Source organism: Pseudorasbora parva, chromosome 9 (genome assembly GCF_024679245.1).
Source record: "Pseudorasbora parva isolate DD20220531a chromosome 9, ASM2467924v1, whole genome shotgun sequence".
NCBI classification, from domain to species: domain Eukaryota; kingdom Metazoa; phylum Chordata; class Actinopteri; order Cypriniformes; family Gobionidae; genus Pseudorasbora; species Pseudorasbora parva.
The window spans coordinates 33,471,295-33,581,748 of record NC_090180.1 but is presented as its reverse complement, the minus strand read 5'-3'; the positions used below and the strand labels follow the sequence as shown (position 1 = coordinate 33,581,748).

General features: G+C 41.1%; 6 protein-coding genes across 7 annotated transcripts; 2 read left to right on the top strand and 4 right to left on the bottom strand.

Moving 5' to 3' along the window:
- Nucleotides 1-12,282: 12,282 nt before the first annotated feature.
- On the bottom strand, nt 12,283-27,016 carry angptl1b (angiopoietin-like 1b). Its single transcript, XM_067453224.1, has 5 exons — nt 26,973-27,016; nt 23,653-24,452; nt 19,305-19,498; nt 18,020-18,290; nt 12,283-13,583 (listed from the first exon to the last, which is right to left on the bottom strand). The coding sequence occupies exons 2-5, from the start codon at nt 24,419-24,421 to the stop codon at nt 13,396-13,398; spliced, it is 1,422 nt and encodes a 473-aa protein (XP_067309325.1). The 5' UTR covers nt 24,422-24,452; nt 26,973-27,016; the 3' UTR covers nt 12,283-13,395.
- Nucleotides 27,017-35,976: 8,960 nt separating this feature from the next.
- Nucleotides 35,977-53,721, top strand: tada1 (transcriptional adaptor 1). Its single transcript, XM_067452295.1, has 8 exons — nt 35,977-36,125; nt 37,879-37,970; nt 38,054-38,119; nt 40,730-40,830; nt 46,385-46,591; nt 48,253-48,404; nt 48,521-48,677; nt 53,306-53,721. The coding sequence occupies exons 1-8, from the start codon at nt 36,052-36,054 to the stop codon at nt 53,456-53,458; spliced, it is 1,002 nt and encodes a 333-aa protein (XP_067308396.1). The 5' UTR covers nt 35,977-36,051; the 3' UTR covers nt 53,459-53,721.
- Nucleotides 53,722-57,564: 3,843 nt separating this feature from the next.
- Nucleotides 57,565-74,350, top strand: fggy (FGGY carbohydrate kinase domain containing). Its single transcript, XM_067452290.1, has 16 exons — nt 57,565-57,723; nt 60,068-60,251; nt 60,335-60,446; nt 60,513-60,664; nt 60,739-60,827; nt 61,807-61,922; nt 62,018-62,146; nt 63,911-64,014; nt 64,091-64,198; nt 67,835-67,896; nt 67,967-68,117; nt 70,639-70,713; nt 70,811-70,931; nt 73,606-73,700; nt 73,774-73,835; nt 74,002-74,350. The coding sequence occupies exons 2-16, from the start codon at nt 60,072-60,074 to the stop codon at nt 74,090-74,092; spliced, it is 1,647 nt and encodes a 548-aa protein (XP_067308391.1). The 5' UTR covers nt 57,565-57,723; nt 60,068-60,071; the 3' UTR covers nt 74,093-74,350.
- Nucleotides 74,351-74,447: 97 nt separating this feature from the next.
- Nucleotides 74,448-84,968, bottom strand: LOC137088916 (peroxiredoxin-6-like). 2 transcript variants are annotated; one of them, XM_067452293.1, is made up of 5 exons: nt 84,628-84,968; nt 82,935-83,091; nt 82,715-82,861; nt 75,310-75,456; nt 74,448-75,217 (listed from the first exon to the last, which is right to left on the bottom strand). In XM_067452293.1, the coding sequence occupies exons 1-5, from the start codon at nt 84,837-84,839 to the stop codon at nt 75,074-75,076; spliced, it is 807 nt and encodes a 268-aa protein (XP_067308394.1). In that variant the 5' UTR covers nt 84,840-84,968; the 3' UTR covers nt 74,448-75,073. The 2 variants fall into 2 exon arrangements, with proteins under 2 accessions (XP_067308394.1, XP_067308395.1); XM_067452294.1 differs by lacking the exon at nt 84,628-84,968 and adding an exon at nt 83,405-84,081.
- Nucleotides 84,969-85,185: 217 nt separating this feature from the next.
- LOC137088915 (gastrula zinc finger protein XlCGF57.1-like) lies at nt 85,186-92,850 on the bottom strand. Its single transcript, XM_067452292.1, has 3 exons — nt 92,613-92,850; nt 91,692-91,822; nt 85,186-89,449 (listed from the first exon to the last, which is right to left on the bottom strand). The coding sequence occupies exons 2-3, from the start codon at nt 91,774-91,776 to the stop codon at nt 88,467-88,469; spliced, it is 1,068 nt and encodes a 355-aa protein (XP_067308393.1). The 5' UTR covers nt 91,777-91,822; nt 92,613-92,850; the 3' UTR covers nt 85,186-88,466.
- Nucleotides 92,851-105,924: 13,074 nt separating this feature from the next.
- On the bottom strand, nt 105,925-108,608 carry igfbp1b (insulin-like growth factor binding protein 1b). The gene is made up of 4 exons (XM_067452289.1): nt 108,212-108,608; nt 107,980-108,122; nt 106,510-106,638; nt 105,925-106,416 (listed from the first exon to the last, which is right to left on the bottom strand). Exons 1-4 carry the CDS (start codon nt 108,546-108,548, stop codon nt 106,291-106,293), a joined length of 735 nt encoding a protein of 244 aa, XP_067308390.1. The 5' UTR covers nt 108,549-108,608; the 3' UTR covers nt 105,925-106,290.
- Between the last annotated feature and the right edge of the window lie 1,846 nt (nt 108,609-110,454).

Sequence of the window (110,454 nt, the reverse complement as noted above, 5' to 3'; positions counted from 1 at the left end):
CCTTGGTTCCATCCCGTACTAGAAGTCAAATGCCCCATACACATGATCAGTCCCAAGCTTCTTCCTTGCCACAGTCTTTGGACATGGATCTGGTGTCCCCTGTATTGGAAAAATCAAGTAAATCAAGTTGGGAAGACCAAAAGGAACCTCTTGAGGGGCTCTCCACACGAGAAGGTGTTTCTATTGATGCTGTTCAGTGAGAACTCCCATTGGTACTTCCTACCCCTGGAAGCCCATGACCATCTGGACAAATTTCAACAGAAACAGGATAAAGTTCTAAATGAGTTGGCCAAACAAGTTCAACGTAGTCGATTTCATCTGGAATCAAAATTGAACAAACTCACTGGACAAACCGAGCAAAGTCTTCGGAACCTCCACACATTTGTATCAGCCAGTAAAGAAAAGTTTGACCATGAAATGGACACCATCATGAAAGCCAATAAAACCGTGATTTCAAGTGAAGTGGATCAAGCCAAAGCTACAATTGTGTCTGATCTTGGATTTATGATTAAGCAGATGCAAATTGAATTTCAAGATGAGCTACAAGTTACACAGAAAATGTTTGACAAAAAGAATGTTGAATTGATCAAATGCGTGGGTGACTGTACCTCAATGTTAAAAATCCTGTCTACAAAAGTGGATGATGTAAGTGAGAAAGTAAATTCAATTGCTGCAACTCACAAGAGGGAAATAGAAGGTATACATGACAAAATTAAGCAAATAACTCAGCCAGCATTATCTTTTCAACAAAGCAGTGCAACAGTAATACCCGCTGTTTCTGGTTTTACTCCAGTTTCCAAAACTGATCACATCAGACTAACCTTTCCTACCTATGGTAGGCCAGGAGATGATCCTGATCCATTACTTTATCTATCCAAGTGTGATGATTTCCTTGCATTACATCCCTTATCAGACACAGATATTTTGGCTACTTTCAGAACAGTTTTCCATGGTACGGCACGAGATTGGTGGGAGATAACTCGCACCAAAGTAACATCTTGGGAAGAATTCAAGACCTCTTTCGTGTCAGCATTTCTGGCTGAAGACTATAAGGACGAACTCGCTGAACGTGTTCGAACTAAAAAACAGGGGGAAAATGAATCCATCAGAGATTTTGCATATTCGTATAGAGCTCTCTGTACAAGATGGAACCCTGAACTCACAGAGTTAGACATTGTGAAGCTGATTGTGAAACACATAAAACCTTATCTGGCTAGTCAACTCCGTGGAAGAGTGAATGATGTGGACGAGCTTGTGCGTCTTGGTCATCAATTGGAAAGAGACCATGATCAGCAGCTTGAGTATGAACGTAACTTTCATGGGAGAAAGGTAACGTCAATGCAGAAAGGATTGTATCCTGGAAGTCAGCAAGGAGAAAAAACACCTATGTGTTGGCGCTGCAAAGGTTCACATCCTCCTGGCTCATGTCCGCATTATACTTCTGCCTCTTCTCAGTTTGCCAATCAAAACAAGCAAAAATCTGATAATTCGCAAAGCAGTAGACACTCCGGTAAAACCTCTGTGTCGTCAATGACGACCTCCAAGCCAGATAATAAAGACTTTTCTTCTTTTTCAATGGCTGTTCCACCACAACTTCTTGTACCAATACATATTAAGTCTTGGTATGGAAAGGCTATTCTTGATACAGGAGCCAGCTATACATTACTACATGAAGATCTCTGGGCTGAACTAAATAGTTCAAAAGAAGGTCTTAGGCCTTGGACCCATGGACCTTTGTATTTAGCCAATGGTGAATCAGAGTCACCTCTTGGTTGGACTGCTTTAGAGATTGGGCTACATGGCAATATCCTTAACATCTCTGCAGCTGTGCTTCCAGCAAAAGCTCTTGCATATGGAATTGTCCTAGGTCTCGATTTCATCTCGTGTAGCAAACTTCAGATAAATGTAGCAGATCAAGTATATGGGTTCAAAAATACACCCTCTGTTGTCCATCCCTTCCAACCTGGTAATGCATCTGTGGCTGGATGGAAAGGGTTTGGAAAGAAGAACAACAAAAGATGTTACGAACAAAAACATCAGCTCGGCCTCACTAGCTCCATTCCACCACCTATGTGTGCTTTAGAAGAAGTCCAACTCAATATGCAAGATTATATAGAGCAGGCTGTTTCCTCCGCCCAACTACCTGAGGTTGTAAAGCCACATCTACGGGAACTTCTGCAATCAAACCCTGAGGTTTGTACCCACACAACTGGCAAAACAACAGTACTACAGCATCAAATATATTCCACAGTTAATGTTCCCATAAAACAAAAACCCTATCGGATGTCCCCAACAAAACAGGCCATAGTCAAAGAACAGCTTAAGGAGATGTTGTCCTCTGGAATTATTGAACCATCACATTCGGGCTGGTCTTCGCCTGTAGTGTTGGTCCCTAAAAAGGATGGTGGTCATAGATTCTGCGTGGACTATAGGAAACTTAACTCATTTACTGAAAATGATGCTTACCCTCTTCCTTCAATTGCAGAAATTCTAGAGTCCCTTGCTGGTTCAGTAATTTTTACCACCATTGACTTAAACAGTGGATATTGGCAAGTATCAATGGCCCCTGAAAGCAAGTTTAAGACTGCTTTTATAACCCCCTCAGGACTCTATCACTTCAATGTAATGCCTTTTGGGTTAAAAAATGCTCCAGCTACTTTCCAGCGGCTAATGGAGTTGGTCTTGGGAAATTTACGGGGACATTGTTGTCTTCTCTATTTAGATGATATCATCATCTATTCCTCGTCTGTGTCCCAACATTTCTTAGACATTCAAAAGGTGTTTAACCAACTACGTCAAGCAGGTCTCACTATCAACATGAAGAAAAGTAAATTCTGCTTGGAAGAAATCAAGTTTTTGGGACACATTGTGAGTATCAAAGGTGTCACTGCAGACCCTGGAAAAGTGCAGAGCATTCAATCGTATCCAGTCCCAAAAAACCTCAAAGAGGTGCAAAGGTTTCTTGGGTTGTCGGGGTGGTACCATCGTTTTGTTCCAGGGTTCTCTAAGATTGCAGAACCTTTGAATGACTTGAAGAAGAAGGGGCATCCTTTCATCTGGTCTTCTGAATGCCAACAGGCTTTTGATCAACTTAAAGCATGTTTGATTTCACATCCGGTACTTGGCCATCCAAAGCCAAACCTTCCGTTTACTGTCTATACGGATGCGAGCAAGACCGGTCTTGGGGCTGTTCTTGCACAGAAAACAGGCCCAGACACGGAACAAGTAATAGCATATGCTAGCAGAACATTAAATAAGGCAGAAACAAACTATTCCGCTACAGAAAAAGAGTGCCTGGCGGTTGTGTGGGCCCTTGAAAAGTGGCAACACTATTTAGAGCAAAAATTGTTCACAGTAATTACTGATCATTCTGCCCTGCAATGGGTCCTTACTTCCCAGAAAACCACAAATCGTCTTTTAAGATGGGCTCTGAGGTTACAGAAATTTGATTTCGTAGTGGAATACCGAAAGGGTAAGCTCAATGTAATTCCTGACGCTCTTTCCCGGATTCCTACCACCACTGGATGTGTCCTGTTTTCTTCGGAAAAAGAGAAGGATGACCTTCCTCTCACTGCCGACCTCATTTGGGAAGAACAACACAAGGACCCTGAGATTGAGAAATTGTTTAAGGCAGTAGCAGAGGGAGAAAAAGAAGCTGAGGAGAAATATACGGTCTTGGAGGATAAGTTGTACAGAAAGAAACAAGTAAATGGTACACAAAATCACTACCGCATATACATTCCATCCTCACTTACTTTCCAGATGTTTGAAGCTTACCACAAGAATCCTCTCAGTGGCCACCTGGGAATCTTTAAGACATATAAGAGACTTCATGCTGTTGCGTTCTGGCCAGGGATGTGGTCGGATGTGAAAAAGCTCACCAAAAGTTGTGAAAAGTGCCAGGTCCTGAAATACGACAACAAAAAGCCTGCAGGGAAAATGCAGCAAAACATTGTTAACAGTCCTAATGAGATGTTAGGAGTGGACATCATGGGTCCCTTTCCCCGAAGCTCTCAACAGAATGAGTATGTGTTGGTGACTGTGGACTATCATACCCGATGGGTAGAGATCTTTCCCATGCGTGCAGCAACATCTCAAACCATTGCACGTATCCTCAGAGCAGAAATCTTTACACGATGGGGAGTCCCAACATACATCCTTTCGGACCGTGGTTCTCAGTTTATTTCGGCTGTATTTCAAGAACTCTGTAGACAGTGGGCGATCACTCAAAAACTCACCACTGCGTATCACCCACAGACTAATATGACTGAACGGGTGAATCGCACCTTAAAATGCATGATGGCATCTTATGTCGAAGAAAATCACAAAAAGTGGGATCTCTACCTCCCAGAATTCAGGTTTGCATTAAACTCTGCGGTACAAGAAACCATCGGACTAACACCTGCAGAACTGCACATTGGGAGGAAACTTCAGAGCCCTATGGATAAAATTCTTCAGGCAGATATTACTGTTCATCCCGACACTGTTCCCTATGAGACTGTCCATCGACTGAAACGGTTTCAAGAAAATGCGGAAATATGCTCTAAGAAAGCACGCCTTCGTCAGCTTAGAAACTATAATAAAAATCGAAGGGAAGTGTCTTACAAATTTCAAGATCGAGTCTGGGTAAGGAACTTTCCGCAGTCAAGTGCATTACATCATTTTACTGCTAAATTAGCCAAGAAGTGGAAAGGACCTTACCGAATCGTACGTAAATTGGGACCTGTGAACTATCAGGTAGTGATCGAAAGCACTGGGGAAGATGTCAGAAATGTTCATGTGTGTAATCTCAAACCTTGCTACCCTACAGCTGAAGATCTGGAAAGAAAAGAAAAACAGAACCTTTTAGATCTCTTTCTGGAATCCTCAGACGAGGATGAGTTCCCTGGATTTGATGCCAACCATGGGTTGACTTCCCAAGGGGGGAAGAGTGTGTAATGGAGCATTACATGAAAATGCGAACTCAGTGTTTTCATATATCACTGTCAAACAACGAATAATCCAAGCTAATGCAAAAAATTTTAACCAAATCATTATGATAATTATCTTCATTATTTATCTGAACGAAAAAATAAAAATAATGAGAAAGAAAAGGGTGTGGTCCGCTAACGGAGAAAAAGAAGGGACATGCGTGAAGGAAAGGGAAGCGAAGACGAGACGCGGAAGTGAGAGCCGGGTGGAAATGGCGGAATGGGGCTGTTGAGCGGTTGCTGAGAATAATTAGTTGTTGTTGGAGTTTACCTACTCTCGATTGAATCGAAAACCTTGTGGGTACACCAGGAAGACCGCTGGAATCTTCGGATGTCCTCTGCAAAGGGAAGAATTGTGGCAATCAGAAAGGAAAAGGCCTCCGTCAACGCCGAACGGGTTTGAGGGATTTTGATTCTCCTCTTATAACTTGACTGTTGGCAGAAGCTAATTATTCTTGAAGAAACTTTTTTCCCCTTGACTCTTAAGATAGGAGAGCGCAAAACAGACTGTTTCCATGCTTTTAAACTTCTTGCGATCTCTCATTCTCTTAAAAAAGTTAGACCCTTGGTAGATTTTTTTCTTTTGGCCATTTCCCCGTTGGAAAAACGAACTCTAACGAATAACGAATATAGAACTTTAAATTGAATATTTTTTGGTTGGAGTAGTTTGTTTTATTTCGAGGGTTTTGGTTATTTACTTTGTTTGACTTATGGAAAATGTGATTTTGAATATCATGACCATGTAAGTTTTGTATAGAAAATTCTTTGAACGAGTTTATGTCATTGAGATGTTTTGAACTAAAATAATAATACTTAATTTCTGAACTTTGCGAGAGGCATTCGATGTGTAGTTTTTCGACAGTAATATAAACTGTCTGGCGCCCGAACAAAACCTTTCAACTGCCTGGCCCCGCTACACACTTTAGGCCCCTTAGTGCCAATTGGGCATCGTTTAAATGCCACAGCCTACCGTAGCATTGTTTCTGACCATGTCCATCCCTTTATGACCACCATGTACCGATCCTCTGATGGCTACTTCCAGCAGGATAATGCACCATGTCACAAAGCTCGAATCATTTCAAATTGGTTTCTTGAACATGACAATGAGTTCACTGTACTAAAATGGCCCCCACCGTCACCAGATCTCAACCCAATAGAGCATCTTTGGGATGTGGTGGAATGGGAGGTTCGTGCCCTGTATGTGCATCCCACAAATCTCCATCAACTGTAAGATGCTATCCTATCAATATGGGCCAACATATCTAAAGAATGCTTTCAGGACCTTGTTGAATCAATGCCACATAGAATTAAGGCAGTTCTGAAGACGAAACGGGGTCAAACACAGTACTAAGGCCACAACATATTCCACAAGAACAGAGAAAAAAGTTCTTGCTACCAGGGCTGTGAGAACAAAAGGACGTCATTTTGTTCTCGCCCTGGTTTGTGAGTTCTCGCAGCTTGTTCTCGACACATCACCTGAGCAGAACTTTTTTCTTGTGGGTGTCCGAGAACTATTGTGTGATTGGTCATACATTTAAAGTGGCCGTGGTTAATGCAGCAAAACGCAGATGATCGGCACCTGCTTTTCTCGTGAAGTATGGAATGTACTGGCCAGGACGAACTTTGTTTTTGTTCTTGCCACCTCAAGAAAATTAAGAAATTTCTTTGTTCTTGCAGAGTATGTCCCAAGCTTTAGTATGGTGTTCCTAATAATCCTTTAGGTAAGTGGATTTTCATAATGTGTAGTTTCATCTTATTGCACAAGAGGGCAGCAGTGCAACACTCACAGCGATCATCACTCAACGTTATTTAAAATCATCATTTAAATTATGTTAAAAGTACTTGTTCCATTTTGCTGGTGTTCAGAGGTTTTATCTGGTCCTTATTATCCTGTCATATTTTTGGGGATATTTAGCCTAGCTGAGTAATATGCAGCAACAATATGGTCCTTGAAGTAAAAATACAATTCATACAATCCATACAGAAAATAAATTAAAAAAATAGTATTTAAAGAACTCTCATAACCACAAATTTGCTCAAAATTTTTATACAAACAAGGAATTCCAAGAAAAAAAGTCACAATTACCCTTTTTATATTTTATTCTGTGGCAGGAAACGAGCGTGTGCTTCATATTTCAGGGATGAAAGAACTGCAGTTTGTCGGTAACAGTTTAGAATAATGGTCCATTATTAATAGATAACTATGCAGGACTAATAGCACTACATTAACACTTCAGCTAGTAACTAACATAGAAACAAGCTAAATTAATTAGTAAGTAACATCGAATTTAGGAGATAGTTCCTTAATCAATAATTACTGACTAGGATTAGCCTCATTAATAACTATTAACTAACTGACCAATTATCACATCATTGTGTGTCTGAGAGGTAATTAATCATATTCTTCACTCTGAATAAAGTCATAAAATGCATCACTAATTACTTAAGTGTCACATAGTCATTATGCAGGAGCTACTAGTGACCTGGACCATTATTTAAAAGTGGAAAATATGTTTATTCACTTTAAATAATGGGTTAGATCACCAGTAGTCCTTGAAGAGTGTTTGGGTACTTGAGTAATTAGTGATGAATTTCATTACTTTATACAGAGTAACAAAGGACCATTTTTAAGAACTACTATCTAACAATATTTTCCACTTTAAAATAATGGTCCAGATCACTAGAAGTTCCTGCATAATGACTAGGTAACACTTAAGTAATTAGTGATGCATTTTATGACCACATTGAGAGTAAAAAAAGATAATTTCTCACATCTCAGTTAATGTTGTGATTAGTAATGTGATTAGTATTAATTCTTTATAATTTTCCTTGTTACCTATTACAGTATTATTCAGTAACTATTAATTACATAAAAAGGAACTATATTTGTCCTGAATTCAATGTTACTGGTTTGTTCAGCTTGTTTCTATATTAGTTAATAGTGTAGCTGAAGTGTTAATGTAGTGCTACTTATTAGTCCTGCTTTACTTCCTGCATAATTATCTATTAATAACGGGCCATTATTTTACCAGTTTGTCTTATCCACTTGAATGAAATGAAGTAACAAATAATATCTCAAAGCTGAGGCTTTCTACAACTCTACAGCTAAAAAAAAACACCCCTTAAAGTATAAAATCACTGATATAGTGTTGTGTCATAATCTGGAGCATCATGCTTTGTTTTTATTAACCTGCTCAAATCTAGATTAGCAGGGTTAACTATAGAGAGCAAGTCTACAACAGTGTTTCTTCAGAGATTATATGGACAGTATAATTACTACTTGCAAATTGAAAGTGTGTCAGCACTAACATAACATTTTCTTTGTAAATGAATCATAACTGAAGCGATCCTCCTGCAATCATTCTTGCTATTCTTTGAAAGCACTTGTAAAGGTCTCCATGTTAAACATTTCAGTCCACAAGGTTTAAATGTAAATTAAGGTAATGGTTTGGGTAAGGATTTGTGAGGTGCATTTGCAAAATGAACAACAAACTTGAAACTCACTGAAGTATTTGAAAATGCTTACCTCTGCTGGGACAAAACAGGCCACAGGAGGACAGAAAAAAGCAAGAAATGTTTATTTTTGTCAATATAATATGCCGGAGTAAATCATCTGGAGAGCTTTCATGTTTCTCTGTAAGAGCATACAATTATTATTTTGGATTAATCTGTGGTTAAACGTTTTAATACAGATTCTTACTACTTCATGTCAAATATCATTTTTATAAATATACAGTATTCATAAATGGAATGCATGATTGAAGACTAAAAGATGGTTTTAAGCTCATCAACTGTCACGCCAGTTAGAAAATCTTTAGCATATCTTGACAAAGTATTCTGAAAACAGCATACAACTATTTGATCGGGTTTTGATTGATTCTTGTGGACTAATGTAGAGAATAGTGAATAAGTGTGTATTATTCTGGACAGAGCCAGCCTTTATGAGTGAGTTATTAAATCATGCACTCAGCTGATTAGATTTAAAAAATGAGGTCTCCCATCAAGGTGATGGGAGACCTCCAGCTCAGCCCAGCTCAGCCCTGCTAAGCTTCAGTGGGAAACCAGTCTTGTGTTACAGGGTGGCTGATATAGTAGGCAAAAAGCAGTATGTGACTAAAGAAGTGTGTCTGAATTCACAGTAGTGGAGTAGGTGAAAAGTACCTACTCATGTATAACTTCCTGTGAGATTTTAAAGTGTGCATAAACCAGATATTTTACTATCCCATGAGGCCACAAGGAGGATTTGTGAATTGGCATTAAAGTGACACAACTGATGCTGATAGGTCACATGATAATGACAAAATATGTATTATGTACAAACTTCATTACTACACACATTCATACAAAATTTCAGTGGTCACAAATTAAAAACTTATTTAAAATAAGTACCTTTGTCTTTATAAGTGAGTCATTGAATCATTCACTCAACCAATTAATTCAGAAACACTGATTTAATCAGGAAAAAAACTGGAGAAAAAAACCTTAAAAACTACAGTGTTGCAACTTAGTGTGAATTATCACCATAGAAATTACACTTGTATTTAAATAAAAAAAAACTGTCAAGCAGTGGAGATCCAGCTTACTGCACACACCTCTGCAACAGGAGTGTGGGAGGGACTCCAACCCATACTGTTAAACTTCCCTCACTGATGGACTCTGATGCTGACTCAAGCACCTGGTCAGGCTTCATGAGGGGTCATGCTCAAGTACAATATTGGTTTCATGCAGACATTCTTCCATTGTGGAGATGACTGAAAGCTGGTGAATTCAGAGCTGGTGATGTCCTCCACCGTGAGGCAGATGTTAAGTGGGGATCCACAATTAACCAGTACCTACTCCACATACAGTTTGAAGCTCCCCTGAGGACCAGCTAGTTGAGTCCGGCATGGGAGAAAATGCTTAGTGAGCACATCAGATCTAAAATGTCCCTCATATGGTCCTCAAGAGATTGATCTCTTTGCTCTAGCAGTGGTTTGATCTTCTGTTGTTTGTGGTAAAACTGACAAGGTGACCGATCTCTAGTAAATTAACTAGATATGTATCTAATTAAATTAGATATATTAAATGAACAAGTGTAAAGGTTCAATATAAAAAGATATGCACACATATAAACACAACATGAGTGTGGATTATCATCTAGTAAGTGACACAAAGCAAGCATCATTTTTTACAATCCAATGCAGAAAATGATGATGAAGGGAGGGGCCAGAGGAAGCAGTGCCAAAGCAGAGCCTGAACGAAGACCTATGGCAGAACCGATGTTGGTAGGAGCAAGGCTGGAGGCATATGCCTAACAAACAGAGATAAATGTGTGAGAGGGATGAAGGGCTGGGCAACACTGGAGGACTAGGAGGTCTATGCAGTTCCGTGGTGACAAGCAGCTGGTGCCAGAGGACCGAGGTGGAGCTAGTGGGAGTGAGGACTGAGGAGCTGAAGGGATAGTGGAACGAGGCACAATCTGAGGCCCAGAAGTCTATGGTGGAGGAAGAGCGATGACAGATCAAGGCAAAGCTGGATAAATGAGGGAGCCCGGTGGAGCCAGAAGGACGAGAGTCTTAGGTGGAGAAGAGGGAGCAAGGGGGCAAGGTGGAACCGACTGGCCAAGGTGGAGTGCAGGGCTTGGAGGCACGAGGCAGAGTCGAGGGATCCTTGGACTGAGGCGGAGATGATGCCGTGGAGTATATATTTTCTAATTGACTAGTCCGTTTACGGAAGAAACAAGAGTTTCAAATGCCCTTGTCATTGACTGTGATATGATCTTCCTGAGAGGAAGAATAGAAGGACATTTGACTGTGTTTTCTATACTCTTGCCATGAGATATAAAATTCTTTATGACGTCAGTTCAGGAGTGAGCTTACTTAATTATCATCTCCTCCTCTATGTGTTGAATTACCAAACGTCTGGTTGGATTTTCCAGCTTCCACAAACTCCAGAAAAACCACGAGGCTTTCCACAGCATCTCTCAGCTCTCCATGTTGAGTTCTTTTTTACACAGTCAGAATGTCTCTCTTCAGACCATTTAGACTTGTGTGGTCTCTGCATGTGGGCCAAAGATGTCACCTTCATCCCACAAGCACCTACTGAGAGACAGCAGTCACAGCGTCTGGTCAAACTCGCACAACCGCCAGTCAGATTTCAGCCTCGGCTCCAACTATGCCAGCGCTGAAAGAAGGGTTTTCCTTCACCCAGAGGAGAGTTTCTGGAAACACTAGATCACACTAGCTCCCTGTGTGCTGGAGGCTCAACACACACATATGTTGATTTGAGGTTTGCATTTATGCATGTGGACGCTCTGAGTGTATATATGACTGTGAGCATCACTTATGTGCTACATGCGGACAGGAGAATCATTCAGACGTACAATAGTGTCACATGTGAAGAACATTTGACTGTGCTACAAAATCCAGACTGTTATGTTGTCCTTATATGTGTTGTTGAGAAAAGTAAACTGCTGCTTTACAAAGTGATCAGACGCACCATTTTCACCTGCTGGACCAGAAAAAGTTTCACAGACACATATTGATGGAGGAACTAGAGTCACATCTATAGAAAAGAAGATCAAGAGCAACTCTTTACACACCAGACAGAAATAAAACACCTAGAAACACCATAAAAACACACTGCATATTAAGCACCCAGAGCTCCATCTGGTCTTTCTTATAAGAGGTTTTAACAAAAAAAGAACCTATAAACCCTATTGTGGGATATTTTTTCACCATTTAATTTGCAATAAACACTCCATTAAATTTTCGTGGTAGCATGTTATTTGTCTCTTTGCTGTTTCTTTGTTGATTAAATTTTTTGTTTGAGAACAAGATGTTAAAATGCTTAAGTTTCATTAGGGGGAAAGTATCTGTACTTATATTTTAAAACTGCTGTGGACTGGCCATTCATCCACCCAGGGTGTTTCCCTGTCGGCAGCCTAAGACGCTGGGATGGATAGACTTTAAATCTGTCATCTTTCTATAAGATAAACCCTTTGATGACACATATTAGTCCTCCTCCTTCATGTGATTGTGGACCATCTCTCACATTGAAAATCACAGAGGTCTGGATCCTTCACAGTGCTTTTCATTGCCTCAGGTTTCCTGCCAAGCTATCAAGAGTTTCTTTGCATCTCTGAAAGTCAGAGAAATAAAAATGAATGAAAAAGAATGGTAAGTTTCAACCAAAAGCCTTTTGTACAGTATGATTATGGCAGCAATGAAACCAAGCGATCTCTCTTGTTAATATCTGTGGTTGAAAAGACACTAATATGATAAAGAGAGTGATGTGTCATGAACAGGCACAGGTCTTTTAGATTTACCAGATTTACTTTTTATTCACCAAGAGTTAGTCAACTACAGTTACATGAAATGATGAAGCAGACTCTGAAGTGGGTTAAAGCGCTGCACAAGGAACATGTGCATTAGCCAGTAGTTGGACTGATGGAGGAAAAGAAAAACACACAACAACCACAGACATTTGGCCAGTTTCCATCCCAGCGGTCCCACTTTCCCCTGCGCCGTCTGGATCTCAGCAATATGTTTCTCATTGTGCTTCTGTGCCTGCTCTGTTCTTCTGCTCTATAAAGCCACCAAAATAGCGCCTGATTCCTCAGACAGAAGACGGGAGATGGAAGAAACCAGCATATATAGACAGCTTTATTTCACGTATATGTGTATTAAAGCACATGTCTGGACGTTTCCACAATCTCTGTGTTTGATCAGAATGAACAGTATGATACAATGCTGACGGCAGAAAGGAACGTCAAGACACGGGTTATGATGTGTTTTGAAATCAGGGGTAACCCAGCCAACAAAACTGTTCTATGAACATATTGCATTCCCATCATATTGCACTCCCAGGTATTAAAAACGTTATTTCTGAATGTTCTCTGAACGCTAAAAAACATCCAGGTTTTAAATAGTTTTAGTCTTAGTTATGTGACTGTTAAGGGAACATTCCTTTTTATCATACTTCAAACATTATCGGAACATTACTTTGAATGCTTTCTGAACGTTCAGAAACAAGCAGTAAAATTTAAAAAACATTAGACGAATGGCCAAATAAAAATTTTCCGAAAAAAGTTATATGAATGATGTATAAATAATGTTTTTGTGCTAACTTTTTGATAACATTATTAAAGGCCAGATAACTTTGAACAAACATTCTATTAACATTACTGGAAGAACGTTTGTTCTAAAAAAAAAAAACTAGTTCACAATAGTAATTTAATTTACTATTTACACAATTTAATTACAAAATGGAGATGACATTCTTTTATCTCGCCTGTTTCTCTGTCACATAATTTGCAAAACAAGTTACCCCAAACTTTACTAATACAAACTGGTGAAAACCTGAAGCATAAGGACATTTATTTCCATGGTTGGACCCTGATGAAGTCGAAGTATGACCTGTGTGAGATCAGTGATCCGCTCATACGTCAGTCAATGGGCCTGATCATCATACGCACAGACTTCATGGAGTAAAAACCCCCTCCATAATCGGCCCAGAAGATGCCATCCTGAAACCTGCTGCGATACACTCCTCCTGAATACCACACACCGTTAAGATTGGTCTGACCGCAGGCGTTGTACCACCAGCCACCCTTGTGGAAATGAGCACAGTTCCCTGAAAGACAACCATAATCAATAAGGCAAACAGCACCGTCTAAATATCAAATGGACTGTTGATGTCAGCATCGATGTGGGCATGCATACACTCATAAATGTGTTTTAGTCTTGTTTGAATCTTAAAATGACTATTAGGCTTCACAAATATATGTAATTGAAGGCCACGGGACCAGAAGTCCACACCCAGCTAACAGGGAATGAGTCTTGATTTAAAGGGATGGTAAAACACATTCTGTCGAAGGTCTGATTGTGTTTGTGGGGTGCACTGCAGCATGTTCATGCTTCATTTTTAATTTTCTTTTATTAAATTTCATATAATTTACCTTTATTCTACACTGCTCTGTCCCTTCTTGTAAAAATGGTTTGATGGTTTCCAGGTTCTATGAAGCTAGTCTCTCATAAATACGCAATGGGCTCAGATTGGTTAGCTGGCCGCGCTGTGTTCTGATTCGCGAACCACCTAGTTCACGTGTTTGATGATCGGAGAGCTGTGGGCGGGGCACCGCCAGTATGTGTTTTAAACACTGACGGAGCCTGCTGAATTTACAACACAAGATCATCTACTTCACCTGATTTATGTAATGTGACATTACGTGAGGGAACAGGGTGGAAAATGACTGTGTTAAGCCCCGTTTCCACCAAAATTACCCAGAACAATAAGTACCAGGAACTTTTTTTACAGGAACTTTTCTCCCCCCAGAAACTGCAACTGTCTGCATTTCTACCGCGATCTAAAGTTCTGTGAAGATTAGGCAAATCAGTCCGGTGATGTAGGACTGCGCGCGAGTGCTTCTCCAAGTCAGTGACGGACAGTAATACACTTACTGCAACACTTGCCAGGTTTACAAGCACACTTTTTTTGTCATTCCGATTGAAAGATTTAGTGGACTGTTTACATGAGACGTTATCTAAACCGATCTGTTTTTTACATGTGATTACTAAAAATACGAAAAATAAATCATACTTACAGGTTATGGCCCGTAAAAAGCTTCTGTTTTTAAAGTTGGAACTGCATCATCTTTCAGGACAAGCCATTGTGCGAATCCTGCTTTGAACTCACGACTATTGTGAGCTTTAATTCCTCAGTTAAATGTGCAGCACAAAGAGAGAGATTTAAATTGTAACCATTGATCCCTAACTCCGCTGTCCCTAGGAAGGCTGAACAATGTGGACCTACAATCAAGGTGAAAAAACGTCTCAGTTACGTATGGTAACCCTCGTTCCCTGAAGGAGGGAACGGAGATGTATGTCGGACTGACCGATGAATTGGGATCACTTCTGGGAGCCCCTATCAGCTTCAAGATATAGAAAACGAGAAAATATAGAAAGACACGGGCTCACCGTAGAGAGCTGTACCGTGGAGAATACCCATATGGGACTGCCTGGGGGCCACTACATATGGAACCCAGCCTAACACAATTTCCACCAATGCATACGAGTGTTAGACCTGGCGTCAGACGCTCCGCCACGTCTGACTGCCGCGGGTTGCAGAGGACTCGACAGGGTTCGCCATACTGGGGAACTCAACTGGAGCATTTAAGCACATGTATCCGTTCCATGAGGAAGGGAGTGGCGCAGCAAGCCGACACTAGAAAGGGCACTCCGGTGCTACCGACTATGAGAAGTGAGTACACAGGAAGATACCGGCTCTACACGTAGGCTATAAAATCTAGCGAACGTGTTGGGTGTCGCCCAGCCCGCAGCTCTACAAATGTCTGTCAGCAAGGCGCCACGAGCCAACGGCCAGGACGAGGCTACACCCCTGGTGGAGTGGGCTCTAATCCTGAGCGTGCAGGGCATGTCTTGGGATTCATACGCCAAGACAATGGCATCCACTATCCAGTGGGCCATCCTCTGCTTGGAGACAGCCTTTCCCTTCTGCTGTCCTCCGTAACAGACGAAGAGCTGCTCTGAGGTCCTAAAGCTTTGCGTTCTGCCCACATAAGTCCGAAGGGCTTGGACAGGACAGAGAAAAGCCAGGGCTGGGTCTGCCTCCTCCGAAGGCAGCGCTTGCAGGCTCACCACCTGGTCCCGGAAGGGAGTGGTGGGAACCTTGGGCACGTATCCAGGCCGGGGTCTCAGGATAATGTGAGAATAGTCCGGCCCGAATTCCAGGCACGTTTGGTTGACCGAAAATGTCTGCAGGTCCCCTACCCTCTTGATAGAGGCCAAAGTAGTCAGGAGTACTGTCTTTAGAGACACAATTTTTAACTCCACTGACTGCAAAGGCTCAAAGGAAGGTCTCTGAAGAGCACTGAGGACAAGAGACAGGTCCCAATAGGGTATAGAGGGGGGGTGAGGCAGATTTTAATCTCCTCGCGCCCCTTAGGAACCTGACGATTAGGTCATGCTTCCCCAAAGACTTACCTTCTACTAGTTCGTGATTGGCAGCGATTGCGGCCACATACACCTTGAGGGTGGAGGGAGACAGCCTTCTCTCCAACCCATCTTGTAGAAAGGAAAGCACGGCCCTGACCGAACATCTTCGGGGGTCTTCTCAAAGAGAAGAGCACCAGTCGACGAACAGGTTCCACTTCAACGCATAGAGCTGCCTCATAGAGGGAGCTCTAGCGAAAGTGATGGTGTCTACCACAGCCTGTGGCAGGCCACCTAGAACCTCCACGTCCCGTCCAGGGACCAGACATGGAGTTTCCAGAGGTCTCGACGTGGGTGCCAGAGGGTGCCCCGTCTCTGAATCAGGAGGTCCTTCCTCAGAGGAATGGGCCAAGGAGGTGCTGTCGCAAGGAGCACTAGTTCCGGGAACCATGTCCTGTTGGGCCAGTACCCTAAATGGTGCTTTCCACGACCTAGTCAGCTCCTCATGCACCTCCGGGAAAGAAAGGCACTGGGGCGGGACGCTGAGAACCAGTGCGGCCTGCCCTGAGAAACCAATCGTCCAACCTAGAAGTTTCGTGACATGGTGGAGGGTTCCACTCAAGCCCAACCTTTTCGGCGGCCCGGGAAAGCATAGTGTTCAACTCCGGGTCCGACTCGACCGTTGCCACTCTCCCAGAGGGAGGCAGTACAGCCGAATCTTCATCCCCAGAGGACTGAAACTCCCCCTCCAATGCAGCGATCGACATCTGCACGTCCGCGGGTGCCCCAAAGGACACCGTCGGCCGCCCATGAGAGGGACCAACGGGATCCTCCGGAAGCACCACTGGTTGCGGCGCTTGTGAGGGATTAGGGTCCCGCGGAGGCTCACTCCACGGCTTTGCCCTAACCATGATCCTCAGGTCACCCCGGCCATCCGTCAAAGTAGGTCTATTCTGCTGGGCAGGAATAGACCTAAATCGAGCTATGGGTAGGGGGACTCTACCCTCCCGAAGGTAGGTGAGTCTTGACCTAAGCGACCGTCATCGGGCGACAGGGAACGACCGCATCCAGAAGCGCACAGGTGGAAAGACATCCTGAAAAGGACAGCACGTCACCCGTGTAGCTCTTTTTGTGAGGAAAATTTGTTCTTTTAGTGCTGAAGCACCCAGGGATCGACCGCAGCAGAATGACAGGTTTTGTGTGCAGCCTTTTTCTGCTCTCACCAGAAAAGGAACACGCCACCAAACCAACTGTGTGTGGTGTGTGTGTGTGTGTGTGTAGTGCAATTTGCTCAGTTTCTCAAGTTTGCTGTGAAAACAGCAGCTCTCTCAGCAGCAGTGAGATCGCGGTCGCGCTGTCTTGTGCCGTCTGGCCAACACAAGAGCAATTTCCCCCGGCACACGCTTTCTTTCTCTCTCGCGCAGATAGAAGGCAGTCAGATGCTTCATCAACGCCGTTCGGCTCCGAAGTCAATGACAACAGTGCGTGGCGATCGCTTCCGCTTTATACCCGCGCAGCGGGGCGGGGTGCGATATGCAAAGCATGCACGCCAATGTTCATTGGCCCGTTTTATATATCTCGAAGCTGATAGGGGCTCGCAGAAGTGATCCCAATTCGTCGGTCAGTCCGACGTATGTCGAACGTGACAGACTGAAAGGGAACAGTGTTCCGTCTGCATTGCAAAATGGCCTCGCCCCCCTTATTTAATATTCTAGCAGAAGGGGTTTATGTACATATTGAGCCCACTGATGTCAGCGAGTCTGGAGAAAAAGGCTGTAGTTCTCTACCGGCTGTTTGCTGTATAGTCCTTAGAAATTGATTTCTTTAAAAGCAAATATCTCCCTTTGCTTTAAACTTTGAACGTTCTAACTTTGCAGATGTTGTTTTTGCACAAACAGCAACATTACACACTAGCTAAAGTTAGAAAAGTAAAATTGTGTTTTACCACCCTTTTAAGGGCATTCCTACTGGAAAACAAGACAAAAATACTGAGGAAGAACAGTGCAGTACTATCATTAATCCATGATGTTCAAATGTACTAACCGTCTGAACAGCCTAGATCTGATTGAGCCAGGGTTTATAATGATACATTGTTAGCAATCTCATGTGTGAAAGCACCTGAAAAGGCGTCGTTGTCGTGGTCCAGCGTGGTGAACTGTTTTCCGTTGTTACTGGTTAATGAGTCGCCAGCATTGCCCTGGTATGTGCCTAGACGCAGACGGTACGACTGACTCTCTGGCTCCAGGTGGAAGCTGCTGTATGCTGCGTAAATCTTTTTATCCATCCAGTCCTCCAGCTCCACTAGCAACTTGTAGTCCTCCTGCTTGCCCAGGTTGTAGATGGTTTCTAGACCCAGCCAGTGTTCGCCATCCACGTTGCCAAAGCCTTTCTAGAGGAAAAGGAAAAGAGAGCTGAACACATCCAATCACTGGATGCTGTTTTCATTTACCGTCACACTGGCCTTTGAAACACTGGAAAGGATTTTTTGAACAGCTGGGCTTAGCTGATGATTGATGTTTAAGATATCACCAGACTTTACACTGCTGATTTCAGCCCAAATTGCGGCATATTATTTTATGAAGTGAATAAGCATGCACGAGTTCAGTTACAACTGAAACACACCTGAAGCAGCTCATGAAGCTTTGGCTTCACTGGAAAGTGTGTTACCTTGAGGTTTAAGAAACTTCACTGTGTGTATGTGCTGCTTAAGACGAAAGGACTGCTGACATATGGGCACGAGCGCAATCAAAACAAATGGACATGAGTGATCCTGGGAACGAGATCCAGCTGTTTATCTTTAAGCATATGGCTCTCTAAGAAACGCTCTGATTCTCCGACAGACTCTAATGATCGTGTGAATCGCAGCTCAGAAAAACCTGATCCAGATCAAGCAAATATTATTTTCTGTATAGCTTTATCAATATACTCAAAAGACATGCACTTTTATCCTTGAGCCCCTCATTCTGAAAAGCACAATGTGCTCTGATTGATCGGCTAGAGCAGTGTGCTGTAAATGGTCAAGTGTGTTTGGGAAATGTTCCGCTCCTAACCACAACCACCAGTTTCAACACACTACTAAATAGCTCAATTATTTAAATGAGGAATATTGTGACGAGCTCAAGACTACAATTGAGGTGTTTCAGGAAATTAAGAAACAGTGACACTGATATAGAGAATAACTCCCACAGGAGGGACTTTGGAAACCTTTTTCATGCTCAAACAGCAACATTACACACTGAATAAAGATGAACATGGGAAAAAGCAGAATATGACCTCTTTAATATTCATTACCAGTGTTGTTAGAACTGAGCGGTCTCCACCTCTGTTTTGTAGTCCTGGACAGTTTATCCATTACAGAATAATTCAAAAGAACGTGTCATTGGTGAATTGGCCATTGCTATACCTTATAGCTGTCCCAGTTTCTGAAGAAGTTGACAGATCCATCCTTCCTCCTCTGGATAAGCGTCCAGCCGCCTCTGTCCACATCATGCTCACACCAGGCCTGTACAGGTGTCTCCGTCCCATCTGGCTTTAGCAGGTACATCCCGCTGGTGGTATGTCCAGACTGCATCACCTGAAAACAGTCCCGGAAGGGACCTTGGGAGACCAGAACACACAAATGAGTGCTGATGAGGAAGGAAGAACCAGAAATAATGCTTTTCAATACTGTCAGTAAACTTCATCTGTACTGTAGTGCTTTTCAGACTGTCCTTTTGTTCTATGATTACCAAATACAGCTTAAAATGCATAAAGATAACAGCTAACAAGGTAGTGAACTTGTTTAGTTTTCTAGATTGAGTAATAGTCTGCATAGGGCTATTGTTCAAATGGTTTTATTGGGTCTGATTAGGGTTTGGTACATTTTATATTGCAAAGTTCTTATATGCTTGACTTACACTCATCTAAAGGATTATTAGGAACACCTGTTCAATTTCTCATTAATACAATTATCTAATCAACCAGTCACATGGCAGTTGCTTCAATGGATTTAGGGGTGTGGTCCTGATCAAGACAATCTCCTGAACTCCAAACTAAATGTCAAAATGGGAAAAAAAGGTGATTTAAGACATTTTGAGCGTGGCATGGTTGTTGGTGCCAGACGGGCCAGTCTGAGTATTTCACAATCTTCTCAGTTACTGGGATTTTCACGCACAACCATTTCCAGGGTTTACAAAGAATGGTGTGAAAAGGGAAAATAGTATGCGGCAGTCCTGTGGGCGAAAATGCCTTGTTGATGCTAGAGGTCAGAGGAGAATGGGCCTGATTCAAGCTGATAGAAGAGTAACTTTGACTGAAATAACCACTTGTTACAACCGAGGTATGCAGCAAAGCATTTGTGAAGCCACAACCTTGTTACAACCTTAAGGCGGATCGGCTACAACAGCAGAAGACCCCACCGAGTACCCCTCATCTCCACTACAAATAGGAAAAAGAGGCTCCAATTTGCAAGTTACAATTTACCAAATTTGGACAGTTGAAGACTCGAAAATGTTGCCTGGTCTGATGAGTCTCGATTTCTGTTGAGACATTCAGATGGTAAAGTCAGAATTTGGCATAAACAGAATGAGAACATGGATCCATCATGCCTTGTTACCACTGAGGCTGCTGCTGGTAGTGGAGGTAATGGTGTGGGGGATGTTTTCTTGGTACACTTTAGGCCCCTTAGTGCCAACTGGGCATCGTTTAAATGCCACAGCCTACTTGAGTATTGTTTCTGACCATGTTCATCCCTTTATGACCACCATGTACCCATCATCTGATGGCTACTTCCAGCAGGATAATGCACCATGTCACAAAGCTTGAATAATTTTAAATTGTTTTCTTGAAAATGACAATGAGTTCACTGTACTAAATTGGCTCCCACAGTCACCAGATCTCAATACAATAGAATATCTTTGGGATGTGGTGGAACGGATGCTTCGTGCCCTGGATGTGCATCCCACAAATCTCCATCAACTGCGAGATGCAGTTTCTAAAGAATGCTTTAAGCACCTTGTTGAATCAATGCCACGTAGAATTAAGGCAGCTCTGAAGGCGAAAGGGGGTCAAACACAGTATTAGTTTCTAATAATCCTTTGGATGAGTGTGCATTCTTGCATTTGGCAGACGCTTTTACCTAAAGCTACATGCATTGTATTTAGATTAACTTGATCGGTTAAAGGTAAGATGTGCACTATTACTATGACTGGGAGAAAATACAATGGGCAATATGGAAAAATAAGTCCCGCCTTCTAATAAAAAAGAACAAATCACTGATTGGTAAAGTAAAACATTTTTTTTCAATGTCGGGCCAGTTTGAGCCAGGGCTTTCAATGTGTCGGGCTGGACTAATATCCTCAGGCCTGTAGCACCAAGCCCAAAACCACACTGCATTTCCAGAAGCTCTACTGCACGTCAAAAAACAAAAAAACAAAGAAAACATTTGCTTTATTTTATGAAGAACATCAAACAGCCTGGTGTAAAGACATGAGACATACTGACAGATGAAATAAAGATGTGACTGTGATCGCCTATTAGACTGGGTAAACCCAGCCCGATCTGCCAGCGATTTCATTTCACCCTGCAACTCAAGCTGGAACCCTGTACTTTTTTCTATCCTGCTTCCGTTACAAATCTGCGGGGACCAATCACAAATTGGCTTATGCACCTGGCGGTGGAGGATGTGTTTGCCTTGCTACCGACCGCTCTACAAAGTACGCGACCCGGATCGTTGGTCTGACAGGTTGAAGGACTATCCAGCTGTGTACAGAGTGATTTAAACTATATCCGTTGATCACGCCACGTGTGCAGTAAAAATACAGAGAGTTCCCAGACTAATGTTCATTCTTAAAAGAATGAGCTTGGTCTGGTGATAGCGAGACAAATCGCCTCTATGATTTGTCTGATTTCTTCAAGTGGTCGTATTTACCATGTTTACTATAGTAATGGTTAGCGCACATAGTCTTTTGCATCGCATATAAATATTTCTGCCCAGTGATCAGAATCCACACACATCGATCACAAACATAAGTTCAAACACTTGAGTTGAGCTAAAATGATTGTCTTTCAAGAAAAGTCTTTAATGGCGATGTTATAGCTGGTATATGAAATTATCCACGACGCTGCCATCCCCAGACTCAGTAAACTCCACCTCTGTTTGAAATCACTCCTCAAGCCAAGCTGGCCTGCTTTAGAACAAGTTATTCGGTGGGCAAAAAAGCCCTGGCCATTGGCCCTGTGAAAGCCCTGACAATGCCCGATCAAGCCATGTAAGTGTCAGTGGAAACGGCTGCCATTAGAAGCTCTGTTGAAACAGTCAGTGTTCTGAGACACACTCTTAGGATATTAGGCATATTCGGAGCAGGGTTGGTCTTAGATTTTTGAAATGGCTGACTGGAGGTGTTGCAAATATAGCCACAGATTGAACTTCCTTGAAAGAGGATTTGTGATGTGTTTGGTGTGCAAATTAATATTTAGGAGCTAACCCAATATTAAAATGTGGGAACTAATTTGACACTGAAGCCCCTTTCACACTGAACGTCGGACCCGCAATATTCCTGGAACATTGCCGGGTCGCCTTCTGTGTGAAAGCAACCACGTCCCGGAATTGATTACCGAATTGACCCCGGGTCGGGGACCTAGTAACATTGCGGTATTCGACCCGGGACCAGCGCTGTGTGAACAAAAGCCAAAACTAATGCCGCAACGTGTACGTAGTTATCGTGCGACTCCTAGAGCTTGTTTTTTCAATAATACAACCCTGCAGTGCAAGAAGAGCTAGTCAGTGTTTTAAACGCAGAGAGTGTTCGTATACAAAATAAACTAAAATTAAACAAGCAGAAATGTGCGCAAACTGGACACAAGTCCAGACCACGGGAGCTCCTTACTATCTGCGCTGAAGCTGAGATCGCTCGCCATTATACGTCACATCAGGATGTCACGTGTCAACTCGACCCGGGACCGTTACGGGTTGTGTGTGAAAGCGCACATATTACGGTATTTCGCTGGCAGTGAGAATGGACCAAATCTAGCAGCCCGGGAACAAATACCAGGTCGCATTATCCATGTATTTGCCGGAATCGCAGTGTGAAAGGGGTTTAACACTGTCCTAACCAGACACTAACAAGTGATAAGATTCAAGCAACAAGCAGTTCACACAAGACGTGATACAACTATGAGATGCCACAAAATCACAGTCATTCAGAAGAGTTTGTGGGTGTAGTTTCCCTGCAAGCACACTTCACTCACAACCAAATCAATCCAAAATCATTGCCAATCAGAAAAACTTTTGGGTGTAGTCTCTCTGCAAGTGTACTGCATTCTCAACCAAATCAATCCAAAATCATGTCCAATCAGAATATCGTGTGGGCGGAGTCTCTTTACAAGTGCACTGCACTCCCAATTAAATCTATCCGAAATCACAGCCATTCAAATGAGTGTTATTGTTGGAGTCGCTCTACAAGGTCACTGCACTCGCAACCAAATCAATCCAAAACCACAGCCAATTAGAAGAGCGTATTGGCGGAGTCTCTCGTCAACTACACTGCACACACTACCAAATCAATCGAAAATCACAGCCAATCAGAAGAGCGTATTGGTGAAGTCTCTCTTCAAGCACACTGCACTCACAACCAAATAAATCCAAAACACATGCAATCTGAAGAGTATTTGTGTCTTGGCTGGTTATGGGTGCCTTTGAAATTTCGAGTGTGTGTTGGCAGACCAAGATGCCGTGTGTGTTTTGCTGTGATGAGCTCATTAGTGATGGTTACCCTCCAGACTGATGTTGGCCTGATGAGTTGGCCTGGGACTCCTGTCCTCTGAAACGGGCCAGCTAGGGTTCCTCTGGATCTCATTGGAGAAGCGTGGCACGTACACTGGGATGTTCTCCGGCACCACCTGCACAAGAGGCGGAGGTAGCGGCTCCCGTCTGTGATTCCCGTACACCCGCAGGCATCGCTCCTCCAGAGCGGCGATCAGCAGCGACTGGTTATTGACCAGCGTGGCCAGCGCAGAGAAGCGCAGCTCCAGCTCGCGGTAGAGGCCGGACAGCCGCAGCACCTCAGCTGTGCCGTTCAGAATCCGTCCCTCCAGCTGCGCCAACTCCAGAGAATTATCCCGCTTGCGGATGATTTCATGCAGCAGCTGCATGTACAGCTGGGTAACACGGGAGTTCATGTTGCGTGACTCTTTACGCAAAAGTTTCATTTCGTTGACCATGTTTCCATCTACGTCTACAATCAACCGGAGCGTGTCCATTTCACGTCTCTGCTTGGTCAAGATTTCGCGGACGTCGGCTACGTCTGTTTGCGTCACACGCTCTTTATCGGGCCGAGACGCGCCCTGGCTGGCACAAATCGGCCCTGTGATCTTCTGCTCAGGGACCAAGAACGTGTAAGAGCACTTTTTCTGGACCCCATCGGCTGCATCTTCTGCAAACCTCCTCTTTCGGCTCAGGAATGGCCCTCTGGATGCGCCCTTGCTCCCCTCACACGTGAGGACGCAGAGAAGAGTGCAAAAGATCCAGGCGTGAGGACTCATTGCAGCAGAGCAGGAGATCAGACGATCAACCCTGGGACAAAAACATAACAGAGTTACAAATACTGCACAAAAGAAGGAAGCTCAAATGGATGAATGATAACATAATAGAGTGTTTGAGGGTTTCTGTGCACACTATATGCTGTGAGGAGTGTTTAACCGTCACACAACATCTCACGGTCAGGTAAGTTTGCTTTCCATCTTATTAGTGGCCCAGTTTTCCCTTCTCTGCTCATGAAAGGTTTGGTTTCTCTTAAGAAACCCAGTGACTCCTTCAGCATAGGCAGTGCATTGGTGTCATTCATAGTGGAAACACTATGAATCTGCGATTTGTAAAGTTTTAGTGCATGCTGCTTCGTTTTTATACTTTTAAATGTCAGTGATGTTTTAGCATATTTAATGCAGCTTTACTTTATATATATATATATATATATATATATATATATATATATATATATATATATAGACACTAATGTGACACTAAAACAAGCGTTTCACTGTAAGCATAGCCTGTGTGCACTGTAAACCCTAATGCTCAAAATAATTTATTAGTTTGAGTAGGGTAAACTTAAACAAATTAGTTTAATCAAATTAATTCATGAGTATTCAGAACTTTCTTTTTCTTTTGAGTTCACAAAACCAACACATTTCAAGTAATCTGTATTGTTTCATTGTTGTGAGTTTTATGTTATGAACTTAAATTAAATCGAAACTGGGCTGGGATTTCTATTTCCCAGTATGCTTTGCCATGACACTTAGGAAGAGTAAATGCTAAAATTAAGTGTTATATAATGTATTTTTTGGAGAGTTAGTAGTGTTTAATGTTACCTGTAGTTATTCTCAGGGAGGTGGGAAAAATAGCAGTTATTGATTTGCTAATAGTGAACCACCTCATTCAACTAAGCACAATTACTTAATAATTAATTTGTTAACCAGAGTTTCTTATAAGTTAATAGTTGATTACTCATTTGCTCCAGTGTAGTTATTCATTAATGATGGAACAATTTTCTAAAGTGTTACCCAATGCATTTGTCATGAACAGAACTGCAGCCTTAAATAGAGCCTGGCACGACTGATGAGTTCAGTCACAATAACACAGACTCTTATTCCAGCGGTTTTGGTGAAAACACTCAGGACTGGCTGCTTCAGTATTTTCCATCACCAACACTGCTTTGGCAGCATGTGCTCTTTCACAATCAAGAAAACAGAACAAGGGAGGAAAGGGATCTGTTTTTTCATCCCAAGTCAAAGAAAATAAGTTCACTGTGTAGTTCTCTGTCCTGTCATTGGGATAGAAAAGTCTCAACAGCACAATAAATCGTGATGCTTTGGAACTCACTTGCTGCTGAATTAAAGAAGCATTTGAAAATAAATCTGCATTGGTGAAGAATATAAGACGTTTTGGCTTGTATGGATGCAGCTCTATGGATATTATAAAACTTTTTGACCAGTGAACACAACACTGACACATTTCAGACTTGTATTTTTTACATTTGTAGAATATGATTTTTAAAACAAACTGTAAGAATATGGAAAATGAACTATTGTTGTGTGTCCCAATACACAATACTCTCTGTCCTAAGTTTAGACGGTGACGGGATGCATGTTACTAAGCAACAGTCCGTTAAAAATTACGAAGTAGTATGTCCCAAAGCTTGCACATGATTCTGCTACTCAAAAGTATGTACTTTTTCTTCCCAAAAAGTGTACATACGTTTAGGTTGTAGTAGCCTATAGGCAAATTGGGATGCAGCACGACTTTCAGAAGTTTTGCACGTCACCGTTTGTTAAATTCAACAATTCTGAATTAAACATTTTTAGATTTGTCAGCCATAAAGCAAGTTCATCTGAACATGAAAATGTAAGATTGTGTGATAAGAAACATGCAAATCTTATTCATGCATTAGCAAACTCAAAACCTGGATGGAAAAAGTTACTCACAGTAACAGTATTTGAGAGCTAGATGAAAATCGGCAAAGTTTTCACTGGAAAAAAGCCAATCGGATAAAGTTACGTCCGTCTGAAGCCGTTTCAAAGCATGTTTTTAAATGCACAAGAACAGTCACTTTCATTCTGGTTTCTGAGGATCATGTGATGAAGTGAGTTTTTCCTTCAGCATGTAGTCTTAGAGCATAAAGACTTATATCCATAGTGCACACATTTCACTTTATATGTATTTAAGTCATGTGCAAGTGTTTGAAAAGTAAGATGAACACAAAGACAATGGCTGTTCTCCAAACATTTACAACACAGAAAGGGATATCTTGTAAACATTTCTCTAAGAATAGACAAATTTGGCCTTGACCTTATAAGTGGTATTATAGTGCATTTATAGAGCATTATTATGCTGATTATTTGTATTATTTTTTTTTATAAATTATTGCAGTCGTGAACCATGAGTCAGGACTTCACTGTCATGCACTCCAAAATTAATAAAAAGATTTTAAATTTGTAAATCATTTTAAATGTCTTTGTTCATAACAAAAAACAACAGAATTATCAACAGACAGTCAGAGAGTAAAAGCAGCAGAAATCAACGGCTACGGTCACTGACCTCTTCCTCCTTCTGTCAGGACTCACGAACCTCCGTCTACTGGAGTTTCTCCTTCTGCAGATGAGCGGCAGACTCTGACTCTTATGCTTTGTGTGTGTGTGTGTGTGTGGTTCACCTCTGTAAAATCACACCACTGACAAGAATCTGCCCACAAAAGTGAGAAAGAAACTGATGTATTATGCATAGCCTATAAAACATGTTTCTGCCATGGTATACATATTAAAACAATTTTTTTACTTAAAGTTAAAGTTGTAAATGTTAAAAGTCCTGTCCTCATATACAGGTCCTTCTCAAAAAATTAGCATATTGTGATAAAGTTCATTATTTTCCATAATGTAATGATAAAAATTAAACTTTCATATATTTTAGATTCATTGCACTCCAAATGAAATATTTCAGGTCTTTTATTGTTTTAATACTGATGATTTTGGCATACAGCTCATGAAAACCCCAAATTCCTATCTCAAAAAATTAGCATATCATGAAAAGGTTTTATAAACGAGCCATTAACCTAATCATCTGAATCAACTCATTAACTCTATACACCTGCAAAAGATTCCTGAGGCTTTTAAAAACTCCCAGCCTGGTTCATTACTCAAAACCGCAATCATGGGTAAGCTGCTGACCTGACTGCTGTCCAGAAGGCCATCATTGACACCCTCAAGGGACAGGGTAAGACACAGAAAGAAATTTCTGAACGAATAGGCTGTTCCTTTAGGCTGAATAGGCTGACTTTTTTGTTAGGAAAAAGTGTGGCAAAAAATGCTGCACAACAAGAAGAGGTGACCGGACCCTGAGGAGTTTGTGGAGAAGGACCGATCCCAGACCTTGGGGGACCTGCGGAAGCAGTGGACTGAGTCTGGAGTAGAAACATCCAGAGCCACCGTGCACAGGCGTGTGCAGGAAATGGGCTACAGGTGCCGCATTCCCCAGGTCAAGACACTTTTGGGCTACAGAGAAGCAGCACTGGGCTGTTGCTCAGTGGTTTAAAGTACTTTTTTCGGATGAAAGCAAATTTTGCATGTCACTCGGAAATCAAGGTGCCAGAGTCTGGAGGAAGACTGGGGAGAAGGAAATGCCAAAATGCCTGAAGTCCAGTTTCAAGTACCCACAGTCAGTGATGGTCTGGGGTGCCATGTCAGCTGCTGGTGTTGGTTCACTGTGTTTTATCAAGGGCAGGGTCAATGCAGCTTGCTATCAGGAGATGTTGGAGCACTTCATGCTTCCATCTGCTGAAAAGCTTTATGGAGATGAAGATTTCGTTTTTCAGCAAGACCTGGCACCTGCTCACAGTGCCAAAACCACTGGTAAATGGGTTACTGACCATGGTATTACTGCGCTCAATTGGACTACCAACTCTCCTGACCTGAACCCCATAGAGAATCTGTGGGATATTGTGAAGAGAAAGTTGAGAGACGCAAGACCCAACACTCTGGATGAGCTTAAGGCCGCTATCGAAGCATCCTGGGCCTCCATAACACCTCAGCAGTGCCACAGGCTGATTGCCTCCATGCCACGCCGCATTGAAGCAGTTATTTCTGAAAAAGGATTCCCAACCAATTATTGAGTGCATAACTTAACATAATTATTTGAACGTTGACTTTTTTTGTATTAAAAACACTTTTCTTTTATTGGTCGGATGAAATATGCTAATTTTTTGAGTTTTCATGAGGGTTTTCATGAGCTGTATGCCAAAATCATCAGTATTAAAACAATAAAGGACCTGAAATATTTCAGTTGGTGTGCAATGAATCTAAAATATATGAACGTTTACTTTTTATCATTACAATTTGGAAAATAATGAACTGTATCTCAATATGCAGATTTTTTTAGAAGGACCTGTAGCTTGCAATTACAGCTATTAAGATGGGATTTGTTCGAGAGCTCCTACTTGTACCACATAACTGCTGTACAACCTGACCATTGCAGGTTAGTTTAGTTGTTGATAATGGTGCCATAGAAACAAATAATTCCCAGTCCTAAGACTTGAACAGCTCTGAATATAATGTCATGTGTTGACATCTTTAAACTATGGTAATTATGACATGGCATGTATGCAGCATTAGTCTTTAGCCGCTCATGCCATGTCAAAATTGCGTAACAATTCTAAACTATAAAAAGCCTTTACATGCGTGTAGAACTTGTAATTACAATGTTAAAACTCATTTTCTAAGATCTATGTCTTGCAGCGGCATTACAAAAACCGATCGGTTTATGACATATGTAGCATGAGAGCGATTCGAAAAGCTTTATTTACGGCAATTATATATATATATATATATATATATATATATATATATATATATATATATATATATATATATATATATACTGAATATATACATACAGTGGGGCAAAAAAAGTATTTAGTCAGCCACCAGTTGTGCAAATTGTCCTACTTAAAACAATGAGAGAGGCCTGTAATTTTTTTTATCATAGGTACACTTCAACTATGAGAGACAGAATGGGAAAAAAATCCAGAAAATCACCTGTGGGAGCAATTATTAGAAAATGGAATACATACAAGACCACTGATAATCTTCCTCGATCTGGGGCTCCATGCAAGATCACACCCTGTGGGGTCAAAATGATCACAAGAATGGTGAGCAAAAATCCCAGAATCACACGGGAGACCTAGTGAATGACCTGCAGAGAGCTAGGACCAAACTAATAAGGCTACCATCAGTAAGCGACTACGCCGCCTGGGACTCAAATCCTGCAGTGCCAGACATGTCCCCCTGCTGAAGCCAGTACATTTCCGGGCCCATCTTTTTTACTTGCTAAAGAGCATATGGATGATTCAGAAGAGGATTGGAAGAATGTCAAATGATACCAAAATAGAACTTTTTGGTAAAAACTCAACTTGTAGTGTTTGGAGGAGAAAGAATGCTGAGTTGCACCATACCTACTGTGAAGCATAGGGGTGGAAACATCATGCTTTGGGGCTGTTTTACTGCAAAGGGGCCAGGACGACCGATCCGTGTAAAGGAAATAATTAATGGGGCCATGTATCGTGAGATTTTGACTAAAAACCTTCTTCCATCAGCAAGGGCATTGAAAAAGAAACGTGGCTGGGTCTTTCAGCATGGGCAACGAAGGAGTGGCTTCATAATAAGCATTTCAAGGGCCTGAAGTGGCCAAGCCAGTCTCCAGATCTCAACCCCATAGAAAATCTTTGAAAATCTGTGTTGCCCAGCGACAGCCCCCAAATACTTCACAATTTGCAAATACATTTTTTAAAATCCGACAATGTGATTTTCTGGATTTTTTTTTCATTCTGTCTCTCATAGTTGAAGTGTACCTATAATGGAAATTACAGGCCTCTCTCATCTTTTTAAATGTGGGAAAACTTGCACAATTGGTGGCTGACTAAATAATTTTTTCGCCCCACTGTATGTATTGTGACAAGTCTCCCGAGCTCTCATCAGCGTCGCCCTGGCAACTCATTGCAAACACCTGCAAATGATCAGCACGGGCCGGATCGTCACAGCTGCAGGCCATCAGGCCCGGACATAAAGGCCTTCATTCTGGGACACCAGTGTGAGCACGATCTCCATGCAGCACTACGCTAACCATTGTCTCTCTCTCTCACCCAGACTGCAGCCTGTGACGCTCCGGCCACCTCGCCGCACCCACGTCACCGCTAGCACCAGGGCACCCGGAAGAAGGACATTCACAGCGCACCTGCACCTAAATCACCACGTTTGTCACTGTTCATCCAAATAAATCCACCCTCTGGGGGCTTTGCACCAATTTCATTGTTGCGTGATCCTTCACCCTGCCACACTGGTGGAGAATGCGGGCAAGAGCGTGAAGGATCACCAACCACCCCCTCAACACTGACATTGTTTTTCTCACCCACGCAGTCAACAGGATCGGAGAAAAAGGCGGCGCTCCTCCCCCATCATGGACGACCTGATCAAGTGCCTTACTGAAGTGAGTTTGCGACAGCAACAGATCACCGAACACCTGATGGCTCGTCAGGAAAAGCTTGAAGAGGAAGTCGCCGCTCTCCGCCTCACCCCTGCCCAGCGCGTTCCGCTGCCTGATCCGCGCGTCCGCGCAACCCAGCTGCTGCCGAAGTTAACCAGCCATGATGACATCGAGTTGTTCCTTCAGCTCTTCGAGACCACGGCGGTTCAGGAGAACTGGGACCGGAGCAAATGGGCGCGGTTGCTGGGACCCCTGCTGACCGGTGAGGCACAACGAGCCTACTTTTCACTGCCCACTGAGAGGGCTGACAACTATGATGCATTAAAAAGAGAAGTCCTCGGACGCCTCGGGCTGTCGTCCATTTCAGCAGCCGAATTGTTTCACGAATGGGAGTACAAGCCTCGTCGCCCAGCCCGCGCCCAGGCCGCTGAACTCTCCAGACTGTCCCGACACTGGCTGCTCGAGGGAACAACCACCGCGGGTCAGGTGGCGGAGCGCGTAACGATCGACCGTTTGCTCCGAGCTCTCCCGCCGCCCACCAGGAGGGTGGTGGGAATGACGAACCCAACCACCATCGGCGAGCTCGTCGAAGCCATCGAGTTGGCGGAGGCGGCGATGCACCGCGACCCTGGGGAGCGAGCGCCGTTTTTCCCCCGGAGGGTGGTCCAGGAGCGACGCGCGCCGGAAGGTACCCAGCGCGCAGTACACAGGCCTGCGGCTCCCGGCCCAATCGATGAGCCGATGCCCACGGAGGAACCGGGCACACCGGTACGCGCATGGTTGGCTGGCTGCACCGTCCATCTAGAACCGCCCCGCGGAGCCCCGCGAACGGAGGTGAAACTCAATGGGCGGCCGGTTCTGGCCCTTCTGGACTCGGGGAGCTCGGTCAGTCTCGTCCAGGCCGCCATCCTACCGCCCCAGAAGAACTCCAAAGCCCAGCTTCCTATCACCTGTGTACACGGCGACACTCGTCATGTCCCGGCCCGCCGAGTGACGATCTCCGCTGGCCCGGGCACCTGGCCGCTGGAAGTGGGAATTGTGAAGGACCTTCCCGTGGCCGTACTCCTCGGACGGGACTGGCCGGGCTTCGAAGAACTGCTTCGGACCTCCGCCCAGCCAGCCAGCCAGCCAGGCCGGGAGCCGCCCCCGAGAGCGGCGCGGTCGGAGAAGGAGGAAGACCCAGGCCGCTCTATGGGCGTCGGACAGCGGGAGAGATGGTGAGTCCCCCTCCCAAACTCCTAACGTCGTCTTTGATGTCTTCCAACAGGTCCAGGGAGGGGGCTCCTTGGCGAAGGCCCAGCGGGAAGATGACCGCCTCAAGAACTGCTGGACTCAGGTCCGGGCAGTCGACGGCCGGGACCATCTCCCAGCGCCCCATCCTCTCCCGCATTTCATCGTTCGGAACGGCCTGTTGTACTGTGTCGCCCAGCGGAGGGGGGAGGTCAAAGAGCTCCTCGTGGTGCCGAGGACTAAGACGGAGGTGATCATGGACCTAGCCCACGGCCATCCGGTGGCCGGCCACCGGGGAGTCGCCCACACCATCCAGCGGATCCGGGACCGGTACCACTGGCCAGGCTTGGACGGAGAAGTGAAGCGCTTCTGTCAGGCCTGTCCGACCTGCCAACGGACCGCACCACGAGGTCCTCCCCCCAGCCCGCTCGTTCCGCTTCCCATCATCGGGGTACCTTTCGAGCGAATCGGGATGGACCTGGTGGGGCCATTGCCTAAGTCTGCTCGGGGACACCAACGTCATCCAGCACGACGTCCGAACGACATCAGGGGTCATCGTGAGGCGGCGGCCCTATCGGGTCCCAGAGGCTCGGAGACAGGGCGCACTCCCCGCCCACCCCTATGTTCCCCAAGGTACACCACTAACTTTAATTACAGGACCAGCGCGACGCTTAGGGGGGGGGAGTGTGACAAGTCTCCCGAGCTCTCATCAGCGTCGCCCTGGCAACTCATTGCAAACACCTGCAAACGATCAGCACGGGCCGGATCGTCACAGCTGCAGGCCATCAGGCCCGGACATAAAGGCCTTCATTCTGGGACACCAGTGTGAGCACGATCACCATGCAGCACTACGCTAACCATTGTCTCTCTCTCTCACCCAGACTGCAGCCTGTGACGCTCCGGCCACCTCGCCGCACCCACATCACCGCTAGCACCAGGGCACCCGGAAGAAGGACATTCACAGCGCACCTGCACCTAAATCACCACGTTTGTCACTGTTCATCCAAATAAATCCACCCTCTGGGGGCTTTGCACCAATTTCATTGTTGCGTGATCCTTCACCCTGCCACAGTATATATTTTTTTTTCCACCTGGATTAAAGGGCTCTATGTTTTCCTCCTGTTCCCAAATCCTTCCTCCTCCACTGGTTCAGTACGTCCTACAAGTCCCATCGTGTCCACCGATCTCAACCAGCTTCCAAGTCTCCTTCATCATCGCTGTTTCCGCTAAGATCCAAGTCTCCTTTGTCGTCAAAGGTTCCACTCAGTTCCAAGTTTCTTTTGTCATTGCTGGTTCTGCAGCTCCAATCCCCTTGTCTCTGCCGGTCCTGCTCAGCTCCAAGTCTCCTTCGTCATCGCTGTTTCCGCTAAGATCCAAGTCTCCTTTGTCGTCAAAGGTTCCACTCAGTTCCAAGTTTCTTTTGTCATTGCTGGTTCTGCAGCTCCAATCCCCTTGTCTCTGCCGGTCCTGCTCAGCTCCAAGTCTCCTTCGTCATCGCTGTTTCCGCTAAGATCCAAGTCTCCTTTGTCGTCAAAGGTTCCACTCAGTTCCAAGTTTCTTTTGTCATTGCTGGTTCTGCAGCTCCAATCCCCTTGTCTCTGCCGGTCCTGCTCAGCTCCAAGTCTCCTTCGTCATTGCTGGTTCTGCTCAGCTCCAAGTCTATTTTTGTTGTCACTGGTTCTGCTCAGCTCCAAGTTTATTTTCATCATCACTGGTTGAGCTCCAACCCCTAGTCTTCATTAGGCCCATCCAGCTTCCAATCCCCTTGTCTCTGCCAGTCCCACCAAGCTTCCAAGTCTCTTCATCGCTGCTCGCCTATCTCAGCTTCCAAGTCTATAGTCTATGCTGGTCCCACTCAGCTCCAAGTCTCCTTTCTTGTCACTTATTTAGACTAACTCTAAAGGGGGTCGCACACCGGACGCGGAGCTCGGCGGCGCGCCGCGCAGCGCAGCGTCTCAGGTATCGCACACCAGACGCGCACATTTTAAAAGGCTACGTTTATTATACATTTCCCCAAAATATGTTTAGACTTTATTCAAGCTGTTGAACTCAGAATGTAAAACATTTGAGTTGTAGCAAAGTAGCATTTGTCTTGTAGCAAAGGTTGAAATCAGTATACCTTAACGATAATATACTTTTAATATAAAGCCTTGAAATGGCGCTCTGTGGCGCGGCAGGATTTAGAACATTTTCCTGAGTCGCCGCGGACAGGCGCCGAATGCCGCCACCGGTGTGCGTACACTCATTGAAAACAATGTGTTCGAATTTTAAAGACGTGGCGCGCTGCCGAGCGCCGCCGAGCGCCGCCGAGCGCCGCCGAGCTCTGCGTCCGGTGTGCGACCCCCTTAAGTCTCAGTCGTTAGCCAGCTCAGTCTCTTTCGCAGCCTGCCACTGGTTCTGCTCAGCTCCAAGTCTCTTACATCGCCCAGCTCCAAGTCTCCTTTGTCACTGATTGTCCCGCATATAGCCTCTCACTTCCTTCTCTTCAATCGATTCCATCGATTCCACCCGTCTCTTTTGGTTCCCTTTAGCTCCTTGTATCCTCCTAAAACTGCTCAGATCTGCCTTGGTCCTCCCATTTGCCATTTCTGCCTTGGTGTGTAGATCCCCAGGCTTTGCCTGGGATCTTAGAGCCCATTATTCCACCTCAGTGGTTTGTCCTCCGTCATTTAAATTGTGAGATAAAAGGTTGCAATTTCTTTTTTTTTCATTTCAGTTTCATTTTTTATTTTATGGCAGAAACAAGCACCTTTTTGTATCAATTTTGTAAAAAAAATTCTATATTTTTCTAAAAGCTTGAAAACAGTCTTAGACTGAGCAAATCTAGTTTAGAAAATTTAAGCTAATAATGCTTTCACAATTTTTCCAGATATTGACAGGACCCACTCAGCGCATCATACGACACCAATCAGATGCTTCCCTCAGCAGTATTCAGCATCTCCTTGGCAGCCCCTCATCAACAGGCCTATGTGTTTGGTATTTTTCCTCTCACAAGGGACATTAACTTCAGGATTAACTCACAGAAGCTTAATACACAAAATCCAAAAATATGCTTCAATTGAGGCCAATGTGAGCAGTTTTTACACCAGAAGAGCTTGTCTGAACAGCTCAGATTTATACCACATTTTCCTTTAGTGGATTCAGTTTTCTGTAATGACAGACTGTGCGCAAATACACTCATTTTAATTAATTAATTTAATTAATGTTTATATTTCTGTTTAGACAGCCGCTCTCATCTGCCCACTCAATCAGTACAATGTGCCCTCTGCTGGTATAATGTGTGAAGTTCTATATTATTGTTCTTTTATGTTTTTATTTTTATTTTTTATTATTACAATCTTTTATTGAAATCTTATATAGTATATTGCATATAGTTATATTGTGTCATCCAGTTGAAGTAAAAAAAAACACACAAAAAACCCTCATGTTTATGTTTAACGACATCCAATTTTCGTGGTTTGTTTTTGGTTCTAATCTATAATTTTTATAAAATGATTTAATACATAAACTGATTAAATTACCATTTATTACATTATCCGGTATTATTCCAATAAATAAACAAGCAGTGGCTGTCAATCAAAGAGAAAAGGGAAAGAGATAGGCCAACATGCAGTTGTCTAAATGCCTACAAATCAATTCTAGGAAATGTAGAGAAGAAAGAAAATAACTTATATAATAGTTTGTCAAAACTGGAAGGAAACAGGAAATATTGGTTAGAAGTTATAGGGCATTAGTTGAATGTTTACACACTTGGATTATGGAGATGATAGACCGTAAAAAAAAATAGGGATCAATAAAGCTATCTTTTACACACTCCAAAAATTCTAGGTGGCGATGTGAACCGCGCTTTGGACTGTAACCCGCCAAGAAACGAGCAGAAGAAGAAGAACGCGTCATTGCAGCTTCCGGTGTCGCTATGGCCGCTCATGCAAGTGAACTAGAAATTGCCAAGAAGAATTTAACCGATGCAATCGGAGATAATGTCAAACAGTGAGTATCTATGAGAGGTAAAGCCTTCAGTCCACTGCCTTCTCATTATCCAGTGACCGGCTTGGCGATACCAACATGTGTGGCTTTCAAAATGATTGATGACTGTAAAACCTGATCGAGTAACGTTAGCCTTTTAGTTTTATAAACAACTTTCTTTTGTCTTCAGATGTTTCACAGTTGCTTTTATGACAGTATTTAACGGGAGCGGGCAATATCCGCATTTCTGCCATTACATAACTTTTTTTGAGGATAATTTCAGTACTTTTAGGACATTTCAATTTAATGTTTGGAATATCACGTTGACTGTATGTCTTTTGGTATTTAATATAATAGATGAACATGTGATGTTTACGCTTAACTTACACACTGGTTGGTAATCTAACATTAGTTGAAAATGGCTAAAATGCATTTTGTTATCAGTTTTGAATGTATCAAACTGACTGTGATTGCACAGAATAATAAAATCAACACAAATCGAATATTTCACTTATGTTGTTTTATTTATTCAGATGCAAGAAGTCAAATAATTCTAAATTAAGGCAATCACTTTACTTACATGACATACATTGAATGTATGATATACCAAGACATAATTATGAGGTTATATCAAAACTGACAAAAGGTGAGTTTGATAAACTGTCATAATATAATAATTGAAAATTACGATATTCTAAGATGTAATTATGAGCTGCATATTATGACAGTAAGGCAATTGACAAAAAGTTGAATTTATGGTCTTTGTAAGAAGTGGAAATTGTTATTCTTTTGATGTCATAATTATGATGAAAAAGTTACGGTATACTAAGTCATAATTGACAGTTAATTGTATAATATGTCATAATTGACAAAAAGTTGATTTTATGATATACTAAGTCAAAATGTATTAGCTAAAAATGCAGTATTATGAAATACTACGATATAATTTGCAATTTATGATACACTGTATTTTTGATATTCTGTCAAAATTAGGAAATACTGTCATAATTGACAAAGTTTTATTTGTGATTTACTAAGTAATTATGCAATAAAAAATTCTAAGACAAGAAGTAAAAATGTATATACTGTCATAATTATGAGATTAAAAAGTCAAAAGTATGATTAAATTTAGTCATAATTGATAAAAAGTTGACTTTGATATACCAAGTCATAATTATGAGATAAAAGGGTAAAATTATGAAATGCTGTCATAATTGACAAAAATATGAATTTATGAGTCATAATGTACTAGCTAAAAATTCAGGATTATAAAATACTAAGCCATATTGACAAAAAGTATTATCTGTCATCATTTCTGAGATAAAAAGACAAAATTATGACACACTGTTGTCATTGACAAAAGTATTATTTTTTTATATACTAAGTATAAATTATGAGAAAATGAAAACTGATATTCTAAGACAAAAAAGTAAAACTATATACTAAGTCATAATTATGACAAAGTCGAAAGTATGATATTCTGAGTCATAATTGACAAAAAGTAAAAACTGATATAGGCATAATTAAGAAATAAAGATCTGAAAGTATGATACACTTCAAAATGATAACGTGTCAAAATCTATACAAGTCATTGAGATTGAAAAATCAAACTGTCCACATCATAAACGTATACGTCATATTTTTGACGTGTGTCATAGTTATGATTTACAGAAGCCTGTTATCTTCTCATGTGGGGATCGTGTGTGGTCAGCTGCTCGTGGTTTCTCTCCGTGTGTGTGTTAGTCCATTCACACTGATGTGCTGCTCTCGTCCTCAGTTACTGGGCCAATCTAAAGCTGTGGTTCAAGCAGAAGATCAGTAAGGAGGAGTTTGACACGGAGGCCCGGCGCCTGCTGGCCCAGGACAATGGTAAGGTCACCTATGTCACACGTCTGTAATGGCTCATGCTGACCTCATTCGGCCGTGGCTAATGCTGGTGTTTCCCTCCACAGTCCATGTTCACAATGACTTCCTGCTGGCCATTCTCACCCGCTGCCAGATCATCGTTTCCACCTCAGGTACTTCATCCAGTGTGTGACTAGGGATGGGTATCGTTAAGGTTTTAACGGTATTACTACTCTTATCGATACTGCTTATCGGTCTGGTACTTAAATGGTATTCTTATCGGTACTTTTTGAGATTTTTATATTATATAATATATTCTAGTAATCAAATATAAAAAACACTGCATAGTTGATCATAAATAGACTAAATTAATGCTTATTAAAGCTGAAGTTATTCATTCAAGAGCTGTGAGGGATTTTCTCTTTTCATTTGGTTGTTTAATTCGCAGTAATTCATCAGCATGTTTATTTACTAGTAGTGGGAAGTTCGGATCATTTTACTGACTCGGATCTTTGAGTCTCGTTCAGCAAAATGAACGAATCTTTTTTCGAGTCATTTCGTTCATTTCACCAAAATGACATGTTAAATAGCCCAACACATCTAGTACTTATGAAAATGTTGATTACATTTTAAAACTACATACAAATAAACTATAGGGTACAGCAACCAAAGCCAAATTATAAGAAACCGAAATGTTTAATTAATTGATTAGTTGTTGGGTCAGGCTATTGCAGTTTCACTGTTAGTTCACCTCACCTCCTGATCCAAAACATTCTTTCTCTTGCAACTTCATATTTATCACGTTTGTTTTCCGCCTCTCGTGTCTTCGAGCTCCTCGAGACGTTAGCTGTCGACTCGTCTGTGTCTGACTCTGATCAGATCTGGGGGCTGGGCCGCCCGGACCGTGCGTGACACAGGTCCGGAAACAAAAATGATTAGTTCTTACGAGTCTTTCGGGTTTGAGTCTTTCGTTCTTCCTGTTAGTCCCATAGAGTCTATGCTTTCAATAACGGAAACAGAAAAGATTAGTTCTTTTGATCGAGTCTCGGGTTTGAGTCGTTCGTTCTTTTGTCACGTGACTTGTCACCGTATAGAACACAAGTTCACAACCTTTTTAGTAAAAAGCACGTAGTTATTTATTTTATTTTTTATATTATTCTCAGTTAATATCAGACATATACAAATATGGGAATATTGACTATTCAAGTCTAACATCACAAATTCAATTAGACTAATTTTGAATCAACTGTGTGTGTGTGTATATATATATATATATATATATATATATATATATATATATATATATATATATATATATATATATATATATATATATATATATATATATATATATATATATATATATATATATATATATATACACACACACACACACACACACAGCATGTGACTGACAGCAAGAACGAAAGACTCAAACTCGAGACTCAAAAGAACTAATCTTTTCTGTTTCCGTTACTGACAGCATAGACTCTATGGGACTAACAGGAAGAACGAAAGACTCAAACCCGAGACTCGATCAAAAGAACTAATCTTTTCTGTTTCCGTTATTGACAGCATAGACTCTATGGGACTAACAGGAAGAACGAAAGACTCAAACCCGAGACTCGATCAAAAGAACTAATCTTTTCTGTTTCCGTTATTGACAGCATAGACTCTATGGGACTAACAGGAAGAACGAAAGACTCAAACCCGAGACTCGATCAAAAGAACTAATCTTTTCTGTTTCCGTTACTGACAGCATACACTCTATGGGACTAACAGGAAGAACGAAAGACTCAAACCCGAGACTCAAAAGAACTAATAATTCGGAGATTCATAGCTCATTCAGAGGCCATATGTTGCGTAATGCGCATGCGCGTTCAACACAAAATGAACGAATCACTATCTGAGACAACTCGGTAGTCCCGAGTCATAATAAAGATTCGTTCAAAATGAACGAATCGTTCATGAACGACACATCACTATTATTTACACTGCTGCCTCTTTAAGACAGACGTGCAGTCTATAGGCGACTGATAATAGGCAGATGCACTACATTTTTTCCCGACTATATCCATAACAACTACATCCATTTTAGACACAAACTGTGTTGTGTTTAAGAGACTCTCCAAGCCTGTCATTTTGACATAGATATTGTGTACATTTGATCGTTTAGACGCACGAATGTGAAACCGAAAGTGTAATTTGCTCGTCTCGTTCCGGCTGTGATCAGAGCGCGCGCCGACTTGAGAACAATCTCTTGCGGATATTTTTGTGCTTTTAATCGCTCTTTTTATTATTAAACGCGTCCCACAACCTACAGTAGCTAGACTGTATTTTACAACAATCACTGATCGTGCTGATTCTGTCATTATGTTTGAGTTTTAGGGAGAAATGGCAGCGTTGCTGCAAACGGAATTAAGTTGCGCTAGATATAAATATTATTTTTAAAATAAAATCAGACTATCACAGATCTAACGTGTAACCAGGCTATGTTTGAATGTTTAGTTCTGTCCTCGGCTTTCGTTTGCGTCTCTCTCTCTCTCTCTCTCTCTCTCTCTCTCTCTCTCTCTCTCTCTCTCTCTCTCTCTCTCTCTCTCTCTCTCTCTCTCTCTCTCTCTCTCTCTCTCTCTCTCTCTCTCTCTCTCTCTCTCTCTCTCTCTCTCTCTCTCTCTCTCTCTCTCTCTCTCTCAATACCCGTTTTCGATACCCATCCCTATGTGTGAGTGCACATCGTCTGGCTCATCAGGTGTTGATGAAGATGCTGTTGTGTGTGTGTGTAGAGGGCCCGGGGTCGCTGCAGTGGACTGGCGGATCTGCATCTAAACCAGGCAAACCCAACCGAGGCAAGAAGAAGTTTCCCTCCGTTCGGCAGAAATTCGATGTTAGTTCTGTTTGCTCACTCACATCATTACCATATTCGGGTGTTTCTGCAACTACAGGCACTTTTGACTATCCCAATTTTTAAAAAATCAACCTTTTTGAATTTACATTTTAACCATCATGGTCTGTAATACACATAACAATGTACACAAAATGTAATGTAGTCGTTAAGATTTTAATCTGGATTTTGCAATTTCAATGTGTAAATCATGTCAGCTTAAAAAAATAGAAAAAGAGCAGTGCTGCAGTAATGACATCTTGTGTCGGTAAGGACACTGTTAAAGTGCCACGAAATCAAAAACAGGCTAAAGAACAACAGTAAAAGAAACAGGTATTGCATGCAAGATACTGCAAAAATGCTACTAAATAACTCTTTTAATTAACTCTTTTAACTACTTTAAAAACATTTACATTTAATCATTTAGCAGACGCTTTTATCCAAAGCGACTTACAAAAAAGGGGAGAGCAATAGAATCAACGAAACAAACAAGGCCAACAACCTGTTAGAGCTGTAAGAAGTCTCAGTTAATTAGCACAGTACACTATTTTTTTTTGGGACAAACAAACAAAAATTAATGGATAGTTAAGTGCTAAAAACATTGTCTCCTAAAGTTGATGCTGCACAACCTTAGTAATAAAATAACACAAACCCATAGCACTAACAACATCTCACCACAACATTTTTTTCTCATTAATGTACACACAGCACCCCGTAATGTCAGAAAAACACAGAATTGTTGAAATTTTTGCAGATTTATTAAAAAAGAAAAACTGAAATATCACATGGTCCTCAGTATTCAGACCCTTTCCTCAGTATTTAGTAGAAGCACCCTTTTGATCTAATACAGCCATGAGTCTTTTTGGGAAAGTTGTTCACACCTGGATTTGGGGATCCTCTGCCATTCCTCCTGCAGATCCTCTCCAGTTCTGTCAGGTTGGATGGTAAATGTTGGTGGACAGCCATTTTCAGGTCTCTTCAGAGATGCTCAATTGGGTTTAAGTCAGGGCTTTGGCTGGGCCATTCAAGAACATTTTAAGGGTTGTCATTGTCTTGTTGGAAGGTGAACCTTCGGCTCAGTTTGAGGTCTTGAGCACTCTGGAGAAGGTTTTCATCCAGGATATCCCTGTACTTGGGCGCATTCATCTTTCCCTCGATTGCGACCAGTCGTCCTGTCCCTGCAGCTGAAAAAAAACCCACAGCATGATGCTGCCACCACCATGCTGGTGATATTTTTCTCCACACATACCGCTTAGAATTAAGGCCAAAAGTTCTATCTTGGTCTCATCAGACCAGAGAATCATTATTTCTCACCATCTTGGAGTCCTTTAGGTGTTTTTTTAGCAAACTCCATGCAAACTTTCATGTGTCTTGCACTGAGGAGAGTCTTCCGTCGGTCCACTCTGCCATAAAGCCCTGACTGGTGGAGGGCTGCAGTGATGGTTGACTTTTACAACTTTCTCCCAGCTCTGTATCTCTGGAGCTCAGCCACAGTGATCTTTGGGTTCTTCTTTACCTCTCTCACCAAGGCTTTTCTCCCCGATAGCTCAGTTTGGCCAGACGGCCAGCTCTAGGAAGGATTCTGTTCATCCCAAACGTATTGCATTTAAGGATTCTGGAGGCCACAGTGCCAAGTGGAGCAGAAATATTTTTGTAACCTTGGCCAGATCTGAGCCGTGCCACAATTCTGTCTCTGAGCTCTTCAGGCAGTTCCTTTGACCTCATGATTCTCATTTGCTCTGACCTGCACTGTGAGCTGTAAGGTCTGATATAGACAGGTGTGTGGCTTTCCTAATCAAGTCCAATCAGTATAATCAAACACAGCTGGACTCAAATGAAGGTGTGGATCAAGGATGATCAGAAGAAATGGACAGCACCTGAGTTAAATATGAGTGTCACAGCAAAGTCTCTGAATACTTAGGACCATGTGATATTTCAGTTTAGATTTTTATAAAAATCTGTAAAAATGTCAACAATTCTGTGTTTTTCTGTCAATATGTGGTGCTGTGTGTACATTAATGAGAAAAAAATGAACTTAAATGATTTTAGCAAATTGCTGCAATATAACAAATACTTTCCGTACCTACTATAATATATATATATATATATATATATATATATATATATATATATATATATATATATATATATATATATATATATATATATATATATATATATTTCAGTACTAATACTGTCATTTAATTTAAAAAGAATGTAAAGTAAACCTTGAATTTGTCTCTACCGCGACACAAGGTCTTTACCGCAACACCTAAATTTGCTGCGGTAAAGACATGTTGCGGTAATGACATTTTTGCTAATATTTTAGCTAATTGCAGCTAGCAAGGCCTACTACATTAGTTTTGACTCTTAGCATCTTAATATACAATAATTCAACAGTAATTTACATTTATTTTTTGAATGTAGTCCAAAATACACAGTTATTAAGCTGAATGGTAAGGACGCACAATAAATACTAGAGCAGAAAAGATCATGTTTACCTTATTTTTTTGGCATCTTCTGAGTGAGGTAGTGTGGTGGCCCAGTCTGTCAGCAATGTGCTCAAGTGATAATTTCTGTTTCTATAAAAACTAGACTTGTTTGTGTTTGATGACATTTCATAATAAAAGTTTTTTTTCATTGTTGCGGTAAGGACTCAAAAGTGTGGGACAGGCACATTTAGTTTAAAAAATCATAAAAATGATCAGTAAATAATACAAAGAATTTTAAGATGATTTAAATGAATCTGTATATTAAACAAGTCCATTTGAAATAATATCAAATTTTAATTAAATTAGCTTATGTTATGTATCTCAACATTGAGACCACAGGTGTGGGACACTAACAAAAATGGTGTTTTGAGCTATAAACGCTTCATAATATTATATTAAATCACATTACTCAGTAATTATATTTTTTGTCAAGGTGTGTAATGGCACTGTGAATATATTTATAAAGCATTATATGACAAATTTTAACATAAATCTAAAATTTCACTGCTGGGACTTAAAAGTGCCCGTAGTTGCAGAAACACCCATTCACAAATATACATTTCACTTAGTGAAAACAAATATTTATTCTCATGACCGATGAGCTTATGTACATAATGTGTCCATACACATATTTTACGTTTGAGTTGTTGTTTCCTCTTATTTACAATGATTCTGTTTTTTTTGTTTTTAGTACAAAAGTTACTGTAATTTTATAAAACTACTCTTATGGATCATTTTAATTAGTTTTCAAGGGTCATGAAACCCCCTGTTTCAGCAGCAGTCAGTTCTCACCACTGTTTTGAAAAATGCTATAAAAGTGGGCGTGGTTTAGCGGTGGAGTGCAGGGGGGTGAGGGGAGACTGACGGGTGACAGCACAGCAACGGCTTTTTTGATTCAGACAGTTTTATTTCGCTCTCATTAAAAGCATCAAAGCTTCCCGCAAATGCACGCTGCAAATGACCACTACGTTACATGCAACACAATACAACCATGCATTTGTAAGCTCACCATTAACACAAATCCTGTGACAACTATAATTCAATGCACAATTTAATGCACAGCCATTCGCAATTTGTTCTCTGCTTTGAAAATATTTGTGAACACGCTGTTGTATAACTTTGATAACTTCTGAGGCTTATTTTGAGGAGTTATATGTGCCGTTTGGCCAGGTTAAATAGACGTGAAGAGCTCAAAGCGCGGAGGAATCGCGTTTGTGCGAAGACTCTGGATATATTGAAGGGAACGCAGGTAATGCAGACACTCATACAAAGCTAAAAAAAAAAAAAATCGTTTTTGATCCATGAATGCATCTCTCACTTACTGTATGCGATCTCACTGTTAGAAGCGCTGCTGCGTCAGTCAGAGGAAAATGCCTATCAACGCGTGCTGACATGAATAATTAAGCGTGTGCTGTCATGAATTAAGCAACGTGTCTTCTCATAGGATAAAGACACACAGTCTCGTGAATAATTATGAGACAGCGATGAGTCATCGCCGTACTATAGTACAGAAAACATCACAAGCTATGACGTTGACATGAAGAGGAATTTAAACCAGGAAGTTGAAAATAGAGCAAAAATGCTTAAAATTAACTAATTGTCTCCCACATTCAAAACTAACAGATGGTAACATTGTCTTCCATGAAGTTCAACACACATACTTCTGTTAAAATCTGAAAATTTGGTTTAGGGTTTTATGACCCTTTAAGTTAAAAATAGTAAAGTCAGCTTGATTTCTTTGGCGCTTTATACAATACAGATTGTTTAGAAACAGCTTCACAATGATAAACAGGATGATAACAGTATTAATGTTATTATCAAATATAAGACCAAATCAGATTCTGCTGTAAAGCAGCTCTACAGAAGACAGTTGAGTCATTAAGGGGCGGTCACACTGCACTTTTCATTCCATTGACTTCGGACAGGGTCGGGTCGGCAGTCTTACCCATGATTGCGGTTTTGAGTAATGAACCAGGCTGGGAGTTTTTAAAAGCCTCAGGAATCTTTTGCAGGTGTTTAGAGTTTATTAGTTGATTCAGATGATTAGGTTAATGGCTCGTTTAGAGAACCTTTTCATGATATGGTTACAATACGTTTTTGAGAAAGGAATTTTGGGTTTTTATGAGCTGTATTCCAAAATCATCAGTATTAAAACAATAAAAGACCTGAAATATTCAGTTGGTGTGCAATGAATCTAAAATATATGAACGTTTAATTTTTATCATTACGTTATGGAAAATAATGAACTTTTATCACGTATGCTAATTTTTTAAAAAGGACCTGTGTGTGTGTATATGTATGTGTGTGTGTGTATATATATATATATATATATATATATATATGCTATCTTCCCGACATGGACAGTATAGTGTGCATACACTTGGATACGCTCTTGGACTGAATATAAAATATCTTAAACTGTGTTCTGAAGATGAACGGAGGTCTTACGGGTGTGGAACGATATTTGGGTGAGTCTTTAATGACATAAATTTAATTTTTGGGTGAACTAACCCTTTAAGAAAAAAGTCAGAATTGCGATATAGAAACTCAGAATCATTAGAAATAGTCTGACTTGTGGGATATAAACTTGGAGCTTTAAGAAAAAAGTCGGATTACAAGATATATATACTTAGAATCATAAGGAAAAACATTGGAATTGCGAGACAAATTTGGAATTGTGACGAAACAAATTTGGAATTGCGACGAGCTCACAAACACAAAAAGTCGGAATCAAGAGATATAAACTGTGATTCATGCAAACAGAATTGTGAGAGCTGTAATTGGCTGTTTTTGTATTCTATGGCATAAACAAGCTTCCATAGCAGTGTGATTGCAGACTGATGATATTACTGTCTGAATATTACGTTGTTTTAAAGCAGCAGAACAGATGTTATTACAGTGGTGTGTTACTGTACAGTTTACACATCATGATGTTTATAGTCCTAAGGAGGATGAGAATGGAGTGTGTGCTGCTTGTCATGAAAATAAGCAAGCACTCTGCTGGTCAAGAATAGTTTCCTGTCTCTCTGAGCATGGTGTGTGATGTGTGTGTGTGTGTGTTGCAGCACCGCTTCCAGCCGCAGAACCCTCTTCAGGCAGCGCAGGCCTTCAGCCCTCGTGAGGCTGAGGACGAGGAGCTGCGGTTGAGCGCACAGACACTGCTGCTGCCCACCAGAGGGCAGATGGAGGCACGCATGATGGTCAGCGCCTTCGAGATGGGCCTGGACAACGTGAGCGAGGACGCTGTCAGCAGCCTGCTGTGTGCACTGGAGGTAAGCATCCATAGCAACTCAAGGGTCGCTCTCACGAAAGCAGCTTACACCCAATATCAACAGACAAGAAAATAGAGCCTCATTTAGACACACTGGCCCTCATTTATCAAAAGTGCGTACACCAAATTTCCAGCATACACCTTGTGTGCACCCAAAACCACGGTGACTTTGAGATTGATCAATATGGACGTTGGCGTACGGCACGCTCAAATCCTACGCCAGCTCAGGAGGTGGTGTACGCACGTTTGAGTTAGTGTGAAAATGCGCAGAAAAACAATTCCTAACACCAAAAAAAAGCACTGACAAGATATGCTATATTATGATCCACTGTTAAAAACCACCACAACAACAATCAGTGTTTATTTTTGTGCAACATGAACGTCAATGTTTAATTTGTGTGACTACCAAAGCGTTTGATTTGTAGGAATATGTATTCCTCCAGTCGCGAGCCTGTGCGCTTTATCTGACGTTTTAGGCCCGCCTGGCCCGGCAGCTGCGCACGGACTGGGACTAAAATAATTCAGACTGACAAAATAATAAAAATGACCTTCTTCTTTTAAATAATAATAAAATCAATAAAAACGTCATTCTTCTTCTAAATAACAAATGTCATTAAGAATAAAAATCATAATAATAAGAATAAGAATCTTACAAATTGTCATGTAATTATTAATTTGAATGAATGCTACTACACATCACATCATCATCACTATTGTACACCCCAATACATGTGCCGTGATATGAAATTAAATGCTAATTGTTTCAAAACGTGCTGTAAAATAATGCATTGTGATGGTAATTTATCATCCAAACAGCTTTAAACTGCTGGAGTGCGCTTAACAGTACTCGTAATTTGGGTCCATATTTGTTTGTTTTTGTAGGCGCCTTTAATCCCACTCTTTAAACTCCCAAATAAAACAATTTCGGTTTTTTTTTTTTCCACTTCCCTGGTGATGGTCTCAGTGGGCGCGTCTCAATCATCTCACTAGTCCACTAGTCAGGACACTGATCAGGGGGAGTCAGCCCATTGACTTATGTCCTAATCAGTAACCTGACTAGTGAGATGATTGAGCGCGCCCGATCTCCACGTCGGAGAAGTTTCGCTTCTTTGCCGTCTTCTGTTTGTCCATGGCGTAAAATGAGGGCGTGGGGGAGGCGGAGACTTGAATATATAGGGGCGTGTTATTCTAATGATGATCGTTTTCAGCCGCGGCATTTATCAAGGGTAAGTATTGCGTACACCTGGATTGCAGAGGTGCGCACAGCTTCATAAATCAGGCGGTGAGAGGAGTGTAAGCATAATCTTACGCCAACATATACACCAGTTTCTACGCAAGATTGATAAATGAGGGCCACTGTGATTTGCATCATAATAATAATAAAAAACTAAGGATTTTTATTAAACTCAGTTACCTGGAAACGTCATGAGTTTATTGAACTTTATGAAAGCAAACCCTCAAGCCAAACTGATGTGAATGATGTGAATAGTTATAATATCTTAATTTTAGAGCTTGGCAATAATACACTTTTATAAGATTTTGCAATGAAAACTGCTGAGTCAAACACAGGACAAAATAAGAGCGTCAGTACAAAACAATGGCATAATAATTGCTTGATTTTGTGATTGAGAATAAAAGTTTTGTTTTCTTCCTGTTGTGCAGGTCCATCTGAAGGACATCCTCACAGCGCTGGTCTCGCGGAGGAAAGCTTACCGTCTGCGCGATGGACACTTCCAGTACGCTTTCGGCAGTGATGTCACGCCGCGGCCGTACCTGAAGAACAGTCTTCCGGCCTACCACAGAATCACAGAATGGCACGTGCTCTTCTTCTTCATCTTCTGTAGCTTAATCATTCAGGTTTCATATGACACTTCAGCTCACTGATTGACATCATGTGTTCCCACGAGTAAATGTGTTGTGTCTGAAGCAGCCCTCCGCCAAGCGCATCACTTCCTGCCGGGCCTCCTCCTCAGGTGTCGCCGGACGATGCGGAGCAGCAGGCCGCTCTCCTGCTGGCGTGTTCAGGGGACAGTGTCCCGCCGCCCCTGCCGCCTATCAGCGTCTACGACCTACTGGAAGCCCTACAGGTGCGTCTGAGGCCTGTTCACACCATGGACAACAACCAATTAGTGCTAAAACCTATTCTCTCCACAGCTATAATGATAATGATACAGAGGTATAATATTGCTGGAATCAATTTCAGATTTTTCCCAGCTTGACAGCCAATCAGAATCCATCCTGCTTTAAAACTAGAACCGCCAGCGGTCGTTGTATACTAAAAAACGGCGGCAGGTAAAATTTACCTAAAAAATGCATTATGCATATACGGCTAAAAAAACGCATTATGCCACTGTCTTCACAAAGTAATGTTTAAAGACATGAAGTTATAAACTATGTTTTTGTCCAGTTGTTTTTAGGGCTGTGTATTGCCAAGAATCTGGTGATACGATACGTATCATGATACAGGGGTTACGATACGCTATATTGCTATATTCTAAGGGGAAAAAAGCAATTAATTTTTTTTTTTTTAGAAAGATTAATTTAAAGAATAAAGAACACAACCATACATAAAATAACAAGTAACTGTTTTATTTAATTAATACAGTATAATTTATATCACTAATCACTATTTGAATGAAACAGTAAGTGACTGCAGGATTCTTTATTCTACATGTTTTAAAGGTTCACAGTATAACAGTTTTTCATTTCTAAACTATTTAGCAATAGGGGTGTAAGAAAATATCAATACACATGAATGTCGCAATATTTTGTTTGGCAATACTGTATCGATTCTCAAAAACACTGTATCGATATTTATTTATTTACATCCAAGTTTCGTGGCTTTGTGTTCGGTTTAAAGGGGGGGTGAAACACTCAGTTTCAGTCAGTGTCATGTCAATCTTGAGTACCTATAGAGTAGCATTGCATCCTGCATATCTCCGAAAAGTCTTTATTTTTTTTATAATTATATAAGAAAGATGCGCTGTTCCGAGTCTTTCCGAAAAAAGCCGAGCGGGTGGGGGGCGTGTCGTGTGAGCGGAGCTAAATAATGACGTGTGCTCGCTGCTGCTATTGTGTTGAGTCGAGTGCGTCGTAAAGCTGTGTCATCCCTAACAGCGGGAAAAAAACTTTATTCAAAATAAAAATATGGCTTTTAATCAGATACAGCAATACATCTATGATCCGGAATCAGACCCAGAGGCTGCAGTTGAACAGGAGCAGCAGCAAAAACGACTAGAGCAGGACGTCTCTATGCGGTGCAAGTTATACACTAACTATATAATATGCTTAGCGGCTTGTGTTATTTACATATTTATACTTGATTCAGATTAGACTTGATACTTGACATCATTCAGCATTAGGCGATTGGAAAATCCGGCGTCGAACTGGGCCTTGTTTATGAAACAGTCGGCACCGAAATGCAGCGAACAGATATAAACATTCGCGCAACTCAGTTGCTGATCCGGAAAAGCAAATTACATCCACTGTTGCCTTAACGCGGGGTTTTTGGGGAATCTGTGCAGGACTGTCTTGGTCTGGCAACCAAAAACGCACTTTTTTGGTGACATTGTTATGTGCACGTCACCTGTGCAGCGCAGCCTACAAGCCAGCGCTTTGATGGGCGTAGCCTGTTACTTTCGCTCTCTCCCTCTCTCTCTCTCACGCGCTTCCGGTAGAATTGTCCGTACGGCCCATACAAGGAAATGCCGCCCCCATTAACGTCAAAGGGGACGCATGATCTCAAAAAACTTCCCGAAACTTATGACTAACCGGAAGTAGTATTTTTGACAAAGAAATACTCCCATCAAACGTCCACCTTAACTTTTGAAACTTTGTCTATGTTTAGTATGGGATTCCAAGTCTTTAACAGTGTAAAAAGATCAGTATGCATGAAACAGCATTTCACCCCCCCTTTAAATCACAGAATGTATAACACCCAACCGCTAGATGGCAGTGTTATCTCAGAATGTAACTGACGTGGAGCCAGAGAAGCGCAAGGTAAAAGTGCGTGCATCGCTAGTGTTTACATTAGCAAACCCAGCTCTCAAGACGATAGCATTATTCCGCTCCTGCAGTATACAGAGCTGAAGTGTGGACTCATTTTGGCTTCAGCTAAACAGAAGCCACTAAGGAAATCGACAAGAATCATTTTGTTTGCAAAATAGGTCAAGTTAAAATCTAATACTCGGGAAACACATTGAAACTAAGAGCTCGCTTAACATCCTGACGTCACCCGCGCTGCTGAGAAGCGTTTCGATAGAATGTACTGCAAGTTTTCCTCTCAGTAACAAAATAAACACACTCCAAAACAGACAGCTATGGCAGCAGAATGAAAGATCATAGCGATGTGGATGCACCAGCTCTGCAGTTCAGTACTTGAAATAGCACTTTATACAATAGACTGCTTTATAGAAAATAGCTTAACTGTATTAAATATATAAAACAAACAGTCATTCAGTCATGAAATGGACTGCACTTTCTGTTGTTAAATAGCCACTGCTATACTGTGAACCTTTAAAACATATACAGCAGTCACTTTACATTTGACTTTACTCAGATTGCACAAAATAGTGATTAGTGATATAAATTATACTGTATTAATTAAATAAAATACTTTGTCTCGTGTTTTAGGCATATGGTTGTGTTCTTTATTCTTTTAAATTATATATTTTTTAAAAACATAAAAAAGAAATATCGCAATATATTGCCTCTCTTGCAATATCGCAATATATTACAATATATCGTATCCTAACCCCTGTATCGTGATACGTATTGTATCGCCAGAATCTTGGCAATACACAGCCCTGTTTAGCAACAGAAAGTGCATAGTTCATTCATTCTTTGACTGAATGACTGTTTGACAGTATTTAATACTGTAAAGGTGTTTTCTTTAATGCAGTCTTTTGTATAAAGTCCCATTTCAAGTAGGCTGAACTGCAGAGCTGGTGCATCCATATCCACATCACTATGATCAGATGATTTTGTTCTGCTGCCACCGCTGTCAGTTTTGGATTTTGTTACTGAGAGGAAAATGTGCTATATTCTATCGAAACGCTTCTCAGCAACACGGATGACGTCTGGATGATAAGTGAGCTCTCCGATTCAATGTTTGCCGAATACTGGATTTTAACTTTGCCTATTTTGCAAACAAAATGACTCTTGTTGATTTCCTTAGTGGCTTCTTTGTAGCTGAAGCCCAAACGAGTCCACACTTCAGCTCTGTAAATCTTGTGAGGTTTTCTAATGCTAATGCGCGCACGCATATTCACCTTGCGCTTCTCTGGCTCCGCGTCAGTTACGTTCTGAGATAACACACTTCCATCTAGCGGTTGGGTTGTTTACAGTCTGTGGTTTAATTCGAACACAAAGCTGCAAATCTTGGATGGAAATAAATAAATAAATATATAAATATCGATATAGTGTTTTTGAGAACCGATATAGTATCGCCAAACAAAATATCGCAATATTCACGTGTATTGATATTTTCTTACACCCCTAGTTGTTTTATGCTATTTTAAGCGGTCTACATTAATCACTTTTTGGTGAATCTAGGCTAAACCAGCCTGCAATGACAACAAGAATTAGAAGGAAATAAATGTATATTTGGGTTGTGTAATGTTATAATAAAATGTCATTAATCACATTAAGTTAACCCATGTTATTTAAATTACTAAAATACTCTAAATAGACAATAAAGATCAATAATATTCCACCGCACTGCATAGGATGTATGAAGCAATGACAAATTTGCAGAGTTTCACCAAATTAATTATTCATTTGGTTGGTGGTAGCATTTGTAATTTGAATAGAGAGACAAAAAGAGAACAAAACCAATTAACTTGGGGTGCTGATCAGTGCCCTGACTACTGACGGAGCAGATTGAGGCGCACGCATTGTGAAGATTGATATCTGTAGCCTGCCTGACACGGCATTTTCACAAACGTCGCATCTCTCATAGACAACAGTAGCCTATTTAAAATGGCACGTGCATCTGTTATATTTTAAATTTAATTTACAAAGCAATCCCTGTAAAGTTTTTAGGTTAACTATAGAAGAGACCAGGATTAGTGTGTGTCGCACTGGCATGACTCGCATCGGGCGCGTGGCATCAGGATGGTTTCGCATTAAATTAACGGCGTTTAGGAGATTATCCACTCATTTTCCCCCGGCTTTTATTTGAGACCGGCCTTTATTTGATCGTGCTGACCACGCCCCTGGCCACTATCAGAGGCCCGGCGTTTAATTGACAACGGGCTTTTATTTGAGGAAATACGGTATATCTTAGCAGAAAGTTGAAAAATGTTGCGTTTACTTCACACAAGAGCAGTCGTTTCCCCCTAACGTTATGAAGTGGCGTAATTACACGACGTGACATCATCAAAAAGCTGCAAACCCTGTAGATGAATGTTGAGGGAGAGGGGATGGAGGATGATGGTGTATGATTGGCCAGTGTTTGAGGCTACTCAGTTATAGTTTTCATTTTCCAAGTGGACTGTTGTAGTTTCATTCAGGAGTTGATGCAACTTAACAGTTGTAAGATTGAACTTTTTTGTTACCATTTGGTTAAATCATATTAGTTTTAAAAACCTTAGAGTTGTAAGTATATTAATAGTATGCACATTTAAGGAGCAGTAAGACATTGCCCTTTGTGCATTGGATCTTTCAGACGTTTGTGTAGTGAGACTGAGATTCTGAGCGTTGTGTTTGTATGCAGGTTCAGCGCAGGGTGATGCCGTCTCACAGCATGTACGCACTGAACATGGAGCGGATCCTGGCCCGGCTCTGGCATCCCAGCCATGAGGAGCTGGAGCAGGACCGGATCCACCGGCAGCACCTAGCCGGCAGAGACGGCCTGATGGTCAGCTGAGAGACGTGTGTCTGTCACGACACGGCACCGCCTAGAAGAGCGAGAGAGGGGAAGATCATAAGCCACAAACTCTATACCATCAGATGCCGCCGCTGGGTTTGTCCTTCACACCAGCCCATACTGACACGAGCCATTGGATTTTGAATAATTCTGGGAATTATTTTGTTGAAATATGATTTTGTAAATATGTTCTCAAGGGTGTTTTTTGTATGTAAGTACGTCTCAGTGTTTTTATATCCCTAAATAAACCACAGTTTTCTGTTCTCATGAGTTCCTCCTTAACTGATAAAGCACATCTTGTTGATTTAACTGTTAGTTGTATGTATAGGACTCCTGGTTCACCACTTGAAACCTTCAATGAATTCATATCAGATTTGTATCAAAGTCAAAGTGGAAACAGGACTTATATTGTCTGTGGGGACTTTAATGTTAACCTGCTTAATCCGGGAGAACATAAAGGGACCACAGATTTTATTGTAAAATGTAAAACCAAGTAGAATAACATCATCAGCAACATTAATAGATAATATTTTCACTAATGAAATGGATCAATTAGATGCAGGGCTTTTGATAACCGATATTAGTGACCATCTACCTGTTTTTGCAGTTTTCCAAAATGTAGTTAAAGTAAATTCCAGGTCCAGAATTGTGAGATAGAACACCAGAGGCAATAGAAGTCTTTAAAGAGGAGCAAAATCGGAAAGAGGTCTATAGTTATGAAAACCCAAATGAGGCTTATGATATTTTCCTGGAAAAAATATTCAATGATTTATGATAAATGCTGTCCACTTAAAGCAATCAAAGTCAATAATAAAATGCAGAAACCTTGGTTCACTAACGGGATTATAAAAGCATGTAAGAAGAAAAATATATTGTATATAATTTTTTTGAAATTTAGAACAAAAGATGCTGAAAACAAATATAAATAATAAATTGATAAATATAATTAGAAACAGTATACTATGCAAAATTATTGATTGAACAAAAACAAAATATACAAGGAACATGGAAAGTACTAAATAGTGTAATGCATAAAAAAATATAAGGGTGAGTATCCAAATCATTTTATTAAAGATAATAGAATTATAAATTATATTAATGAAATCGTAATTGAGTTTAATGATTATTTTGTTAAAATTGGTTACAAGTTAGCAAATAAAATAGTGGATCCACAAAATAAATCCATAAACATTGATTCTATTCATAAGAGCTCAAACTCATTTTTTTATGCCCAACTAATTATATAGAATTAAATAATATTTTAACAGAGCAACAATTTAGTTTTAGAGCACAGAAGTCCACAACAATGGCAGTTATTAATTTAGTTGAAAATATTACACAAGCAATAAATAAAAAACATTACACTGTTGGAATTTCTTTAGATTTACAGAAAGCCTTCAACACTATAGATCGCAAAATCTTATTACATAATTTGCAAAGTATGGTTTCAGGGGGATAGCACATACTTGGGTTGAAAATGATTTAACAGATTGTGGAGTTCCGCAAGGCTCTGTGTTGGGACCCAAGTTATTTTTGTTCTATATTAATTAGATTTGTAAGGTATCTGATGTACTCAATTATATTATACAGTCTTGTTCAAAATAATAGCAGTACAATGTGACTAACCAGAATAATCAAGGTTTTTAGTATATTTTTTATTGCTACGTGGCAAACAAGTTACCAGTAGGTTCAGTAGATTCTCAGAAAACAAATGAGACCCAGCATTCATGATATGCACGCTCTTAAGGCTGTGCAATTGGGCAATTAGTTAAAAGGGGTGTGTTCAAAAAAATAGCAGTGTGGCATTCAATCACTGAGGTCATCAATTTTGTGAAGAAACAGGTGTGAATCAGGTGGCCCCTATTTAAGGATGAAGCCAACACTTGTTGAACATGCATTTGAAAGCTGAGGAAAATGGGTCGTTCAAGACATTGTTCAGAAGAACAGCGTACTTTGATTAAAAAGTTGATTAGAGAGGGGAAAACCTATAAAGAGGTGCAAAAAATGATAGGCTGTTCAGCTAAAATGATCTCCAATGCCTTAAAATGGAGAGCAAAACCAGAGAGACGTGGAAGAAAACGGAAGACAACCATCAAAATGGATAGAAGAATAACCAGAATGGCAAAGGCTCAGCCAATGATCACCTCCAGGATGATCAAAGATAGTCTGGAGTTACCTGTAAGTACTGTGACAGTTAGAAGACGTCTGTGTGAAGCTAATCTATTTTCAAGAATCCCCGCAAAGTCCCTCTGTTAAAAAAAAGGCATGTTCAGAAGAGGTTACAATTTGCCAAAGAACACATCAACTGGCCTAAAGAGAAATGGAGGAACATTTTGTGGACTGATGAGAGTAAAATTGTTCTTTTTGGGTCCAAGGGCCGCAGGCAGTTTGTGAGACTACCCCCAAACTCTGAATTCAAGCCACAGTACACAGTGAAGACAGTGAAGCATGGAGGTGCAAGCATCATGATATGGGCATGTTTCTCCTACTATGGTGTTGGGCCTATTTATCGCATACCAGGGATCATGGATCAGTTTGCATATGTTAAAATACTTGAAGAGGTCATGTTGCCCTATGCTGAAGAGGACATGCCCTTGAAACGGTTGTTTCAACAAGACAATGACCCAAAACACACTAGTAAACGGGCAAAGTCTTGGTTCCAAACCAACAAAATTAATGTTATGGAGTGGCCAGCCCAATCTCCAGACCTTAATCCAATTGAGAACTTGTGGGGTGATATCAAAAATGCGGTTTCTGAAGCAAAACCAAGAAATGTGAATGAATTGTGGAATGTTGTTAAAGAATCATGGAGTGGAATAACAGCTGAGAGGTGCCACAAGTTGGTTGACTCCATGCCACACAGATGTCAAGCAGTTTTAAAAAACTGTGGTCATACAACTAAATATTAGTTTAATGATTCACAGGATTGCTAAATCCCAGGAAAAAAAAAATGTTTGTACAAAATAGTTTTGAGTTTGTACAGTCAAAGGTAGACACTGCTATTTTTTTGAACACACCCCTTTCAACTAATTGCCCAATTGCACAGCCTTAAGAGCGTGCATATCATGAATGCTGGGTCTTGTTTGTTTTCTGACAATCTACTGAACCTACTGGTAACTTGTTTGCCACGTAGCAATAAAAAATATACTAAAAACCTTGATTATTCTGGTTAGTCACATTGTACACACCCATTTCCCTAAACTACTGGTATAAACACAATTCCCGTTTTGACACATACGTGAACATTATTATTGTTCACTCAGGTCAGGAGGAGAAGAAGGGAGAGGAGAAGGTGAAGGGGGAGGAATATAATTGGTTATCGGGGTAAATGTCCCTGGTCAGCGCAAAGGGAATGTCAATGTGCGCAGCCATAAGACAACGAGGGGTATACCGCCATGCCATTGTAGAGGAGGGTTTTTTCCACATGGCTGTGGAAAGTCTATGACTGAGAAACTTATGTCTGAGTTCACCTCCTCTAGGCCATGGAAGAAGCCTACCATGACATAACAGTAAATGTATGCCAGGGATGGATCAGACATGCATGAGGATTTTACCCTCACTGCCTGGCTAGGCCTGTGATGTAGACGAGATTCTCTGGCCTGCAGACCAGACCAAAGATGGGATGTTGAGAGAGAATTTTTTTATTTTTATGTAGGCTACATGAATGAATTAAAATGTGGAAATGTATTTGGTTGTGTCTTTTGTATTCATTTCATCATGTGAAAAGTTTTTTATTATTATTTATTTTTACAAGCGACGTAACCAGTTTTGAAATGTTGTTTTGATTGTATTGTACCAGTGTGTAAGACTATGTTGTGGTGCGTGTTTTTCTGTGGGCTTGTCTGAGGGCAAAGCTTGGTTTTTCAGTCAGAGTGAATGGTTCTGAGCGTATAGCTTCATTTTGACCTGAAAATAGGATTTTTGGGGAATTGGGTGAGATGTTATGGATTTATGTTTATTGTTCTGAGAAGCATAGTTTCAATAAATGTGCTTAAGCAATCGAGAAAAACTGTAATACACCGTTAATGTGTTAATGTATTCATTGTATTGCGGCTGGTATCCTTTCCCATGATCAAATGGCATGAATGCTCGAGTCTCGCGCTATCGTACTTTTTGGTCGCATTCGAGTGCCGTAAGCGAAAGCCCAAAGTACATGTGAATGTTTTTTTTACAGTCTGTTTTTCCTCTCATGCGTTGGAACTTTAAAATCCTGCGGAAGTGAACGAGAGTCAACGCGTTTATTCCTCCAGACGCGCAGGACGCGGGTAAGAGTTTTACTGTGTGAGACATAGGGTGCGTCTCAATCGGCTCCCTAGTTCAGTAGTCAGGGCACTGATTAGGGAGTCAGCCCATTGACTTATGTCCTGATCAGTGCCCTGACTACTGAACTAGGGAGCTGATTGAGACGCAGGGATAGTGATGTAAACACCAAGAGCTGCGAATACCTGCCTGGAGATATAGTTTCCCTTTATGCATTTGCATGAAGGAAACTGCATACTGAACACTGTATTTGGTTTTATCACTGTGCAGTAATGGGACAGCGAGATTACAGTAAAGAGTAACCAATAATTCACGTGTGTGTGCTCAATGACATGACGTGCATATGTTTGCAAAAGTGTAGGCACAACTGATGAACTGTCCTGATATGGAAAAAAACATTATTTAACTTATAATATAAATAACACATTTAAGCTAAAATAGTCTATTATGACTTTATTTGTTAATATTTTTGTTAAGATAAAGATGTTTTACACTTATAATTATTTTCATGATAATTTTGTAATAATTTTAGATGCCACTATATCAGCCCTTACGAAACAAAAATATATTGCAATATACTAGAATTTATATTGCAATACATTAGAAAATATATTTCAATGTATCAGAAACTTCCTCATATATTTGAAAATATATAGCAATATATGGATGGACAACCTATTGCTATATATTGATTCATATATTAAAATACATTGATATACAAACAAAACTGAATTATTTCATGTATGTTTATTGAAACAAAGTATTTTTTGTGAGTTAAGCAAGCTCCTGCATATGTTTACAGAGGTTGATTAACAATAGCCCAAATCAGATGGTGCATGACATTCAATATATTTTCTATATTTAGAAAATATTTCTATTAGGGCCGGGACTTTAACGCGTTAATTAAGATTAATTAATTACGTGACTTTAACGCGTTAATTACGTGACTTTAACGCGTTAATTACGTGACTTTAACGCTTTAATTAATTACACAAAAAAAAAAAAACATTTTTTTTACCACACTTATTTTTGCACCGCGGAACGTTTTTCAATGAATGAGTTTCGACGGACCAATTATACTGGAACACCAACTAGCGCTCCGGAGCCATGCTCCGGAGTCACGACAACAACGAACCATGTGAACATGAACGAAGCTATGGAACGAAGAAGCTGATGAGACTGCTTTGCTCGGCCCCGTGGATTGGAAATTTTGTTATAAAAAACGAAAGAATGGAAGCGTCGTCAAGAGCATGGTTGTGTGCAAGCTATACAACAAGGAATTCGCGTATCACCGCAGCACATCACGCCTCAAATATCACAAAAATGCTTTTGCTAAACTGGCAAACATGCACTGGTCTGCTGGACTGAAATAAATAAACAATATTTTGTTGATTAAGCTTATGTATTCAGTCATTATTCAATGGTATACTAAAAATACATGTGAAAAATTACTTCTCATTGTTCTCAGGTCAAATATTTATATGCAATTAAAATGCGATTAATTAATTACAAAGCCCCTAATTAATTAGATTAATTTTTTTAATCGAGTCGCGGCCCTAATTTCTGTATTATATTTTAATCTGTTATATTTTAAAATATATGACAGACAGTGTACATTAGATTATTTCATATTTACCATGTATACAATATATATGATAATTATATACTATGTAATATAAATCAATATATTTAAGACATGTTCCCATATAAATCTGATTATATTATCCAGTACATTGAGGTATATTATCTCATATAATTTTACATATATATTTACATATATATACAATGACTCTTCCAATATATAATTTCATATATTGTAGGATATATTTCAATATACATAGCAATATATTGAATAGTATAATGATATGTATTTAGTCAATATATGAAAACGGCAATAATTGCAGTATTGTCCCATATATTGCAATATATGACTTGCATATATAATATATTATTATATAATATATCATATGATATATTACCATGTAAATTTCACAATATATGGAGACACATGAAATATATTGTCAACTAATATATTGAGAAATATATTTTTGTTGCGTAAGGGAGGTAAAGAGAAATCGTCACACTCTAAATAGAGTTTTTAACTGCTATGTACCTTTTGTTTTCAGCAACTACACAAATATTTGGTTGTACCACCTGACCAAAAAAAAAAAGAAAAAAAAAGATTTTAAACACTTTAAATTTATATTTAACAACTTGTTTTTAACATTGTTCCTGACTCAAAATATGATGTACATCAATTTCAATTTTAGTTTTGCCATTGATCCATGTGTGTATGTGTGTGTGTGTGTGTGCGTGCGTGCGTGCGTGCGTGCGTGCGTGCGTGTCCAGGGAAATGAGCAGGTATTATGTGGCGGTGGATGTGGGCACTGCCAGTGTGCGAGCGGCTCTGGTCACTCCGGACGGTCAGGTCAAGCACACTGCAGAGGAGCCCGTGGAGATCTGGGAGCCGCAAGCGGATCATTACGAGCAGTCGTCAGAGGATATCTGGAGCCAGTGCTGCCGGACCGTGAAGGTGAGCGGTCATCCCTCACATAAACAGATCACGCTGATGACAGTATCTGTGTTGGTCAAACGGAGGTTTGCGTGTGTTTTCAGAGAGTGACTCAGGGTATCGATGTGGCGTGTGTTCGAGGGGTTGGGTTTGATGGCACCTGCTCACTGGTGGTTCTGGACTGGGACTTCCAGCCAGTGGCTGTCAATCCCACAGGTCAGGCTCGTCCAATTTCCACCCGGAGAGCGTGACCTGGCGCTCTGACTGAGTGTTGTCTTGCAGGCATCCGGGAGAGGAACGTGGTGATGTGGATGGACCACCGGGCCGCAGAGCAAGCTACTCGAATCACAGACACCAAACACAGAGTGCTTCAGGGGGTCGGCGGGGTCATGTCACCTGAAATGCAGCCACCAAAACTACTGTGGCTCAAAGAGGTGAGGTGCTGATCGTAAAGAGCAGTGAGAGGACTGTGAACACTGTGACACTTGTTTTTCCTTTTAACGGTTAGAATCTGCGGGAAACCTGTTGGAAAGAAGCAGCACATTTCTTTGACCTTCCAGACTTTCTGTCCTGGAAAGCTACAGGGTCCTTATGCAGGTGAGACGCAGGATCGGATCTTCTGTTTCATAGACGGCATTCATTCTGTGAGAAAACACCTTTAGAGATGTAGAGCCACAAAAACCCTGATCCAGCTCAATATATATCAGGGTTCCTACACAGTTCGGAAAAGTATGGAATTTGATTTGTGTAATATACAGGTCTGGAAAATTATGGAAAAAAAGAAAGCTAAATATGGAAAAATATTTGCATTTCCAGACTATTGCCCCCATTTCATTATTTATTTGTAATTTCTTTATTTTAGGGGCTCTGTATGTTGTCACTTTCAACTTTCAAAAAAACTAATGAAAAAAACCCAGAGAAAATAAAAATATTTGCAGATGACTGTATAAAGTTTAAAATACTGCTGTATGAACCATATATGTTAAATATTGGTTCAATTTGGAAATCTGAGTCTGGAAAAGTTTTTGAAATGCAAAATGTTTAGGAATCCATATATATTATGTAGTAAATCTAGTAATGTAAATTAAATTACTAAAAATATGATAAATCCATCACTTAAAAGTGGTCATGACATGTTCCTTGAGTTCACTTATTTATTCATATTCTGTTGGTTTTCGCTTGTTTTAGCATGTGTTCATCATTTCTTTGTATGACAGCCTGGACAAACATTATGTCTGCACAATGTGGCATGTTTCATTATCACAAATAAAACAGTCGACTCCATGCACAACTACGCAATTTTAATAATACTTGAATAAAGGGTGAAGATGTTAATTTTCCTCGGCTGGACCGTCATTTATAGACAAAGCTTTATGAAATCACTTATGTACAGTTTGTGTTGCTGCTGCTGTCAGATCCAATACAGTCGCTGCTTCATTTGTCTCCATTACACTGTGCCTCCTTTACTGAACAATCTGAAATCAAATGCTCCGAACAAACATCTTTTCATGTCATGACCCCTGTAATGTGAGTTATCTCAGTTTTCCACACAGCCTCTCCTGTGCTCCTGATGCAGGTCTCTCTGTACTCTGGTCTGTAAGTGGACGTATTCCCCATCGGAAGGGTGGGATGACACTTTCTGGAGCGCTATCGGCCTGGAGGACCTGATGGAGAACAATTATTTTAAAATCGGTGGGAGAGAGTAGTACTTAGGGTCTGCGCGTGTGTGTGTGTGTGTGTGTGTGTCTTAAGCCGGTTGCGTTGACTGATAGTGTGTGTGCTAGCAGGCGAGCAGACATGTTGTCCTGGGACTCCTGTAGGACGAGGACTGACCGCAGAGGCGGCTGCAGATCTGGGCCTGAGACCGGGAACGGCTGTGGCCGCTTCACTCATAGACGCTCACGCAGGAGGGTTAGGTACGCTACGCCATCGGAGATGTTCCAGCCAGTACTAATGCAGGGCTCTTTGAAATTAAGAGGAATCATATCGAGCACATTCACACTGCTGTTCAATAGTTTCACTCCTCATCTGTTTGAGTGTTTGACCTTTTTATTTAGGGTGTGTTCACACTTGTCATGTTTGGTTCCATTAAAACAAATCCTGGTGCGATTGCTCGTTTAGTGGGGTTCATTTGAACATAAGTGAATGCTGCCACCCGAGCCCTGGTGTGCACAAACAAGCAGACTGAGACAGCTAAAAAGATGGGTCTTGGTCACTTTCAAACAAACTTTGGTGTGGTTCGACTAATTTTTTTTCCTAATAATAGAGGACATTTCACAAATGACAATCAACAGGCAGTGGTCGAATCTTGGCGCTGATTGGTTTGAAGCTGAAGAGTCGACAGACATGACAGATCGATCTGTGTGGTGTGATGACATCACAGTAGCCTAGAAATCTAGACGCACCCTAGCGGCAGCAAATCTAATCTGCCCGCGAGCGTAGTCTAGGAACTCTCAATACCCTTCTGAGCTGTAATCGCCTAATTCTTGCCGGGCCAATCACATTGTGTATAGAGTCGGTGGGCGGGGCCATAATGACGACGGCTGAGTTGCGTTTGCGTGCTTCTAGTAGAAACTGGCGAACGGCGGTCTTTCAAATCAGCTTTGACCGCGACCCTGGAAGACTTCAAAGAACAAAGAAAAGAACAAAGAACGGCACTAAAGTCTTTCTTAAAAAGGGAAGATGTGCTCTGAGTTTTGCTGACCGGATACGGCGAATGTTTAATCTATCAACGAGCTCTGTTTCACCTTCGTTGCTCTGGTTGGTGTAGCGCTATCCTATCGCGTGCAGAGGGAGTTTGAAAGACAACCGTTTATCCCGCCCCTCGTATTGAGCCGTCAATGGTGAGTTTCCAGACCAAACATCTTGATGTGGGTCTGGCTTGTCAGGCTAACATCACGGAACACCAAGGGTGCTTCTCATTTCTTATTTGTGACTGAAAATGTATTTTGACTCTATTGAATTTTCTAAAAACCTGAAAAATATGAGAACTGGGGCTGTGTTTAAGGCAGTGCATTTTTATCTTGATCAATTCCTACCGCCATATTAATTTCCAATCAATTCCCCTATTTCCCCTTGCCACTTGCCAGATCCAGACCAAAAAAAGTCATCAATCTGAAAGGATTATCCAATCAGCGCCAAGCACCGACCATTGCCTGTTGATTGGCATTTGTGAAATGTCCTCTATTATTATGAAAAAAATCTTTGGGAAAATCATGCTTTGGAAATGCATGATTCGTCAAATAGGTGTCAAGTTTGTAAATGCAGCATATTATTATGAAAAAAGGCTTTTTGAAAAAGCACATTAAATAATGAAAATTTTTATTTTTAAACACAACAATAGTGTGTTTGAAAGAGGTAATTGTGAAATATATTAAACAATTTCATGTAATTTTACAAAATAAATAGAGACATTTATTTAATTATCTAATTCATATTTAATTAAATTAATTATTTAATTAATACATTATTTAATTAGTTATTTAATTATTTCCGAATAAACTGGTACATTTAATTGTTGTTTTATTCAATTCATAATTTTTATAATTATTTCATTTTAAATAATTTGGTCCTCCATAATTAATTAGCTGGAGAAGTGTGGTGAAATCTGTGGGTGTAAATGTGTGTAGTAGTGCCTTGCCTTGAAGTGAAATATTTTGTGTAATTTCATTATATTGTAGGGGTCATCGGGGCCGACGTGAGGGGACACCAGCTGCCCTGTGAAGAGCAACCGGTCACTTCCCGCATGGCTGTCATATGTGGGACATCCTCATGTCACATGGCTGTGAGCGTCAGTTCCTGTACATGTGTGTGTTCAGAGCGTGTGACTGTTGATGTCAGCGTGTGTCTGTATCTCTCAGGTGAGCACACGGCCGCTGTTCGTCCCCGGGGTCTGGGGCCCGTATCTCTCTGCCATGCTGCCGGGACTGTGGCTTAATGAGGGAGGTCAGAGCGCCACGGGACGACTGGTGAGTGCAGAGCATTCAATCACACGTGTCTTTAATATGGAAGGAAATCCCAGAATGCACTTGTGACAATGGAAAAAAATACATGCAGATATCATGCAATACTGAAGTCATCATTACGAAACAAACCAGTCTGAGAGGCCATTTACACAGAAAGCATTATTGTGGTTAAAAATGCAAGATGAATGGAAGACGCATTCTGTGAACTGGCCCATACCTCAAAATGGATCTCACATAACTTCTCAAAACAAGAAAAACTAAAATATGTGAAGTCTGGGAGGACATGGTGAATTGAATGAAATCATGAGAATCATGCCTTCGCAATTGTCCAAAAAATAAATAAATAAATAAATAAAAACCCTGCTCCTGGCTTTGCACGTGCAAAGCTCCTGGAAAGAGTGAATCCACGACCGAAGAGAGCCATTTCTGCTAGCCTTAACATTAGAATCTCGTAGAGTAGCGCTATGATGTAACCTTAATTTAAAGTATAGAGCTTGGGACTATTAATCAGTCTGACATGGCTGACTTTTTTAGATTTAAAGATTTTAGATTTAGTTTAGATTTGCTATTGTTATTTTCACCCAATCGAACATACTTTTTATTCCAAATACAACTTGTATAACGCTACTAACTGTAAGGCTGGAAAAAGCTAGTAGATGCCGAAATGTCTAATCGCTCTGAGAAAACAAAGGAAATTAGCATCTGAACTTATTCATACAGTTAGAGTCTCTGTCCGAGACGACATCACACTGAGTGAATCATCTATGAATGACTCTAATTTACATGCCTTTCCTTTCACATGAAACTTCCCCCAAACTACTGCTCCCACAAACTTGAGATCACCTGAAATGCACCAGAAATCTCTTTGTTACAATGTCAATCCTCACAATGCAGTATTATATGTGTTTGATATCGTTTGAAATGTCTCAGTGCGACTGGTACAAATATCTCAACTCCACAGAAGTAAACTAGAACATCATGAATGTTTTAAGGGTTTAAAGATATCTTTCCTTGGTGTATGGTGGGTGTGGCTTTCAGCCATTTGGCCTCTCTTCTAATCAAGTCTATAGAACTTGATCAATGCAAATTCCTATTGTGATGGGTATGTATCTGGTTCTGGGTATTTAAGGAAATGTTGCAAAGAGCTCAAGGCTTGACACTTTAAACCGGTCAGCCCGTAATGCTGGATATCTCAAGATAGCCAGCATTATGTAATTTTCAGAAGTCAGGTATACATTTCATTCTTCACTTCAGAGTATTTGATGTTATATATGGATTACCTTTGAATTGACTATGTAATTGGCTTTATACATTTACCTGACTGTTAAATAAATTGTTACACTTTGATGGATTCTGACTTGCTCTGGAATTATTCAGGTTGGGTATAATTTCAACAAAGGGTTAAACGGAATAATTAAATGTGTAGTTAAACTATTAAAAATGAATGACCAAATAACCAATTGGCATTCTAACCCAAATTCTAAATTATTATTAAATGGAGTCAGATTAAGAGGAATTGGAATAAAATCCCATTTTCCCCGCTGAAAAGACGAACGCGCAGTGAACTTCACCCGCCGATCGTTAGCCTCCATTGGGACGATTTGGGCGACCCTACATAACATTACCATTTGAGTTGAGCTCTATTTTATTATACTGTCGTAACCACAACGTAATTAAATGGTTTGCTTTGCACACACAAGATATTCTGTACAATTTCACAATGGCAGGTTTTGAAATTAATACCCGCCAAATGTGGGTAAAAAAGGAGCGTAACTGTCAAATCACTAGACAATTTGGTGGGTTATGTTTCACAAATCATGTTTACTCAAATTGCTGGCAAAGTTTATGTAATCTGCGCAGATTTAGTGCACATACTCAACTCATGAGTCAATATGAAAAGTAAGTATAGCTGAAATGAGAAGCACCTGCACATTTATGGCTTACTTCAACACAGCTATCTCTAAACAGCAAATAAAGACACTGGTTTGTTTGCTTTAAAGGGAATAGCTTAGGAACTAATGTTACACTTCAAATAAAGATTCTGTCTATTACGTTGTTATGCTAGTAGGTGGTGACCAGTGACTGCTAAAATATTGCCAAAAGTTTTGGGACGCATGCCTTTACATGCACATGAACTTTAATGACATCCCATCCATCCCAGCTTTAACTCTTCTGGGAAGGCTATTTTTTCCAGGTTTAGAAGTGTGTCTTCCAGAAGCACATTTGTTAGGTCAGGCACTGATGTTGGACTAGGATTGCAGTCGCCAATCTTATTTCATTCCAAAGGTGTTCTATCGGGTTGAGGTCAGGACTCTGTGCAGGCCAGTGAGGTTTCTCCACACCAAACTCGCTCGTCCATGTCTTTATAGACCTTGCGTTGTGCTTTGGTGCATAGTCATGCTGGAACAGGAAGGGCCATCCATAAACCTTTACCACAAAGTTGGGAGCATGAAATTGTCCAAAATGTATTGGTATGCTGAAGCATTAAGAGCTCTTTCACTAGAACTAAGGGGCCAAGCCCAACCCCTGAAAAACATCCCCACAGCATAATCCCCCCTCCACCAAACTTTACACAATGCAGTCAAGCAAGAACCGTTCTTCTTACAACCACCAAACCCAGACTTGTCAATCTGATTGCCAGTTAGAAAAGTGTGATTGGTCACTCCAGAGAACACGTCTCCACTGCTCTAGAGTCCAGTGGCGGCGTGCTTAACACCACTGCATCCGATGCCTTGCATTGCACTTGATGTACGGCTTGAATGCAGCTGCTCAGCCATGGAAGCCCATTCCATGAAGCTCTCTACGCACTGTTCTTGAGGTAATCTGAAGGCCACACAAAGTTTGGAGGTCTCTAGCTCTTGACTCTGCAGAAAGTTGCCGACTTCTGCACACTGTGCGCCTCAGCATGCGTTGACCCCGCTCTGTGATTTATGTGGCCTACCACTTGATTGCTGAGTTGCTGTTGTTCCCAATTTCTTCCACTGTGTTAAAATCACTAACAGTTGGCCGTGGAATATTTAGTAGTGTGGAAATTTCACGAATGGACTTATTGCACAGGTGGCAACCTATTATGGTACCACACTTGAATTCACTGAGCTCCTGTGAGCTACAATTCTTTCATAAATGTTTGTAGAAGCAGCCTGCATGCCTAGGTGCTTGATTTTATACACCTGTGTCCATGGACATGATTTGAACACCTGCATTTAATGATTTTGACTATTGCCTCAATACTTTTGGCAATATAGTATATATTTTAATCCGATTTGTTCAAAAACTTAATTTATTATATTTAAATGCTCATAGTTTTATTTAAAATAATATTTTTTAATAGACTCATTTATAATGTTTAAGGCATTTATAAATATACTCATTTATAACATTAAATAGAACATTTTGTCAGAACCTTAAGTAAATTAAATTTGATTTTGTTGTCTAATGTTTTGTTTTCAGAATCGTGGGAGAATCGTGATCTGTATTTCTTTTTAAACAAATTATCCAGATTCATAAACAATTAAGCTTAAAAGAATAATATATTTGGCACTTATACTATTAGCACTGTTTCTAATATTAAAATGTAGAATCTTAAAGACTAGGATAAGGTATTTATCTCTTAATTAGAGCAATGTCATGTGCTTTCAGGTGGACCATGTGGTAAACGGACACCCCGCTTACAGGCAGCTTAAAGAGCAGGCGGAGAAGAGGTGACCCTAAGTCATTCTGATGTCGTCACTCCAATCTCTCTCAGTCTGATCGCTGTGCTTTTCTCTGTAGTGGGAAACACATTTACTCCTGCCTGAACCTCCATCTGAAACACATGTCTGAAGATGCAGCATATCTGGAGCAGCTGACGGCCGGCCTACACATCTGGCCTGATTTCCACGGCAACCGCTCACCTCTGGCCGACCAGACATCACGGGGCTCGGTGATGAACGCTGTGCTCATTACAGATTAGCCGATCTTACTGACGTATCACCCCAAATCATAGGACACTAAATAAGACATATTTTGCATTAAAGGGTTAGTTCACCCAAAAATGAAATTTATGTCATTAATGACTTACCCTAATGTCGTTCCTCACCCGGTTTGTTTTCAAACCTCAAATAAAGATTTAAACGGTCATGAATCAGCTTACGGATTCATGATTTGGATTGCGTGTCCAACTGCCAAACTGCTGAAATCACGTGACATTGGCGATACGAATCATGAATCAAGAACAGAAAGAATCCCTCCAAATTAACATTTGAACATTTACAGTTATGAGATTTTTTTAAAGGAACTGTATGTAAGAAATGTATTTTAATTAATCATAAAATGGCCCTACAATAATCATAATGGCCCTCATTTATCAAAAGTGCGTACACCAAATTTCCAGCGTACACCTTGCGTACACCCAAACCCACGGTGACTTTGAGATTGATCAATATGGACGTTGGCGTACGGCACGGTCAAATCCTACGCCAGCTCAGGAGGTGGTGTACGCACGTTTGAGTTAGTGTGAAAATGCGCAGAAAAACAATTCCTAACACCACAAAACGCACTGACAAGATATGCTATATTATGACCCACTGTTGAACAACATTCAGTGTTTATTTTTGTGCAACATGAACATCAATGTTTAATTTGTGTGACTTTACCAAAGCGTTTGATTTGTAGGCATATGTATTCCTCCAGTCGCGAGCCTGTGCGCTTTATCTGACGTTTTAGGCCCGCCTGGCCCGGCAGCTGCGCACGGACTGGGACTAAAATAATTCAGACTGACAAAATAATAAAAATGACCTTCTTCTTTTAAATAATAATAAAATCAATAAAAACGACATTCTTCTTCTAAATAACAAGCTTCATTAAGAATAATAATCATAATAATAAGAATAAGAATCTTACAAATTGTCATGTAATTATTAATGTGAATGAATGCTACTCCACATCACATCATCATCACTATCGTAGGCCTACACCCCAATCCACTTCCCTGGTGATGGTCTCGATGGCGCGCGTCTCAATGATTGAGCGCGCCCGATCTCCACGTCGGAGAAGTTTCGCTTCTTTGCCGTCTTCCGTGTGTCCATGGCGTAAAATGAGGGCGTGCGGGAGGCGGAGACTTGAATATATAGGGGCGTGTTATTCTAATGACGATCGTTTTCAGCCGTTTTCATCGTTTTTCATTTATCAAGGGCAAGTATTGCGTACACCTGGATTGCAGAGGTACGCAGTTTCATAAATAAGGCGGTGAGAGGAGTGTAAGCATAATCTTACGCCAACATATACACCAGTTTCTACGCAAGATTGATAAATGAGGGCCATTGTCACTAGACATTAAGAAATCATGTTGATTTTAAATACTTATATCACTGACAACAGTAGTCCGGCCAGGATATTGTCATTTAAAAGTTGTTGTTGCAGCTCTCAACTGATGTTGATGTTGACATGTTGTGTTTTGGCCTGAAGCTCCGCCCTCCACCTATCTACAAATCATGAAGTCAGTAGTGTTTCGGCATCCGGGTTGCCAGATCTGCTCTAGTTACCTCAGCTGCAGCTACAAACTTTCCTGCTGAATTCTGCAGCCGATCTGGCAACCTCGAGTCAGGGGGAGAGGGGAGGGGATAGGGATTACATTACCAGTTTTCGCCATAATCTTACATACACTTCCTTTAAAAGGGTGGTAAAACACGATTTGACTTTTCTAACTTTAGCTAGTGTGTAATGTTGCTGTTTGAGCATAAACAACATCTGCAAAGTTACAACGCTTAAAGTTTAAAGCAAAGGGAGATATTTGCTTTTAAAGAAATACATTTCTAAGGAATATAGCAAAAGGCCGGTAGGGAACTACAGCCTTTTTCTCCAGACTCAGTGACATCAGCCTGTTAATTATTTACATAAACCCCTCCTTCCGAGAATATTAAATAAGGGGGCAAGGCCGTTTTTTATTGCTGTGGAGAAGAGTAGGCTGGAGTGTGCTAGGCAGTAAGCGAATGGCCAGCTGCGTATTTATGAGGGACTGGCTTCATAGAACCAGGAAACTATCAGACCATTTTTACAAGGAGAGACAGAGCAGTGTACAATAAAGGTAAAATCTATGACAAATAATGCAATTTTTTAAAAAGGAAGCATGAACACGTTACAGTGCACCCCGCAAACACAATCAAGCCTTCGAAAGAATGTGTTTTACCACCCCTTTAAATATTATTATCATTTTTGGCTTTTTTTTCTTTATTTGAGGACAGTAATGTAAATTTAAATGGGAAATTTTCTTAATGTCAAGAAAATGATGTGACACATTAATGGCCCTAGAAACATATATATAAAAATTTGAGAATTTTTTTTTTTTCTTTAGGTTAAATTTGAGTTTTTATATTAAGCCAATAAGAAACATTTGTTTTACCTTTTATAACACATTTTTACTGTGGTAGATAGTTGTTTGATGATGTTACTACTGGTTTGTGCAGGTTGTGGGACTCACTTTATCACAGACGCTGGATGATTTAGCTCTGCTGTATCTAGCCACACTTCAGGCCATCGCTGTAAGACACACACACACACGCGTATGTGACATGAATGATCCTTTAAATGTTCACGTCTTACAGTGTTAACATTATAATGTCACTCTGTTGTATGAAGCTCGGCACCAGGCACATCATAGATGCCATGAGAGAGGCAGGACATGACATCACAACCCTCTTCCTGTGCGGGGGGCTGAGCAAGAACGCTCTGTTCGTACAGACGCATGCCAACACCACAGGTAAGTGTGCTTCAACTAATATTCCTCAGTCAGCTTTTTGTGTGTGTGTGTGTGTGTGTGTTTGTGGTTAGTCAGTGGAAGGTGTAGGTAGGTCAAGTGTCTTTAAAACCCCATGTAAATGTGACAGCTGTAATTTAATGCACCAAGAACCGCACATCCATTTGCATTTGTGCACTGAAAATATACATATAGAATTGCACTGTTGTTTTTTTAATAATATTTGAGACTGTTATTTTGCAAGCCTTTCGATCAATTACATTAAAGAGCTCTGAAAGCCATTTTCACTGATTCTCTCAGTGTCTGTGGGAAAATAATACCACTCAGAAAAACTAACATTTGTGATTCATGAACGCGTCTCTCACTAACAGTACATGATCTCACAGCATCCGTCATAGGAAATCAACACATGAGTAAATTGTATAAAGACATGATGTCTCATAAATATTTATGAGAAACAGATGAGTCATAGATGTACGATAGGTGTGAGAAAACATCCTGTGACGTCAACACCAAGAAGGTTTTGATCCTGGAAGTTGAAAATATTTAATATTTAATAAAGCTTGAAACCAACCAGTTTACTCATGCAATTAAAAATGAAAACAGATGCTAGCGTCGTCTTTTTTGAAGTGCAACAACAGGGACGTGCACAGGATTTTTGAGGGGCAGTTGCTCTGACCTAAAAAAGGGAACCCCCCCCCCCCAACCGAAACCACCCACCCCACCCCCACCCCTCATGATCTGTCCAATTACATATTATTGTTATTGCCATTATCATTATTATTTCAATGCCCCCTAGTGGTATTTATGTTCTGCTCAGGAAAAATATTATAGGTGGGGCTATTTTTTTGCAGGGGGGTCTGGGGGTTTCTCCCCCAAGAATTTTTTTTATTTCGTAGATGTGATTTCCTGCATTTTGGTGCGTTTGAGGCCATTTCCCTTGCCTATACCAATAAAGAACTCAAACCAGTCAATATCAGTAGTCTAATAAAAAAAGACAATATTAATTTAACTGCCATCAACAGTTTATGATCGTCCATTTGTTATACCTTTCCGACAACGTTAAGTCTCACCCGACAACGGCGACAATCTCCTTCTAGTGCCGCTCATGCAGGCTCAGCCAAGGCGGTTAGAAGGGTTTTGGGGGCCCCAAGCAAAATGGACATGGCTAACTTTCTACAGATAAACGGGTAATGATTAAAAAATGTTTGTAAAACTTTAAGAAACCATTTTTAAAACATCTATAAACATTACATAGATAGACAGACCAAATATTCCTAACACTTTGTTAAGGGTTACTAGTTGGTTTGTAAACTGTCTATAAACATTATCTGGATGGTTATTATGAAGTTGCAACAGATGACTATAATACCTGTTAAATAGTTAATAAACAGTAACAGTAAAACATGTGGGTTGTCCTGATACTGTACTTCAAAATGCAACAGTGTAAAAATTGCCACACCGAATAAAGTAACTGTTCAAGATCCATTGGTAACTTATAAAAATAATATCATATTTGCATAAACTGTTACTACCAAATATCCCGACACTAGCACATTAAGATAAGCTATGAAAAAAATCATGTTCCTCTGCCTCTTTCTGGTTAAATAATGTTTATAATAATAGTTAATGCTATATTAACTATTCCAGGTTATTTATGCATAGCATAAAAATAGTTAGTATAGCATGCTATGCCACTTTCATCAAAACCTATTACAAAGCTATAGCAATTTTATGTCATTAAATACGATAAACAGTTATTCTGGAACAGATCTGCTTCTTCCTTATCCCGTTAAAAAAAAAAAACATATTACAGTAAGTAACCATATTCCATCCGTTCGAAAAAAAAAGTTGCACTAACTGTTCGTTACAAGCAGCATTTGCCAGGCAGGTAACGTTAGCTAACATAAACATATTTTTGCTAGCCTACCTGCTGCAAAATTACACCATTTTTGTACAAATAAAGCTATTTTATATAGTGTAATTTATCACTTACCACTATCTTGTTTTTTCTCTTTTTTCTTTTCTGGCTTCCTAAAGCATAATTCCGCTTCATGATCGCCGAGGAGGTTTTGTATTTTGCCGGCAGCAGAGATTGCGTGGTTGGGTGGCTGTTGTCAGCGACGACTGAGAGGGCCCCCTTGAGGGGGATTCCGATAACAGTGTCAATGCACTTTACTGCATTGACTATCAAAGGGGCGCTCAAGCAGTTTGTCTTTGCATTTTATTCTTAACCTGTCGCTGTCTTGAGGCCCCAGGCCAGCTCGGTGCCCCAAGCAATTGCTTGACTTTCACTTTCGGACGGGTACCCGAATATGGAAGTGAACGAGGCTTTGCGATTTTTTTTTTTTTTTTGTATCTAGGCCTACGTGAAATTCTGCATCCATTGTACGATTTTTTTATTTATTTTTTTCCACCTCGGAAGGGCAACGTGAGTCAAGAAGGGCATATGGGCAGTTGCCCGGGCAACCTGAGCAACCCCCCTGTGCACACACACACCTCCTTTAAAAGAAATGTGTGTAACACTTTAATGTTGTGCAGACTTCATACATACACTAAAATCACCAAAACTCCAGCCGATTCAAACACAATGATGAATGATGAAAAAAGAATGTCTGCAGACATGCGTGCATACAGACGCTGGACCTGAGGGTGTGTGTTTGTGTGGATTTTTCAGGGCTGCCGGTGGTCCTGCCGGCCGAGCCAGAGGCCGTGCTGCTGGGATCCGCTGTGATCGGAGCCTGTGCTTCATCTGACTACGGCTCCATACAGGTGCAGGACTACACACACACACACACACACACACACACACAGACCCTAAATAACATTCTGCCTTTCTTTTTAGGAAGCAATGATGAAGATGACCAGAATCGGGCATGTCGTCAGACCAAACCCTGAGCTAGAAAGGTACTATTCACTGATGTTTCTCCTAATATAGCATTAATCCATGAGTAGCTGAGATTTTATTACTTTAGTAGCAAATACAGTCATAGATCAAGATTCTTGTGCTCATGTATCTTGCATCAGCATTTCTTCCCTCCTGTACTATTAATGAATATTTGTCTCTGTAAAGCTTTTATAGAAGGAAATATGCCGTGTTTCTGCGTCTTTATGATCATCAAAAGGAGTGTGTGGCGCTGATGGACGGCCAGATCAAACGCTAGAAGCGACATGAAGTCTGCTTCAAATGACTAAAATCACTAGATTAATCTTCATCTTCATTAATCTGTCCTTTAACTGAACATTATGTGTTCAACCTTTTATACATACATAGATATTTTACACAAATGAGTACAGTGAGGATATAAACAGATAAAACCTGAAAAAAAACCCCACTCCTTCAAAAAGAAGTTTTCGGACTATAAATGGGATCAGTGTTGAAATATGCATTTCAGAGCAATAAAAGTATTTTTAAAGATCAATTTTGCAAGATTTATTTGTGTGTGTGTTACCTTTGGCCTGCTTAGTTGGGGACACTTCATATTTTCATTTATTAATTAACTGAGCCGGACGATGGCATCCTTGTTTTCTGCAAAGCTGCTTTATAGAGGAAATAAACTCATTAATTGATCGAATTTACAGTTATTAAACCAAACTGAATCAATACTGAACTGATTTCGAATGAATAATGACGCTTTTGTCTTTTTAGAGCTGCTTTACAGCAGAATTGAAAACATTGTCAAACATGTTTGCATCATTAAATCATTATTTAATCGATACAGTTCATCACTGCAAAGATGAATGTGAGTGAAGGCGACTTCACGTGTGGGTTGTAAAAACGATATATTTATTATATCATTTATAAATATACTTGAAATTTGCAACTGTGCTCTCAGATTGAATAAAATACTTGATGAAATAATACATATTTTCATAAAACATAACATTTAAAAGGTGAAAATACAAATTAGAATTGTAAGCGTAATTCATGTTTATGTAAAGATTTCTAGAAATTGTGTCAAAATTAAGTGTAAATGGTTAAATTATAAAATGGTTAATGGTTAATTAATGTTAAAATGTAACAATGTTTGTGAAAGAAAAACCTGAGGACGTTGCCTCTTCATTTGAGAAAGGCACTGGTGTTTTTATGAGCAGCTGCTCTCATACACAGCATCACTGAACCCATGCCACAACCGTCTGTACATTTACTCCTGATGGGGGTCTGGTTGTGGTGTGTAGCGCAGATACTTCTTTCCTGAGGGCAGGTCTTTGGTATAAACTCCGGCGGGGAAGAGCGTCACGGCCTCCTGCTCAGGTATGCTGGGCGGCACCATAACGCTGTCTCCAGGCTTCAAACAAGAGAAGTGAGTGTCACTTATTAAGCAGTGATGACAGTAACAGACATACAGACTCCAAACAGATCAGGCTTGACATTTCTCACCCGCCAGTCCACAGGTGTGGCCACACGGTTGTGTGCCGTTAACTGCAAAGAGTCAACCACACGTAGAATCTCGTCAAAGTTACGTCCTGTTGTTGCAGGATAGAGAATAGACAGCTTCAACTTCTTATCTGGACCAATCACAAATACCTGAATGAAAAATGCACACGTTAAGAAATCAATTAGTGCAGTGTGAAAGGTTGTTGGCTCTGTCCAATGCCCTAACATTTTCAGTTATGTTAAACTTTTACCTTATACAGTAAACCACCAATCAAATCAGGTTGAAATGCTGCTTAAATTTGCTGCAGGAAGTGGCATCTACAGCTTCACAGGAAGACAAGTGAGTGATCTCGGTCTATTTTCTCTGGTTTGCACAAATTGTGGTGTTGTCTGCAGTCAACAAGCTCTAACATTCAATGTTTTTCTATTGTATTTTGTTCAAACATTATAATTTGTGTGTCTTTAAAGCTGCAGTCTGTAGTTTTCTCTCTTTGTCGCAATCTCTGCTCGGAAACTGCAATTGCTGTTATATGCGGAATTATCTTTATGTGAGTTGTGCCTCAGTCGGCACAGCGTGGAGGAATCCAATGTTTTGAGGAGAATGTGCAGCTGCAGTCACCGCGCCGGTGTGGACACTGTCATTTGAAATCTCAGACTCTACTGTTAGTATGACCGACATAAGAATGCCATTTGAACAAGTAAGTAGCTAACATCCACTTTTGTTCTGACCAACTAAGGGGAAAAAGCATTGCAATAAATTGCAATGATTAATCTAATGATCGTTTATCATATCACGTCAAACCGTGCAAATGCTTTTTCAAATGAATGTTAACATCAGAATTGCCTGACTACATTTAATGTGTATTAGGGTTACCTGTAGTTCAGATTCCCTTTCTTTGCAGTCTAATTTCTAATCGTTAATGTAGAGAGTTACCTCTCATAGCTAACGTTAGCACAAAATAACCATGATGTTTCGCAAAATGAGAAAGGCACAACAAAGAAAACTCAGTATGATTTAAGCGAACAAATGCTACTGTTACCTTACATAGCCTAATTCAACAATTGAAATGTCTTACCTGTATAAAAAACCTTCAAAACACTGAGTTGTTATGTGAGAAGTGAGAGGTGGGAGAGGAACAAGGGGGGAAGACAAATTTAAATTTTTCAATTAAAACAACATCTAACTACTCCCTAAATACATATTCTAAGTATAAGTTGTTTCTTTTCACTACCTTTTTGTTTGTATGCCTGCATTTTTTTTTTTTTTTTTCCTTCCCGTTTCCTATTTTTTTCGTCGTCCCCCCACATTATTTAGCAGTTGTCTACTGTGTATTTTTTCTTCTTGTATTATGTTCAATTAATGTATGTATTTAATTATAAAAAAAAACTATCAGAGTTTACTCCACCTTTTAAAGCCCTGCCACTCCAAAGTCTGAAGACTTTTGCATTTTACAACGGATGAATCTCCAGTTGTCACTGGTTTTTGGATCCGCCATCAAATTGATAAGTTCAATTATATCAAGTGACGTGAGAAAAGACAATAAAACTCCACCTTCAACATCCTCACACGCAATATACCGATAGCCTGCTAACCGGGACACCTTCTTTATGTGTCCAGATGTCCCGCGGAAATCCACCAGTGCCACTGGAACTAAAAACATTATCACAAGCTTAACTTTGTAAATCGTGCTACTGTAAGCAGATAATTTTGAACAATGGCTGGTTATGTACTTGCTCAAATTTATTTTGGATAATTTTTAACCCAAAAAAGTAATGGACAACAGCTTTAACTACCATGTAATAACGTTTAAATTAATCATGTAATAAAATGCACTTATTTGGTTATGTCTTGGGTGGAGCCACACCTGCCTGGTCTGTAAAGCCGGGCACACACTATGCGAATTGAGTTTAACGATTTTTGCTTGTCAGACTGCGAACATGATCCTCATGTCACACTGTGGGATTTCAGATGTCATTAAATCTCAGACTGTGTGACAATCAGACACAATAATGGATGCAGGCAAGGAAACGTTCCAAAGTTTTACATCATTAACCCATACATGTTTGGTGACTTTGATCTGCATTACATGCAGGACTGTAATGGTTGTTAACAACAAAAAAAAGTGTTGATTTTAATTATGGTTTGTCTTGAAAAACAAAGAAATTTTGATGCTCATCAAAGGAGAAGTCATACTGCAGGACTGTAAGGCAAGTGCTCCAGCACTGCCAGAATTCCATCTGAGGTAAAATTGGATCGCAATGGTCATTAATCGGCTGTCTATGAACATGTCAAACTAACAAATAGATCAGATTTTAGCCTAGGATAAGAGGAATTGTTTAGGATTTTCTTACAAAATCTGGAAATTAATTGTGGTCCTTGGTTTGAAATTATATCTTTTGGCAGACCAAAATTATAGCCTAGAAATCTAGACGCACCCTAATGGCAGCAAATCTAATCTGCCGCCAATGTCGTCTAGCCACTCAATACACTTCTGAACTGGAAAAACCAAACTCTGGTCAGGCCAATCACATCGTGTATAGAGTCGTTGGGCGGGGCTTAACATTATGATGGCAGAGTTGCGCTTGTGTGCTACTAGTAAACACAGAAGCTGGTGAACAGCGGTCTTTTGAATCAGCTTTGGCCGCTACTCTGGAAGACTTGGAGTTAAGCTTATCTCTGAGAAAAGAACAAAGAACGACACTGAAGTCATTCTTAAAAAAGGAAGACGAGTTTGGCGAAAGTTTAATCTGTCAACTAGCTCTGCTTCACATTGCTCTGGTTGGTTGCAGGGCCGGACCCACCACTGAGGTCCCCGAGGTCCGGACCTCGGTAATTCTCCGAGGTGTACATAATAGAAGTTGCAAAATAAAAGCCTATTAAGGCGGCTTGTAAAAACAGGTGTTCTCACCTCGCCTGGCGTATGTTTTCAATTGTTTCCAATGGATGCGCCGCACTTTTCAATAGCGCCAACAGCTGGCAGGTTTTGTCCATTTTTACGCGTTGAGCGTCCACAGTTCAACTTTGGGTGAACATCAATGTCCAATCACAGTGGAGGAGAGGCGGGACAAATGCCACAACCACCAACCGGTGCTTCGAACAACGACTGATGTTTGATATCACAACACCGCAAGAGCGCTTAATAATCAGGGATGCAAACTAATAACATTTTCTTGGAAGCCTTCAGCTTTACAATTGTAAATTTACATTTACAACTTTGTTTTTACCGATACAGACGAAAAGGAAAAGAGTGCTTCAAACAAAGCTCAGCTTTGAAAAGAGAAAAGATACAGGGCAAGAGAAGGAGACTGGGGAAAAAAGAAAGAGAGAAGATGATGGCGATGAGACAGAAAGAGCAGGTAGCCCACTGTGCTCAGAATAGAAAAAGCATTCGCCTACAATATATTCCTAATTGCTACACATAATGTGATTCTTGTCTGTGAAATCCAGGCTAAAGTCTCATAATCTAATATTGAGATTAGGAGCATCAAATTTTGATTTCACTCATTAGTTATATTTTGACATTGATTTCTATCTTTGACATGATCTTACTCATTCATCATTAAATATATCAAGGTTATATGTTCAAATAATTTTCTTTACATAATGTAAATCACAAAAGTTAACTTTAGCTAGGTTTTCAAAGACGGAGTCACACATATGTCGTCTTTGGCTCAATTTAACAACAAAACTGATTTTCTGATTTTCTAATTTGGAGTCTAATTTTTTTGCAACATTTAACCAGATTCTCATTTATAAAAATCTGTTGTCTTCTTAAAATAATTTATACTGTACACTGCTACAGTTAGCTGATTCTTTGATTTTCTTATGTCTTAAAAAGCATATGTAAAGGAGGGAAATGTTTTTTTTTTTTTTAAACACTCCAAAATTCATATTTGGACCTCGGTATTTAGAAAATCCTGGGTACGGCCCTGGTTGGTTGTAACGCTATCCTATCGCGTGCAGAAGGAGTTTGAAAGACAACCGTTTATCCCGCCTCCCGGATTGAGCCCCGTCAATGGTGAGTTTCCAGACCAAGCATCTTGATGTGGGTCTGGCTTGTCAGGCTACCAAAATTACAGATGACATGGTTAATAGTATCTCTTTTGTTTCCATAGCAATGGGAACTCTGAAGGGCCTCATCTTGCATGATGTAGAGAATCTATTCACTATAACGAGTACACAAGTAAATCCTTTGGAGGAGGGCAGATCGGTGATTAAATCCACTCCTAGATGTGACCATGGGCTGTGTCTAAAACCTGGAAAATGCTGTCTTCGGGGACACATTTCAAGACAGGAAGGCATAAAGCCACTTCTAATGTTAACTACCTGTCTCCATTGAACTGTTACACTGCCTTGAAGTCTGTTCGTAATCAGTTTCCAAAGGTGCCTTTATGCACAAAACACAGCTATACAAGCCATTGCCTCATAAGGCAGCTAGGCAACAAGTCACCTGTCTAGGTTTTCGGACGCAGCCATAGTGTGGAATGAGCACCAGGAGAAATTAACTAGATAGTAAACCTAACAAACAAAAAAAGAACTTAAATATTCACTCACCTAAAGGATAATTAGGAACACCTGTTCAATTTCTCATTAATGCAATTATCTAATCAACCAATCACATGGCAGTTGCTTCAATACATTTAGGGGTGTGGTCCTGGTCAAGACAATCTCCTGAACTCCAAACTGAATGTCAGAATGGGAAAGTAAGGTGATTTAATAAATTTTGAGCATGGCATGGTTGTTGGTGCCATACGGGCCGGTCTGAGTATTTCACAATCTGCTCAGTTACTGGGATTTTCACGCACAACCATTTCTAGGGTTTACAAAGAATGGTGTGAAAAGGGAAAAACATCCAGTATGTGGCAGTCCTGTGGCCATAATACTAACAATAAATACTAATGTTACACTTATACACATTATATATATATATATATATATTACATTTTATTACATTTTATTATAGCTTTATGAATCCTTTTTTATCAACACTTGAATGTGGTTAAGTTTCATAAAAACATTTTAAACAAAAAGTTGAGAAAAATTGCATTTTTGTCAAAGAACAGGGCACCCCATGATGATCTCAGCTGTCGACTTCTCTAGAACCAGGAGGTTGATGTCCTGGTTGTGCAGACAGCCCATTTGCAGCTTCGCACACAATGAAAAAAGAGACATTAACTCAGGGGATTCCTGACTATGGAGTGGATCGAGAATGAGGTTTTACAGGGCATTTTGTCGAACCCTAACAATTGAGATCAAAGATGGAGACAATGATGGAGACATTGCAAGTCTATGCTTTTGGACGCCCGACACTGACTGATTGGCAGTGCAGTTTTTAATTGAGTGCTTGATTGTGGCTATGACTGAGAAAAGTTTATTTTTTTTGGTAGTCGGGCGAGGGTGTGACAACCTGTACCTAACTTTATATATATATATATATATATATATATATATATATATATATATACATATATATATATATATATATATATATTAGGGCCGGGACTCGATTAAAAAAATTAATCTAATTAATTAGAGGCTTTGTAATTAATTAATCGAAATTAATCGCATTTTAATCGCATATAAATATTTGACCTGAGAACAATGAGAAGTAATTTTTCACATGTATTTTTAGTATACCATTGAATAATGACTGAAAACATAAGCTTAATCAACAAAATATTGTTTATTTATTTCAGTCCAGCAGACCAGTGCAATGTTTGCCATTAAGTTAAGCAAAAGCATATTTGTGATATTTGAGGCTCGATGTGCTGCGGTGATACGCAGATTCCTTGTTGTATAGCTTGCACACTACCATGCTCTTGACGACGCTTCCATTCTTTCGTTTTTTAAAACAAAATTTCCCATCCACGGGGCCAAGCAAAGCGGTCTCATCAGCTTCTTCGTTCATGTTCACGCATGCCCTGCGTCTCAATCAGCTCCCTCGTTCCCTAGTCAGGGCACTGATCAAGACATAAGTCAATGGGCTGACTCCCTGATCAGTGCCCTGACTACTGAACTAGGGAGCGGATTGAGACGCACCCATGGTTTGTTAGATGCTGCGTTCCAGTTCATTTTTATTATCCCCTTCACTCGCAAACTTCCCTCCGTCTCGTTCACTCGGATGTGCGTCATGCCTACGTTGCATGAGTGCCCACTACTGGCGGAAACTTTGCAAATGGACTGAACTGGAACGCCCTAAGCCCTTGATCACTTGGAATCCATTATGGAGTTGATATATTATTTATTTTTTACCTTTACGAAATTGTTTAATGCAGCATTCTATATGTATATGGATGTGTTTGTGTTGTTTTAAATGTTTTTAAAAATAGTTATAGTTGTTTGTGGTGGGGTAAATTAAACGTGATATGTGGTGACGTCACAATCGCGTTGCATTGTGGTATATGAAGCTGTCTGAAGTGTACATATGAAGTAGACTCGCTCACTCGGTCAAAATCGAGGGAGCAAGGGTCTGTCCATACAAACTTCCCTTGTCCACTTCACGAAGTGGAACGCACTTCAAAATGGCGGCAGGGATTCCCCCAAGGGGAAGTGCTTAGGGAAGTTTGCAAGTGCGTGTCTTAAAGTGGAGTGGAACGCAGCCGTAGTTGTCGCGCTAGTTGGTGTTCCAGTATAATGGGTCCGTCGAAACTGATTCATTGAAAAACGTTCCGCGGTGCAAAAATAAATGCGGTTAATTTTTTTTTTTTTTTTGCGTAATTAATTAACGCGTTAAAGTTACGTAATTAATTAATCTTAATTAACGCGTTAAAGTCCCGGCCCTAATATATATATATATATATATATATATATATATATATCCCATTTCAATGGCAGTGCAATTTGTTTACAATACAACATGAACACAGATAGCACAATGTGCTTAACTATTTTGTTATGTAAGTACATAGTCGTCAAAAACAGGAAATATTAATTGTGACCTACTATTTGATTTGATAAATATTCAATTTTATTTTTAGCAACAAACACAAAACAAGGTTTACACTCTTTTCGGAAGTGTTATGTAGGTCACAGTAATGTTAACTTTTGTTGTTGGCCACAACATTCTCTTATTGGCCATTTTTATTAGAAATTTGGGTCACACTTTAGATTAGGGTCAAATTATAATAACTAACTATCAACTAAGATTATTTTTCTTCAATAAACTCCTAATTACTGCTTATTAATAGTTAGTAATGTAGTAGTTAAGCATAGGTATTTGGTAGGATGAAGAGATGTAGAATATGCTCATGCAGAATAAGACATTAATATGTGCTTTATAAGTACTAATAAACCAGCAATATCCTAGCAATATACATCTATTTAATAGTGGGATTTGGACCCTAAATTAAAGTGTTACCATAATTTGCCCTGTTTTTGAAGCATAATTCATATGTGCAGTGCACTTACGCATCGCGCGCTGAGCGGCATCCCGGTCTGATCCTTCTCCTCGGGGTCCAGCATGCCAAGCATCTCGACCAGATGCCTCTGATCATCCGCTATAATTGGAAAAGGGAACTCGCTTCCGGCCTCCGCGTTATTGTAAGCCAAGATGTCCTGAAATCACCCATCGAGACTCATTAGCAGCACTTCATACAGAGAGACACACTTCAGATTGAAAGAAGCGAACCTTGCTCCAGCCGTGATGGTCTTCGAGGCTGTCGACGGAGAGCGCGATCAGCTTGACGTTGCGCCTGCTGAACTCTGGACTGAGTTGAACTGCTCTGCCGAGTTCAGTGGTGCAGACAGGAGTGAAGTCTCGAGGATGAGAGAACAGGACGCCCCAGCTGATGGAGGAAACACTCAGTTCACTCATGGGGAATGACATGATGGTGATACCTCACATTACCGCCACTTAAAAGAAAATCATGCTTATTATCCAAGGGTGTTCTGTTTCTAAAACAACGGCTGAGGGATTGATGGCAAATTTGACATCTTTCTCTCTTCTGACCAATGCAATCAATTTCTCCATGTTTCCCTTTTTAAAAGTCAGAGACACTATGGTGGATTTTTCTTTTCATATTGGATCAAAGTAAAAAGCAAAACCATATTTGTTGTAGTTCCAGCACTATAGAGGTTTAATCAACGATCCAATTTTACCTCAGATGGAATTCTGGCAGTGCCAGAGCACTTGCCTCACAGCCCTGCAGTATGACTTCTCCTATGATGGCCATCAAAATTTCTTTGTTTTTCAAGACAAACCATAATTAAACCTGGAAATGTGAAGCGGGGCATTTTCATTTTATGAAGACAGCTCAATAAATGATTAACCAACATTGATTATTAAAAAATTCTCTGGTTGTCAGAGAGATAAACCACAGACCACTGAGCATTTGTGATTCAGTTTCTCTGATCTAATAACTAGAGTAGCTGTTTATTGCATCATTTACACAAGTAACTGCTTTGTTCACAGTGAAGAGTCACCACCACTGCTTTAGCATTCAGCATAACAGGGTCTGATATATTACCAAACACACAACTAAGTCCCAAACCCTTACCCTAACCTAATTTTAACATCAAGTCTAAAAGCAAGCCGTGACCCTCAAACATTCAGTCATATTCTGATGAGGACAGGGTTGAAAAACAGAGAGATATACAAGCAGCAGCATAGGCAAATCAGCAGTTGAGGTTATAAAAGGCAAAGTATTGGGGCAGGCTGCAAACAAACGGGTTCTAGGTAAACAGAGCCAGGTCAAAAAGACAGGCAGCAAGATTTGTTAACAGTCCAAGGGTCAGAACACAGGCAAAACAATGGTGGCAAATGGCTCAGAAATGTTGGCTGTGGCAACTGTGTCATTATCAGTCCAGGCATGTGGTTCTGGGAAATGTATTCCAATTGTACTAATACTCAGAAGAGCAAGCTGAACTCTGTTATGAAAGCTATCTCTGGGAATCCTCCGTTTGCCACCAAAGTGTTTATGAGTTCAGAGTGTTTTTGTTGACTCTGCTCTTTATGTGTGTCAAGCCCTCTCAGCGTTTTGATGCACCCAAAGAGGTGGTAACAGTGGCGTCACTGACTGCCTGACCTACAAACAAAATCACCACAGAGGAATAGACAACGGCTTTGACTATGTATGGTTTTATCAAAGCTAACTTAATACATGTTGTCCATTGTGAGGACACTACGAGAGAAATGTGTCATAAGCCACACAACTTACTGAATGATAAAAAGAACATAGGATGAGAGAAAAGAGGGAGCATTGTAAGATGCAACCTCAGGATGTGGCTGAGAAATAAAACTGTTGTACTGTAATCTATTATGAACAACACATATAACAAACAACAGACTCAAATATCGCAAGTTAATCGATCTAATCACTTACGAATCCCCGAGATAATCATGCAGTTTCAATCTGCCAAAAGTAGAATCAGCTTCAAAATTGGGAACAATGTCTCCTAACAGCATCCCCGGCATCTTGCAGCATCTCTCTTTCTCTCCTCTCTCTTTCTCTCCCTCCCTCTGTCTGTCTGATGCATGTTGGAAGTGTGGTTTGGTGTGTGGGAGGGTGTAAGAGAGAACTTGATTTGCAAGCATTTTTTTTCTCTTTACAGCAGAGGTGGACAAAGTACACCACTCTATTACTTGAGTAAAAGTAAAAGTACTACTGGTCAAATATTGCTCCGTTACAAGTGAAAGTTGTAAAAACAGATTTTTACTCAAGTAAAAGTACAGAAGTATTTGTTTTCAAAAGTACTTAAGTATAAAAGTAAATTTTCTTTTTTATGCCAATGCATTATTTTATTATTGTTGTATAAATGCACAGTCATCAGGGTTTAAGCCAGTCAGTGATGCTCCATCTGACAAACTAGCATACGACTAACTTAAACTTATTTAAATACTTGTATATAAGTTACAAAGCTCTTTACAAAGCTGCTGTCACTTTAACGCTGAATGCACAGATCCAATACACTAATACACATCTGATAATCTCCCATTTTTACTATACTCTTTCTCCCAGACGTTTATATTTTTAATATTTTATAAGACATGCATCAAGTGTATGCAAACTAAACTAATCTCGATTTTTTTTTTAAACTGAAACATAAGTTTAAAGTATGGCTATGGGAGCACACACTTGTGCCTAAGAACCGTCTTCTTCCATTTGGCTATGAACAAGATCAGTGTTCAAAAAAAGTTGGGGAAATGTATATGACCCTATAAGAGTGATTCCTGACAGACAAAAAACCTTTTAAAGAAGGAAAATATCATCCTCCGACTTTCAGAGCTGCTATAGAAACGACTTTCGACCTTGATAGAAATGTAGAGAAGTAAAAGGTACGATATTTGTCTTTCAAATGTAGTGAAGTAAAAATCATACGTTTTCAGAAAAAAATAATACTCCAGTAAAGTACAGATACTCAAAAAGTGTACTTAAGTACAGTACTCAAGTAAATGTATTTAGTTAATGTCCACCTCTGCTTTACAGATATGGTGATTTATTTGTGTTTCTCGAGTACATTTCAGGTTAGGACTCACTTCTCAGTCACCTTTTCATAACTCTTCACACAGTGATCACAGCATCAGTCTATGTGAGCTAAACTGTGGCTCATTATCATTGCTTTGACACGTGTCAAATATGTGAACGTTTTTCTCACTTTGACACAAACACCACCAGAACTAAACTTACAAGTATATTTAAAGAGGCCATATTTTGCCCTTTTACAAAGTCTTGATGTTGTTTTGGGCTCTATTTGAATAGGTTTTCCTGCTTGAATGTTGGTTATTTCCCATTTTCTCCATTAGTGCAGCTCGTCTCTTCTCAGTCTGTCAGTAACGCTCTGGGTGTTTCCGGAAAGCATTGGCAGCAAGTTCCGTTATCATTGTTCAACGAGTCAGTGTTTCCCGAAACCATTCCAACGAACATTCGCAAACAGCATTGCACATTTGTGTGGGTAAGACGACAACTCGACCTTGTTTCTTGTTTGCACTATATGTGGACTTAAAATAAGCACGGTGACATTCAGCACAATCTTTATCTTTGATTTTGAATATATACAAATGTAATTTACATATTTTAGTTAAGATATTTTAAGTCCCCCTGTAGTTTTATCCCTTAAAACTCATCTTATTTGTTCACCAAAATGACATTTAAACATTTTCTTCCAGTGAAAAAAAATTCTTAATGCCTTAAAATATTATGAATTCTACACCCTTACTTCAGTTAGTATAAAATGAATAATGAATATGCAAATTAGCCCCAGCTCCATCATCCCCGGCAGATCTTTCATCCTCATCCAGAACGCCTGGCGCTAATGGGCCTGACCAGTGAGTGGTTCAATTTTAACACAACCGGTCTGTCTGGCAGTGTTACCAGGACCATAAAAAAGCTAGGGCTTCGCCTACTAGGTCTCTTTCTGAGTGCAAGTTGGGCGTGTTTGAACGCTGGTGCATGGCTAAACAAGAATTTCTCTTTTAGTGTTTAGTGGCAGTCGATCTGCCATTTTTGCAGGATTTGATAGACCAAGGGAAAGCGTTTTAACCATTAAAGTGTTTCTGGCTGCTATATCTGCTTGTCACATAGGTTTTGATAACGAAACTGTTGGGCAACATCCTTTAGTATGCAGGTGCATGAAGGGTAAGCGCCACGCTTTGCCACTTTCAAAACCGATTTCCCCTTATGGTACGTGGAATTAGTACTTGATGCAATTTCAATGTCCCCATCTGAACCGTTGGACAAGATTGAATTCAAAATATTGTCGTTTAAGACAGTGCTGCGGTTAGCACGTAAACGAGATCCATGCCCTTTTGGTGCATTCAGCGTGTGTGCAGTTCATGCCTGGGATGCAGGGGTAATTCTGAAACCTAATCCTGCATTTGTGGCCAAAATAATTGATTATATCATCCCTCTTGAATTGAGAGCTTTTTCCCCAGCACATTTTATTACCACAGAACTGAGATACAGCTCAATCTGTTTTCTGTGCTCGTTAAATGGCTTTATACAATGTTTAGCTCTCATTTATGGCCATTTTATAATGTACAATCTAAGCGCAACAGTCTTAGACTGACAAGCCAGACCCACATCAAGATGTTTGGTCTGGAAACTCACCATAGACAGGGCTCAATCCGAGGGGAGGATAAACGTTTGTTTTTCAAACTCCCTCTGCACGTGATAGGATATCGCTACAACCAACCAGAGCAACAAAGGTGAAATGGAGCTCGTTGATAGATTAAACATTTGCTGTATCCAGTCGGCAAAACTCAGAACACATCTTCCCTTTTTAAGAATGACTTCAGTGCCGTTCTTTGTTCTTTTCTCAGAGAAAAGCTTAACTCCAAGTCTTCCAGAGTCGCAGTCAAAGCTGATTCGAATGACAACATCCAGCTTCTGTGTTGACTAGAAGCACGCAAGCACAACTCTGGCGTCATTATATTAAGCCCCGCCCACCGACTCTATACACGATGTGATTGGTGCGACCAGAGTTTGGCGTTTACAGCTCAGATGGGTATTGAGAGTTGCTAGACGACACTCACGGGCAGATTAGATTTGCTGCCACTAGGGTGCGTCTAGATTTCTAGGCTACAACAGTCTACACCCAGGCTATTCAAATCTTACCCTGGAGGGCCAATGCAGTGCAGAGTTTAGCTCCAACCTTAATCAAGCACACCTGAACATGCTAATTAATGTCTCCAGGATCATTAGAAAATCCCAGGTGGGTGTGTTTGAACAGGGTTCAAATTTGGTAAGATTTGAATAGCCCTGGTCTATATCATATAGGTCCAAATCGGAATTGTGCATCAAGACCTGCAGTGTAAATGCAGCCATAGAGCCACCAAACTAACATTTGAGATGCTGCGATGGCATTGGTCTGCTGGTTAGTACAATTATCCAATCGCAGCCTCTGCTCAGGGAAAGTCACGTGATGTTTTGTGAAGGATTTTAAGTGTTCCCATTGTAGTTTATGCACATATCTTGTTACTGGATAAAACAACTATGTCCCTCAATTGAGCGCATATGTTTATGCAATTTTTTTAAATGTATGCACATCTTGGCATTTCCATCCAGTGTTTTTTTATGCAATATCCCAAAATTTGCATATAAATAAGTGGATGGAAACTAATGGCACTACACACAGTTAACATGTTTAATGTATCTGTCCACATAGATATAGAAGCAAATGACACTTCAGTTCATTGGAATTTCCCACTCTTGACTTCTGCTCACTATGACAACTTTTGGCGACATTTTCTTCGATGAGTCAACAGAGCACTGGATGTGACGAAACTCCTTCCACATGGTGGACAACGATGCGGCTTCTCTCCGGTATGAACTCTCTCGTGTATTTTCAGGTTCCCTGACTGACTGAAGCTCTTGGTACAATGTGAGCACTTGTAGGGTTTCTCTCCAGTATGGACCTTGCAATGCTCTTTCAGATATTTGGCTCTAGAGAAGCTATTCCCGCACACCGAGCAGACGTGAGCTTTCTCGCCGCTGTGTATTTTCTGGTGCTCTTTCAGGTAACCCAGCTGCGAGAACATCTTTCCACAGAAAGAGCATAAGAAAAGCTTCTGGTGGATCTTCTGGTGGATCTTCAGGTGCTTGGCTGAAATGAAACTCTTCCCGCACTGGCCGCAGCCGAACGGTCTCTCTCCCGAGTGCGAGTGCTGGTGGTTTTTGAGGACGGTGGCCTGAGTGAAGCTCTTCCCACAATCGTGGCACGTGAATGGCCGCTCTCCGGAGTGAACACGCATGTGGTTCTTAAAGTGTCCTTTGCGTATGAAGCTCTTGGCGCACAGCAGGCAGGTGAAGGGCTTCTCTCCGGTGTGGATTCGGATGTGATTCTCCAGGCTCTCTTTGCGTGTGAAGCTCTTCCCACAGTGAGGGCAGCTGAAAGGCTTCTCTCCGCTGTGTGTTTGCATGTGTCTCTTCAGATCTGCGTTTTTGAAGAATCTGCTTCCGCACTGCAGACAGGAAAAATCTCGCTCTCCGCTGTGAATTTTGATGTGGCTTTTAAGGTTCACTTTGAGTGTGAAACACTTCCCACACTGAGAGCAGATGAAGGGTGTTTTTTTGGCTCCTGCTGTTTTTTTGGAGAAATCGCTTTTGGTCTGTGAGCGACTCAATGATGTTTCTCCCGTTATGACCTTCTGATGATCCTCCTCCACTTCGTTCAGTTCTTCACTCTCCCCTTTCACTTCCGTCAGGTCTAAAGTCAATTCAGACAAATGAGAAACTTGGGTGACCCAGTTTCATGGCAGAAAGCAATAGGTCAAACATTAGGGCTCCAGATAAACACATGAACTGACACTAGTGAAAACTACAATAGTCATATTATTATTATTGTTCATCTTTGCGACTTGACATGACTTGCGTCTCAAGTGTGTGTTCAGATCATCTCAACATCTGTGTAATGCGATACATCATTTCTGGGCTCATTTTATCATGATTATCCACTTAAAATAATATGCTGTTTGTTATTGCATCGAATGCAACATGGTGCAAAGATGTTCAAGTAATTCTTAAAGGGTTACTTCAATGATTACCATTAAAGGTGCCCTAGAATGATTTGAAACAATATGTTAAATTGTTCTCTGATATCTACATAGAGGGTATGTGGCTTATTTGAGGGAAAAAATTGTCCATAGTTTTACAGGTCCATTTAAAACCCTATAAATCGTCCCTAGGATGTAATGCTCTGTTTTTGCCTTATTTGGAAGAGTCATGAATATTAATGTTGAGCTCTGCTCTAATTGGCTTATTTCAGCAGTTCAGTGAAGTGCCTCGTGAGTCATGACCGTCCTGATAGAACACAGACCGACTACATTAAACTTTAAGCAAAACATCTCAAATGGAGATTGATAAAATGCAGCTTACTTGTTTATTGGTGTTTTCAGATCATCCGCACGCGAGAAAGAGCTTGCGTTCGTGCGGTTGCCAGATTTCAGTAATTAAATCCCCCAAACAGAGCTTTTCTGTGAAAAAAAAAACCTGTATGCACTCTGGTTTTGCCTAAACATGTCCAATCTGGCAACCATACGCACGCAAGCTCTCTCTCGCGCACGGATCGACGATCTGAAAACACCAATAAACAAGTAAGCTGCATTTTATCAATCTCCATTTGAGATGTTTTGCTTAAAGTGTCATTCAGCCTACATTTTAGACTTGTCTTTTTTCGTCAACGATATCGCATGTTTATATAACGTTAGTCACAACGCAGGCTAACGTTACGTGACTGTGATGTAGCCTAATCTGAAATAAAAATAGGCAAAAACATCATAGGAAACACAATACTTCAGTTCTCAAAAATATAAATATATAACTTTATATATATAAACTTTAAATATATAATTTTTTACAAAATGAGCCTTGTCAAATGACTATCGTTTTAAATTATATGGTGGAAAAGGTGATGTTTGCTAGAAGGATCGAGTGAATGATCTAAGCAAAGTATCTACGGTTTTATTTTGTAATACAAAATAATATTACCGTTTGTCATTAGACACACTACTTGGTGTTATCTATTGTTACTGTACTAGCATCTCGCATTATCTAGGCAATGCTGTCTCTCTAAGAAACTTTCAATTTTATCAGAAATTGTTTAAACAGTCAATAAGTGGATAAAATCGCTACTTACTGCTTGCAGGAATACAGCTGTAATTGACTTTCTTCAGTTTAAGACGCTGAGCGAAGCTTGCTTGAAATGGGCCAAACAAACGAACAATCTTGAATTAAATTGTTGTGGTATCGGATTATAAACATCAACCATCACTGTTGACATTTTTTATCTGTGGGAAGGATAATTAAAGTCCTCAGGTCTCCTGAACAGCTGGGAACATGAAGTGTGTCCATGCGAGCAGCTTGTACCTGATGATTCGCTCCATTTCCGCCTGACAATGTACATGTTTGGACAGATGCAAATGTTGGGGGCGTGCATATAAATGATCCTCAACGCTTGCGTCACAGTTGGCGTTAGGTTGAGAAGCACTTTTTTTCCGGTGTAGTTTTGGATTCACAAGATTTACATAAGAAGTAGGAGGCAATGATATTTGAGACTCACATTATGTGATGTCCATGTACTGAACTCTTATTATTTCACCATGGCAAGGGTAATTCAATTTTTCATTCTAGGGCACCTTTAAGCTTTGTATCAGTTGAAACCCGGTAGTATATTCAAATGACCGTGTGGGTCTTGCCGCAGTGAGCAAGTGATAACCAGTAGCTGTGACTTTGGGAGCGGCCTCATTAGCAGCGAAGCAAGTGCATTAGGGGAGTTGTTGTCTTTCATCCACATGAGCCCAGAATAAATTAGCATTTATAAATAATTTCACATTTCTACTACATAAATGACCAATTTAAATATCCTTCATCTGAGGGTTTGTTACACACAAACGCTCGCTAGAGATTGAGAGTTAAACAAATTTTATTAATGAAGAGTGAAGAAGGATCACCTCTCTGTTCCTCCGTTTCTTCATCTTTCATTCTGCATGTTTCTGCATCACTCGTGTCTTCACTCTCCTCTTTAATAAACTCCATCTTTACAACAGTGTCACTCCATCTGCTGATTCTCTACACCTGGAAACTGTGGCAGCAGAAAGTCATTATTAGTATTTAGTAATTCACATGTGTGAATTATAAATATTAAAAAGGTGTTTGACTTGAGAGGATATGAACCATAAACTCACAGCCTGTGTGAAATAACACTGAACCTTTTTTTCTGACGGTGTTTCTGTGAAGACCTTTAGAAAGGTGTTTAACCTCTCATAAATACATTTACTGATGCCACTGTTTCTATTATAACATGACATTACATATTCAGTATTGTCATTTTTGTAATGATTATGCAAAATTCTGCTCTTCCAATTGCTTCATTTTATACATCAATATCATATAAAAAATATTACTGTATAAAAAAAAAAAAAATACTGTATAACTAATAAAATGTTTCTCTCTTTTGATTTTCAGTAGGCTGTCAGTTACACATTCGTCATTGAAATTAATAACAACAACAAAAACATATGAAATGTAGCCTACAGTAGGCTACAAATACAGTGACTGAATGAATTTTAAATAATTAAATCGTTTGAAACCTTATTTCTAACCTCAGTATTGTTTGTTTGTTCTGTCTCGTGTTTATTGACTTCTTTATTTATGCTGGGGGGGGGAAAACATTTCAGATGCCAGACAGCTCGTTTCAGTATTTGTCACTTATTTCTTCATCTATAAGGCTATCTATATTCAGCACATAAACGCCATAAACATATATTTTATCTTAGAAAACATGATGGACTCACTGGCTTTACCAGAGCTGGCATAACTACTACTAGATTATTCATACTGTGTAAACTCCTGTAGATCATGAATACAGTTACCGTTACTCCAGCTTTCCTCTTGCCGTCTGAGCTGCTGTATCTGCTCACGAGCCCATTTCATTTCAATGGCCGTTGCTCCGCTGGCGCGTGACACCCTGAAGTGCAGGATCTGCTCATATGCACTTCTTCTTCTTTTTCTTTAACCTTTTACGGCAGCTTGCATCCTATTTGTTGCATTACTGCCCCCTACAGCAATACATTCCCTTTACACTATATTCTCTTGTCCAATCCGGTTACTTTTAAAACACCCTGCTCTGCTAATTCTAAAATACTTTTCATTTCTCTCCACTCGCCCTAAACTCTATAAAGGGGTCATCATTTCTTGTCTTTCTTGATTAAACTTTCCACAAAATATTAAAACATGCTCGGCATGCTTGACTCATACTCCTAAGAATGGCTGGACATTGCCTATTTTCCCATAATACGAAGAGTAGTTAATTAATGCCCCATTTTTTATTCTGCTTAAAATGGCTTGTTCTTTCCTACGCATACCATTTTCTCTTAATTCACACACTCTGTTTTGTATAAAATATAAATACCTCCCTTTTGTTTCATTATGCCACTGCTGCTGACATTTGTCCATTATTTCAACCTACTCTTTCCCTTTGATTTAGATAACTTAATATTGATATTGGTAGCTACATCATTATAATATTAGATCTCTTCAAATGTTTATTTCTCTCCACATTGTAAGATCATTTGATTCATTCATGCATTTTCAAAGGTTAGTGTTTTATATAATAATAATAATTATTATTATTATTATTATTTAAATTTATATACAGTCCCTGACAAAAGTCTTGTCGCTTATCTATTTTCTAGAAATACCTGATATTAACCTGACTTTTAATTAATTAATTGGTGTTAGAAATAGCTCATATGAAAAGCTAAAACCCTCCCAAATGATGTTTAATGCACTGAAATAAATAATTTTCACAGAAAAAATATTTATCATTTAATCAAGACAGAAAGGTCAAATTTTGGCAAGACAAAAGTTTTGTCGCCTATACAGAAATTGAACAAATTTACTGCAAATACAAAAATATGTCAGCAAATTAAGTTGTGGTGCTGTGAGATCCAAATGTAATATCTTGTATGACTTCCATGAGCTTGAAGGACTGCATCCATGCGGTTTGGCAAGGATTCATACAATTTATTGATGAAGTCATCAGGAATAGCTTAGAAAGCAGTCTTGCATGCCTCCCAGAGTTCATCAATATTCTTTGGTTTCGTCTTCCATGCATCCTCTTTCATCCTACCCCACATATGCTCAATGATGTTCATGTCTGGTGACTGGGCTGGCCAATCCTGGAGCATCTAAATCTTCTTCGCCTTGAGGAACTTTGATGTGGAGATGGAACTATGCGATGGAGCACCGTCCTGCTGCAGAATTTGGCCTCTTTTATGGTTGGGAATATAAGAGGTAGCTAAGATTTCTTGGTATTTTAGACTATTGATGTTGCCTTCCACCCTGCAGATCTCTCGCACACCCCCTTACTGGATGTAACCCCAGACCATGATTTTTCCAGTTCTGGTTGACACAGGGACTTCAGGTGACCAGGTCTCGTGGAGCTCTGCTGCAGTGGAAAATGGGCTGGCCTTGGATTTTCGAGCCAACAAACGGTCCTCTCGAGCAGTTGTCTTGCAGGGTCTGCCTGGCCTGGGCTTGTCACAAACGTCTCCAGTCTCTTCAAATCTTTTTTTTATCCTCTGTAGTTGACGCTGAGACACATTGAAGGTGTCTGCCACATCAGCAGTGGATCTGGTCTTCAGCCTCTTGATAATCAAAACTTTAGTCTCAGGGTGAATCTTAGGCATGTTTGCAGAGGTCTAGTTGCAGTTGATGTGAAGGTCTAGCGTACTGGGGTTCTTTTATACACACTTGAGACCTAATTGATCCATTATTAGTCACAGGTGAAGCTCATATGACAAGGTGACAACACTTATGTCTTTGCAAAAATTGACTCAATGGGCCTTACCAAGCTGTGAATATTAGAATACTTTTTGAAAGTTTAGTTTTTTCACTGAAACATTATCACAAAAGCTGGTGGGATTAAAATGAGCCATTTCTTGTAAAAGAATCTTGATTAGAAATATATTTCAGCGGCACTTTAGGTCAATTTGTACACAAGCGACAAGACTTTTGTCAGGGATTGTAGAGCTTTTCTGGGTACTCAAAGCGCTTTACATAGAAGGGGGAAATCTCTTCAACCATTACCAATGCACAGCATCCACCTGGATGATGCGACGGCAGCCATATTGCGCCAGAATGCCCACCACACACCATTTGATTGGTGAAGAGTGATTAAGCCAATCGTGAGAGGGGGATGATTAGGAGGCCATGATGGACAGAGGCCAATGGGCAAATTTGGCCAGGATGCCGGGGTTGTTATTGAGATTTTATTGACCACAGAGAGTCAGGACCTTGCTTTATCGTCTCCTCCGAAGGATGGTGCTCTTTGACAGTATAGTGTCCCCATCACTATACTGGGGTGTTAGAACCCACACAGACCACAGAGTAAGAACCCCCTGCTGGCCTCACTAACACCTCTACCAGCAGCTTCTAGTTTTCCCAGTTGGTCTCCCATCCAGGTACTGACCTGGCTCAGCCATGCTGAGCTTCAGTGGGAAACCAGTCTTGGGCTACAGGGTGATATGGCTGCTGGTTGACATATCTGCCGATGTTGGGCTGAAGTCTCTGTCCAGTCTCTCTCAATGCCAACCCATAGGTACCAGGGTTGCCCGAATCGCATATGATAAATTTGGTCCCTGTCTTCTTTGGCCACATCCTACTCCAGGTCTACCTCTTCATACCCCCCTCTTCCCCTTTCTTCTCCTCTCTACCCCCTTCCCCTCTCACCCCTCTTCCCCTCTCATCCCCATTTCCCCTGTCTCCCCTTCTCTTCTCCTCTCTACCCCTCTCTTCTCCTCTCTACCCCTCTCTTCACATCTCTACCTATCTCTCCTCTTTCCAACCCTCTCTTCACCTCTCTACCCCTCTCTAACCATCTCTTCCCCCCTCTACCCCTTCCCCTGTCTTCCCATCTCTTCCTCTCTGCCCTCTTCCTCCACGGGCTCCCCCTCTCATCCTCTATTTTCCTCTTACTGCGACTTTGCTTTCCATTTTTGTTGAAGACATGGTGAACTTACCTTTTGCCTTTTTATATTGCTTAAACCTGATTGGTGTGTCTAGAATGAAGCACCAGTGTGTGCACACACCTGGTGGCTGTGTTTAACCAATTGGTTCATGGGTGTGTTCATTTGAAAGCCTTTGCTTTGGAGTTGCAAGGAACATCATGATGCATTTCTGTGTCAAATGCATGCAAGTGTGTTTAGTGCTCTGCAAATCACAGTGTGTAATGTTTTGCAGAAAGTGTAAAGCTGACAATATGCTTCCAATTGTGCAAATCTAGGCCAGTGTTTTGCTCCTTGAGTGTAAGGTTTTGCTAATTGTGGGAAAGTTTTAATTTTAGTGTGTAAGCAATTGAAAAAAAAGCTGTAAAAAGATGAAGTCACACAGGCACTTTTATAGAGCTGTCGCACACAGGGGGAGCAGTCGCTGCACAGTGTTCAAGACAGTTTTGATAAGTCTGCACCGTGCACAATGCTCTTTTAGATGAACTGCAATGAATGCAAAGGAAAGCTCTTTTAGTAGTGACCACCATGCTGAAGTGTCGTCACATCAACACTCTCTGAAGAGCTTCTTTCTGGTTCATTATACACACTTGAACGATTATTGCAGAGCAACAGTGATTCCATCCATTGTTGGAATCAATTTGGCTTCCAGCAGTATACCATTCATGGCATTTTTCCTGACAGATGAAGCAGCAGTTTCTGTTCCACCACCATTCATTCTTTGTTATTTTTTTCACTCTAAACTCAAAGCTTTCACATTTCTGAATCTTGTCTATGTGCTCCTTGATGGCAACTTGAATCTCAGTCAGTTCTTCAGATTTAACTCCTCAAAGATTTACTCCTTCAGAATAGAGAGACAGGCTTCAAGTTGTCTTCGCTTATAGAGAACATCTAATGTCATCTGAACACTTTTTTCTGTTCATTTCTTCCATGAGTGAGACGAACCGATTCATTCTTCTCTCTATACCATTTCCCAGGCTAATATGTCAAATGTTCATACCGTTTGTCTCTTCTTTCTTTCTGCCAGTTGTTGAATAAGAAGTGAACTGCTTGTCCTCTATCATCTCTCCTGCTGTGGATCAGCACACATTATTAATGGCATTTAAAGCATCTGTTGGAGGTCTTCCATCTGAATTTGTGAGTAGAAACACTATGTTGTTCTCTATATCTTCACTGTAAAAAATTATTTAGAAAAAAAGTTACCTGGTTGCCTTTAAATTTTGAGTTCATTGAAATTAAAAAAGCGCGTTTCCATGAATGCCTGAGCCAAGCTGAGCTGTGAGTGTGACCCCATCCCCCAAGTTGAAAACATGCGGAAATAGCTCCCTCTACTGGCTGTAGTCTTTAGCGTCTGGCCAAACATTTTACAGATGACGCAAATCGACGATATTTGCGTAACCGGAGTAATTTTTCCAGAAACAAAATGCATAAATCTCTCATCTCAGGGGGATATGAGAGGGTGGAACACGATCATTTGAATATACTTAAGGGTTTCTACTAGAAAGCCATATGCTTATCGCTGAAGTAACCCTTTAATGAATAATTTCTTAAAGTTTGGCTGTGGCTGCATTAGCATATAATTTCTTTTTTATTCCAAATGTGATCAATGTTTGCATAAGTACTAGTTGTGTTACAGAATTTAACATGTGACATTTGAATTATAAGTAACACTATTTTGAGGTTCAGTTATTAACTATTAAGTTGCTTATTAACATGCATAGGATATTGGCTGTTTATTAGAATTTATAAAGCACATATTAATGCCTTATTTTGCATGACCTTATTCTACATCCCTTAATCCTACCCAATACCTAAACTTAAACGCTACAAAAACTACCTTACTAACTATTAATAAGCAGTAAATTCGGAGTTTATTGAGGCAAAAGTCGTTAATTAATATGTATTCCCCATACTTAAGTGTTACAGAATTAGATTCTGCTGAAATAAACAAAACGACTTGAAAAAAGATTTGTTCATTTTGACGAAGGAGATTCAAAGATCCGAGTCCGTAAAATGATCCAAACTTCCCACTACTATGTGTCTTTCAGCATACGTCATTTAATCCGTTGCTCTGGTTGGTTGTAGGTCTATCCAATTGAGGTTTTTTCCTGGTTCGGTTGAAACACGCCCAAATAACACGCCCAATGGAGCAGTTTCAGACTCATATTCTGACTAATTGAGTATGACCACGTCAACCTAGTTTTTTTTTTCATCCTGCATCTCAGTAATCAATGTTATTCAGATTATACAACAGCTGTTGCTCCATGTTTCTTGTCTTGACAGCAATATACTACGGTGGCCCACTAGTGCAGCCGTACTAAATTAAACCACAACACAACGAAATTGCCACAACACAACGAAATCACCACAGCACGACGGAATCGCAACAACACAACGGAAATGCTCCCGACCACGAGGGGCTCTCGGAGTGCAATACAGTTAGTTTCCCTTGCCATTGCTCTATAGATTGGCCAGTCTTACAAAGATTTAAACACTACGGTCAATTTTAAGTGTGTAACCATTGTATATCGACATGAAATATCAACTCAAAATCACCTACAGGCATTATAGCTGCATATTTCTACTCGAAAACGCTTTTACACGCTGCCATGGCGCTTGATGCCCAAGAGAACGTCTGCCAATTCCACCATGCAGGTGAAACATGTAATTTGTATGAATTAAAATTACTTTTAAAGGGGGGGGTGAAATGCTGTTTCATGCATACTGAGCTTTTTACACTGTTAAAGACTTGGATTCCCATCCTAAACATAGACAAAGTTTCAAAAACTAATGTTGGACGTTTGATGGAGTATTTCTGTGTTAAAAATACTCCTTCCGGTTTCTCACAAGTTTCGGAGAGTTTTTTTCGAGTTTGGCTCGGCTTGACGTTAATAGAGCGGAAGGTCCTTGTATGGGCCGTACGGGCTCTTCTCCCGGTAGGGTGCGCGCGTGACTAGAGCGAGAGAGGAAATGCACGCCCATAAACACTCTCTCAGGTGCAGATCCAGTCGTCCGTGAACACTTATGACGCGCCACGCTCCACTTTATTCCTATGGGTGAAATCAAGCGACTTCAACGCTTCAGCACAGCATTCCGGGAAGGCAGCGCTGCATTTGAACCGATTTGAACGCAGAAATGACGGGAAGCTTCACAACATCGCTTCAATCTCGTCGCAAAAGTGGATCTCCACCATTCACTGCTGTCAGGACTTTACCAAATCATACCAAAGAAGTGTGTTTTTGACGGAGCGGTCCCAGCGATAAAGGTTCGGTCCTGCTTTGGAAGCAGCCGGTGAGTAAAATTGCTTCAAATGTCTATGCTGTCGGCTAGCGTCGCGTGAGTAAACATCAGTAAACGACACGACATTCGTGCTTCGTCATTCAAATGCGCTAACGTTACTCCATTATCGTTCTATGTATAAAGTTACACTAGTCTGACGTGCAAAATCGTTTTGCTTGCTACTGCTAAGGTTTAGTCACATACAATAGTCCATAAACCGAATCATGTCCTCATAAACTGCAAGTAAACCCACACAAATATTGACAGGCCACTAAATACAGTACATACCACAGAGACGGACGTCCTGCTGTTGCTGTTTCTCCTGTTCAATTTATTTCAGCCTCCGAATGATTCTGGATCATATATCTATTAGCTGAGATAGATAGCCATGAGTTTCTCCACATTCATTAGCTCTGCCCACACGATACGCCTCCAGGTGCTCGTTTTTTTCCGGAAAGACTCGGTACAGCCCATATTTCTTTTATAAATATAATAAAACTAAAGACTTTTCGGAGATGTGAAGGATGCAATACAACTCTATAGGTACTCAAGACTGACATGAGTTTGACTGAAACTGTGTTTCACGGAGTGTTTCACCCCCCCCCCCCCTTTAACATTCAAAAACAGACATGTTAAAATCCCATATCTTTTTTTTCCCTAAAAAACTGACTTAATGCTGTCACGGTTCATGGATTCCCTGTCTCACTCTTGGGTGCGTGTTGAATGTAGGTGAGGGCGGAGCCTGGGATTGGCTCATCACGCACCTGTGGCTGATCACCTGCACCAGCTGCAACTCATCACCTTCACCCTATTTAGTCTCTCTGTTTCTCTCTTGTCTTTGTCAGAGCGTTGTTGGATGTTTCCCCTTGTGTCTCCGTGTTGGTTGTCGTTTCCCCCTTCCGTGAAACGCTGGATCCCTTCCCGGATTACCTGTACCGACCTCCCGAGTCACAGCTGCTCACAGCCTGCCCGTGTCGCCAACAGAGCCTCTCTCACTGCTCTGTCTTATCCGGACTTCTTCAGTGTTCTGAGTTTTGACTTCTGTGACACTATCCGTCAAATAAACTAATTACTTGCTTTTGAATCCTGCCTCTGTGAATCCGTTACAGAACGCTCTGACCAACCATGGATTCAGCAAGTATCAACGCCCTACTGACCAGCAGCAACGAGAGACTGGACCAGCAGGAGGCGAACTTAACTGCCACAGGAAAGGCAGTACACACCTTGGTGGCACGGGTGGCCGAGCTGACCCAACAGATGCAACAACTCGACGGTCCCACTGTGCCCGACCCACCGCCGATTCCCCACACACCATCCGCATCGCGGCAACCGGAACCACGTCTGCCTACCCCCGAGAGTTATGCCGGTGAGAGCAATTTTTGCAGAGCCTTCCTTACCAAGTGTTCCTTGTTTTTCGCTCTTCAACCGCAGACTTTCAGCACGGAGAGATCCAAGGTGGCATTCGTCCTCACCCTGCTCTCCGGACGAGCCGCACTTTGGGGAACGGCGGTGTGGGAGAATCAACATCCTTGCTGCTCCTCGTTCCAGACGCTGGCGGCGGAGATGAGAAGGGTGTTTGACCGAGCGGTGACCGGAAGAGAAGCGGCACGTCAACTCGCAGAGCTCCGTCAAGGTAACCGCTCGGTCTCGGATTATTCCATCGAGTTCCGCACCCTGGCCGCCGAGTGCAAGTGGAACGAGGAGGCACAGTGGGACATGTTCCTGCATGGGCTGGCTGACCGCATCCAGAAGGAGATCTTTACCATCGACCTTCCAGAGAAGATTGACGGTCTCATCGATATTGCGTTGAGGGTGGACGCTCGTCTGAGTCGGCTGAGGTCCAGGATGGAGCCTCAGTTTGGGAGCGTCGAATGCCCTCAGGCCAGCACTACGGATGCGGTCAGCCACACCTTCGACCCGGAGCCCATGCAGGTGGGTCGAGCTCGGCTCTCCCGGGAGGAGAAGGCGAGACGGAGATCCCGTGGTCTTTGCCTGTACTGCGGCGGGAACGGACACCTGCTAGACTCCTGCCCGGTAAAAGACCACGCCCGGCGGTAAAAGGAAGGCTACTGTCGGGCGGGATCTCCGTGGAAAAGACCTCATCCTCCACTCTCCTCCCGGTGAGATTGCTGTGGGCAGCTCAGGATTATTCCAGCCTTGCCCTTCTCGACTCGGGAGCGGAAGGTAACTTCATTGACTCTGCCCTGGTTCATAAACTCAACATACCCACCATTGCACTCAAGAACACCATTTCTGTCAACGCACTCAACGGACAAGTTCTCCCTGACATTTCATTCACCACTGAACCACTTACACTGATCACTTCCGGCAACCACACAGAACGCATTTCATTTTTCATCCTGGACTCCCCTTTGGCTCCCGTTGTCCTCGGTCACCCTTGGCTGGAGTTACACAATCCAAGGGTTGACTGGGGACAAAACTCTGTGTCTGCGTGGAGTGATAGATGTTATGAGTCTTGTTTGGTGTCTGCTTGTTCGTCTGTTTCTCGTTCTGTTTTTCAGAGTGAGACGGTGAATCTGTCTAACGTGCCTCCGGAGTACCTCGACCTGAAGGAAGTGTTCAGTAAGTCCCGAGCTGCTTCTCTCCCTCCGCATCGTCCCTATGACTGTGCTATAGATTTACTCCCAGGTAAGTCTCCGCCTAAGGGCAAACTATACTCTCTTTCTATTCCAGAGAGGGAGGCCATGGAGAAATATATTTCTGATTCTCTAGCCTCCAAATTCATCCGCCCTTCCTCTTCTCCAGCGGGGGCGGGGTTCTTCTTTGTGGGGAAGAAGGATGGTTCTCTGCGACCTTGCATTGATTACCGAGGGCTGAATAACATCACGGTAAAGAATACCTATCCTTTGCCGTTGATGTCTTCAGCTTTCGAGAGGTTACAGGGAGCATCCGTCTTCACGAAGTTGGACTTACGTAACGCTTATCATTTGGTTCGCATCAGGGAGGGGGATGAATGGAAAACCGCATTTAACACCCCCAGGGGGCATTTTGAATACTTGGTCATGCCTTTCGGCCTTTCCAACTCCCCAGCGGTTTTCCAGGCACTCGTCAATGATGTGTTGAGAGACATGGTCGACCAATTCATATATGTCTACCTGGATGACATTTTGATTTTTTCTTCGTCTCTCCAGGAACATGTTCGACACGTCAGACGAGTGCTTCAGAGGTTGCTAGAGAATGGGCTTTTTGTCAAGGCGGAGAAATGCGCTTTTCATGCACAGTCTGTTCCTTTTTTAGGGTACATCGTGTCATCGGAGGGAATGCGCATGGATCCCGACAAGGTTAAGGCTGTGATGGATTGGCCAAGTCCAGATTCCCGTAAGGCCCTACAGAGGTTTCTGGGGTTCGCCAATTTCTATCGGCGTTTTATTCGCAATTTCAGCCAACTAGCCGCACCTCTGACTGCCTTGACCTCTCCCCGAATGACGTTCAGGTGGTCCGATACAGCCGAGGCTGTATTCGCCAAACTGAAAAGCCGCTTTGTTTCGGCTCCCATCTTAGTCGCCCCTGATCCCACACGTCAGTTCGTGGTAGAGGTCGACGCGTCAGAGGTGGGGGTAGGAGCGGTTCTTTCACAGCGCTCTCCCTCAGATGACAAGATGCACCCGTGCGCGTTTTTCTCCCATCGTCTTTCTCCTGCCGAACGCAATTATGACATTGGTAACAGAGAGTTGTTGGCCGTCAAGTTAGCGTTGGAGGAGTGGCGTCATTGGCTTGAAGGGTCGGGGGTACCTTTTATTGTATGGACGGATCATAAGAACCTTGAATATATTAGATCTGCTAAAAGACTCAACTCCAGGCAGGCTCGGTGGGCACTTTTTTTCGGACGTTTTGACTTTGTTCTCTCGTACCGCCCCGGGTCTAAAAACATCAAACCCGACTCTTTATCTCGTATTTTTGATGCTTCCGAACGCCCGGTTACTCCCGAGTGTATTTTGCCAGAGAAGATAGTTATCTCTACACTCACATGGGAGATCGAATCGAAGGTCAAAGTGGCCTTAGAAGGGGTAACGCCCCCGCCCGGCGGCCCACCGAGTTGTTTGTTCGTTCCGGAGGGGTTAAGATCCGAGGTCCTCAAATGGGGTCACTGCTCCAACATTGCCTGTCATCCAGGGGTAAACCGCACTTGCAGTTTAATAAAGCAACGATTTTGGTGGCCACTTATGGCTCGCGACGTTCGCAGTTTTGTTTTGGCTTGCTCGGTCTGTGCGGTTGGTAAGACATCTAACCAACCTCCCCAGGGGTTACTTCAGCCGCTGTCTGTTCCTTCGAGACCCTGGTCCCACATCGCTCTAGATTTTGTTACCGCCCTCCCGCCCTCCCAGGGCAAGACGGTCGTTTTGACCGTCGTGGACCGATTCTCGAAGGCAGCACATTTCATTCCCTTGCCCAAATTACCCTCAGCCAAGGAGACAGCGGTATCTGTAGTAGATCACGTCTTTCGGTTACATGGCCTCCCGATGGACGTGGTCTCCGACAGAGGTTCCCAATTTGTGTCCAAATTTTGGCAGGAGTTTTGTAAATTACTAGGAGCCACGGTTAGTCTGTCTTCGGGTTATCACCCCCAAAGCAACGGTCAGACCGAGAGAGCCAATCAGGATCTGGAGAGAGTGTTGCGATGTTTGGTATCCAAGAATCCTTCATCCTGGAGCCAGCAACTCTCTATGGTTGAGTACGCTCATAACTCGTTACCAGTATCATCTACGGGCCTTTCGCCATTTGAGTGTAGTGTAGGTTACCAGCCACCTATTTTTCCTAGTCTGGATTCCGAGGTCGCGGTCCCCTCTGTTCACGCCTTTATCCAGAGGTGTCATCGCACATGGACCAGAGCCCGTGAGACTCTGCTCCAGGTGGGAGCGCGCACCAAGGCTAAAGCCGATCGCCACCGGTCTAAGCCTCCCGTTTACGTCGTCGGTCAAAAAGTGTGGCTTTCTACCAAGAACATTCCTCTCCGCTCCGTATCTAATAAACTTGCTCCCAAATTTATCGGCCCGTTCACTGTCACCAAGATCATTAGTCCGGTGACAGTCCGCCTCAAACTCCCTCCGGCGTACAGGAGGATTCATCCCGCCTTCCATGTATCCAAAATCAAACCTGTTTTTCACTCCCACCTTAATCCGCCAGTCCCGGTTCCCCCACCGCCGCGACTCGTAGATGGGGAACCAACTTATTCGGTTAATCGCATTCTGGATTCTAGACGGAGGGGACGCGGTTTCCAGTACTTGGTGGACTGGGAAGGTTACGGTCCGGAGGAGAGAAGTTGGGTTCCTGCTAGGGACATTCTGGATCACTCCCTTATTGATGATTACAATCAACAGGTAAGGTCGGCTGGGAGCGTCAGGGGACGCTCCTAGGGGGAGGGGTACTGTCACGGTTCATGGATTCCCTGTCTCACTCTTGGGTGCGTGTTGAATGTAGGTGAGGGCGGAGCCTGGGATTGGCTCATCACGCACCTGTGGCTGATCACCTGCACCAGCTGCAACTCATCACCTTCACCCTATTTAGTCTCTCTGTTTCTCTCTTGTCTTTGTCAGAGCGTTGTTGGATGTTTCCCCTTGTGTCTCCGTGTTGGTTGTCGTTTCCCCCTTCCGTGAAACGCTGGATCCCTTCCCGGATTACCTGTACCGACCTCCCGAGTCACAGCTGCTCACAGCCTGCCCGTGTCGCCAACAGAGCCTCTCTCACTGCTCTGTCTTATCCGGACTTCTTCAGTGTTCTGAGTTTTGACTTCTGTGACACTATCCGTCAAATAAACTAATTACTTGCTTTTGAATCCTGCCTCTGTGAATCCGTTACAAATGCAAACATTAGAATTTGAACATTTAAATAAAACAAAAAAAGTAATTTTAATTAATAAAATTATACGTTTCAAACACTTGGTGGAATTGGCAGACATTCTCTTGGGCATCAAGCGCCGTGATCGCGAGTAAAAACGTTTTGAGTATTAATATGCAGCTATAATGCCTGTAGGTGATTTTGAGTTGATATTTCATGTCGATATACAATGGTTACACACTTAAAACTGACCGTAGTGTTTATACCTTTGTAAGACTGGCCAATCTATAGAGCAATTGCAAGGAAAACTAACTTTATTGCACTCCGAGAGCCCCCTCGTGGACGGGAGCAGTTCTGTTGTGTTGTGGCAATTCCGTTGTGGTGTGGTGATTTCGTTGTTTTGTGGCTCGTTTCCATTGTGTTGTGGCGATTCCGTCGTGCTAGGGCTCGTTTCCATTGTGTTGTGGCGATTCCGTTGTGTTGTGGCGATTCCGTCGTGCTGTGGCTCGTTTCCATTGTGTTGTGGCTCGTTTCCGTTGTGCTGTGGCTCGTTTCCATCTAGCTGTGGTGATTTCGTTGTGTTGTGGCTCGTTTCCGTTGTGTTGTGGCAAATTTGTTATGTTGTGATTTAATTTAGTACGGCTGCACTACTGGGCCACTGTAATATTCTGTTCTAAACGTTTAAAAAGCACTAAAGCGTTGTAATCCTGTTAACCACAACTATCTGTTTGAGGTAATAGAGCTTAAAAAAATAAAAACAAGCTTGAACTTACATTTTAAACACCACACCTACGCTCGCATGTATAACTGCACCACTGCCAGATTTCATATAATATAAAAATATAGATGACGGTTAACGGCGACGCAAAGAATTGTGGGTTATCTCCAGCCGCGAAGCCTACACCTCATGCCCACTCCGTAATCCTGTGATAGAAGGACGCATTCGAAGGTCGCATTTGGAGTGTCCTTCTCACTTTTTTGAAATGAGACAGCCTTATGACGTATGCAGCCTTCAAATGCGACACAGCTACTAAACATCCATAGGCCAAATGTGACTCACTTTGTTCAACAGTCATAGATTTTACAGAATTCTTGTGCAATCTTTACAATCTCAAACAATTTATTGAAAGAAGCTTTTGAGGAAATATACAGTATATTACATGTATACACAATAAAACAATGGTTTTACAATAAATACAGCAGCACATTAATATTCAGGGAGTCTATAGTGACATTATGTCTAATGTGAGGTAGACATTTGTTTTAAATACATGGATAAATGAAACTAATATACCAATGTGCAAACAACAATCTTGGATATTTGCTGTGCAAACATGATTATAATGAATTATGTCAAAAACTAGTTCATAAATATAAAGACCACATGAGAGCCATATACATAAGAATAAATAGGTGTTGATATGGTATGGAAGGAAATATAAGTTAGCGTATGTGCTGGATAAAGGCTTCAGTTCGTGAGCTCCTGATGACACTGGGAATCGGCCGATATATCATCAGAGTCTGGGATTCTCTTTCCATTCCAGGATGACACACACCAACAGCGTGGAGGTTGGCCGACAAGAGAGGTCTCACACTGATTGAAAGAGAGAGAAAACAAGAGAATTTTAGGGCTAGTGAGCCTCATTAGGGTCAGATTTAGTTGGTCAGGATAGAGCAGATCAGCCACCTGCTTGGCCTTGTAGAATCCTCGCTTGTCACAGTTGGGGAGGTAAAAGCTCGTGAACTTCTCGCCTAACGTCTGCTGTGATTGTGCGATGACGTCCAGAGAGGCGTGAAGCTCAGTGTGACACGGACCCTAGACCAACAGAAGAAGAGTCACAGAATAAATGGGATGGTTCATCCAAAAACAAGCTTGGGAACAGCAATACAAAATTAGACCTAAATGTAGGAATTATGTACTTGAATTGTACATGAAATTTCGGTAAAACTGTAGTTTAGGGTCCAATTCTCCAACTACTTGCTGATTAGCATGCATATTACAAGGACACTGGCTGTTTTTTAGTTATAAAGCACATATTAATGTCTTATTCTGCATGGTCTTATTCTACATCCCTTATCCTACCCAATACCTAAACAACTTAACTTACCAACTATTAATAAGAAGTAATTAGGAGTTTATTGAGTCATAGTTAAAGGGTTACATCATTGATTTAGCATTAAGCTTGTATTTAAACTGGTTCATTAAAGTAGTAGAATTTGGTGCCTTCTAGACAGAAAAGACAGAAAAATTATTTTTGGCTCATGTGGATGAAAGACAACAACTCCCAGAATGCACTTGCTTCACTGCCCTACGAGGCCACTCCCAAAGCCACCGCTACTGGATCACTTGCCCCTACCGTTATATTCGTGTTTTTTTTTAAATAAAATTTTGTTCAGTTAGAGAACAGACACTACAATTAAAAACTGAACATGCATGTTCAACATAATGTGAGTGAGCCGAGCGAATGCCACAGCACAAACCCAGCAGGAGCCAGATTTCATTCATCACGAGAGCTGAGGTAAGCCCGGACGTGACATACATTCACAATGCGTGTTCAGTCGGGCGTATTTTCAGTTTATGCCTTTGGAAGCTTAACTTTCATAGAAATTAATTTGAAAAGTTCACCATCATTTAAATATACTACCGGATTTCTACTGATACAAAGCTTAATGCTAAACCGCTGAAGTAACCCTTTAATGGTTAGTGGATAGTGAGAATTGGACCCTAATCGAAAGTGTGACCGAAATTCCCATTGTGACGCATATTTGTCAGTCATTGATGAAATTGGTCAAATTTCTGTAATGGCACTAATAAACTATATTTGTAACCAGGTGTATATATTTATCATCAATAAATCCAATTAGTTTGAATCAAATTTATTTTCAATAACTGAATATGGATTGTTTTACAGCTAGCCACATTCATACTCTTTAACCGAATATATTTGTATTCAATGAACAGAATTATTTGATTCTAAGCCATTTGAATAAACGCATTTTGAAAATATAATTATTTAAATAAAATCAAATAGATGCAACATTTTACCCATTTCATTTAGTATGACTGAAATATATACTTCACATTTTATTCATTGGTTTATGGTAAAACGGTGCAATCCAAAATGGTGGACATTTTATATGCATATGTCGCCTGTACCTGTTGGACAAGTTTCTTTCGGATGGCGTTGAGTTTGGCCTTGATGCTCTCCTGCGCCTCGGCCGCGTCCTGCGGGTCGAGCGGCCTGTTGAGTCCCAGAAGGTAAAGCAGCGAGCTCTGATCAGACGTGATGTCTGTGTCCTCTAGAAAGCAATTCAGACACAAACATTGTGTGAGAAACGGCCTGGCCTTGGAAAGCATGCGTTCACTGACCAACTTTACGGAAACGTACCTTCTGTCTGGTCGTACTCGGAGCAGACGGCTTGACCGCGGGTCAGCGCGTGGAGCGGCCGTGGGTCGCCGGGCCTCGGGACGCAGCGCAGGCCGGTGCCGCAGTGAGCCGTGTAGACGCCACAGGAGTCTCCTTTCTTCAGCGCGCAGGACGAGCAGCATCCGCAGCCGGGCTCTCGCAGCACCTCGGGACAGTCTGAGGACACGGCGGGACAGGTGGCGAGCTGCTCCTGTGAGCACGGAGCGCAGCGGATGGGTTCAGGCCCGAGCACAGGGGAAAGATCCGCCAGACGGACGAGGATGCTCACCAACAGCACAAATACAAACGGCGCTCTCATAGCAGAACAACAAGCTGCTGAAACCAATATCTTCTGATGATGTGTCAGATCTGGCTCTCTGTGGATGTGCGCCGTGTTTTTATGCTGTGACATGTTGACCTCGGAGTAGTTAATCATTGACACATTCGTCATCTCTATTAATTATGCTGTTTTTTTCAGCACATGGGTTTACTCCAGTTGCAGAGACGTCAATATTTACTCTAGAACGAAGTGTGCTAAACCAATTCCTCCACAGTATAGATTGACACAATTCGTGCCCCGCTCCACCAATAACAGGTTCATTATTCTGCTGTTTATTATCCAGCATTTATATAACCGATTAAACCCACTACTTAGCTGAGCACATCATAAAGATGGGTTTTTGACCACACTTAGGTCACAAACACCATGTTAGGTCAAAAAAACAAGGTCATGTGGCCATTGCATAACAGGACAGGTTACTGTGAGGTCTTCAGCAATCACAACATGTTTGTCATGAGATGCCGCACAGTAATTAACAGATCCTGGTGTAGTATTATTCCAAGAAGGTCAACCAATAGGTCAAACTAGTTTAAAGACAACAGACACTACAGGTTTGAAAAATTGCCTAATCATTTTTTGTTTATTCCAGCTTAAATGATGAACACGAGTTAAAGTGTTGTTCTTCAGGATCGCTGTACGCTCATCAGTGTCTATACGCACACACCCACACACACCATGAGCAAATCATTTACATCCCAACCACCCACACACACACAGATTGTGTAAGAAAAAAACTAAAACAGTGGACTGAAGAAGCAAAATAAAACAAATACCCAAAGAATGAAAAATAAAACGACCGCCAATCCTCCATCTTAAAGGACTCATCTTAAGGGTCTCTATTCGACGGTGAGCTCGTGTGTCGTGGCCTCCTCGATGTCACGCATCAAATTCACCAGCCACTGCGGCAGATTGACCTGCAGAAACACACTTCCTTTTCAACACATCTGTGTCATCTGGAAACTTGATTCTTCATACTCAACAGAATCTGAAGTATTCCCACAATAGAATTTATGCTTTCACTTATTAATTGGCAAAATTCATAATATCTAAGATTACTACTATCTTATTAGGTCTCTCTAAAATTCTTGATTGTGATTGCACAATTATGTAGCATTTCGCAACAATTTTATTTTGTCTAAATTAGGGCTGATTGTGCATGTCCATCACAACTTTCGTTCATATACCAACTGTGATTCTGGTGCATCAATTAACAAAAGTTACTCTGAGGTCCTTAGAGGACAAAAATGTCCATGCCAAAAATGAAATAAATTCATAAAAACATCCATACCAACACACCCACACAATTATAGCTGCATATTTATTCAATTGGCTCTATAATATGCAGAAGCAGAAGACAGGAATAAAGCGAGTATTTGCTTTATAGGCCAAACCTGAGCAAAAGGCACCATCTGTTAAGTTTTAAGTCATTTTGAAGCCTTGTCAACAGAATGAAAGCCTGCATCATTTTATAGTTAAATTACTTAAAAAAAAATTGTTTTAATGGATTTCATTGGGGGCATTTTGGTCTTTAAGGTCATGAGTGGAACTATTTTGTCTTACTACTGTAAAAGGTATGTATTAAAGGAAATGGGGGTGAAGTAGCAAAATTTCAATAAAAATACACACTTGTGTGCTCACAATTCACCAGAGTGAGTGCCCGTGTTCACCACCAGAAGGCACTCCAACCCGGACAGACTACATTACCCATAATCCTTTGCCCGGACTCACTAGCACTCACTGTTTACACCTGTCTCTCATTACCTTATTACCTCTGTTCACTCTGTCATTCACCGCAAAGTCTTGTTTGCTGTAACGGACTGCTCTGAGACAAAGATTGAGGATCCAAGTGCAGTATTTATTGAAAGGTAATCCACAATTGTAGTCA

Bases quoted from the DNA above. Each gene is read 5' to 3' on its own strand.
- fggy (XM_067452290.1), top strand. From the start codon at position 60,072: ATGAGCAGGTATTATGTGGCGGTGGATGTGGGCACTGCCAGTGTGCGA. The intron at 68,118-70,638 runs GTGATGAACGCT...TGGTTTGTGCAG, and splicing joins ACCAGACATCACGGGGCTCG to GTTGTGGGACTCACTTTATC. The intron at 73,836-74,001 runs GTACTATTCACT...GTCTCTGTAAAG, and splicing joins CCAAACCCTGAGCTAGAAAG to CTTTTATAGAAGGAAATATG.
- tada1 (XM_067452295.1), top strand. From the start codon at position 36,052: ATGGCCGCTCATGCAAGTGAACTAGAAATTGCCAAGAAGAATTTAACC. The intron at 36,126-37,878 runs GTGAGTATCTAT...TCTCGTCCTCAG, and splicing joins ATCGGAGATAATGTCAAACA to TTACTGGGCCAATCTAAAGC. The intron at 48,405-48,520 runs GCACGTGCTCTT...TGTCTGAAGCAG, and splicing joins TACCACAGAATCACAGAATG to CCCTCCGCCAAGCGCATCAC.
- igfbp1b (XM_067452289.1), bottom strand. From the start codon at position 108,548: ATGAGAGCGCCGTTTGTATTTGTGCTGTTGGTGAGCATCCTCGTCCGT. The intron at 108,123-108,211 runs GTACGTTTCCGT...ATTGCTTTCTAG, and splicing joins CGAGTACGACCAGACAGAAG to AGGACACAGACATCACGTCT. The intron at 106,639-107,979 runs GTACAGGCGACA...CTGTTGGTCTAG, and splicing joins GAAAGAAACTTGTCCAACAG to GGTCCGTGTCACACTGAGCT.
- LOC137088916 (XM_067452293.1), bottom strand. From the start codon at position 84,839: ATGCTTGCAAATCAAGTTCTCTCTTACACCCTCCCACACACCAAACCA. The intron at 82,862-82,934 runs GTTCGCTTCTTT...GGGTGATTTCAG, and splicing joins ACCATCACGGCTGGAGCAAG to GACATCTTGGCTTACAATAA. The intron at 75,457-82,714 runs GTAAGTGCACTG...TTTTTCATTCAG, and splicing joins TGCCGCTCAGCGCGCGATGC to GTATTTGTGATTGGTCCAGA.
- angptl1b (XM_067453224.1), bottom strand. From the start codon at position 24,421: ATGAGTCCTCACGCCTGGATCTTTTGCACTCTTCTCTGCGTCCTCACG. The intron at 18,291-19,304 runs GTATAGCAATGG...CTTTTCCTCTAG, and splicing joins GAAACTGGGACAGCTATAAG to AAAGGCTTTGGCAACGTGGA. The intron at 13,584-18,019 runs GTGCTTTCACAC...GTTGTCTTTCAG, and splicing joins CGACAACGACGCCTTTTCAG to GGAACTGTGCTCATTTCCAC.
- LOC137088915 (XM_067452292.1), bottom strand. From the start codon at position 91,776: ATGGAGTTTATTAAAGAGGAGAGTGAAGACACGAGTGATGCAGAAACA. The intron at 89,450-91,691 runs GTGATCCTTCTT...AATTGACTTTAG, and splicing joins AGAAACGGAGGAACAGAGAG to ACCTGACGGAAGTGAAAGGG.